The 122,864-nt window shown below is 38.1% G+C and overlaps 7 protein-coding genes and 1 long non-coding RNA gene across 8 annotated transcripts; 3 read left to right on the top strand and 5 right to left on the bottom strand.

The window, feature by feature from the left end:
• The first annotated feature begins 1,745 nt into the window (after positions 1–1,745).
• katna1 (katanin p60 (ATPase containing) subunit A 1) lies at positions 1,746–13,153 on the top strand. Its single transcript, XM_048206747.1, has 11 exons — positions 1,746–1,944; positions 2,255–2,417; positions 2,508–2,650; positions 4,747–4,933; positions 5,371–5,486; positions 5,570–5,675; positions 10,935–11,093; positions 11,213–11,339; positions 11,447–11,578; positions 11,703–11,829; positions 11,920–13,153. The coding sequence occupies exons 2-11, from the start codon at positions 2,256–2,258 to the stop codon at positions 12,116–12,118; spliced, it is 1,458 nt and encodes a 485-aa protein (XP_048062704.1). The 5' UTR covers positions 1,746–1,944; position 2,255; the 3' UTR covers positions 12,119–13,153.
• Positions 13,154–13,196: 43 nt separating this feature from the next.
• On the bottom strand, positions 13,197–16,491 carry ginm1 (glycoprotein integral membrane 1). Its single transcript, XM_048206748.1, has 8 exons — positions 16,331–16,491; positions 15,968–16,030; positions 15,779–15,878; positions 15,531–15,688; positions 15,192–15,351; positions 14,896–15,104; positions 14,377–14,540; positions 13,197–14,120 (listed from the first exon to the last, which is right to left on the bottom strand). Exons 1-8 carry the CDS (start codon positions 16,418–16,420, stop codon positions 14,009–14,011), a joined length of 1,056 nt encoding a protein of 351 aa, XP_048062705.1. The 5' UTR covers positions 16,421–16,491; the 3' UTR covers positions 13,197–14,008.
• Positions 16,492–17,016: 525 nt separating this feature from the next.
• On the bottom strand, positions 17,017–21,205 carry LOC125278032 (tripartite motif-containing protein 16-like). Its single transcript, XM_048206749.1, has 5 exons — positions 20,964–21,205; positions 19,916–20,146; positions 19,628–19,763; positions 19,422–19,469; positions 17,017–17,812 (listed from the first exon to the last, which is right to left on the bottom strand). Exons 1-5 carry the CDS (start codon positions 21,042–21,044, stop codon positions 17,259–17,261), a joined length of 1,050 nt encoding a protein of 349 aa, XP_048062706.1. The 5' UTR covers positions 21,045–21,205; the 3' UTR covers positions 17,017–17,258.
• A 2,256-nt stretch (positions 21,206–23,461) lies between these two features.
• LOC125278802 (tripartite motif-containing protein 16-like) lies at positions 23,462–38,124 on the bottom strand. Its single transcript, XM_048208138.1, has 7 exons — positions 38,116–38,124; positions 33,283–33,846; positions 33,055–33,150; positions 31,766–31,999; positions 24,603–24,759; positions 24,452–24,511; positions 23,462–24,305 (listed from the first exon to the last, which is right to left on the bottom strand). The coding sequence occupies exons 1-7, from the start codon at positions 38,122–38,124 to the stop codon at positions 23,779–23,781; spliced, it is 1,647 nt and encodes a 548-aa protein (XP_048064095.1). The 3' UTR covers positions 23,462–23,778.
• A 2,607-nt stretch (positions 38,125–40,731) lies between these two features.
• LOC125278028 (polymeric immunoglobulin receptor-like) lies at positions 40,732–43,739 on the top strand. Its single transcript, XM_048206745.1, has 6 exons — positions 40,732–40,876; positions 41,617–41,931; positions 42,169–42,486; positions 42,626–42,727; positions 42,824–42,900; positions 43,398–43,739. Exons 1-6 carry the CDS (start codon positions 40,828–40,830, stop codon positions 43,512–43,514), a joined length of 978 nt encoding a protein of 325 aa, XP_048062702.1. The 5' UTR covers positions 40,732–40,827; the 3' UTR covers positions 43,515–43,739.
• Positions 43,740–48,914: 5,175 nt separating this feature from the next.
• On the bottom strand, positions 48,915–50,933 carry LOC125278029. The gene is made up of 3 exons (XR_007187034.1): positions 50,828–50,933; positions 49,818–49,852; positions 48,915–49,527 (listed from the first exon to the last, which is right to left on the bottom strand). It is a non-coding gene; the product is annotated as an uncharacterized LOC125278029 (long non-coding RNA).
• Positions 50,923–53,738, top strand: si:dkey-15j16.3 (uncharacterized protein LOC556440 homolog). The gene is made up of 7 exons (XM_048206744.1): positions 50,923–51,135; positions 51,678–51,992; positions 52,235–52,552; positions 52,695–52,796; positions 52,945–53,034; positions 53,231–53,295; positions 53,383–53,738. Exons 1-7 carry the CDS (start codon positions 51,087–51,089, stop codon positions 53,494–53,496), a joined length of 1,053 nt encoding a protein of 350 aa, XP_048062701.1. The 5' UTR covers positions 50,923–51,086; the 3' UTR covers positions 53,497–53,738.
• Positions 53,739–55,938: 2,200 nt separating this feature from the next.
• sh3rf1 (SH3 domain containing ring finger 1) lies at positions 55,939–122,236 on the bottom strand. Its single transcript, XM_048206743.1, has 12 exons — positions 121,849–122,236; positions 118,504–119,063; positions 81,980–82,255; positions 81,402–81,497; positions 76,270–76,587; positions 65,569–65,679; positions 64,132–64,262; positions 63,282–63,452; positions 62,399–62,682; positions 61,323–61,651; positions 58,006–58,364; positions 55,939–57,924 (listed from the first exon to the last, which is right to left on the bottom strand). The coding sequence occupies exons 2-12, from the start codon at positions 118,927–118,929 to the stop codon at positions 57,756–57,758; spliced, it is 2,670 nt and encodes an 889-aa protein (XP_048062700.1). The 5' UTR covers positions 118,930–119,063; positions 121,849–122,236; the 3' UTR covers positions 55,939–57,755.
• Positions 122,237–122,864: the final 628 nt, after the last annotated feature.

Here is a 122,864-nt window from a genome sequence, read left to right as displayed (position 1 = left end):
TTGGGTCACATCACCATACAGCTGTCCCCCCCACTTTTAAAATGGCTGCTACGCCCCTGACCACATCCAATAACTCATTACAGGACGGAGAAGTGCATCTCTCGTCTCCACTCGGAGGGAGAGCACCATTCAAATCGCCTGCGAGCTCCTCAGAGTTGCTAGAGACGCTCGTCCAGCTCGTGCGGCGCCTCGGCAACTACAGCGGGGGTTGAACGACCACTTTCCTCATAAAGAAAGTGAACCTAGAGTGCAACACTATCAAATACATTTTATCACAGAGACAACAATCAGATAGTCCGCAATAAGCGCCACTCGCCTGTCATCATGAGCCCGTGATGAACCTGTCGCAATGTCGAGAGAACCTATGAAAGGGAACACAGATGAGCGTGAGTCGAGGGATTGAAGAGAAACTGTGAGCTTGAGAGAGAAATCCACGCCTTTAAATAGGATTCCTGCAGCTGAACCATCACCTATGTCTTTTTTATAGACCATTAAACTTGGCAAATAGGACAACGCACACAGCCATATTGTGCCATCAGCCCATTTTGTGTCATGGTTTCTCTGCCACCACAGATGGACATAGGCCTTGATATTAGAGGTACTACCCTAGGGAAAGCCAATTATTGAGCAAATAAGATCTCTGTTAATTCATGTGCATTTATGCTCTCATTTTATCACAAAGGAAATAGGTTATAGTATATATAAAATTAGAAATTGTAAATTACAAAAAAATTCCTGTGTGCATGTCAATAGTTTCTCGAGGGCAAAAGTTTCTCGTGTGCATACAAAAGTTTGTATATATAATTATTATTATTATTTATTTATTTTGTTAGGGGCTCTGTATGTTGTTACTTTGAGAAAATCAATGGGAAAAAAAACCCTGAAAAAAAGCTGAAAATAATGCTGTATGAACCATTTATGTTAAATATGGTCTGAAAATCCACAAAGAGGTTTGGAAATTTGAGTCTGGAAAAGTTTTAGGACAACTAAATGAACAGCTCTATTTAAAAAGTTAATTGTAGCACATAGACTTAAAGCCTACCGAGAAAACGAGAGAACACAACATTGCCTCAGCATAGCCAAACCTTTTAATAACGTTGTAATAGTGTTAGATCAAAATCTCAATAATAGGTAGAATATTTGTAATCCCAGTCATCAGTTAAGAAACAGGCGCCTCGACCCCTGTAATGTGTGGCAGCAGCAGCGCGAGGCCTCGGGAGAATGACCAAGTGACCAAATGTGTGTGTTTCTTCAACTTCTGGTTAACTTACGTGTGAGAGTGTTAGTGTGTCCAAGGACTACTACTTGTTTTGTCTAGGTGGGTACATGATGTGCACAATGGAAAAATCCCAAGACACAGAGAAAGTCAAAAAGTGAAGCCCAAGAAATAAGGAATTATTTAACAAATAGCATGGCCCAAACGTTGATGTCTCTATGTTAGCTAGTTCCACTTTTACTATGGCAATATTGATTTCTGAATGCGCACAACAACAAAGTTTTATTAATAATAATTCATTTTCCATTAATTGCATTATTTTTAATTAGATGTTTTTTCACTTCGTATATATATATATATATATATATATATATATATATATATATATATATATATATATATATATATAAAATATGTGTTTATTAATATTTAGTTGATTTAGTTTATTGAATGGTATATCGCGCCATATACGCAACTTTTATTTTGAAAAGAGATTCTAGCCCTATTGACTTTTATGTTGAAAGGGCTTTTTACATTTGATTCCGCCTTCACAATCTCAAGTGCCCTTCCCAAACAAGTTAACTTCTGAAGTTAACTTACGAGTGTGTGTGGATTCTAGGGTTTTTTCAAATATAATCGTCGTCCACAGCAGCACACACGAGTTTTGATCCCTATGCTGTGCCTTTTTCAGGATAGTTGTTTTTCTTGAGAGGCTGATCATTGTACAGGTTAGTTCATAACTAACGTTACACAAACTGTTATAGACATAATATTAAAGTGTGTTTGTTTTGACTAAGCTCATAATGTTTAATGTCTGACGTATTTTCCTGGAAATAGCTTAAACGTTGCTGCATCGTTGTATTTTCCCATGTTTATCTAGTTTTGTGATTGGTTGATGTGTTATTAACTGACATCATTGCCTTCACTGTTGTTTATATTCTGACTAACATCTGTTTTTAGCATAACATATAGTGTACCTGCCTATCTAAACATATTTCCATATGTCTTAAGTTGTTCCTCGTATTTAAACTTGTGCAGAATGAGTCTGGTTGAGATCAATGAGAATGTGAAGCTGGCTCGAGAATACGCGCTGCTGGGGAACTACAGCTCTGCAGTGGTCTGTTATCAGGGCGTCCTGGAGCAGATCAAAAAGTACCTCTACTCAGTCAGAGACTCCTCTCTACAGCAGAAATGGCAGCAGGTTACAGTTTCTCCTGCTCTTCACGCTGTCTATGATTCAGTCTATATTGTTTTTCACTTGTTGTAACAGGCCTTTGTGTGTCTCATCAAGGTTTGGCAGGAGATAAATGAAGAGACTAAGCAAGTTCGGGAGATCATGACAACACTTGAGAGCTTCCAGCTGGAGTCGACCCCATCCAAACCCAGCAGCTTTGGCCAAGAGAATGACATTATGCCTGTTCATGTGGAGCACAGGTACACGTCTGTGTCTGGTTTTATTCTAAACACTCCTGGCAGTCATCACAGAGACACACAGATCTCAAAAACTCTTTTACTTTTACAACAGGCTGAGTGTACATATTTCATATAGTTGTTAAATCGTGTCCAGTACATTTAAAGTAAGAACTATGTGTTTGAAAGTGTGGTGTTTTGGCTTGAATTTTTTTAAAGTCATCAGACTTTGCAGAGTTTCGACCAGTTAGGTTTTTCTTCAGGTACCTGATGGTACTTGGGTAAAGTTGGTTTTATATTTGCATATTCGCACATTCGCACATCCATATTCAATAGCCTTGTTAATCACACTACATTGAACATTCAGTGGACATTCACAAGTAAATATGCCATTAAAACAATACTTGCCTATTTTGATCGACTGTGAAAAATGTTGTAAGTTGACAATCGTTGGTTGTCAATATCATGTCGCTGCTTAAAATTCGCAAACATTAATTTATTGCACATTTATTGGAAAGTCTGAATTTATCAGAAGTCCGAATGTGCGAATATAAAACCAACTTTACCGAAGTCCTGATGGTTTGTTAGGTTTGACCAGTTAGGCTTTGTTTAGGCACCTGATAGATTGTGCATAATGAAGGGGTTGAAATGTTGCATTCACTTGGTTGTAATAAAATGTTCTGGAAGTTAAATTTTAGTGTTCAGACATCTACCTTTCTTGTTTGTTGCCGAACCTTAGCCCACTTTGGGTTTCAGATGTGTACAACTGTTTGACATTTTTTCTGTTTGACTTTTCACACAGGGCTCTGCCCTGCAACAAATACACAAGAAAGATCATGGAAAATCTATACTGAATATACATACACTTTTAATTATGCTCATTTATTCAGCTAGATATTGCTCAGGACATCTTATTGGAGACATCTTATTGTAAAGTAATACATTAAAAAATATATATCATTTTTACTATTTATTTAAAGGATTAGTCTACTTTCAAATAAAATTTTCCTGATAATTTATTCACCCCCATGTCATCCAAGATGTCCATGTCTTTCTTTCGTCAGTTGAAAAGAAATTAAGGTTTTTGATGAAAACATTCCAGGATTTTTCTCCTTATAGTGGTCTTCAATGTCCTCCAGACGGTTGAAGGTCAAAATTACAATTTCAGTGCAGCTTCAAAGGGCTTTAAACGATACCAGATGAGGAATAAGGATCTTATCTAGTGAAACAATCGGTCATTTTCGAAAAAATGTATAAATGTATATGCTTTATATAAACAAATGATCGCCGCACTTTCGTATTCTTCAAAAAGCTTACACTGTATGTCCTACGCCTTCCCTGTTCTACTTACGGAACGAACGCAGCGGCAGTTCCATTTTTTCCGTAAGTAGAATAGGGAAGGCGCAGCACCTCTGAAGAATACGAAAGTGCAGTTTTGGCGGAAGCACATGCAAGACGATCATTTGTTTATATAAAGCATATACATTTACATTTTTTTTCGAAAATGACCGATTGTTTCACTAGATAAGACACTTATTCCTCATCTGGTATCATTTAAAGCCCTTTGAAGCTGCACTGAAATTGTAATTTTGACCTTCAACCGTTTGGAGAATATATGGAGAAAAATCCTGTAATGTTTTCATCAAAAACCTTCATTTCTTTTCGACTGAAGAAAGACAGACATGAACATCTTGGATGACATGGGGTGAGTAAATTATCAGGAAAATTTTATTTGAAAGTGAACTAATCCTTTAAATTTACACTTGCATGGAAATTCTTTGGCCACACTGTGTGGGAATCCTGCCTTTAGTAGTTGTTGTTGAGTTTTAAAGCCTCCATCAGCACTCTTGTCATGTGAATTAGATTAAGATCTGAATAGTTTCCTGCCGTCTCGCAGCCCCTCATACTCTTTCATGCCTCGCTTGAGGCTATTAAAGGTCTGTTGAGCCTGTTATATAAAGCATAATCTGATTATGAAGTAACAACTGAATGAGAGATTACAGCCCCATTAATTAAGGGCAGTTAATTCATTCAGCAAAATTAAGATAATATTGTTAAAGGGCCCCTTCAAAGTCAGCACTGTATGTCCTGATACTATGTGTCTGTATTTTTGTGAACAGGTCATCTCCATGTGTAGTGCGCAAATCCTCTGGGCCGTACAAAGACAGCAAAGGCCATGGAAACAGGTTAAGCGCCGGCCCCCGCGGCCAGCCACGACCCTCACCGCGCTTCGCCAATGGAGACAAGGGAAGACCTCAGAAAGGCAAAGAAAAGAAAGAAAACCCATCAAAGCCAAAAGATGACAAGGTAAGGATCCATTTCCCATCTCTGTCTGCTGTTTGGACAAAGCCTATTGTGTCGTAAACTGCCCACAGTCACAATATTTACTCAAAGGATCAGATGCCTTGCGCTGTATTAACATTATAAACCTGTGATACCGGTTTCTTACATCAAAGCAAACAGTTCAGAAAGAGATTAAAAACATTAATACATGGCAAGTGATTCCTTTGTAGTCTTGACTAGAAGCACTTTGGTTTTGTCCAAAGACTAAAACAACAGAACTTACTGTATTATTTGCAGTCTTGCAACTTCATTCGTTTGAAGCCCAATGCGATGTTTGATTTGTACCATTTTTTTAAAACCGTTTGCAACAGTGCCTAATTCAGCGAAAAAGCTGGTCAGAACCTTTTGGCAAAGAAATAATAATTAAAAACATTTTTGGCAAAACTCTCTGCTCCATGTAGAACAAAGCGGAGGGTGTGGAAACGGAGGTGAAGAGGTTTGACAGAGGAGGAGAGGACAAAGACCTGATTGACATTCTGGAGAGAGACATAATCTCCCAAAACCCCAATGTCACATGGTGGGTTTATCTGCTCTCATCTCACATTCTCCAAAAATGCTTCCATTTCTCATTTATTTTCTCAAATGGCCTTTTTGTTATAGGGATGACATTGCTGACCTGGAGGAGGCAAAGAAGCTGTTGAAGGAAGCAGTGGTTCTGCCTATGTGGATGCCTGAATTCTTTAAAGGAATAAGACGCCCGTGGAAGGTAAGACTCTGTGGTCAGCAATTTTAACTAAGACACAGTCAACGGAGGCGTCATGCTTTACAGTTCTCTTTATGCGTAAAGTCTGTTTCACAGAGCATGCACTCGCAGTGTTGCCATGTCCACTTATTATAAGCATTTTTGGGCTTGTTGTTTAAAGCTGCAGTCCGTAACTTTTTTGGTGAAAAATGATCCAAAATAATTTTTTGCGCAAGTACAAAACCAGCTGGTGTTCAAAAATATCTCCTTACCTTAGCCTGATTCAAACTGGTAAGCATGTAATAATCATAGGCGTAATTTGCGGGTGGGACGGGTGGGACATGTCCCCACCACTTTTTGAAAGGGTCGATATTGTCCCCACCACTTTTTGAAACATCTCGCGGCATCTCGCGGATATCTAATACAAAAGAAACACCTCTAGTTGATTATCAGTTTGAGTTAATAATAGGCGATCTGGCGCTAGAATGTATTGTTTTTGAAATCATGTTGAGTGCTCGTTGTCGCTGTTATCAGAGGTGCAACAGTGTTCTCTTGGCGCTCGTGCACACTGCGCAGTGTTCACACGGACGAGCGCTTCAATCTATCGCTTAACTGTTGCAGAGACTCTCTATTCGTTACGTTGAATCACAAAACAAAATACACATAAACGTGTCCCTGCTCTTGATATACAATCACTGACGAACATCTTTGGTTTTAATGAGAAAAAAAAAAAATCATACATGGTTGGATTCGAACCCAGAATCTCTTGGATGCTAAACGAAAATAATGTCTCCAGTCCATCAGGACGATCTATTTTCAACAGCGGATCCACGTATTTATTAACTAATATACATACTCTCAAGACATGTTGTATTATAGCAGATGTAACGAAGAAACTATCATATTAATTTTAATATCATATTATTATTATTGTAATAATACAATTACAACACCCCACCCCCACCCCCCCCTTTTACACATTCCTGTCTCACCCACTTTTTAAAACAAAGTTACGCCACTGGTAATAATGATTTATAATAAGAGTGGTACTGGTAGGTTTCCGCTGGAAATTTAAGCATGCAGCCGTTCGTCTTTGCGTCATTACATCACGTCGGTTTACATGAAGAAGGAGTCCCAGCTAGTAGGCTATATGGCATGTGAGGATGCTGCAGGTGATACCATTTATGGCCTTTTCTCAAAGCAGCTGGAATAATTAAACTTATCATTTTGATGGCAGATTGTATGGTATGACAAATGGACAAGTGGCAGATTTGTTACTTACTTGTTGAGATGACATTCTCCTGTGGAAATTATTATTTTGGTCATACTTCCACAGTGGTTCCCACACATAGACTTTACTTGGGCGGGCCGCCCACGTATATTCGGAGACACATTTTTGCTTTTATTATTTTTATCCTCTTATACTTTTATATCCGCGATATATAAAGATAATGAAACCATCCGCGATCGATTAACTAGTCGTTTCGTACCTACTCTTTATGTGTGCTTCAGAACTGTTTACTCCCGCTAACATTCAAACAGGCGCTGCATTTTGCAAAGTCACAAGGGGGCGCTGTTGCGCGTTCTACAGGCTCGCGCAACAGAGCTTCAGACTGCTTCAAAGTGATTCTCAATCAATGAAAAGCGCAGATTTATGCCAAGCGATTGCTAATGAACTCAAGTTGATGAATTATTACTAAGTCTACTTTATGGCCTTTATATAAAATGTTTTAGATGATTGTAAGAATCTGAAGGATCAGCCTGCTATACATGGGTTTCAAAGACGTCACTTCCGCTATGCCCGCCGCCATATTTGGGACCGGTCACAGCTGCGCGCCCTGTTTAAGTCTATGGTGACAGCAGCTACAACTACCAGAGGAAGGCCAACAAAACGCTCTCAGAAGGTTCACAACAAGTTTATAATAGATCTTGGATATGTGGTGCTGTTAGCCGTTTCAACAGTCGTCAGAACTTCAAATTTATTTGATTTATTTGAAAATATTATGAATTCTAGTTGCTGTGTTTCGGCGTGTTACAGGATGAACAAATTCACGACACCAGCTGACTACATTACTTAGTTCAAGTACATGCGTGCATGATTTTGTGCAAATATAAGTTGTAATTTTATGTATAGCTTGTATAAATATATATGAATTACCATAGGATGTGTCCTGTTGAGTTAATTAACCTTCTAGCAAAGCGCTTCAGTTTACGGGTGTTCATTCAGCGCGCGCAGCTCAAATAATACTGTTATCAAAATGAATCTGTTATTGATGTTATTGTATACAAAAAAAAATCTGTTATTGTTCATGATCCTTATTATTAATCAAACTATGTGTTGATGAAAATAATACTAGAATATAAGAGCTAGTTATTAAAAATAATGCATTCGTTTTCTAAAAGAAATATTAAAGTTTTAATAATACTGTGTAGTAACGTTAAACATTTTAATGACTTAATCATTGCTGTTTGAGCTGCGCACGCTGAAGCTGAAGAGAATAAAAAAACCCATAAACTGAAAGTTAATTAACTTTCAACTTTTTAATTAATCAACGGAACACATCCTATATAAAATAATCCAGATATTAATACAAAATAAAAATAATATTACAACTAGTATTTGCACAAAATCACGCACAGATGAACTTGAAGTAACCTCATTGAAACTCCGAAACACAGCAAATAAGCCCAAATAATTCACAACGTTATTTTACAAGTATATACGATTATAATATCATGTATAAGAAGAAGACAGTCCCAATCATATTAATGTTTTGTCTTTTTGAGCGCTCGCACTGAAGCTATAGATGATCATCAGCTCTGTGGGTTATTTACCTCAACGAAACACATCCTTTATGAGAATAATCAGATATTTATACTTAATAAAATTAATAAGTTTTATCTGTACAAAATGACGCGAATGCACAAGTGAAGTTTGAACAAGTTATGTAATCAATGTTTAACTCAGTCGACGCGCTCTTACCACAACAACACGCTGAAACAACAACACAGAGAATTCACAACATTTTATTACAATAGTGTCCTCGTTATAATGTTACGTAAATGACAGTCCCAGCAGTTATTAATGTTGTGCATTGCTGTTTGGCTGCCAGTGGTGTGGTCCCTTCTGAATGAAGCCAATAATTCTGCCGATCTAACTACTTTGGGATCAAATAAATTTGTAGTTCTGACGACTGTTGAAACGGCTAACAGCACCACATATCCAAGATATATTATAAACTTGTTGTGAACCTTCTGAAAGCGTTTCGTTGGCCTTCCTCTGGTAGTTGTAGCTGCTGTCACCATAGACTTAAACAGGGCGCGCAGCTGTGACCGGTCCCAAATATGGCGGCGATAGAATACAGTGACGTCACATGAAACCCATGTATACAGACATTTCAAAATAAGAGTACCTGTGCATTTCGGGCTTGTTTATAATTAAGTCACATGCTTTTTCTTTTTCTTTTGGGCATTATTGGTATTTTGGTTACACTTTAAATTGTATTTAATTTGATTTCCATTTAATTCATAGTAAATTATTGTAGTCTCCCCCACAGAAAGAAAAAACTAAGAACATTATTTGACACATATATTATTCATTTTACAAATTTTACTAGTAAAATCTGTCCCATTCACTGAGAGAGACACTATATGACAGCAAGGAGAACATAGGAAAATGTGAACCATTTAAATGTAATTTTGCATAACTTACAATGCATAATAATGCATAATATTAGTATGTAACTAAATGTAATATGTTATTTAATTAAAATTAATTTCAATAAATAAAAATACAGTTAAAAATCACACATTGTTTGTTTGTCACATGTAGTAGACCATTTTTGTGCCGTGGGTAATAGGAGGATTTTTCGCCCGGCTACCACCGCAAGTATATTTCAAACCTGTGGGAAGCACTGTTCCAAGACTACAATCAGTGATTCCGAAGTACCTGTACAGTATCCACCGGTGCGGCGACTGACAGCCACACATTCTCCTCAAAACATTAGATTCATCCGATTCCGCTCTGAGGAGCCATGCCGACGCACAACCCACGTAAATAATTGCAATTGCAGGTTTTGAACAGAGATGGCGACAAAGAGTCAAAACTTACGGACCGCAGATCGAGTTTATGGAGTTATTAAAGTGAGCAGGTGTGGGTCTCGATATTTTGGTCTTATTTTGAGCATAAAGCTTTTCCATTTATTTTGCTTTTTATGGGCTTGTTTTTGTTTGTTTACTGATTTGTAAGACCTGGCAACAAGAGGAGGCTTGTACCGCTTTCCCTATGATTTCTTGCACCGCACATAAAGACAAGAGATACATCTCTGTGTGTTAAAATGTCTATTTTAACATGCATCAGTGATGTAGCTCTCGTCTCTCATATCTCTCGTTGTATGTCATTAACAACTAGTTTTTTGTAGAATTTTTTTTTTAAATGCGGTTGTCAGTCTGGTAAATCACTGAACTTTGTGTATACAAAACAGGATTAAGCACTGAAATGTGAATTGACAACCAAATTTAGTTGTAGTGTGTACATTGCCATTGTGTTCTGTAGTTGGTGCCCTTGAAAATGCATTTCCTTTTATTAATGTACTTTTGTACATTATTAATGTTTATACACTACTGTTCAAATGTTTTTGAAAGAACTCCTATGCTTGCCAAGGCTGCATTTGATCAAAAATAAAGTAAAAATGGTAATATTGTGAAATATTATTACAATTTATTACAAAAATGTTTTCTATTTAAATATATTTCAAATGTTATTTTATTTCTGTGATGACAAAGCTGAATTTTCAGCATCATTACTCCAGTCTTCAGTGTCACATTATCCTTCATGAATCATTGTAATAAGCAAATTTGATGCTCAAGAAGAAACATTTCTTATTATTATCAATGTTGAAAACAGTTGTGATGCTTAATATTTTTGTGGAAACCGTTTTTACAGGATTCTCTGATGAATATAAAGCTTAAAGAACAGCATTTATTTTAAATTGATATACTTAGTAACTTAAATGTCTTTGTTGTCAAAACGTATAAATTTTTTTTAGTCTTTTGAATAAATTGATCCATCCTTGCTGAATAAAAGTAATAATTTCTTCCCAAAAAATCTTCCTGATGCCAAACTTTTGAATAGTAGTGTTGTTTGGGACAGTATTATTTAACAGCAATGTAACATACTTTCATGTGTGTTATCATCCTTTGTGCACATTTTGTGGTGATCTTTACTGCATTATATACAGTATTTTTCATACACACAATAACTGAACTCGCATATGATTTTAGGGAGTGTTGATGGTGGGGCCGCCAGGTACAGGAAAGACATTGCTGGCCAAAGCTGTTGCCACTGAGTGCCGAACCACCTTTTTTAACGTGTCCTCCTCCACCCTCACCTCCAAATACAGAGGAGAGTCTGAAAAACTTGTACGGCTGTTGTTTGAGATGGTAAAATCACATACACTTCCTGTATCACCCCTCATTAATACATGTAAAATGTTAGCCAAACTTGCTTTCTGTTTTATTACTGTACATACATTTATGTTGGTGTTTGCATGTTTATACAGGCACGGTTTTACGCCCCCACCACCATCTTCGTTGACGAGATAGACTCCATATGTAGTCGCAGAGGAACCTCTGAAGAACATGAAGCCAGCAGACGCGTCAAAGCCGAGCTACTCGTCCAAATGGATGGTATTTCTTCTTACAAATTGTAACTGTACAGATTTTATTTATGGCTGTGAATGACACTCTTTTATTGGGTGAAAAACATCAATAAATACTCCTCTTTTGTTATCCAGGTGTTGGTGGGACATCTGAAAATGACCCTTCAAAAATGGTTATGGTTCTGGCAGCCACAAACTTCCCTTGGGACATTGATGAAGCTCTGAGACGGAGACTAGAGAAGAGAATTTATATCCCGCTGCCCTCAGGTGTTCAGAATTACCCAGAATTCATCAATCATCATATCATATTACATGCCATCAGCTTAATACATCTCAGCTCAAGACAAATAAACATAACTGAAGTATTTAAAATCACATTGTATTTCCATAGCTAAAGGCAGAGTGGAGTTACTCAAGATCAGTCTGAAGGAGCTTGAGCTGGCCAATGATGTAAACATGGACAAGATCGCTGAGCAGTTGGAGGGATACTCTGGTGCTGATATCACCAACGTTTGCAGGTAAATCACCTTGAGTTCAGCCTGAAATTATTTTCAATGTTTGAAGTGCCACAGTTCTAAAAGTGATTAAATGTTTTTGGATAATTGCAGAGATGCATCTCTGATGGCAATGAGAAGGCGGATTGAGGGTTTGACCCCTGAGGAGATCAGAAACTTATCAAAAGATGAGATGCACATGCCCACTACAATGGAGGACTTTGAGACAGCAATGAAGAAAGTGTCCAAGTCTGTATCTGCTGCTGATATAGAGAAATACAAGAAGTGGATAGAGGAGTTTGGCTCCTGCTGATGATGCCAAAGAACCTTGATTGTTCCTCCTCACAATCGCTGGTAGCACTTTGAAAGACTGAGGGCCAGTTTCACTAAATCTCAGTGAGCATTTCCATCCTGGACCAAACTGAATTCAAAGAGCCTAGATAAGTCTTGCCTTATTTGAAGTGTGTATGTATGGCTGTACAGATTCATAGTTTAGTATTTAATAGTAATAGGTTGGGTTTAACATAATACAGGACTTTCAGAGATGGTTAAAGGGATAGTTTCGTCTATTAAAAAAAAATGTCATTTACTCCCATATGAGTGCCTTATTATCTATTGAACACAAAAAATATTTTAAGGAATGTTGGTAACAGGTACTGATGGCAGCCATTGACTTCCATAGTATTTTTTTTCCTAGTATGGAAGTCAGTGGCTACCGTCAACTGTTTGGTTACCAACATTCTTTAAAGTATCTTCTATTGTGTTCAACAGAAGAAAGAAACTCATACATGTTTGGGTGAGTAAGTGATGACAAATTTTCATTTTTGGGTGAACTATCCCTTTAACACTTTCTCCTGAACTAAAGTTCACTCATATTAAAATGAGTTTGTAAGGACAAAGGCTGAACTAACATCTAGGAAATCTAAAGTGGTTTTAGTGCTCTTATTACAAACCCACGATGTGTTGCCCTATTATAGTGTGCAAAAATGATAGTACTGAGGTTGTGGGCATGCTTTTTTATTGGCTTGTTTTGTCTATACCTGTAAAATCACTGCCACTGACCAAAGACCAGCAAATCCTTCAATCTCCAAACACTCCCTTAGGTGAAGAACTATGCAAGCTAATGAATTTAATGCTGCTGTGACAATGTAGTTGATTTAAAGGCCAAAGTTTCCAAAGTTGGACAACTGTCTTAATAGTGATGAGGCCAGTGTCTTAAAGATATGTTCAGCACTTGACTTTTATAAACACTATGGAACCAGTTTCTGGTTTATTTCATTAGTGACATTCCATTGACATTATCAATTTGCAAAATTATATATTTGAATAAATATTTTTTAAATTTGAACTGGACTGTTGTTTTTATGAAAGAAAAAAAAAATCACTGAGAATTAATTTGTGAAGAATTTATTCAAACTGTGAAGAAAACAAGTCGTTACATGCTTCAGAATGACACAAATTACAGATTTCATTAACAGCCAATGACAAGGCTACAACGAAATGTACATGTCCAGTTGAAATGCTTAAAATGCCTGAAAAGTTGTTTCTCATAAGGAATACTTTGACCAACTGCACAAGCCAAAACTTATCTTCATATAATTCGTCCAGTGCAGGTCAAAGCTGAAATGCATTGCTGGTATTAATGCTTAATGTATCCACAATATCTCAAGCAACATGAATATTACATTAAACTACATTAAGCAACAGTTTATACAGGCCTATAAAAACAGCCAAACAGTAAGAAATAATAATAATAATAATAAAAAAGTCCATTTAAATAATATGGAGAGTTGTTCTGAAGTTATTTTGATGGTTAATTACATTAACCTTGATGGATTATTTTTTCCCCCCAATACCCTTAACCCCTTCTTGTCATTTCCAATTTTCAGGCAAAAAGTAATTCATAATATTACCATACAACATCCAGTTTAATGGGGGAAAACCTGGTACATTTTAGGTACTGTGCTTATTTAAAAGTGTGCACCTTTACCATTCCACCTCACACTTTTTCCCCCAAGCACAACGTAGTGAAGAATACAAAAAGCTGATAATGCTTTCACACAGATGCAGATGTGAAAATAGAAATCTGTTGCTTCATTAGGAAATGTTGGGAGTTTTTCTTTTCTTTTAAAGTGCTACACTGAAGTCATTGGTATTGTCGACCAAATAAAGCCACATAGCCAAACCGATGAGAACACGTCCATCACTTTTCTATCAAAATGCTTTTTTCTGGCATTTCTTCATCCATGTTATCTATTAGCCTCTGCTTTTCATCATCTGGCATCAGAGTCTCTGGATTCAGATGAAAGAACCCTCTATGAAAGAAAGGAAAAATGTTGTATATCATTTAGGCCTATACATGTTCTCTATTAGACTGCATAAAACGGCACTTCATTCATGGGATGAGATCTAATCCAACTGTGCTCACGTCTATAGTGAACAAACAACCCTGATTGAGTTCTAATAAATAATCAGTGCTTCAAATCATATCATTCAAATATCACCTATATGGCCGTGCATTTATTATAGGACCTGTTGAGAGACCCAGTTACAGGTTGGTGCAAGTTGTACCTGTGTTCACAGGAGGGGAACAGAAGATCCAGGATCTTAATGATGACAGCTGAGCCTGCAACGCCAACCACCACCACCCACATGATCAAGAAGAAGAGCGGGACTGAATCAGACCAGAAGCGCCTCAGTTTATCCCTCAGCTCTTCAACCCACTGACACGCCACCTGCCCCAATAACAAATCGCATTAATGCTATAGGTCTCTGAAAATGACACTACTGCCCTCATTATCTTCAATCAAAATAATTTCCCCTCCTTCTTGCAGCAACATCTCCTCTCTTCTCTGATGACGTGTTTACTGCATGAGGGCGGCACAACCTGTCACTTACATGACATCACAGCAATAGTAGCTTTTTTTTCTTGTTTGTGAAGCCGCTTCACTCAGACAAACATCACAATAGGATAGAAAAGAATATTGCAATTTCCATTTCATTCCGACTTTAAAGTAGTACATTATCCCGTATTTATCCCAGTATTTATTATACCCCAAGAGTTCACAGTGGTGGTACAGAAGCACTTACACTGTAAGAGGATATGGACCCCCTTAGAGGAACCCCAAGCAGCACTGAATCGGAAGTCCTTTCCTCTTCCTCTCTGGACTCGTACAGGGTTTCAGGGTCCATCCGCAAGGGAGTTTCAGGAAGTTTCCCTGGAGCTGCAATCTCCTCTTGGGTGGTCTCTGCATGTTTGAGTAGATAGTGGCTAGTGGTGTTACGCACTTGGTCTTCAACTGTGAAGGCAGAAAACAATACATAGAAATCCTTTCAATTAAAGCACTAAAGGCACTTTTCAGATCATTTTATGCCACATAATATACCTGTATTATGTATGGACGCATCAGTAACCAAGACGTCATTCTCTCGTGGAATAATGGAGAGCTTGCTGCTTGATAAAGGGTAAATATTGATGACCTGTGTGATCTTCTCAGAGCTCTGGTTCAACCTGATCTCCACCTCACACACGTCTGGCTGCTGGACCTACAAAATTACGACATCAAGTGCTTGATCACATTCGTGTGCACTGCCTCAATCAAGAGTTTGGTTTCTTTTCATAGCATAAAAGCTGTAATTTTGTTAAAGACTTTATTACTCTGTGAAAGCCATATGACAGAGAATTCAATTATGTCAATCAAGATTTATAGGGTGATGGTTAAAACCTTTTCATCCGCCAACTGGATAATCTCCTGACTCAGGAGGAGTAACAGAACCTGCTCTCCAGCATCGTTCTGAACATATGATTGATTCACCATCAGCCTCAGCTCACTGCTGACTAACCCATCCGCCGGATTATCAGAGCTCACGTTATAACCATCCACTGCAAACACAAAGAAAAGAACAAAAATCTCTTCACTAGAGTTTAAAAACAGGAATGCAAGCAATTAATAAAAAATAAAAAAAAACATACACAACAATGCAGGACATGTCATCCTCGTGACTCCTGTAGACTTGAGAGGAGCTCCATTAATAAATGTTTCATTGTCCAAGAAACCTATATTCAAATTAATCTGAAAGAATGAGAAATAATTGTAAATTACCCCTCCTTCACAAAACATATTATGTATGTAATCACTATATTCCCCAAAATACTTCTTACCTGTACACTGTACTTTGTCTGGTTCTTTTCACTAACCGCTGTCACATTTAACACGATAGTCTCCTGTGAAATAAGCAACATACATAATAACAAACGCGTTTGTTTACATGATTCTGACTTGACAGTCTTGTCCTGAAGTTTTCAAAGCTAACAGCCACTGCTTTAGGTAAATTTAACCGTGAATATTATATTTTTACTTAAATGTATCAGCAGACAAACCATGGTGTAAGCAACTTTATAAACCAAACGAATAATAACTTGTCAGTTATCTAATATCTAATAAGCCTTTTGTGCGGCTACACATGTGATGCAACAGAAAGACATTAAACTACGTTACCTCAAAATATATGAAATATCACCCACCGTGGTTATTTGTTTCGATTGGGTATTAGCCAGGATACACAAGACGATCAAATAAACCATCGTTAAATGTATTTTCCATGTAGACGCCATTTTTTTATCACGCTAGTTATCAACAATACGTGTATTAAAATACGCGTATGACGCACTGCGCGTCATGTCGTAATTCCCATTTCACGTGACGTAGAATTGTTTTTGAGAACTCTTGCGCCTCCTATCGGTCTTTAGAGGTACTACATGAAGCTTCACACAATAAAAGCCTCATTTTAAAATGACAAACAACTTTAGGATTTGCAGTCTTTTTTTTCAGATGAACCCCTGTGAACAGGTATTTACCTGAAGTACCCCGTGAAATCGTAAGCAATGTTAACCTTATAAAATATAATGAATTTTAAATTTCACTTTGGAATTTTTTTTAATATTATTACATTTTAATTATTTTTAATTTAAAATTGGTTAAAATTTAATGAAGATCACAATTTCATGAACTCCTAGTGGTTAGAAAATCCCTGGATGGGAAACTGCGATTTACCTGACTGTGATATTTTACATTGTATAAAATGTTTTATTCAGTCCTCTGACTGAAATGTTTTATTAATAAAAAATGTTTTTTTTTTTTTTTGCCCAATTCAAATCTGTGTGAACAATGTTCATGTTTAAAAGCAGAGACAGAAAAGTAGAAACAGAAATTAATTAAAAATTTTAATACAAATAGGCCTATGTCATTTTAGGTAATCTTTGCTTTAATTTAGAGGAAAATATAATACACAATTTTAAAAGTTTTATTTTACAAACACAAACATATTTTCATTCTAGCTGTATATATATATATATATATATATATATATATATATATATATATATATATATATATATATTGAGTAATGTTAATAATGCTGAAGAAGGTATCAGATTTTTCCCCAGTACTTGTTTATAGATCACACAATTTGACTGAGGAGAACGTATTGGTGTTGAACCCGGAGCACTCTGGGCTGAGCAGATCTCCAGAACCTGATGCACAGAACCAAAACCCAGGATAGAGGGGTTGAGTGAATGTAGTCTGGACATGGTGTAAGAGACTCACTGTATCAGAGACATTGTAGAAAGAAAGAGTTCCTGCTTTGTAGTCCACATACACGCCTACCCTAGAGGATAAACGGCCTGAGATCTCAGTTTTAATACTCTTATGCCAGAAAACAGGCTTGGGAAAACACTGCAGACTCCAAGATGTGTTGTTGTTTCCAAACATACCAACTCTTCCCTTTCCTTTGCCACTCATTTCTTTATATGAGACTGATATGTGCACACATCTCCCACTCCATTCCACCTCCCAATAGCAGCGTCCAAACACGCTCTCCTTACAAAACACCTTGCAGGGGAACGTATATCTCCCACAATGCTCAGGGTATGTCATCTGTCTGTTGTTCTCAGAGAGGACAAAGTGTTCACTCGCTGTGTTGGGATCAAGGGTAAAGCTGCAAAAATCTGAGAAAAATTATTGAAGAATGCTGTGATTGTTATTGTCAGTTATGACCGACTATAATCTTAGCAATGGGGGGAAAAAAAGAATTTGTTTAAAGGTAGGGTAGGCAATTTGTTTTATAAACACTCTCTTCACCTCCTAATAACAATCAATAATAGAAGTGGTTTTAATATTAAAACATATACAAACATGTACATATATCTATTTAAACATATATCTTCTGTGGAAGTCTCAGGAACAAAATATGTTCGTCCAAAATCATTGCATTCGATCCGATGTATACTTTCAGTCTACTTCTCATATACTTCTCAGAAATATACTTTATGTACTTGTGAGAAATATACTTAAAATTGCACTTAAGTATACTCGACTTTGATCGAGATATACTTTAAAGTATATTTATAAATGTATAGTATAAAAGTAGCCTACATTGTTTGAAAATATTGATATATAAAGAAAACAGATGTATTCCTAATTCTGAGTATCTGGATTTTTGTGTAGGCTAGATAGTCTTTGACAAAAAAAAATGCATTTTTCTCAGCTTTTTGTTTAAAATGTTTTCTTAAAAAAAAAAAAAATGAAACACCCACATTTAAGTGTAGATAAGAAAGAATTCATGAAGCTAGAATAAAATGTTTTAAACATGGAAAGAGTTAAAGTACACTTAAAGGTATTTCAAGTATAAAATATAATACCTAAATAGGAACACATAGTATACTTAAAAAAGTAATATATTAAAAAATAATATATAAAAAGTAAACTATAAGTGTGATGTTGTTCACTTAAAGAAGACTTACAAGTATACTTGCACTAAAGTTTACTGAATATATTTCAAAGTGTACTTTCATATACTAAAAATGTACTATAAGTATTAAAATAGTAAACTGCTAGTATACTTATAAGTTCACTTGTAGTACAGATGCAGTACAAATGAGAAACGAAGCTGTGAACTAGTTGTGTACTTAAAGTTTTCTACTGTTACACTTATGCACTTAAACGTATACTTAAATTGGGCAAATTTAGTCCCAGGCAGTATTAAAATAGTAAACTTATAAGTTTACTACTAGTACATTGATACTAGTTACTATATAAAGTATACTTAAAAATATACTTGAACATTACTTATGTATACTTAAATAAATGAACTTGAAGTAGCCTATACTTCTTTTTCATAAGAGCAAAACAATGAGCTTATGCTCCTACTAAGATTTATGCATTTCTGTCATCACTATCAACGACAAAATGAATCTACAGCAGTCAGGTGGTACAAGCAAGAGCTGTTTACGTTCATTATTATTATAATATTATGTGCTTTGAGACATGATGTAATTTAACTTCATCTCTCATCTCGTGATGCTTTGCAGACACCGCTGTGTGCGTTCATGTGTTTTGGAGGAGGCGTGTCTTTGGAGACGCTCCGAAGGGAGGGTGGGATCTCATGCTTTCAAAGCTAGCTTGCTATTGCTAGCCACTCTGAAATTGCCTACCCAACCTTTAATACTATTTTGTGAACTCAGTAAATTTTAAATACAACACTTATGAATTAATACACTAGTCATACTATATGACACATACATTGTCATATGAAGGTGTATACTATTTTATACTTACACTGTTTAAAGTGATTTCTTGACATTGGTAAAATCTGAATTCTTGCCACTAAAGGAACAGAGATCAAGTTTAATATTGTAGTTTGCATGCTGTAGTGCATGTAGTGCAAAATAAAACATCTGTTCATTTAAAAGTTATTTAGAATAAAAGTAACAAAGTAATGAAAGAGTTCCTTAAATGATTTAATGCAGGATGGATTCTCTTACCGACAGAGATGATTTTACTAAACTCTTCCCGACAAAAATGTTCAAAATGTTGTTTTAGATCAGAGAGCGATTTCCTCAGTCCATCAAATGAAATATTAACAATCATACTGGACGACTCAGAAGAAGCAGAGAGATTCTGGCAAGTTCATATTGAGAAAAACATGAAAAATAAATAATTAAAAGTTGAAATAAAAACAATTGCTTTACAATTATTTGCATAATAGATTCTTATGCATAGCATGCATGTTTGCACTGAACCAGAGATGATGCCTCAGGCAGTGGTTTTACCTTGAAATGAAAATGTTCTGGTGTGTGTGAAAGTTGATCCAGCTCTGTGTCTCTCCTCTCGAGATCAACGATCTCCTGCTCCAGCTGCTCCATGAGTCTTTCTGCTCGACTCACTTCAGTCCTCTCCTGATCTCTGATCAGCTCTATCACCTCATGCTGTCTTCTCTTGATAGAGAGGATCAGCTCAGAAAGGATCTTCTCATTGTTCTCCACTGCTGTCTGAACACAGTGCTATGTGAGGAGACACAGAGAGACAGATTTAGATTTTGGTCTGTGCCTCACAAAATGATCATATGGCTTCATATGATAGCTGATACTTTTATGGTGCTTTTGTGTCATCATTCATTGTTACTGCATGGAAAAGAGTGACCAGCACATTAGTCAAATTATCTTCCTACTGTATATGTTGCAAAGAAGCCTTTACCTTTAGTTCTAACAACAAACAGCTTCTCACTAGATAAAATACAATTCTGTTCAAAAGTTTGAGGTTGGAAGTCTGTATTGTGAAATATTATTACAAATTATTTAAAATACTATTTTTAACATTATAAATGAGTTCACTACCACTACTACACAATTTAATACATAATTAATTCTTAAAAAAAATATATATATATATATATATATATATATATATATATATATATATATATATATATATAATATTACTGACCCCAAACGTTTGAACGGTAGTGTTCTTAAAGGGATAGTTCACCCAAAAATGAACATTCTGTAATTGTTTACTCACCCTCATGTTGTTCCAAACTTGTGTGATTTTTTTTTCTACTGCCGAACACAAAAGAAGACATTTTGAAGAATATGGGTAACCAAACAGTTGAAAGGTCTCCATTGACTTCCATAGTATTTTTTTTTCTCCATACTATGGAAGTCATTACCCATACTCTTCAAAATATCTTCTTTTGGTTCACCAGAAGAAAAAATTCATACAGGCTTGGAACAACATGAATGTGATTAAATGATGACAGAATTTTCATTTTGGGTGAACTATCCCTTTAAAGGAATGCAAACGTAAATGAGCGTCTCTAACCTTCAGTGTGTTCACAGCCTGTTTCAGCTCCTCTATCGATTTCTGTTTCTCCTGGATTTTCTGCTTGGTTGTGCTCTGCATCTTCTGAATCTGGTTCTGTGGCAGAAAACACACACAAAAACAAAATTTCTTTATGACAAAGTGAACATTAATAAATACTGCGTTGTCAGTGTGATGTCGTTAAAGAAAAGAGAAACTTGACTATAGCAGGTTTTACTGTTTGAGGTTTCCTAGCAACCACCAGTTCGTTGCTGTGCTTCATAATACAGATAAGGAACAAAAGGGATTCTTGAGATAAGGGACAAACCATGTTTTAGATTCACTATTATGAACAATCCAGATTTTAAATTCCTTAGTTCTATACCTTCCTTAATTTTCTACCCTCCTTTTTAATATTAAGCAAATATAACCAATGTTCTCAGGTAAATAAGACATAGTATAATGTAGTTCAGTTGGTTTTAATATTTTAACACAATAAATTGAAAAAATAGTAAAATATTTCTTTCAAAATTAACAAAAACCTTCATCTGATGGAGTTGACAAATTCTGATGTGTTGGCAACTGTAGGTCCAACTGAAGTTACAACAGATTTCAGTACTAACAAATATTTGATCAAACAACAGATTGACAAGACAAAAAATTTGAAAAACTCACTTAACTACTATATTTAATTTAATTCAACAATCCTTCCAGTGGTTTGCTTTTCTACTTTTAGCAGTAGGCTACAGCAGCTGGAGCACCCACGGAAATGGTCGAGCACCCACGGAAAAATACGAGATATTCTCCATTGATTTTAACCAATAAAAAATCGATTGGAGCTTTCAGGCACGATTTTCACCCTGTTTTATAGTTTATTTAAGGCCGTTTCTATGACGATATTTTAATGACAAACGTCGAGAGTGCACCAAAGTGATGCGCGAGCACAAATGGCTGCTCTTGATCAGATATGCGCGCGCTCAAACTACTCTTCTTGTATCAGCGAGAGCATGACTCGCGACAACACTCGTGAAAAGAATGTGCTTTTGGGTCGAAATTGTCATCTTGCTGCACGGATACAATGCAAATAAAACATCCAGTTGACGCTGATTTGAGTTAAATGGTACAGTATGTCTCAATGGGTCTCCAGTACGTAGCTCACTGAAAAAGCACAAGAAGCTTATGTTATGGTTTCGTGAAAGGGTAAGCATTATGTAGCAGAACAAGAAATGTTCTTTAGAGCAGCAACAGAAATGTTTTCAATTCTATGTGAATCCAAAGGACATGTTTGCTCTCTATGAAGACCATTACATCAGGGTTTTATGGAAAATATAATTCAAGATTTACTTTTTACATAGTTTGATATCTTGCAATTCTGAGCCTTTCAATTTAAATTTATATTTTAGAATTCTTTGCATTTTTAAACACTTTTTTTACATTGTGAATTCATACTAAGTACAGGACAGGTAAAATTACATGTATTTTCCAAGTATAGAGCATTTAAAATAATACATTATTAAACAATATAAGCAATGGATACCCTGAGTACACAGAATTCCTTTAAATAACTTTTTTTAAGTATTTTCATTTTTTTAATAAATAAATTTATTTTTAACAGAAGGACATGTTTTGTCCCTTGTCTCAAGAATCAGTTAATGTGTGGTTATTCATGTAAAGATGTTATCATTTTTATACAATCATTTTACAGTGGGGACATTCAAAAACATGGCTCCTTCATAACATAATTTGCATACCTGTGCCCAGACAGTGTTAGGTGCAAGCGTTCAATTTTCGCAGCACAAGTGAATCGAGGAAATAGGCAGTGAGTTTGATGTTTGTACAGAAGAGGTTTCAAATGAGATGAATAAATTAAGTTAGACATGTTAGGCCGGATTTAATGAGGATGTTTATATAAAATAAAACCTGCCGACAAATGAAGACAAAAAGCAGCTTGTTGTGCTTTGCGTTCACCTTCACACCAACTGCCATGTTGATTGGTGTATAATAGGTTTAGGAGATAAATCAGATATGTTCAGAGAGGTGAGGGCGTTATTATTGTACAGAGAGAAACTTACAGTTTTAATATAGGCTACAATAAAGCGCTTACATATACACACTTTGTTGTTAAACGATTATAGTAACATGTCCATATAATGTGTGTTCTGTGTGTTGTCATTATGAGAGTGGTGGAATAAAAACTGTGAACTCTGAATATGATATCCAACGTGATTTTGAAATGATAGGTACTGTGATGGTCATTGTAAAATGGGAATGTTGCATTAAGAAAAGCATATAATTACACACTATTTTAATTAAAATATAACTAAACATTTATTCATTGATTTATTGAACTATATCATTTTGCTGACTGTGATCAGTGCAAGAGAGATGTCTCCATCTACTGGCTCAACAAGAGTAGCACAATTCTTGTTCACACAAGATTCAACTTATTTGCTGTCTATTCCACAAAAAAAAGGGGTCATAAATCATGTAACACAACTGTAACGATCATAATCTGTTTTTATTAAAATCATCAGCATAATGAAAGTGACCAAAACCTTCTGATTATCATTTTCTCATTTAAATTGCACTTACATTCTCTCATTCTTTAATATATATATATATATATATATATAGAAAATAATTGTAAAAAAAAAAAAGAACATAAATGTAAATAATAGTATGCAAAGTGTATATTTCATGTCTTCAAACATTTCAATTTTCTAGCTCCTTACAGCATAGAACATTTATATGCGACAAATCTGTATTTAGTGATATATTTTACTATCTTAAAAGTAACATTACACAAATATTTCATAAACAGCAAAGGCAGCACAGCTCAGAGGTCACACAGCATTACTGAAGAAGACATACTGAACCAAAACCCAGGATAGAGGGGCTGAGTGAATGTGGTCTGGACTCTGTGTAAGAGAGTCATTGTGTCGGAAATGTCATAAAAGGAGAGAGTTCCTGCTTTGTAGTCCACATATACACCTATTTTAGAGGATATAGGGCCTGAGATCTGAGTTTTATTGTTGTTGTGCCAGATACAGGGAGTTTGAGAACATTCCAGACTCCAGGACATACTGTTGTGTCCAAACCAATGTGCACGATCCTGTCCTTTTCTTCCCACTCCTTTATATGAAACCGCAATATAGACCCCCCATATCCCTTTCTCCCATTCAACTTCCCAGTAACAGCGTCCAGATATACTTTCTTTGCATAGTACCTGGGGCCAGAAATCAAATCTGTCTGGATGTTGAATACGTGGTCGGATTGTTTCACGGCATCTTGCTTCTCTGTTGTTTTCTGAAATGCGGAGTTCACTGTATGCAGTGGTGGTGTCCATTGTAAACTTCTGGAAATCTGATACAAAAACAAAAAAGATTAAAACAGACACAAAACCAGAAATGTGTACATTACCTTGTAATTTGGAGAGAACAGATTAGTAATATTTTTAAATAAATTAACCACTGTTTTGCATGAGTGTGTGTACAGTATGAGTCACTTACAACGTAGAAAATTCTTGCTGGTTATTGGCTCAAAAGGAAATATCAACTGAATATTTGCAACTGTAAACATACAGATACACTGGTGTATTAGGTAATCTATGTAAGAGGTTCACTTGTACAAATTTATTTTGATTTATATTTTTTTTCTCACCATTTGAAATGATGTTGTATTCCTCCTTGCCAAATTTCTGGAATTCCACTTTAAGATCAGAAAGACATTTCCTCACAAGATCAGGTTCAGTGTGTTGATTGTCAGGTAAACTGGGTGAGTTCACAGATGCAGACAGTGAAGAAAGAGACTGGAAATGCTGTGGAGAAAAATATCAAACATACTGATATATTTACATGTCAGTCTTCAGTCACTTTTGACATTTTGATTTTTTGAAAATTGTAACTACATCGGAATGACTAAACCTGGTGACTTTTGTGGCATGGTGAACACATAAAAAGCTAAATCGTTGTTAAAAAAAAAGTCACAGGAAATACTAAAAAAAAAATACAGAGAATCCACAAATCAGTCACGATGTAGAAAAAAAATACATTAATCAAGGGGTTAAACCAAAGTCCCTTTAAGACAAGCAAAGACTAGAGGCCTATCTATAGTCTTTGAGACAAGTCATTTCACTCGGCGGCCATTTTTCCTCTCAGGCATATAAGTGCAGCTCCTATCTGAAATTCTCTGAAGCTGTTTGCCAAAATTTCAATTAAATTTCATATTTGAAATCACCAAATCTGTCTCATAAATTTTGTTTCTAAATGCTTGAATCATTATGAAAAAAAAAACGTCTCGGTTACGTATGTAACCCTCGTTCCCTGAAGGAGGGAACGGAGACATACGTCAGTAGTGACCGACGAATTGGGATATCGCTAGAGAGCCCTATCAGCTTCGAGAGAACTACAAGTCAATGGAGATTGGCGTGCGATATTTGCATAATGCGCACCGCCCCTATCAGGTGGATATAAATAGGGTAGCAGATGCAATCGCACTCTGTTTTCCGCTGAGGAGACAACCGGTGTCTGCACTGCAGCGAGGGTACAGAAACCGTGGTGACGGGACGTACGTCTCCGTTCCCTCCTTCAGGGAATGAGGGTTACATACGTAACCGAGACGTTCCCTTTCAGTCGGTCACGTTCGACGTACGTCAGTAGTGACCGACGAATTGGGATCCCAAATAAAACGCCACAGTTACGAACCCCTTCCAGTGCCCAGCGTAAGCCCTGGCCGCCCGTCGTGCCAGGGGGACGGAGAAGGGGGCGAGCTCATGTCGGGAAGTTTACTGCTGTTCTGAAATACCCACTAAGTAAACTAACTACACTGGGGAAGCGAACCCAAGGGGACGCTGCGGACACCACTACCTGCCCGTAGGGAGGAATTACGTGGGAAACACATATGGACTGGCCAGTTGGGCAGTACGCATATGAAGTCCCTGGGTTGGCTCCGCCTAAGAAGGGGGAGACACATCTGACAGGTGACGGCAGAGGTGGCTCTGCTAAGGGAAGACACGGGCTCACCGGAGGGAGTTTAACCGTGGAGAATACACATATGGGACCGCTGTCACAGAGGGGTCACAGCATATGGAACCCAGCCAACATCAATGCCGGAGACGGACGTTGGCCTGGCATCAGACACTCCGCAATGTCCGAGCCGAAGGGGGAGGCGGAGGAATTCGACAGGGTTCACCAAGCGGGGAACACGACTGGAGTCAAGAATGCACGTACCCGGCCCAGGGGGCGGGAGTGGCAACGCAAGCCGACACTTAGAGCTGGTTCAGCGCGTCTACCGGCTGGTGGAAGTGAGTACACGGGAAGAAACCGGCTCTACACGTAGGCTATAAAATCTAGCGAACATGTTGGGTGTCACCCAGCCCGCAGCTCTACAGATATCCGTCAGCGAGGCGCCATGAGCCAGCTCCCAGGAAGAGGCCACTCCTCTGGTGGAGTGGGCTCTCAACCCAAGCGGGCAAGGCACGCCCTGGGCTTCAGATGCCAGGGCGATGGCATCCACTAACCAGTGGGCCATCCTCTGCTTGGAGACAGCCTTCACTTTCTGCTGGCCTCCGTAACAGACGAAGAGCTGATCTGAGGTCCTGAAGCCACGTGTTCTGTCCACATAGATACGCAGAGCGCGGACTGGACAGAGCAAGGCCAGGGCTGGGTCTGCCTCCTCTGAGGGCAGCGCTTGCAGGTTCACTACCTGATCTCTGAAAGGAGCGGTAGGAACCTTGGGCACATATCCAGGCCGGGGTCTCAAGATAACGAGTCACCAGGCCCGAACTCCAGGCACAATTCGTCAACCGAAAATGCGTGCAAGTCCCCTACCCTCTTAAGCAAGGCCAATGCAACCATGAGGATGGTCTTAAGGGACAGTTCTTTTAACTCAACTGATTGCAAAGGCTCAAAGGGATGACGCCGAAGAGATGTAAGCACTAAGGCGAGATCCCAAGAGGGTATAGAGGAAGGGCGAGGTAGATTTAGTCTCCTCGCCCCCCCTCAGGAACCTGACGACCAGATCATGCTTCCCCAAGGATTTTCCATCAACTGCATCGTGATGTGCAGCAATAGCGGCAACATACACTTTGAGAGTGGAGGGGGACAGCCTACGCTCCAGACCTCTTGCAGGAAGGAAAGCACGGATCTGACCGAGCATGATCGGGGGTCCTCTCGGTGAGAGGAGCACCATTCAACGAATAGGTTCCACTTCAACGCATAGAGGTTCCTAGTCGATGGAGCTCTAGCAGAGGTGATGGTGTCTGCAACCGCTTGCGGGAGATCACTTAGAACCTCCGCGTCCCGTCCAGGGACCATACATGGAGGTTCCACAGGTCGGGACGCGGATGCCAAAGAGTGCCCCGTCTCTGAGTCAGAAGATCCTTCCTCAGAGGAATGGGCCAGGGAGGGGCTGTCACGAGGAGCGTCAGGTCCGAGAACCAGGTCCGAGTGGGCCAATACGGAGCCACTAACAACACCTGCTCCTCGTCCTCCCTAACTTTGCACAGTAGCTATGCAAGAAGGCTCACTGGGGGAAACGCATATTTGCGAAGGCCCCGGGGCCAGCTGTGTGCCAGGGCATCCATGCCGAGCGTACCGCTGGTCAGGGAATAGAACCACTGGCAGTGGGCAGTGTCCGCGGAGGCGAACAGGTCTATCTGAGCCTCGCCGAAGTACCGCCAAATCAGCTGGACTGCCTGGGGATGGAGTCTCCACTCGCCCGCAAGTGGAGGCTGCCGTGAGAGCTCTTCGGCTGCACGGTTGAGCACACCTGGGACATGAATGGCACGAAGCGACCTCAGATGCTTCTGACTCCAGAGCAAGAGATGGCGGGCGAGTTGCGACATGCGACGGGAGCGTAGACCACCCTGATGGTTGATGTACGCAACGGTCGCAATACTGTCTGAACGAACGAGAACGTGCTTGCCTGACAGCAGCTCCTTGAAGCGGCCCAGTGCAAGATGAACCGTGAGCAACTCTAGGCAATTGATATGCCAATGCAGCTACGGTCCCGTCCACAGACCCGAGACTGCATGCCCATTGTCCCAGTTGACCTGAAGACCCAACCGGCTGAGGTGAGCTAACACCAGGTCCCTGTGTTCGCACAACTGCTCCCGCGAGCTGGCCAGAATAAGCCAGTCGTCGAGATAGTTGAGAATGCGAACGTCCTGCTCCTTGAGAGGAACAATGGCCACCTCCGCGACCTTCGTAAAGACGCGGGGCGACAGGGCCAGCCCGAAGGGTAGGACTTTGTACTGATATGCTCGACCCTCGAACGCAAACCATAGAAAGGGTCTGTGACGAGGCAATATCGAAACATGAAAGTACGCGTCCTTCAGGTCAATCGCTGCAAACCACTTGAACGGCAGCCTGTGCAGGGACCGATTCAAGACACGCAGATCCAGGATTGGCCGTAACCCACCGCTTTTCTTCAGTACAATGAAGTAGGGGCTGTAAAACCCTGACCTCATATCGGCTGGAGGGACCGGCTCGATTGCATCCTTTGCCAGGAGGACAGCAATCTCCTCCCGGAGAACAGGAGCACTGTCCAACGACACCTGAGTGAAGTGGACACCCCTGAAGAACGGGTGACGCCGGGCGAACTGAATCGCATAGCCGAGTCTGATAGTACGAATGAGCCAGCAGGATGGGCTGGGGAGCGTTAACCAGGCTTCCAGACACCGAGCCAGTGGGACCAAAGGTACCACAGACGCACCGGGGGTGGGGCAGTGAAGCAGAGTGCTGGGACCCGACTCGGACGGCACAGCGGCCCGAAGTGGAGTCAGACTCTGTGGGGTGACAGTGCAGATGGGAGACGGCACACGAGGAGCAGCCTCGACCATCACACTGCCCCCCACTGGCGAAAAAAGAGAGGGGCTACGGGCGACGAGGCAGAACCTCGGGCCCAGGCAACCGCACCCTCTTGTGACCTGGAGGTTTGGGAAACAGCTCTTTCTGTGAGAAGGTGGGTACCGCTGGGCTCCGAAGAGCCAGCGGCGGGACAGACACATAGAGATTCCCCCCGGGGTGGAAGAGGTGATGGACTCCTCTCCCGAAGAGCTGAAACCTTCCCCTCCAGGTCGCCCGTCTCAGGATCGCGACTTCCTCGATCTCTTGCCACCTGGCTTGGCCTGAGCGGGCTGGGCGCTCCGTCCGCTGCCGGCTTCCTGCTGTTTGGCGGATGGAGGCCTCAAACGAACGCTATACGGCGTCCGCCAAGACTTGGTCACCTCATCGTGCACTTCCGGGAAAAATGGCATCGGAGCGGGACGCTGGGGACCAGCGCGGCCCGCCCTGAGGTACCAAGGTGGAGGATTGAGCACATGAGCCCGACCTTCTTGGCCACCCGGGAAAGCACAGCAGTCAACTCGGGATCCGGCTCGGCAAACGCTGTGGCCCCGGAGGGCGGTAGCGCGGCCGAGTCTTCATCTCCCGAGGACTCTTGCTCACCTTCCGATACCGTGATCAACATCTGGTCTTCCGCAGGCGCACCAAAGGACAGCACCGGACGCTCCATAGAGGGAACGGTGCGGTCAATTGGTAACACCACGGGCTGCAGTGCTGAAGAGGCGGCAGGGGCCCGCGGAGCAGCGCTCGGCGGGGAAGCCCTAACCGTAACCCTCAAATCACCCTGCCTATACGCCGACGAACCGTCATTCCAACCTGGGCCGGAAAAAACGGCCGCACGGGGCATAGGGGAGGGGACCGCCGCTCCCTGAGAACCAAGGAACGAAAGTCTCGATCTCAGCACTGCGATAGTCATGTTCCCACAATGAGAACATGAACCATCTACAAAAGCCGCTTCAGCGTGCTGAACGCCCAAACACGTGATGCAGCGATTGTGCCCATCAGCAGGGACCAGGGAACGACCACATCCAGTAACATCTTGAAAAAGATGCAGGGTTCGTCTGTGAAGTCTCTTTTAGAAGGGGAAATTTCAGCTCCTTTGTGTCGAGACACGCAGGGAGTGTCACAAGTGTTTAATAAAAACATGGGAGGAACCGGCCCAAATCGCAGACCAACAAAGTGGAATTACAGTGGAATGCTGTGTAACAGCGGATGTTTCCACCCGGCTCACTCCAACTCGCGACCTCGCTGCAGCGTCGTCACACCAACACAAGCGCCAAACTCTTCTCAAGAGGCTCGAAGTTCAGTCAAGCTGCGGGACACCAACAGGTAGGCTCCGAAGTGAAAGACAGAGTGCGATTGCATCTGCTACCCTATTTATATCCACCTGATAGGGGAGGTGCGCATTATGCAAATATTGCACGCCAATCTCCATTGGCTTGTTTTAGTTCTCTCGAAGCTGATAGGGCTCTCTAGCGATATCCCAATTCGTAGACTACTGACGTACGTCAAACGTGACCGACTGAAAGGGAAAGCTGTATTTTTCAGTCTGGATTAAGCTAATGATCAGTCCTAAGTGCACATCTGATTGTTTCTATAGGAACTGGAGCTTCTTACGGCCAATGCAATGATGACTTTATCAATCTACATAATTGGCTCTTACGCCATAGGGGAGAGTGGGGTAAGATGAACCAGCGGGTAAGTTGACCCACCCCCTGTATCTTGGCAACCGTACCATTTTATTGTCATATGACCATATATTTTATAACCACCTGTCATTTCTGCCAGACTGTGAAAAGGAGAAGCATATGGGAGGAGTGGAAGTCACTTACTTACTTTAAAAACTGTTTTTGGCTTCTCAAATTAAAATTTTAACATAACAGATGTAATGGCTATTTCATCAAAGCAAATTTACCCAGGTCTAAAACTATTTATGATGCATATTGTGATTTAGCAATGTATAAAATCATGCAAGTCATTTAGTTAAATAATATTCTGAATTGCTAGCTAGCTTTTCCTAAAATGGCAGCTATGGGGCAAAGTGAGCCAAATGCTGTGGGGCAGATTGAGCCAGCGTTTTAACTTACCCCACGATAAGGCATTGAATTTAAGTTAAATCTGAAGTATAAACTGGTGTCATTTCAATGTAATATTATGCAACTGGTTTAGTTTGTCTTTATTTTTGAGTTTATTTGATACAAGTACACCAAATCCTTCTCTGATACGAACCAGAGGATCATATATATCTTTCCACCTGTAGTCTCTAATGGCGTAACATGGTCAACATTGCAGAAAAACTACCATGTCAAGAACCTTTTGACTAAAATGTTTATTAGTTTCAGTGACATTTATTCATTCTTATTTAGTTTCAACAAACACTCTGTTTAGTCTGTTAATGGGAAGGTTACAACTTTGATGTTCAACATATTGTTTCAGAAATGCAAACAATTAAAGATACTGAAATTTCAACTTCATTTGGTTGGGTTTATGTTGTTTAATTTAGCTTTTAAAAAAGAAATGTCTGTAAAATATTTTTACAAAGAATATTTTTAAAAGGAAATTTGATTATTAAATTCGTTTTTAAAATAGGTAGATTATCTTTACAATTCACATGGGTTTGATTCAGATTCAGTTAGATGGTCAGTTTACACCCACCTACTGACTCGGATCAACTTACCCCTAGCCTGGGGTAAATTGAGCCAGAGGAACACTTTTTTATAAGAAGCCATATTTTTATTTAAAATTCATATTTACTTCTGCCTCATTTTCCCTTATCTTGAGGACCACATAAGTAAAAAAATGGCTCATCTTACCCCACTCTCCCCTATTGCGCATTGCACTTTCTCCCATTCAAAACAATACGAGTGACACGTCTTGTGTTTTTCTATAGCCTTAAAGCTGGTGACCGGGAAGAGTATGAGTGTGACCAGAGAGTTAAGTCGTTAAACATTAGTATGTATAGCAAGAATTAACAATTACCTTTAGGAAATAAACAGTATTATCTGTGTTTAAAAGCTTCTGTAGCTCAGCATCTCTCCTGTGGAGCTCAGCAATCTCCTGCTCCAGCTGCTCATGAAGTCCTGCAACACGACTATATTCCAGCTTCTCTTGAGCTCTGATCAGCTCTGCTACCTCAGAGCTTGTTTTCTCAATGGTGTGGATCAGCTGAGTGAAGATCTTTTCGTTTTCTTCTAAAGCAGCCTGTGCAGAGCACTGTTAGAAGGCAGAGTGAGCTAGCATCTATTCCTATTGCCCTCATTCAGAGTCTTTAGTTACATCCATTCAAAATAGCAGTTGATTTTTGTGGTTCTCTATATTCTCTTTAAAGGGATAGTTCACCCAAAAATGAAAATTTGATGTTTATCTGCTTACCCCCAGAGCATCCAAGATGTAGGTGTCTTTGGTTCTTCAGTAGAACACAAATTATGATTTTTAACTCCAACCGCTGCCGTCTGTCAGTGGTATAATGCAAGTCAGCGGGAACTTGGACTATGAGAGTAAATAAAACACGACAGACAAATCTAAATTAAACCCTGCGGCCTGTGACCACACATTGATGTCTTAAGACACGAAATGATCGGTTTGTGCGAGAAACCGAACAGCATTTATATAATTTTTTACCTCTAATACACCACTATGTCCAACTGCATTCATCACTCGATTCATGAGGTCTGATCGCGCTCTGACAACGGAAGTGATGTCTATAGCACTCATTGAAGTATATGCGCGAGACATCACTGCCATTGTCAGAGCGCGATCAGACCTCACGAATCGAGTGATGATTTGTCTGTCGTGTTTTATTTACTCTTATAGTCCAAGTTCCCGCTGACTTGCATTATACCACTGACAGACGGCAGCGGTTGGAGTTAAAAATCATAATTTGTGTTCTACTGAAGAAACAAAGACACCTACATCTTGGATGCTCTGGGGGTAAGCAGATAAACATCAAATTTTCATTTTTGGGTGAACTATCCCTTTTTAAGCTATAATGAAAAACTGTTACATTCAAGTTTATTCAATAACATACAATTATAATTATTATTATATTATAATATGGTACAGTAAAGCGTCAATTCTATAACATGTAAAAGCTATACTATGTTGCACTTATCTCTTTTAGTTTATTGCTAATTTCTTAGTGAGATTTCTTGCTGGTAATTCATCAACAGACCAAAACGTTCATTAAACTGTACAGATTAATTTCTAATGTGTGTTTATCTCTATTGCATGTTGATACTCATGTTTGCTTATGCAGTGGTTGCTCTTACCTTTAGTGTATCAAAAGCCTTTTTCAGCTCATCCAGTTCTTCCTGTTTGTCCTTGATTCTCTGCTGCACTTCAACTTGCCTGTCTGCAATCTCAGTCTTTGTGGTTGAAAAAAATATGAAGCTTGTCAAGGAAAAGTATTAGGTTTTTACATTAGCATTTTACAACCACTGTACCTCAGAGAACTGATGTAAACATCATCAAAAGTCAAGTATATAACAAGTTCTGACCTGTTTCTCCATCTGTTCTATTTCAGCTTCAACTGTATCATGTCCTTTGTGTTCATTCAATGCACACAAAGCACAAATACTTTTCTGGTCTGTGCGACAGTAGATTATATTGATTTTTTCGTGTTGGGAGCAGATGTTTTCCTGCAGGTCTGAGGAGGCTTCGATCAGCTTGTGTTTCTTCAGATAGGGCTTTGTGGTGTGAGGTATTAGGTGACTCTCACAGAAGGACGCCATACACATTAGACAAGACTTGGCGGCTCTGTGTTTCCTTCCAGTGCATTCATCACACGGTACGTCTCCGGGTCCAGCATAACTTGGATCCAGAGGAAGGGTTGAAGAAGACAGTTCCAGTTTTTTCAACATTTCATCGACCTTGACGCATCTGCGTGGAACAGGCTTTGGAGTGAACATCTCTCCACACTGAGGGCAGCTCTTTTGACTGTCCTGCTTCCGTTTGTCGTGAACACACGCTGAACAGAAACTCTCTCCACAGTTACAAGTCACTGGATTTTTCAGTAGATCTTGACAGATTGGACAGCTGGTCTGGTCTTTTCCTGATGTATACTAGCGTCTGCCATGTCAATGAAAAAGTGGAGTGTACAAACTGGGCTCCTCTCTGAGAGTATGCATTTCTTATTGTAGCATAAAATATGACAAACATTTGTTCCTGGAAATGAAAACTTCTTCATTCCATCTGCATACTTTCACTTCTGAGAAATGTCAACACTTTCTGCAATCTATTGACTACATCTACATAGACCTTTCCAACACTGATCAGAGAAAAACCTGTCTTCAAAGGGCTTCTTCCTGGAAAGTCCCTATATGCTGAGTAGAGGGATGAAGCAGGAACCCCTGTTATATAATACTGAGTGATGTATTTAGTACCATATTAATGCATTTACATTACTTTGTTATGATGCTTCACAGAGGTGTAAAATCAAAGCAAAGACAAGAACAGTACTACGACTGATGAATGTATGTGTCTGTTGTCAGTTGCTAAGCCATTCTCTCCTTAAGGGCAGGTCTGCAGATGAACACCACATGCCTTCTTCTGAGCCTTTTCTCAGTCTGAGTAGTTATTTATACAGCTTATGCAATAGCTGTATAAATGGTATTGTAAGTTACTGGATTCATCAGTTATTCCATACACACTGAGCAATCTAGATTTTCAGCTGACTCAGCCACCCAGAATGTCACAAGAAGTCACAAGTTTCCTACATTCGTGGGTTTAAAAGGTTTGTGGTGATCATCAGTGATAAAAACAGAATAAAATAATACACATTTAAAATCAGGAACCAGGCTGTAAACACTGGTCTAATGTAAGTTTAATGTATAAAATAAACGAACAAACAAGAAAACGAAAGTAAAATGGCGGCAGTCCCTCATGGACGACTGCCGCACACACAAACATAATAAAATATAACATAAAGCTCCTCCGTGAGAGATACGAGACCGGTGCAGTGCGCAGGTGATGCTCCTTTGCAATCACGGCACTGGCCTCACACCGTTCTCTCACGGCTCTCGCCCCGCCCTGCTTGTCACAGCTGATAAGTGAAATCCAGTGGAAACTTTGATAAACATGCTGTTTCTGAAAATATCCTGGTTGTATACAAAGTTCTTTTTCTTGCTTTCATGGTCAATCCTATAAATTTCACTATACAAATGACCAGATTACCAAACTGAGGTCTTGTTGATGTGAGTGCCAAATTATTGAATGTTAAAAAAGTGTCCATAAGAATGAGAGGGGTCCTTTTGATCTAAATGATCCATTTTACTATTCTACATATATGTAGCAGTACTCCATGGATTTCTATGTAATTGTTGTTTCAAGGCATGCTGGAAAAAATATTATGCAAAAAATTTAACAGGAAGTTTCTGAAGAGTAACAGCTAACAGGAAACTCCACTGGCATATAAAATATAATTGAGTATCAGTGAGAAAGAACCAGTCATGAGGGGCCGTTTATATTCCTGCTTCCTGCTGCTTCCTTCCTGCTTCATTTCAGTACTGGTGAGTTCAGATGTTTTTTTAAGTAAAATCAAAGTGGGTGTTTAAGTGGGTTGTCTTTGTTCATACAATAGGCATGTTTTTGTAAAGCTTTAGATTATAAACAACAAGAAATGGTTGCTGGCTGAGTGAAATCATTTTAAACAAAAAAGACTTGTAAACTGCAGTACACATAGGCTATCTCTAACAAGAATTTAAATGTTTTGAATCTTAATGGCATAAATACAAAATAGTTTGCAGTTGATGGGTTGGGATAGAGCTTTTAATTTAAATGCACTTACACTTTATTTTGATAGTCCACTTTAGACATTCTGCTTACTAGAAACTTTGCAAACATGTCAACTAACTCTCATTAATTTGAAACTACATGTCATCTAACTCTCATTAGAGTATTAGTAGACTGTTAGGGTTTGGGGTAGTAAAATAAGCTGACGTACTTGCAAAGATACTTATAATCCTTAAAATGTCCATTGGGGAGCGTCAAAATAAAGTTTCTGTCATTAATTACTCACCCTCATGTCGTTCCAAACCCGTAAGACCTTCATGTGACTACGGTGGTTCTTCGAAATAGTTGAATAAAGTTTAATAAAGTTTTTTTTTTTTTTTTACGCACAAAAAGTATTCTCGTCTCTTCACAAAATTAAGGTTGAACCACTGTAGTCACATTAACTATTTTAACTATGTCTTTACCATCTTTCTGGGCCTTGAAAGTGGTAATAAAGTTGCAGTCTATATCCGAGGCCAAAAATGACAGTATTGAAACCAACCCACCTCCCACTCCTCAAACTTTTTTTTTAATTTTTTTTATTTTAATCTTTACTACATTTTGAGGATATACATGTAGTCACCTGATTAAAAGTAGCAACCATTCAAACATGAAAAATTCTTGTCTGTATCTGTAGAATATAATGAATCTAATGAGCATTTTTGAGTTATGTATTGAAACATCCTTGTATATTTTGTGCAACATGTCTGGTAAATGTTTGAAGCAAAACCACTACTAAAACTGATATAATGGCCCGCTTACTGGCAAATTAAAAAATCAATCATAATCAGTCATGTCAATTTTAATAGAGAAAACCTGCTGTTAAAAGACTTTTGTGTGTGTTTTTATCAAACTATGAAGTTGGTTTTGTTGTACATAAAAATATACTTGTTTTGACAAATAGAGACAAATGGACACTTTAAATCTTGATTTATTGTGGTTACATTATCAAATGTATGATTCTCCTCATATGCCAAAGACTTTTTGTTCAAATAGCACTTTCTATATTTACACAAAGCTTGTCTACATATAGAAACGGGATGAAAGAATAATCAATAGGCTTTTCTGGTGTAAACTATAGGAGTACAGATGAGTGTGCAATAATTCCTTATGAGTTTGTTTACAGTTTTTTACAGACGCTAGGACACATTTCTCAATACTTAGGTCACTTTTGCAAAACTCTTCACACAGTGAGCACAACAGAAGTCTATGTGGGCTAAACTGAGGATCAATTATCATTGCTTTGGCACAAAATGCATTCAATGACTACATCTCTCAAATTTCATGAATTCTTTTCTCACTCAGACACAACAACTGCCAAAACTCTTTGTACGTACAGGCCAATTTGCACATGCTTACATACTGTTTTCAAAACTGTTAAACTTATGTTCAAAACAATAACATAATACAAAACTGAATAAGACAGCAATTTGCTACATTCCGACAGTAATATTTTAATGAAATATATATTTAAATCTTAAAATTAAATGCTATAAAAACAATTGGACCAGCCACAGCTGATACTCATTGTAGATGAACATCTACACAGGTGTTACTCTTACAATTTCATTACAAAAGGTGCAAAAAGAATAAAAATAAATAAACTACATAAAATATTGACGAATTCTGCATCATGTCTGATTCATTCCAGTAACATATATTGAAGTGAATTATAAACAGAGATGTGTCCTTGTTTTTCACAAGAAAACATTGTATAATGCTACGTGTTGTTAGTGTTTTTTAGGTAATTGTTTTGTGGGTGACAAAGTGTGTTTGTCGGCTGTCAACCTTTGCTAGTGTTCTGGAAGGATGAGTTGATTTGAGACCTGAATAAAGTGTTTTGGTAGTTGTAGTGCATTTTGAATGTGAAATGAACTGCTTTGCCAAGCTGAAAGTTGGTTAGGAGAACTGTGTGAAGAGTTTTGCAAAAGTGACCTAAGTATTGAGAAATGTGTCCTAGCGTCTATAAAAAAACTGTAATAGATGTGTTTTAAGGAAGCAACTGAGTGTATGTGAAGGTGTTTGTGGTTTCATGTGCAAAATGACTGCTGCAAATGAGATACACAAGAGCTACTGATCATTTGCTCTTCTTCTGTTTTCTTGTGCACGTAGCTTCACTCAGGCTTTTACACAACAATTACACATTGCATGTTCTCATAACAAAACAGAGTATAATGAATAATACAACAGTCTGCCAAAATTAAAAAATAAATAAATACATAAATAAATATACAAAGAAATGCAAAAAAAACCCAAAAATAAATAAATAAATATATAAATAAATAGAAATAGAAAAGCAAAAAAAATAAATAAATAAATAAATAAAAATTATTTATACATTTATTTCCTTGTATATATTTTTTCCACATTTATTTATTTTTTATTTTATTTATTTATACATTTATTCATTTAGATTATTTATTTATTTCCACATTTATGTATTTATTTTTTTTCCATATTTGTTCATTTTCACATTTATTCATTTCTACATTTCTTTATTTTTACATTTATGTATTTTTACATTTCTTTGTCTGTAGGGTAATGAGGAGGGCGTGGTTTACCTCAGACATAGTAATCGAGCTCAGAGTAGGTGAGGGTGAAGTGTTGAGGCCACAGTAACACCTTGTGGTGTGGCCGAAATACAAGAAGTGTAGCTTGTTGATACTTGGATAGTGTTCTGCTCTGTGTATCCCTGCGTCTGCTAAATTATTGTTATGGTTAACGCGCCTTCAGAATTTCAATAAATAGAAACTAAAAATTATTAGTGTCATTGGTGTGTTTGTTTCACTAGCTCCGTTTCCATGGGCACATTTTGATTTATCTAATTCTGGATATTTCCAGTTGATAACTTATCCTAAGATGTGAGATTACAGTATTTCACAATTGCTAAAATACTAAACCCCATTCTCTGAACCCAATGCTCAGTGGCCTAAACCCATTTGTCGAATCAGTCACTTTGTAGGCAAAACCTTAAACAAGTTCAGGTAGTTAAGACACTGTTTGCTAATCTCATCCACTCTTTTTGCAAAACTCTAAACACATTCTTACTTACTAAAACACATTTTGCACTGTGTTGCAAAATGGTAAATACATGTGGCAAAAGTTAAACACAACTACAACACAGTTGTCATCCTTTAAACACAATGACTCAAAATTATTCACACTTATTTCTAATGATGTGATCAAATCAACTGTATAAAATATAGGTCAGTTCAGAGTGCACAGGTGACACAGGTGCTGAATGATGATACCAACAATAGATGGAAACAATCTGAAAAGTAGAGGAGGAAGAGTATGTGTAAGAGGAGGATGAGGAGAAAGAGCAAGGGGTGTGGAGACAAGGCTGGATCCGGCACAGGTTTTTCCCTTTGCCTGGCAAGAGACGACATTGCCTGTGATGTGGAAAATGTCCTCAACAATATTCAATAATATTCAACAATATTATTGATCTGACAGTACTGACATTATAGGATGAGAACTGAACTAAGCTAGCCTAGATGATGACATCACTGTTTTCTGCAGAACTGCTTTATAGAGGAAAATAATTACAGTCATTTACATAATAATTGATGATCTTTACAATGTAAGTGAATCAACACTGATCTGACTTCAGCTGAACAATGACACTATTTTCTTTTAGAGCTGTACAGCCAAAATGAACCCTCTTTGCATTACTGATCATCATGTACCTGTTATCACTGTAAAGCTACTTTGACTAGAGTAGACTAGACTAAACTAGTATCTGTGTAGTATAAATTGCAATTGAAATAAAGGTGACTTGATTTGATTTAGGCCGGACCCAACATGAAGACGTGACGCTGAAGCAGAATGAATCTCTCACTGACTCTGAACTTTGTTTCTGTGTGTGTGTGTGTGTGTACTGTATCATGCTTTTCATTTAGAGTTTTCTTTGACCTTTTAGTCATTTGCATTTAGACTGCTGTATGTTTGCAGTATGTAAGTACTGTATATACAGACATTCAATACCATATAATATTGAATATAATACTGTACTTGCAGTACATACAGTATACTTTAAATTCACATTACTTGTGATTTCTATACATTTTATGTAATGGCAAAATGTGTTTACTGTGTTACAATATACTTTTTTTTCTGTAACCTTATGTTCTGGATGTTGTGTTTTCCATTTTTTAATGTAGTGTCTAATGAATGATCTGTATGTGTTTATATTTTGCTTAATGTGTGTATGATCTGAAAGCTTTGTTTGATTTTACCATAAGAGTCAGAAGTTTTGTGAAATTAGTTTGAAGATTGGATTTATGTTTAATGTTTTGAGAAAATGAGTGATGGTTTCAAGAAATGTGTTTTAGCAATTGTGAAATACTGTAATAATAAGACCACACTAAAAAAACCCATTATAATCGGTGATGCTGTGACTGTCACTTCTTTTGTATTTCGGCCACACCACAAGGTGTCACTGTGACCTCAAACCTCACACCTACTCTGAGCTTTATTGCTATGTCTGAGGTAAACCACGCCCTCCTCATTACCCTACGGACAAAGAAATGTAAAAATACATAAATGTAAAAATAAAGAAATGAAGAAATAAATAAATGTGGAAATGAACAAATATGGAAATAAATACCTAAATAAATAATTGTGGAAATAAATAAAAATCAAAATGAATAAATGTATAAATAAATAAAAGAAAAAATAAATGTGGAAAAAAATAAATATATACATAAGGAAATAAATGTATAAATAATTATTTATTTATTGCTTCTATGAATATTTATTTATATATTTATTTATTTATCTGTGCTTTTTTACATTTCTTTATATATATATTTATGTATTTATTTTTTTTTAATTTTGGCAGACTTAATTGGCATTCCATACTTTCCAGCCTCCAAACCAAACTCACTCAATTATTTCAAGGCCAACAACGACCTGTAAATAAGCCATACAGTATAGCCTAAACATACAGCGGTCTAAATTTTTAAAACTAGATGTTTTTGATTTATGACTCATTTGATGCTTTATTTAAAGAATATTTGACCCGCACCACCAAGATAGTCCTGCTGTTTGATTATTTGAAAAGGCCATGAATAAAAAGAAATGAAAGTACACAGTCAAGTGAGTAAACTGTAAAATATTGCTTGAAAATGGGGGAAAAAATACAGAGATGTGTCATGAAACAGGAAGTTAGAGTTTCTGAAATGTAAGAGTTAACAGGAACTAAAAAAAGAAAAAAGAAAGACAAGAGTCCACACAAATAGAGACGTGCCATTAGTGAGTGAGATGCAGTCATGAAGAACCATTTATATCTTTTCCTCTTTATGATTCATTTTAGTACTGGTAAGTTAAGACTTTTCTTTTTTTAAATTTTTTTTTTATTTAGGAGGAACTGGTGTGAGATCAGTGTGAAGTGTTTGTAAAACAACTATTTAAAAAATAAAACATCTCTAAAAACAATTTTAAAAAATAAAGCATCTTTTAAGAAAATTTTAAATTACATTTCATAGTTTTTCTAAGATAGGACTGTGTCTATTCACACCTGCAGAATGTTGAATTAATTTGTCAGTTGCAGAGCTATTCAAACAAAAATGGTCTTTGAATTCCTAAAAGATGAAACAGATATTTTGGTTGTTTTATAATAAATCAGGAAGGCAGCTTCTTCTTCTTTTTCTTTTTGAAATTGTGAAGTAGTGAATACAGTACTAAAAATTGTTTATTTGTGCATACAAATGAAAAATAAATAAATAAATAAATAAAAATGAATGTGATGAGATTTGAGCGACTTTGTCTTTCTATGTTCATTAAAAGTTCCTGAAGGCCCTCACAAAATTTTCATAATCGTGTTAATTTAAATAAACATAATTTACATTGCATTAAACTACAAGTTTAATGAAGATGAAATTGTTGATATTAAAATGCCATATACGTCCAGTTCCTTCGAAGAACAGAATTAGAGATCTATAAGCACAATAAAGTACTCATTAACAGAAACCTGAAGGATCTTCTCAGCTTTTTTCCTGACTATTATATATTCCAGTAAAGCCCATTTGAAAGCGTTTAACAAGCTCTCTTGTTTTCAGGCTGTATTCTTTCAGATAAGAAGCAGTCAACAGTAATAACAGGATACACAGGTGGTTCAGTGGTGCTGCCCTGCTCCTGCGCTGATCCTCAGTCTACAGCCAAGACATTCACATGGCAGTTTCAACGCAGTGTAAAACAATGGATTGAAGTATTTGAGGATGAGAAGTACAGAGGAAGACTTGTGCTGTTTAATGAAAGTTCTCCGAAAAATCTGTCTCTTCTCATTTCTGACCTCAGAATAGAAGATCAAGGATACTATAAGTGTATGACTGAACGGCACTCTATTACTATATCCATTGAGTTAACAGTAAAGGGTAAGTGAATGCTTCTTCTAGAAAGCTAACAAGATGTCTTGTTAGACATGATTGACAGCTCAGGAATGAGATTCAATTTTTTTGTTTTTGTTTGTTTGTCAGAATTATTATTCAGAGAATGAAAAAATAATAAATTTGGAGAACCAGTGATAGAGTTTAAATTCATTGAGTTTTACTTATGTGCTTACTACAATGCGAGTCATTCATGTTTTTTTTTTTTTTTTTAAACATTTTTAGGCTGTAATTTGGTTCAGAACACAAAGTCAACGGATGAGGTGACTGGATATGCAGGAGAGTCTGTGGTTCTGCCCTGCTCCTGCGCTGAACTACTGGCTAAACCTGAACAGATACAATGGATGTATCTGATAAAGGAAACTTACTGGGAAATTTACCCAAATGAAAAGACTGAGAGCCACAAGAAAAGAGTCAAACTGTTAAATCAAACAACTTCAGGAAATCTCTCTCTACACATATCAGCACTGACTGCAGAGCACGCAGGAGTCTATTATTGTTCTGTCTCGTCTCAACAAGTCACCTACACACTTCATGTTGAAGGTAGTTTTGTTCTGTGTTGATGCTGTTAATTTGATTTTGTTTATGAAGAATCTACATATTTAAAAGAATGAGGTAAAACTTGTAGGATGAACTGTTTGCATTGTTATATTAACATTGACAGTTATTCTCCTCTGAACAGAGAAACCACACATCTATACACCCATCAGTTTATCAATACATCAACCTTCACACCAAACACAAGAATCTACACCACCTCGACCACCACACCACACACCTCAATGTAAGTCATAGGCTTGGTTTGCTTTTCATTAACAATGATGATTAGAATAATGTATTTTTTCCCATGAACATATGAACTGTGTATGTTTCTCCACAGATATTTTCATTCTAGTGGCAGTGTTTCCATTAGCGCTTATCCTGCCATTTCTGGCGTTATCTTCTGGATATTCAAAGGTACATAAACACACACTTTCTACAGTATATTGTAAATGACCTCCTAATGAGCCCTAAAATTCTGGTTTAAACACCACTGTTTTTTTTTTTTGTTCCTGATTTAGTTAAAAAAAAAAAAAAATGTTTTATTAATTGTGTAAATAAATGTTGAAGAAAATATTTATAAATACAAGCATCTTCAAAATATGATATATTGTTATGTTAATTTTTTTTTTTTATTGACATCTGGATAAGCTGGTTTTATTATTTTGAACTCTTTTTGTTTTTGAAAAAGCACCTCTAAACTTTTGAGTGCCAGAATTTACTGTTATATGAAGATATAAGAAGTTTTAAGCTGAAGTCTGATATTTAAATGTTTCATAACTTGCTGGCAGAGAATATTTATGGAAGCTTGTTTCCACCGAATGAAAAATAAAAAGGTAGTTGATACTGGTGCAAGTGTGTGCATGTAAATTTAGGTATGAACACAATCGTTTTCTCGTTTTCTCTCTCTTCAGGATGAAGAGGCGAGTTCTGCTGTAGTCTATGTTGAAACGGCTTCCACACCTGATCACACACTGAATGTCCCAGTACAGCTCACTGAGTATGTCAACACCAATGCTAAACTGACTTAAAATGACAGTATTGCCCCACACACAAAACAACCCCCACCCAAACCATTTTTTTTTTTAATCCTCACAGCATTTTGAGGATATACATGTACATAAAGTCACCTGATTAAAAGTAGAAACTACTGAAACATGACAAAAATTCTTGTCTGTAACTGTTTGTAGAATAATGAATCTAATAAGCATTTTTCAGTTATGTATTGAAACCTGCTATTAAAAGGACTTTTCAAAGAGTGTCTTTGTGTATGTTTTCATCAAACCATGAGGTTGGTTTTGTTGTACATAAAAATATACTTGTTTTGACAGAGAAAAATCATCCTCTTGGAATTATAAGGTTCTATCTGCGTTCTGAGCAGTTTGACATATTGAGCTTCAAAGTTTCATTCCATATAGCAAAAACTATATGGGGAACAAGTTTCTTTCAAACATGAAAATGACAGAGACCCTAAATGTATTCTAAATATACAATATCAAAATCCTCTCAGATTTGTAAATGGGGATTTTTGGAATGGGTCAAATGCAGACAGAACCTTATAATTCTAAAAAAACAAAACAAAAAAAACCACTTTTCGCTTGGAATGATAAGGTTCTATATGGCAAAAAAATAATTGAAGCAATAATTTTCAAGAAACACAAACAGTTTGCTTATAATTTGTTTTAAAACATAAAATTAGTTTTGTAACAATGTGTTGACATGAGAAAGTTAAATGTAATGCTTTTTATGACATTTATTTCATATTTTAAATGAATATTTTTTTCTTGTTCAAGTTAACCAAAGGCAGTGCTAAATATTTTGTCCAGTGCAGATGTTAAATTTGAATATGATGGGTAATTTAACACATTATTGCATGAACTGTTTAAGTTTAAGTTTCCTTTTGTTTAAACAGAAAGCAGCTACTACATCTGAGCAGGACTTTATTCCACAGAAAGTGAGACATGTACAATGGCTTTCTCTCTAGACATCAGTATGGCTGAACTAACATGCTAACGTTATTGTTGTAAGTAAGACCCCATCAATTAAAATGTTGACTATTTGACCTTTAAGGCTTAATATTGTAAAATTTAAGACATTTTAAGACTAAAAAACTGCAAGAAAACAGACAATGCTTCAGCAAAGGCGTTTAACGTCTCACTGAAACACTGAAAAATGTTTCACTAACTATATATAATTAAAAATATTTCACATTTAAAATATTTAAATTCAACTATGGAACAACACAGTTTTTACCAACAATGTAAAATTTAACATTTCATCTCACTTAATCTAGTATACACTTTAATCCAGTATGCCATAGTGTAGAGCTTTAGCTCTAGAGCTCAGTACAAGTACACGGGATGGATAAGGTTAAAAAATAACCTAATATATTTATAACGTTCTTTCGTATGACAATGACGTGACTGGAATAAAGCAAATAGGCTACAAAACCCAGACCTATCCTCTTAATAGCGCTGCTGGCTAGCGTGGTGTCTAACTGAAAATAACTCCTTAGCAACAGATACAGCAAAACACACAAAAAGAGATTTCAACATCCATCAAGAGAAACCTCAGGCTGCTGATTTCCACACTCTGCTTGCCTCGTTTGATCTCAAAGCGAGTGTCTACTTCAGCTACCCACAAATCAGGTCGCCAATTGGACCTCATTTACACACGCTGTTGCTCCACCAACAATACACTGGTTACTCCACTACACAGCTCAGACCATTTCCTCATCACTTTTAATCTCAACCTGACCCCTAACTCTACACACACTCCACCACGTTACTTTTTGGCGAAACCCACGCTCGCTCTCACCATCCCACCTATCCTCTTTGGTCTCATCCACACTTCCTCCCCCTAATCACTTCTCATCACTTGACATTAACAATGCTACTGACACTCTTTGCACCACTCTAACATCTTGCTTAGATGACTTCTGCCCGCTTTCATCCAGACCAGCCAGCGCCACCCCCTCTGCCCCCTGGCTCTCTGATGCTCTCCGTGAGCATCGATCTAGAATCAGGGCTGCAGAAAGGAAGTGGCGCAAATCTAAAGATACTACTGATCTAAGCTTCTATCAGTCACTCCTTTTTTCTTTCTCTACAAATGTCTCCAATGCTAAAACCACATACTATCGCAATAAAATTAACAATTCTACTGATTCCCGCACACTTTTCAAAACCTTCTCTTCTCTTCTTTGCCCTCCTCCCCTCCCTCCTCCATCAGCTCTCACAGCTCATGACTTTGCCACATTTTTCACACATAAAATGACAACCATCAGCGGCCAATTCTCCACACCACACACTGACAATAACATCTTAACGGAAAACATACAAATTATCCCCTCCTTCTCCATGCTCTCTGAGGCAAATGTTTCCAAACTCATCCTTTGCAATCACCCTACAACCTGTCCACTAGACCCTATCTCCACTCATCGTCTTCAGGCCATCTCCTCCTCAATTGTACCTGCACTCACTCATCAATTCTTCTCTTCACACTGGTACATTTCCCACAGCTTTTAAACAGGCTAGGATTACCCCATTGCTTAAAAAACCCACTCTGAATCCAGCACTCTTAGAAAACTATAGACCGGTATCCCTTCTTCCTTTCATTGTAAAGACACTTGAGAGAGTTGTGTTCAACCAACTATCTACTTATCTCACACAGAACAACCTCCTTGACAACCACCAGTCTGGCTTCAAGAGTGGCCACTCAAATGAGACTTGCTCTCAGTCACTGAAGAGCAACTTCAAAATCATCAGTACTCATCTTGCTGGATCTGTCTGCTGCTTTTGACACAGTTAACCACCAGATCCTTCTGTCAACACTCATGTCGAAGGGCATCTCAGGAACCGCACTCCAGTGGTTTAAGTCTTACCTCTCAGGTATAATCCTTCAGGGTATCTTGGAGAGGTGAGGTGTCCAAACCACATCATCTTGCTACTGGGATACCTCAGGGCTCCTTGCTTGGACCACTTCTCCTCTCCATTTACATGTCATCACTAGGTTCTGTCATTCAGGAACATGGTTTCCGACGGTTGCAGCCATTTCTGCTTGGATGAAGGACCAAAACCTTTAACTCAACCTTGCAAAAACGGAACTGCTTATGGTCGGCACCAACCCAACACTTCATCATAACCTTTCAATTCAACTGGACAAAAAGGACAGCCAGGAACCTTGGAGTGGTGATGGATGATTGTTTAAGCTTCACTGATCATATTGCTACGACGGCCCGGTCCTGCAGATTTGCCTTGTACAACATCAGGAAGATTAGATCCTTCCTATCAGAGCATTCCACACAAATTCTTGTCCAAGCTCTTGTTCTATCCAGACTGAACTATTGTAACGCTCTCTTGGCTGGCCTTCCAGCATGCACTGTCAAGCCTCTACAACTGATCCAGAATGCTGCCGCAAGACTGGTCTTTAACGAACCGAAGAGAGTGCATGTCACACCTCTCTTCATTAGTTTGCATTGGCTGCCAATAGCTGCTCGTATCCAATTGAAGGCTCTGATGTTTGCCTACAGAACAACCACTGGCTCTGCACCACTATACCTAAACTCACTACTTCAGACTTATGCGCCCTCCAGAAGCTTGCGTTCTGCAAGTGAACGCCACCTTGTGGTGCCATCCCAAAGGGGCACAAAATCACTCTCATGGATCTTCTCTGGGTCTGTTCCTGGCTGGTGGAATGACCTACCACGCTCTATCCGAGCAGCTGAGACCTTAGCCATTTTCAAAAAACTGCTAAAGACGTATCTTTTTTGTCAGCACTTGACCCAGTAATAGTAGCACTTATTTTTTATTTCTTTCTTTTCTTTGAGTTCTACTTTTTCCATCTATTTGTGTATTTAAAAAAAAAAAAATCCTTGCTACGAGCACTTTACTGATTAAACTGTGACTTGACACAGCACTTACATAATGTTGTACTCATGTTGATTTGATTGCTTCTACTACTCTCATTTGTAAGTCGCTTTGGAGAAAAGCATCTGCTATATGACTAAATGTAAATGTAATGATTTGGATTCTAAAGTGAACAGCATGATAACTCCCTATAATGACTGAAATCATTGTAAGATTTCTTAAGGTTTGGATGATACCATGATCTTCACTTTAGAATTGATTATAAATTATACATTATTCTAATTAATTATGAACTTGTATATTTATTCATGATTATAAATGATGGAACAGTATTCTAAAGTGTTACCAACTAATTGTAATAAGAGGAATTATAACGGGGTGATGCAACTTTATTGTGTGGGCATGTGTGTGACTGATATTAATAGATGTGTTTTAAGGAAGCAACTGAGTGTATTTGTGTATGTGAAGGTGTTTATGGTTTCATGTGCAAAATGACTGCTGCAGATGAGATACACAAGAGCTACTGATCATTTGCTCTTCTTCTGTTTTCTTGTGCATGTAGCTTCACTCAGGCTTTTTACATAAAAATTACACATTGCATAGATGTTCTCATAACAAAACAGAGTATAATGAATAAACAACAGGGCAAGACAGAAGTATTTTCATGAGTTCCAGGAGAAATAATTGTGGTCATCTGTGTGTCCTCGATAAGTGAGCATCTGTGTCATCTTCAGAGCTTCTACATGTTTCTTCTGAAGGTTTGGGGCTTGTTTCAGTTCTGTTCTTTCCTAGGTATTTATTTATTTTTAATTTTTGGCAGACCAAGTCTGTGGCAATTAAAATTAAATAAATACATAAATAAATATACAAAGAAATTTAAAAAAGCAAAAATAAATGAATAAATATATCAATAAATATAAATAAAAAAAGCAAAAAAAAATTATTTATTTATTTATTAAAATGTTTACTTATTTTTTCTTTTAATTATTTATACATTTATTCATTTTGATTTTTATTTATTTCCACATTTATTTATTTATTTATTTCTATATTTGTTTATTTCCACATTTGTTCATTTCTACATTTCTTTACTTTTACATTTATGTATTTTTACATTTCTTTGTCCGTAGGGTAATGAGGAGGGCGTGGTTTACCTCAGACATAGCAATCGAGCTCAGAGTAGGCGAGTGTGAAGCGTTGAGGCCACAGTGACGCCTTGTGGTGTGACTGAAATACAAGAAGTGTAGCTTAGGGCTGGGCGATATATCGCATGCGATTCTCACGCGCATTTCGTCAGTAAAGCCGGTTCCCTGATTACCGGTAAATCTCCATCACCTGCTTTCAAATGAAGCGCCATTTAACAGACAGAGCCGTAGTTCACTGATAAGCCACGCAAATATCGCGTTCATTATCGAAGGCGATTCATCTGCGATATGAACGTGATATTGCGTGGCTTATCAGTGAACTACGGCTCTGTCTATTAAATGGCGCTCCATTTGAAAGCAGGTGATGGAGATTTACCGGTAATCAGGGAACCGGCTTTACTGACGAAATGCGCGTGAGAATCGCATGCGATATATCGCCCAGCCCTATTATTGATACTGGGTGGTAGTGTTCTGGTCTGTGTATCCCTGCGACTGCTAAATTATTGTCATGGTTAATGCGCCTCAAAAAAAAAAAAAAAGAAAAAAAGAAAAGTTGATTGAATATTTACAGGTTTGCATCTCGTTATTCTTTTCAGAATATCAATAAATAGAACCTATGAATTATTAGTGTCATTGGTGTGTGTGTGTGTGTGTTTCACTAGCTCCGTTTCCATTTTATTTATCTAATTCTGGATATTTCCAGTTGATAAAATAAGACTTGATTTTCCTGCTAAGACAAGAACTGGGATCAAGCACCCTGCAATAAAGCTATAAAACTCATCTGGAGAGAAGATCTAAAAGATCTACACCGCCTTGCCCAAACTCTCCTCACTTATCTATGCAACCCCAATCCCTGCCCTAAAACCCTGCCTTAAATTAAATACATTTATTATGTAAGGTGAAAAGCCTTGTTCAGTGCTTGGACACATAGTGTAGTTGTGCTTTGGGTGATCCAAGACAGTTGCAGCTCAAGGTCCTTTCTGATGCCGTCCCCTCCACTCTCTTCACTTGTCCACTGTCATTACTGCTGTGTACTGTATGTTAAAAACAAACAAACATCAAAATATATTATCATTTAATACTTACACTTTACAGTTCATTCAATTGCATCTACCAATGAAGGTTTATATTGTTTCCCCTGGGGGCTTCATATATTACTAATTATATGGAGAAACATTACACAACAGAATCCTATCTATACTTTGTATTAAGTAAATCAATTAAAATCAACCTAAGTACATTTATATTCAATTAAGTACTCGAAAATCACAAAGTGTTAATAAATCAACTAGAAGTGACAGTGATATAAACAACAATCTCTTACCAAATTGCCAGTAATCAGCCAGATGTTTGGTGAATCTACAAAAAGGAAAGAAATGGTTCACTGAAAAGTCCTTAAAATCAGGAATTTAATTTTTACGGAAGCGGAAGTCATCATAGTTTGGTAAAAGTCTATGGCGGTGAAAGAGGAAATAAATTAAATATGTTTTTTGTGTTTACATTTTCTCAAATAGCAAAAGAAAAACTAAACAACAGTGTTTTTACAACTTTCAAAAAGATGAAAAAATAGAGAGAGATTGATAACCGATTTACCGCCACTCCCATAGCTGCTACAGGAAATCGTATTGGCTATAAGTGAAATGCACCAGAAAGTCTCAACAAAGGTGGATCTTTAATTTCTTTATAATGTAAATGTATGTTTCAGAATGGGGCATCTGTATAATTTTTACATATAAATAACCTAGTCTGTCTAACTACATCACTATACAGACATTAAAGGTAAAATCATTCTGATGTTCTTTTTATCTAAATAAAACAACATATTATATGACTCTTAAAGGGTTAGTTCACCCAAAAATGAAATTTCTGTTATTAATTACTCATCCTCATGTTGTTCCAAACCCGTAAGACCATAGTTCATCTTCAGAACACAAATTAAAATATTTTTGATGAAATCTGAGAGCTGTAAGAAATGTAGAAATGTGGAAATGAACAAATATGGAAATAAATAAATGTATAAATAAATAAAATAAAAAATAAATAAATGTGGAAAAAATAAATATATAGGCTACTATAACGATTTGCAGGGGACCAAGGAAGCAGCCAGAGAAGAGCATCCACATGCAGTATATAATTTATTCCAGTATTCCATAAAATGGACAAACACAGGAAGCAGCAAACAGGAGGGAAACACCAGGAGAACAAGAACACAGGAATACATTCAACTACTGACAAACACAAGTGAGACACAAGCATGACTACTTATACACAGGAACTAACAAGCTTAAAGGGTTAGTTCACCCAAAAATGAAAAATATGTCATTAATGACTCACCCCTTTATTTAAAGAATATTTGACCCCACACCACTAAGATAGTCCTGCTGTTTGCTTATTTGAATAAGAAAAGAAATAGAAGAACACAGTCAAGTGAATAAACTTCACAAATATTGCTTGAAAATGGGGAAAAAAATACAGATGTGTCATGAAACAGGAAGTTCTGAAATGTAAGAGTTAACAGGAACTTTAAAAAAGAAAAAAGAAAGACAGAGTCGACACAAAATAGAGTCGTGCCATTAGTGAGTGAGATGCAGTCATGAAGGACCATTTATATCTTTTCCTCTTTATGATTCATATTAGTACTGGTAAGTTAAGACTTTTCTTTTTTCTTTTTTAATGTAGGAGGAACTGGTGTGAGATCAGTGTGAAGTGGTTGTAGTTATTTAAAACATCAATTTAAAAATGAAAACAGCTGTAAAAACAATTATAAAAAAATAAAGCATCTTTTAAGAAAATTGAAAATTGTATTTCATAGTTTAGATAGGAATGTGTCATTTTGCTTGTTTTATAATAAATCAGGAAGGCAGCTCAAACTGACAATCAACATTGTCTTTCTATGTTCATTAAAAGTTCCTAAGGTTTGAATGAAGGCCCTCACAAAATTTTCAAAAGCATGAAAATTTAATTTAGATTGCATTAAACTACAAGTTTCTGATAGAAAATCCTTAAGAGATGAAGTTGTTGATATTTAAATGCCATATGTCCATAAGAACAGAATTAGAGATCTATAAGCACAATAAAGTACTCATTAACAGAAACCTGAAGGATCTTCTCAGCTTTTTTCCTGACTATTATATATTCCAGTAAAGCCCATTTGAAAGCGTTTAACAAGCTCTCTTGTTTTCAGGCTGTATTCTTTCAGATAAGAAGCAGTCAACAGTAATAACAGGATACACAGGTGGTTCAGTGGTGCTGCCCTGCTCCTGTGATGATCCTCAGTCTACAGCCAAGACATTCACATGGCAGTTTCAACGCAGTGTAAAACAATGGATTGAAGTATTTGAGGATGAGAAGTACAGAGGAAGACTTGTGCTGTTTAATGAAAGTTCTCCGAAAAATCTGTCTCTTCTCATTTCTGACCTCAGAATGGAAGATCAAGGATACTATAAGTGTATGACTGAACGGCACTCTATTACTATATCCATTGAGTTAACAGTTAAGGGTAAGTGAATGCTTCTTCTAGAAATATGAATAGCTCTTGTTAGACATGATTGATAGCTCAGGAATAGACATTCAATTTATTATTTTTTTTTTTTTACAAAATTATTATTCAGAGAATGAAAAGAAAGAAAAAAACTAATAAATGTGGAGAACCAGTGACAGAGTTTAAATTCATTGAGTTTTACTTATGTGCTTACTACAATGTGGGTCATTCATGGCTTTTTTTTTGTAAAAAATGTTTAGGCTGTAATTTGGTTCAGAACACAAAGTCAACGGATGATGTGACTGGATATGCAGGAGAGTCTGTGGTTCTGCCCTGCTCCTGCGCTGAACTACTGGCTAAACCTGAACAGATACAATGGATGTATTTGATAAAGGAAATTTACTGGGAAATTTACCCAAATGAAAAGATTGACAGCCACAAAAACAGAGTCAAACTGTTAAATCAAACAACTTCAGGAAATCTCTCTCTACACATATCAGCACTGACTGCAGAGCACACAGGAGTCTATTATTGTTCTGTCTCGTCTCAACAAGTCACCTACACACTTCATGTTGAAGGTAGTTTTGTTCTGTGTTGATGCTGTTAATTTGATTTTGTTTATGAAGAATATACATATTTAAAAGAATGAGGTAAAACTTGTAGGACGACATGTTGTTTGCATTGTTATATTATCATTGACAGTTATTCTACTCTGAGCAGAGAAACCACACATCTATACACCCGTCAGTTTATCAACACATCAACCTTCACACCAAACACAAGAATCTACACCACCTCGACCACCAAACCACACACCTCAATGTAAGTCATAGGCTTGGTTTGCTTTTCATTATATAAAAATGATTAAAAAATGTGTTTTCTAATTATCTTTCAAGAGTTTATTTTTAGCTTTTTTTATTGTGTAATATTTGTACTGCATTTAAAAAACGCATTTGTCATGTCCTTTCAGTTTTCTCCACAAATGTTTTCATTCTGTTGGGGGTGATTCTCTCTGTTCTGTTACTGATATTACTGGCATTTATCTACTGGAGATGCAGAGGTACATGAACACGCATAATCACACATTTTATACAGATATACTCATAAATGACAACCTAATGGAGCTGTACTCTCAAAACACTATAGAATAATTGGTACAAAACCAACAAATACTGAAAACCAACATATTTAGACTGATGTCTCTGATGTTTAAAATTGACATTAAAACATTCAGGCTAAGATGTTTTATGTTGTAGGAGGAGGAAATGTGAAAAAGGTGACCAGTAATGAAGAAGAACTAAAAGGAGAACAAGACAATCCGGTCAGTACAAACTCACTATTGCACAATGGTTACGTAACTTATTGAATTCTGTGTCAGCCATCATCACTTCTTTTACTCTCTCTACAGGATGATGTGACGTATTCATCTGTAGTCCATGTTAAAACAGCATCCACACCAGCTCACACAGAGAGTAACCCATCAGAGCACACTGAGTACGCACCAATCAAAATTAAACGCTGAACGTCAACAAAGAATAGAGCCATTTTAATGGTGAGCATTTTAAAGAGATTGAAACAACCATGTACATTTTATTAGTGAGGGTTTTGTGTAACCTCAGTATGAGAAAACCTGTTCATTGTTTGGAAGACCTTTAAGTTCATTCAGAATGATTGTATTTTAAAGCAGGACTAGAGAATGAAGGAGCTGCCTGATTCTAGTTTCAGACAGCTGAGCGCTAATAGAGAAATAAAGAATGAATCAGACACCATGTGCATCCACTTTCAACACAATGATCACGCCATAGTGTCAGATTTAGTAGTTGACATATTTAAGGTTTAAATTTGCCATGAAATGATTATTGAGCTCATAGTAAACAATTCATCCATATTTTTAAACTTTATTTGAGCTTATTTCTAAAAGGGATAGCTCACCCAAAAATAAAACTCTGTCATTTACTCCCCCTCAAGTTGTTCCAAACCTGTGTAAATGTCTTTGTTCTTCTGTACACAAGGAAGATATCAGGAAGAATGTTTGTAACCAAGCAGACCTCACCCCCCATTGACTACCATAGTATTTTTTTTTTTGCTCCTATGGTAGTCAATAAGGGGTGAGATCTGCTTGGATACATTCTTCCTGATATCTTCTTTTGTGTACAGCAGAACAAATAAATTTATACAGGTTTGGAACAACCTGAGGGGGAGTAAATGACAGAATTTTCATTTTTGGGTGAACTATCCCTTTAAAGGTGCCCTAGAACGTTTTTTCACAAGATGTAATATAAGTCTAAGGTGTCCCCTGAATGTGTCTGTGAAGTTTCAGCTCAAAATACCCCATAGATTTTTTTTAATTAATTTTTTTAACTGCCTATTTTGGGGCATAATTATAAATGCGCCGATTCAGGCTGCTTCCCCTTTAAATTCTCGCGCTCCCTGCCCCTGAGCTTGCGACTGCCTTAAACAGCATAAACAAAGTTCACACAGCTAATATAACCCTCAAAATGGATCTTTACAAAATGTTCGTCATGCATGCTGCATGCATACATCGGATTATGTGAGTATTGTATTTATTTGGATGTTTACATTTGATTCTGAATGAATTTGAGGCTGTGCTCCGTGGCTAACGGCTAATGCTACACTGTTAGAGATTTATAAAGAATGACGTTGTTTATGAATTATACAGACTGCAAGTGTTTAAAAATGAAAATAACGACGGCTCTTGTCTCCGTGAATACAGTAAGAAACGGTAACTTTAACCACATTTAACAGTACATTAGCAACATGCTAACGAAACATTTAGAAAGACAATTTACAAATATCACTAAAAATATCATGATATCATGAATCATGTCAGTTATTATTGCTCCATCTGCCATTTTTCACTATTGTCCTTGCTTGCTTACCTAGTCTGATGATTCAGCTGTGCACATCCAGACGTTAATACTGACTGCCGTTGTCTAATGCCTTGAACATGAGCTGGTATATGCAAATATTGGGAGCGTACATATTAATGATCCCGACTGTTGCGTCACAGTCGGTGTTATGTTGAGATTCGCCTGTTCTTCAGAGGTCTTTTTAAACAAATGAGATTTACATAAGGAGGAAACAATGGTGTTTGAGACTCACTGTATGTCATTTCCATGTACTGAACTCTTGTTATTCAACTATGCCAAAGTAAATAAAATTTTCCATTCTATGGCACCTTTAATTGAAACCAACACACTTTTCTCTGGTAAGAACTTCTTCAGTCATTTTGTCCTCATAAATCCCTCTTTCTTACAATTGACTGCAAGCTCCCATCCGATCAACAACGAGTGGATAGAACCAAGTCCCCTCCATCCATTTTTTTTTTTTTTACTGTTCCATTAATCCGTTTTACTCTGATGAATGTCACAATATACATTATAACACGGGATTAGGGAACACACTCACTATTAGCTAGTTGCTTATTAGCATGCATATTATTAGGATATTGGCTGTTTATTAGTACTTCTGAAGCATATATTAATGCTTTATTCTGCATGATCATATTCTTGATCACCCATACCTAAACATTACCACTACAGCAACTACCTTACTTACCATCAGATAAGCAGTAAGAAGTAGTTTATTGAGGCAAAACCCATAGTTAATAGTGAATATGTGTTCCCAAAAGTGTTGCCTATTTATATATCTGATGGTGCAACTTTATGTGGGCATGTGTCTGATTGATATAAATTCTAAAGAAGCATCTATCTTTGTGTGTGAGGAAGCTGTGGTTTCATGTGGAAAACGAAACTGCACAAGTGTACAAAATCTGTAAAGATGAGCAATAATGATTGTGTATTCAGATGAGCTAGTGAATTCTTCTGAAGTGTTTACACAGGATTTCTTCAGTATGTAGCTTCTATTCATTATACAACACAACACTTACACCAATCTCTCATAAAGATCTCAATAATATTTCACTCACAACAGTATTCCAAAACATGTTTCATAAAAGTTATTACTTTATTTTGTACCCCTCACATCTAACACACACTTTAATAAGTTTAAATGAAATGTTAAGTGAATTTTGTTCTGCTGTGTGACTAATACGCCATTTACTGACTTGCAATGTGTGAATAAAATCTTGACTGAAATCAACTCTCTTTTTAATGTATCAACTCTGTCTGAACATGCTTGATTCCAGCAGTGAAATGCTCCTGGTTTAATCTAATGATTCAAATAAAACCTTTTAACAGGTTTGGTAAATCTCACTAACACAACAACTGAAGGCCATCTTGTTAGTTGTAAAGGCATCAAGACAACAACAGAAGAGAGCAATCTCCAAAATGAACCGTTTTAAGGGGCATAAATCATATCTATCAATACTAAAAAAAAAAATAATAATAATAATATCAAAGATCAATTTTGTGCTTTCATAATAATAATAATAATAATAATAAAACATTTCATCTACTGTAGGAAGCATAGAAATACACAAACACCATTTTCAAGTATACAGAACATGAAATATCACATAAAATACTAAAGTACAGCAGACAACATCAGAACAGACCCGGCTTGGAGAAATAAAAACCAATGTCAATGTGTGTGAATTTGGTTAGACATTGTTTCTAGCTCACTCACGTGAAATCAAGCAGTTTGTAATGTAATGTTAAGGCTACTGCAAACGGCATAACTGTAATAATCAATGAAGATGATTTTCGGGAGCTCAAACAGGAGCAAACGGGTTGGTTGTATGGACCGGTACAGCATTCTGAAGGAAACTAAAGCAGCTGTAAAAACCAGAGAGGGAACAAACACACAAACACATGTGCACAAAAGCATAATGGCACTATCACTGTAAGATATCGGGGTGTGTGTGCCTTAATACGAGTGATTGTTTCTGTTCTGTTCAATGACTTTTCTACTATCCAAAACCATCAATTAGACCATAATGTTATTGCAAAGGATTATTAGCAATATTTGATTAAGATGTCTGAGGGTAATATTGTTCTTTTTTAAAAAACATACTATGCTATCCTTCATTCCCTCACTCAGTGTAGCTACAGCAAACCTTTACAAATGCCATTTCACCTTTTCGGTTTACACACAGAACACGAGACTACAGGCTTGTCCTATGACTCAAAGAGCCAATTACATGCAGCTGAAGTAAACATGGATGGTCAAACCAACCTTTCTGAGTTCTTTATCAGGTATTGATTTTTGTTTTATTTCAAGCAAATGACCATCAGTGACATTATTCAGGCTCTACAGGCATTTGACCAATCGGCTCACATAACAAAACTTCCCTCAAAAACTCAGTTCCTACAAAACAAAAATAAGTTAAATGTTTTTCAGATGAAAAAAATCATATTGTTCTTGTCATGACTCAGATCAGCTTCGCTTTGCTTATATACAGTAAAGTGAGACAGTACAAGGCACACATTAAACGTCTTTGAAATGTTACATATGCATAAATTAACGAATCCTATCACAACTTCATCTACTGTGCTAGAAATAGGGTACCTATTGCGACGACTAAAACTCTCTCACTTCTGTGTGTTTCAAGAAAGTATTTGATCTAATGCTGAACGACTAGGACCGGTCAAGGTGGTTTTGAGATTTTCGTAAGACTGTTGTCAAATCCATGCAAAAGACGACCCTCATAGTTTGCAGACTCCAGCAGTCGGATCACAGTCACAAGCAGCCCAGTCCTACTGATCATCAATCTGAACTATTAAGGCTGAAGTTCAGTGTTGTATTTTCAGTGATGGAGAATTTGATATCTAGTTATTACGTTCTTAGACACCATGTGCGTTAGATACTGTCAACAAAGCTGCCAGGAAACAGCCCGGTTCGACCGTTTCTCTGTAGTGTTCCTTTAAACCAGCCGTCCTCTCGTTTTCTGTGCACAAATACAATGTCTCCCTCCTTGAGTTCCAGCTCTGCTTCGCTTTGGGGAGGGTAAGACACCACCACACGGTACCTGGAGGAATAGTAAAAACGATGTTTAGAACTCAAGCAATGTTCAAGAAGCGTGAATGTTGATTTCTGGGTGTTATTGTACCTTTCACACACGATCGGTCGTCCGTCGTGCTGCATGGAGAGGAGGGAGGAGCATGGCTGTCGTGGAGGCGGGGCGATCGGGGCGGTGTTGTCCTGGGAGCTGCTCCTGTGTGACGCTGCATCTGCGTTTGATGAAGATGAGGACACAGAGAGCTCAGAATCCATGGGACAGGGCACAGCGCGACCGTTGTGTCCTACCGCCACCGATGCTGAGCTGGGCGGAGCCATTTCAGGTCCAACGGCCCCCTGGGGGATCTCCATGGAAATAGATTGCTCCGCTTCCAGTGTAGGGGAGGATGGAGGAGATGGGCGGAGCTTCTTTTTATTAGATAGCAGTTTCAGCAGGCCTTTCTTCTCTCTCTGAAATGACATTTGATTCACAAAGAGGTTTAGGGCAAACAGCCTTTTACGTCGCAAACATGTAATAATCAGCAGATTCTTTGAAGATTATCAGTGAACGGAAATCATAAGACACATTTGAAATGTTTCCATTCGAGCTGTGGAGATATCTCATTAAAAACTTTGTGAAATATCGCAATATCGCAAAAACAATTTGTGAATAAAACAGCGTTTCAATCCCATGTGGCAAATAAGAAAAGCATCACTTAGAGAGAACTTGGCACAAAACAGAATTGAAAAAGGAAGTTGTATTCACTTTGGAAGCCACTGCGCTTATTTATTAAATGTAATAAAATATTTGCATGCAGACAAAACACACTGAAAAAAACTTGTGTCAATCATATGAGTGAAATATTTAGTCAAATTAATTGCTGATGCATGATTTTTTTTTTTAAGGAAGGTCTTTTAAGTCCTTCTACAGGAAATGAAGTATTCATCTCAAGTTCTTAATATGTAATTTAAAGGTGCCGTGGAACGTGTTTTTAAAATATGTAATATAAGTCTAAGGTGTCCCCTGAATGTGTCTGTGAAGTATACCCCATAGATTTTTTTTTATTCATTTTTTTAACTGCCTATTTTGGGGCATCATTAAATATGAGCCGATTTAGGCTGCGGCCCCTTTAAATGCTCACGCTCCCTGCCCACGGAGCTCGCGCTTGCCTTTAACAGCATAAACAAAGTTCACACAGCTAATATAACCCTCAAAATTGTTTTTTACAAAGTGTTCGTCATACAGCATGTCTAATCGCATAAGTATTGTATTTATTTGGATGTTTACATTTGATTCTGAATGAGTTTGATGGTGCTCCGTGGCTAAAGCTAACATTACACACTGTTGGAGAAATTTATAAAGAATGAAGTTGTGTTTATGAATTATACAGACTGCAAGTGTTTAAAAAATGAAAATAACGACGGCTCTTGTCTCCGTGAATACAGTAGAAACGATGGTAACTTTAACCACATTTAACAGTACATTAGCAACATGCTAACGAAATATTTAGAAAGATAATTTACAAATATCACTAAAAATATCATGATATCATGGATCATGTCAGTTATTATTGCTCCATCTGCCATTTTTCGCTATTATCCTTGCTTGCTTACCTAGTCTGATGATTCAGCTGTGCACATCCAGACGTCCTGCCCTTGTCTAATGCTTGAACATGAGCTGGCAAATGCAAATATTGGGGGCGTACACCCCGACTGTTACGTAACAGTCGGTGTTATGTTGAGATTCGCCTGTTTTCCGGAGGTCTTTTAAACAAATGAGATTTATATAAGAAGGAGGAAACAATGGAGTTTGAGACTCACTGTATGTCATTTCCATGTACTGAACTCTTGTTATTTAACTATGCCAAGATAAATTAAATTTTTAATTCTAGGGCACCTTTAAGATTTTATTCATTTTGGTGTTTCCATCAAACAATTTTATGTCATAGCCTAAAAATTAGCATGAATATGAGACCAAGTGTGTCTACTGCCATCACATGATCATACTAAATTCTTTATTAGTTTTGTTCTTATTTAAGACTGTCCCTCTCCTTAATTGTTCTACTCTACATTTTTATATCACTTTTCTTCAAAAAAAAAAACAAAAAACAAAAAAAAACATTTATTGACACTGGGCATTGACACAAATTTCACAACTGGATTTGATTTTGATTGATTACCTTCAATTCAATATTGATTCATTTGGGGCCTATCTGGAACAGTACATGGCAAATTTTCTCAAAGAAAAAATATCTCTCAACTAATGCTGTAAACTATACAGGGAACCACAGCTGGTACATCATTATAATATTAAAAGTAAAAATTAATCGATTTGTAAGCTACTTATATATAACTAATACGTTTTTACAATAACGTTACAAATACATTTTTAATGACAATTATGTTTCTACTTGTTTTTTATATAGGCTGTCATATTATGCCATTTTATATGGTGGCTGTCATAAAATGGATTTATACATTCAATATTGAAGCACATGTTAAGTACAAATACAATGAATATGCAATAGCCTAGAGTGCATATATGTAGCAAAATGCTCCTCTCAAGTTTATTTTTGTAGCTGACTTGGACATTGGACATTTGGACATTGAACGGCTTTTCTGAGGTAAATGTGACAATTTTACAAGCTGTTTTATTGACGCCCTTCCGCAGTTGAAATACTGATTGATCGATTACATGAGGCGTGATGTGGATTTTGGTAAGTTGTACTGTATCTTTAAACATACCTTCGAATATATTTTTATTTTGTGTTGTAACCAGTAAAGTGGAAGAAATGTTCGGATCACGTGTGCTGTGCTTGAACTGAAGCATTACAGCGGTCTGTCACGCCACAGAGAGGCAAGAAAGATCGGGACAGCTCTAGAGACATCTATGGGAAAGTAGCCCATTTTTGATTCTTGTGAGGTTTATTGTGTTTATTGTGCTTGCAATTTCCCTCCCACTTCCCCTAAAAAAAAAAAAAAAAAATCCCTCTTTAAATTAATTATATATTTTGATCCAAAAAGGCGAATTTTGCGAAAAGACGACTAGCTGGCAGGTATGTTATATAAAAGTGAACTATGAAGATCTGAGAGTCAGCTACACTGTGCATGTAAGAGTAGTGAGAAATCTCCCAGAACACTGAGCCAAAGAACACTCAGGGTTGTGTCCTCTGGGTTCGCAACAATCTAAATCATGAAAAAAATGATGATTTCAGCTCTATATCAGCAGGCTTAACCATCCAGCTCAGCAAATGAGGTGAAACGGAGAGAATTTCTAACTGCCAAATGCCCTATTCAGCACATTAAAATAATACAGATGGGGGGCAAAACAAAAGCAAGATACCATTAAAAAAAAAAAAAAGCTGTAGAGGGATTCAGGAGGCCATGTGACCTACATTATTAGTAAAAGCTTTAGTTCAGTGGTCTTACCTTGCAGTCTTTATCCAATCTACAAGCAACACCATGGTTCGAGGCTGCACCCAGAGATTTTGCGCTGCCAGGGTTCACAGGAAGTGTTACCACAGACACAGGTCTCATGACATCACCGTCCAAAGAAGCAGCGCTAACATTAGGAGGGGTCAAGGAGGCGGCCGCACATCCCATAGCCACACCGACTCTGGCTGAGGAGGATCCCGGGCTGGAGCCGAGGACAGGTGAGGCCTGAAGAACCACAGCTGTGCTAGGAAGGTAAGCCACAGGATTGTGGGATTGGATGGGCGTCACTGCTGCCGTAGGCCGGTCCTGACTGTGACTCACAGCTGGTGGGAAAAAAGGTGGAATAAAAGAATGAATTATGGTTGTAATGACAAATTCGAGTATCCATGATGAAGATTTTTTTTCAAATGTAGTTTAAAACAGAGATTTTAGAAATATACTCTTTTTATTAATGAGTATATGATTTTGGAAAAAGTATCAATATAGTGACAATTTAGTGCATGTGAGTGTACACAGTACAGTAAATTTTGATAAAAAGAATTCATTTTTAATGAGGCTTTTCTTTTCATTATGGTATCCCCCCCAAAAAATATCGGTAACACTTTATAATGAGATTTCATTAGTTAATATTAGTTAACTACTTTAGTTAACATGAAAGATCTCACAACACTTCTACAGCATTTATTAATCTTAGTTCATGTTAATTTCAGCATTTACTAATACATTATTAAAATCAAAAGTTGTATTTGTTAACATTAGTTTATTCACTGTGAACTAACAAGAACAAACAATGAACAACTGTATTTTTGTTAACATTATCAAAGGTTAATAAATACTGTAATAAATGTATTGCTCATTGTTAGTTCATGTTAGTTGATACATTAACTAATGTTAAAGAAAGAGACCTTTTTGTAAAGTGTTGCCAAAATAACAAAAATAATTTTAATTCAGAGATTAAAAACATGTTAACTATTTAATAATATTAGGAGTGCCTGTTTTTGTACTAAAATTCTGAGTGATGTTTGTTTTTAGGGGTGTGTGTGTGTGTGTGTGTGTGCATGTATTTCTACCTGTTCTGACCGCACTGCGTGCCTGGTTAACTGTCATCTGTGACGTCACATGCATGAGCACTTTGGGGTGCTGACCAGTGGGTATATGTGCAGCTGTTACTACAGCAGCAGGTAGTGAGCAAGATGGGGTGGGATTTGGGCAGACTGGAAGGGGTTTGCTGGGGTCGACACTCCCCAGGGCGGCTCCAAGAGGAGCAGAGGAGGGGCTAACAATGGTGACGCCACGTCCAGCCTGGGAGCACAGGGTCAGGGGAACTTTTGGCTGACTGCTGCCAGAAACAGTCCTGCAGTAAAAGAGAGAAGTGTGAGGATCAAGACCCTCTACACTGATATTTCTTTATCCAATTCGTATCCTCTTTTGAACAGCAATGCATTTTACAGCAAATCAACAGAAACATCCATACATTTAACATCCAACTGAACATTTAAAGGGCTCTGTCTAGTTATATTGTTTTTTACGTCATAGGTCTGATAAGGAAAAACAAAATGTAATAGATAATGATCTAGAAAAAAAGTTGTTCATCACATTGAATGTTTTCAGGTGAGGTGTTTTCATGTAATAAGTAAATGATAATGTATGTAATTCTCATGTGTGCCACAAGGGAGTGCTGAGTTTAAAGTAATGTCCCAGGTGAAAAAGAAGCTTTTTTGATAGCATTTGTAGCAAAAAATCAGTTAGCAAAAAACAATTTTGACTTATCCCACATTTTACAAATTTTTCAATTTGTAATATACATTATAATTGATGAATTGTCAACAAAATGTACCTTTTATTGCAGTGGCGTGCACCACTGGAAAGCCAGAGGACAATCTAATCTTTCTTTAACTTACAAAGCATATGAGTGATAACATGTACAAGTGTGTGCGTTTATGTGTACCATACCTGTTGACAGGACTCATGTAGTTACCAGGGAACACTCCAATCTTGCCAGTGTGCATGGATGTTCCTTTAAACCAGCCGTCCTGACAGCGCTCCAGCACCAGAAACATCTCTCCCTTCCTCAATTCCAACTCATCTTCCTTACGGGGCGTGTAGGGAAACATCGCCACATACCTGAGAGAGAATCATGTCCAATATTTAAAAAAACACAAACAAACAAAAGACACACATTTCATCCTTTGTAAATTTGTGCTAATTAAAAAAAAAAAATCCTTATTTAATTTATTTTTAATTAATAATTTTTTTTATTTATTTTTAATTTATTAAGAAGTTGTATTTTTATTTAATTATTTATAAAATTAAAAAAATATTTTAAAGTTAATTTGCAAAGTACAGTACTGCTGATCGAACAGGGGTGGCGCTGTGTCCACATGGCTATCATAGATCATAATCTAATCTCAATGTACATACTCTCAATTTATAAGGACACCAAAAAGTCATGAAGTCTTTAAAAATTGCCTTGGAAATGGTAATGCCGTGAATAATAGGCATAAACATCACACAGGGCACTACAGGCGAATCCAACAGAAATCAGGTGTGTTAAGTTCTGCGTTTAGTTGACATGGAGACAAAAGGTGAAAGGTGAGGGATCAGGGCTCAGGTTAGGTCCCCAGAGACAAACCTACTCCCCTTAGAGATGACCTTTGACCCCTCACCTGTGTGTTCAGTCAAGCTCAGCTGGCATTAGGTAACAGCAGAGAGGTGAGTTAGAGTTGAAACTCTCTCATACTCTCTCCAACAGTCTAAATTGAATTAAAGTTGCATATTTAAAGTGTGTGCATTTTCTACTCACACTGTAGGTCTCTGACGGCCACTCTGGTCACCCGCAGCAGGTGACGGCCTTTGACCAGCATTCAAGGCAGCAGCGCCCACAGCTGAGGACTGGGACTGAGGTGGAGGAGGAGGTGGAGGAGGAAGAGCATCCTGAAATAATCAAACACATCTGTTAATATTACAACGCCTACAAAATCATGTGTACCTAAGAAACAATGCATTTGAAGTGCATACATTTTGTTTTGAGCTACATTATTTCTTATATCAGCCCATATTCATTGTTATTTTTCTGATATATGTGCTGTGCATTCATATACATAACTGAGATGTATGTGTAGCAGGAAATTATGTCAGAGAGATCCCTGACAAGTTTGGACAATGCCATAAAACCATAATCCCACTGACTGTGACTTTCCAGCTTGTGTGCTGGTTGCTAACAAGCAGGGAGTTTGGCTGTGGCAGGTGTTGTGATTGGTGGATATCCAGTCTGGGCTACATGTCTGGCTGAAGACGGATAAATCGGTTCCATATGGACCAACGCACACATCTGCAAACAGACTTTATGAGCCCAGTGGCACCACTATGAAAACAACTCTCACACGGTAATGCCTGTTTTGTTGCTTTAAGTCACTTTTTTTTTATTTTTAAGTTCTCCTACAATGCTTTCCTCTACTAATGCTCATCTAATTTGTTTTATTAATTCATTTGTCTTGCGTTATAATTGCTTAATGTGGATTTACTGCAATTAGAAAACAACTGTCTTGCTCTCTGGTGCTTTTAAATCCCATATATGAGATAAGAGAGGCAACTGATTCACTCTAAGGCCACCATTACAAAAACAAAGCATTGAAAACAAAAGGAAACAGTACCCTCATAGCACTGCACACACATCAATCTAAGAGAGCCATTAGTGTCCACCCTGAGGCCCACACAACTCCCTGAAATAGTGTGTGTGTTTGTGTTGAGGGAGATGAAGGGCTATCAGATGGCAAACTGTCCTCGTTTAGCGTTTGCACTTGAGAGTGTGTGTGTATGCAAATATATAAGAATGAGAGAGAGAGAGATTATATTTGCCTCGTTTATGTGAGTGTGTTTGCATTTTGATGAACTATAGTTCAAAAGTTTAGGGTCAGTACGATTTTTTTTTTTTCCCCCAAAGGATGCATTGATCAAAAATGACAATGTTACAAAAGATTTCATAACTTGAATTTTGATTTTAAACCTTACAAGAATGAGCTTAACGATTCTGTTAATTCACCAGTTATTGGTCAAAACAGAAAATCTCAAAATGGCAAATATCGGCCACTTATTTGGCCTGGCTTATTTATCAAAGACTAATAATAGGGTTGCGTGTGAAAAATCACTTTACATATACACACAGGTCAGAAGGATGTGATATGAATAATGGATAGGATGATGAAGATTTTGGACATACTAAGTCAATTTAAGGACTCACCACTGGAATAGAAGCATAGCTGGTTTCTGGGGGAAATGTGAAAACTGTCGCCGTGGTGACAGGACTGCTAGGTGGAGGAGTAACAATGAGTCCTGTTGTGCAAATGTGAACCTAAGAAGACAAATAAGAAGAAATGACAAGTTAATCAACCTTTCCTGAGCCATTCCCACTCCTGTATTATCAAGCAAGTGGAAGCACATTATGAGACACTGAAATTCTGCTTAAGGGACGACACAGAAAAGCATACAAGCGAGAGAAATTTGGGCAGGTAGCCACACATGTATGTACACTTGATGACTGTTGTTTAGACAAGCAAACTTTAATGCAACTGGACATCTTCTGAGCTGCATGTCGGCCTGACTCTACATTTGTTGTTCATGCCTGAAATCAATCCACCTCAAGAACAACACTGATGGCCTAAAAATGTCATGACCAATCAGAACTTGCCTTTGGTGAACTTAAGCATGTGTCAAAATGACTTTTGATTGGTCAGCTAGGAGTGCATGAGTAAGCAAACTGATTCATGATTGGTTGACAGTGTATATTAAATATTTACGCTACAAATTTTTCAATTTTTAAATAAACGTTCTTTTAATAAACTTAAGCATCTTTTGAATGATTCAATAATAGGAGTGAACAGTCAGAAAAACAAAGCAAGTCATTTTTGTACAGCAGATGTTTTAAAAACTCTGAAAGGGGACCTATCATGCAAAATTCACTTTTCTAAAATATTATAATGGTAAAAATCTATTTGCTCTTTTTTTTAATTCCCATAAATGAAAAGCAGTCTCTTCAAACAAGCTGATTCAGATTTCCCCCTACAATGATGTCACTGTAGGGAGAAGCCCCGCCCACAGCCTGTGACGATCTGCCCTATTAGCATAGACACAGCCCTGAGTGTATCCATCGGAGTCACTGAGGACATTGTGGTTAAATTTAATTTTCGAAGGAAATGTCCCGAAGAAAACTGGTAAAGTCATATCGGTTTGCGCCAATCATTTTGCGCCAGACTGTTTCACCAACGAGGGTATTTTTCAAAAAGGTTGATTCTGAAAGGTGGGTCAATACCAATACCAATGCTTTGTGCAGAAACTTCAGATCCAGACAAAGTAAGAGTCCTCACAAATTGTCTTTCTAAGAGATTGTTGGCACACTGTAGGCTAATGTTGCTAAAGCTACCATTGACTCAGCCTGTTTTCTGCCCTCACGTGCTATCAGAATTTTGTAAATATGAGTTTCCTAGTCAAATATAAGGCTGAACACCACTACTGACAGTTTCTGACATTTTCAGACAGTGTGTGAGATTGTACTGTTTTGTTGTTGCTGGAGAATGAATTCTTAAAGCTCTGCCCTCTTCTTGAAAGGGTTCTAGGAGCACCAGCTCATTTGCATTTAAAAGGACACATAAAAATGGCACATTTTTGCTCACCCCCCCAAAAGTGGCAATTTTAACATGCTATAAAAATTATTTATAGGGTATTTTGAGCTAAAACTTGTCATCAGAGACTTATTTCACATCTTGTAAAAAGGGGGATAATAGGTCCCCTTTATAAGCTGACATGAGCTTCTATTTCTCCCTGCCTGTTGTCTATGGTCAGTGATCAATCACATGGCATGTTTCCGTAACCAACAGCCCATAAAACAAAGATGGCACTCTTTAGGTTACATCCTTCCAAGGGGTCATGCGACACCTGAGCAACTGCCATTGAGGCTCTAGCTATTTTAGTTCTCCTTTATGATTAATAAGAGGTCATAAAAAAAAAAAAAAAAAAAATAAAAAAAAAATGGAGCTTTATGCCCAGACTTTCAAACATTAATAATACACGGATAGACCACCTAGGGCAGCTACGAATGAAATATCTTGTGTACATTAAATTAAGTCCTCAGATGTTGGGATCACAGGGCTTCATACAGAACCGACAGAAATAAACTTTCAGGATAAACCGAACCTCTGAGAGACACTACAAACAGGCTAGAATCAAACAGATTTGTAGGTTCAAAGGGATGTGGTGCAGAAATGTTCTGTTTTGTGACATATCTATATCAAGTCCTGAGCGAATTATGTGCTTTTTTTTTTGTGTGAAAACACCATGTGTGCTTCAGCAAATCAGACACAAGAGTCTTCAGACAGATAATATAAAATATTTACAAAAAAGAAAAAATCTGCTCCTTGTTTCCAGAGTTATTTAGAGAGGAGCTCAAAATAGTCCTCATCAAAAAATAGACATGGACATAATTATGCAGAAATTTGCAATTTATTTTCAAATTCGATTTAATTTCCTGTTCTTTCCTTCTCTCTGTGCCTGAGGGAAATGCAACTCTTCTACATATTGTATGACTGTCCAGAGGTGGAATTTGTCATTAATGACATGGCTTTTTTCCTTCTCTCTTCACCTCAGATCCAGATTTAGATCTGTACTTCACATTTCATGACCTGAATGTTCCCAAACTACAGGCTTCTCCACATTAGTCTCTTCTAAATTTATTACAGGTATTGAAATAGGCATAAGAAAAAGGCCATTTCAAATCTGCAAGAACTGACACTGCTCTCTACACTAAATAAAGAAATGATGGACTGTTGTGTGCGCATATGCGGATAAGAGTATTAAGACACTTTTTTTGATTCCGAACTCCACTCGTTTTGAATCCGAACAATTGGAAAGGTCCAGCATATGTCACCAGAGAGAAACGTGTTGTGTCACTGGAAGCAAATGAGACTTGATTAAAAATAGCAAGGTCAAAAGTTTTTCAAAAAAATGTAACCTGCACAGATGATTCATTCACAATAAGATTAATAACATTAATTAAGAAAATAGGGTGAATTTTCATTTCATGCAGACTTTAAGACGTAACTTATAAATGTATGAATGTCACGAGAACTGCTGTATTACATAACAAAATTTCAAATCAAGTGTCATACAAATAAAGCATTTCTCAGAACTAACTTTAGCAGAAAGTTTCCATTTTTTTGTCTTCGTTTTGAACATCTTTTGCACGATCGTGTTGAGCTGGGAGCTAAAGCTGAATGTTTTCTCCACAGAGATCTCAAAAAGAGTAAGTGCTAGAGGAGTGTGTTGAAATACATGAGGATCTGTGTGTGGGCATCACTGCAAACAGCATATCTCTCTGCCACAGGCCTGCTCAGCTTCAGGGTACATCAGCTCTCAAGTCACACTCTACAGGTTTGATTGTACAAGGTACTGAGTGAGTCAATGTGTGGGATATGAACATACTGGAGGGCACACAAACTTTCACAAATACTGTGTTATTCTCGTTGACAACACTTCCTGCAGGTGAGAATGACATCAGCGATTGCTGATTGGATAAAATAAGCCAACAGCTGGAGGATGATAGCACAGCTGCGTACAGGCCTGCATTTCCACAATGTGGAAATCATGCAAATTAACTTTGGACCCATTTGGACCACTTTGTAATTCATCCCCCAAATTTATACGATTATAAAGGGTTAGATCACCTGAAAAATCTAAATTCTGTCATCATTTACTCACTCCCATTAATGTTCCCTAGCTGTATGACTTTCTTCTGTGGAACATAAAAAGAAGATATTTTGAAGAATATTGAATCTGGGAGCCCAATGAATTCAATTGTATGGACAACAAAAACACAGATATTTCTCAGAATTATCTGAATTGTTTCTAATCACATTATAAATATTTCAAATGTATTGCTGAAACACATTACAAAGACTGTGAACTATGTAGTACTGAATTGTGAAGTTAGAGTGTTAAACAGTTTTTCAGGATTTTTTGGGCGGAGCTAAAATGGGGGTTTGATGACTCACTGGAGCCCCCGAGCATTGCCCCGCCCCAAACACTATATAACTAACTGTCAAAGACGCACCGAGCATTGCGCCGCCCCTAACGCTACAGCGGCTCGCACGCTCAATCTCAAGTTTCATTATCTTTAGTTATACTGCCTACATTTTGCTAGCTAGTAATGCATTCGTCACGCAAATGCATATCACCTGGTTGCGATAATGATCATTTTACACCGGATAGTTTTACAAACTTTCATCAGAGACAACGGATTCACTGATAATCTGCTGTTATTGGTGAATGGGGCTGAACAGACTATCTCCCGCCTCGGCCTTCATGTTGGACTCATTAGTCAAGTCAGTTGAGACTAGAGTAGGTGTGGTTTCAGTGCCGACAGCAGACACGCCCCCAGCATTTGAGAGCAGAGAATACTGCTTATTTTTTCACGATAAATGATGATAACTTATTTCATTTACTTGCCGATTTTTTTTAATCGTTCAAATTTGGCTGGGTGGTTAACACATTTTTCGGTCCCACTTTATATTAAGTGGCCTTAACTACTATGTACTTACATCAAAAAATAAGTACAATGTACTTATTGGGTTCATATTGAATTGCAAAACACTTTTGCAGCTATTGAGGTGGGATACTGGTAAGGTTAGGGAAAGCTTTGGTGGTATGGGTAGGTTTAAGGGTAGGGGTAAGGGTTAAGGGATGGTCAACAGTGTAATTATAAATGTAATTACAGAAATTAATTACAGATGTAATTACATGCAGGTGTTTTTAAAATATAAGTACAATGTAAAAACATGTATTTACACAATAAGTGCATTGTATCAAATGATTAATTTAAATGTAAGTACATAGTAGTTAAGGCTACTTAATATAAAGTGGGTCCCATTTTTCAAACCCAGAACACATACTTTAATATGGCTTTACAGGGTCTTTAATGTTCTGCAGAAGAAAGCAAGCCATATGTATTTGGAATAAAATGAGATGAGTAAATTATGACAGAATTTTCATTTAGGGTGAACTATCATTTAAAGGTGCACTGTGTAAATTTTAGCGGCATCTAGCGGTGAGGTTGCGAACTGCAACCAAAGGCGCTCACCCCTTTCGAAGCACATAGAGAAACTATGGTGGCTGTCTGGCCGACACAAGACAAAAATGTTGTCGTCTGAGAAAGCAGAGAGTAGCCAGTCAAGCAATGAGGTTTCTTCTTACTTCTAACAAAAAACCAGACGACTACTATTACTGCTACTTCTTTTTCATGCGTATTCAACATAATGACGATGCAAGCTGCCTCTAAAAACACTCTCATCTCGTGATGCTTTGCAGACTGCTGTGTGCATTCTTGTCTTTTGGAGGAGGTGTGGCTCTGAAGGGAGGGTGGGATCTTATACTTTCAAAGCTAGCTTGCTATTGCTAGCCTCTCCAAAATTGCTAACCCTGCCTTTAAGGGTTTGAGCAATTACTCTTTTTCTTCTTCTTCTTCTTCTTATCACAGATGACCCTTTTGTTATAGAAAGTTGAGAGACTTTCTTGTTGGTAAACTGTGGCTTTGCCCGTGAATATTAATTAGACTAATCATTAATGATTAATTATTAAATGATATTTTACCATTTTGTTAAATAAATCATCTATGTGATATATTGATTTGAACACCAGGTCTGTAGTATTTGTACTATTTTTCCATTTCCAAGTCATGAATTAAATGTAAAAAAATAACATTACAATTAGAAATGGTCAAAAAAAGAAAAAAATAATTTTTAAAAAATTTCTACTGAGTTGTCAATTTTTGAGCTCTGAAAGAACAATCATTCTTGCTGACCAATTCAAGTGTGCTTGAATGAACTAGTGACATTTAATTTGATAACCTCAATCCTACATCTGCCATTGTCAGTCATGGGATTTGGTAGATCAGTGGCTCAGCAAAGCGTGATGCATACCTGCATGTCTAGGGCAATACTCAAATCCACCCTAATATAATTTAATTCTAACTTTCAAAACTTTTAAACCAAAGTTGCAGGTTTAAGTCAGTAAATCTATATCAGTAATATTAGAAAGTAAGATAGAAAGCTGCAAAAATTAGAGCGGACATCTGAGAGCTGTGTGCTGAAGAGAACATTGTTGCTGTCATTTTTTGCCACTAATGACAACCTCTATGACCACTCAGCAAAACATTAAAACACACACTAACGAAATGAAAACTCCTGCTTAGCAATTAGAGAAGCATCCCTGCTGTGTTTTATAATGCAGTGGAGACAAAATCAGTCATGGTAAAAAGTAAATGTCCTTCTTTCTCTCTTTTTCATCACTTCAAACATCCTCATCCTACTAAATGGCCTTTTTCCCTCCGTTTTTCCTTTCTCTCTTTCCCTCAAACCAGAAATATATGAGAAAGCAATAAGTCTGTGGTTCATATATTACAAATGTGTCACAAAAATCATGTAAATCGATACATCACCTTCATAAGAGGGCATAACTGCTGCCACAAAGGAGGGGGATCACTTTACAGGCTCAAACAGGCTTTTATGAGATCTGGAGTGTCTGGATAATTATTAGCGCTAAAACGCCTAGATAGGAATGTTAAAAAGAGTGTGAGTGAAAAAATCGTGGGCATGCAAGAGAGGGACAAAAAAAAAGAGAGGGAACGAGAGAGATGTTCTCTATATTCATAGTAGAATACTAGATGACATAAAAACAACAGATCAACTGTCATTGTGTTTTGCTGTAGTATGGTTGCCTGACAACATTACTGATGAAAAAAACAAAAAGAGAGGAAGTATGATTGGGGGAAAAAAAATAAATGAAACAATATGCTGCATTATGCAAAAGGTAAAGGAAAAACTAGGACAAAAAAAGACCAATTATAGACTCATAAACAGACTGCAGATGATAAATATTCTGGTTACACATACAGGAAATGGACTGGTGTCTTGTGTAAATATAATCTCTAGGTGTGAGTACAAAACACTGTGCTGGTTTCAACACATGATGACGAATTCTGTCGCCTGAGAAACCGTCTCATGTTCTTTTAAAGCGTTAACACGTTTGCTAAGGCCACCACCACCACACACTTCCTCATTCCATCTGCACCAAGTATTCACTCTTATAAAACACTGAGTCGGGGTCAGCTTTCACAACACCCCATTCTCAACCGCTCCTTTATGAACACGAAAATGGATCCAAGAGCATACAGACAGGCCGAAACTAAAACGACAGAGGTATAGTGTGTCTTCTGTTGTGTTCAGTGTTTTGTACCACAGAAGAGGAATCCAGAGAGGTTCTCAGATAGGTGATGACATTGATGGAACAAACATCATGGAGAGAAAAAAAAAAAATCCAGTTACCAGTGTGATTTTTATACAGTCAACTTCACCTATAAGAAAGGTCTTTAATAATATGAGAAGCATGAAGATCAGTTCAACTATGAGAGAATTTCTTCCTCCTACCTCCACTTCAGGTTGCTTCTCTGACAGTTTTTGGTCACTGTAACCTGGTTTTAAGATGCGTTTTGGTCAATTGGATCACAAGTGGACAACGCTAAATACAGGTGTAAATGGGGTCTAAAACGATTTGAGCTTGTCCACTTTCGCCCACTTCCAGAGGTAGTCGAAAATGCATTTGATCAGACTGCTTTCGTAGTGTAGATGCTCATGTGGTCGAATGTGTTCGAACAGCCACAAAAGACCTACTGACATAATGCGTAAACTGTGAAGCGTGTTAGCCAGAGGCTGAAGACCCAAGTTTCGTTTGAAGACGAAAAACGTACCAAGCACAATGTTCTCTCACCATTCCTGATTTCTAACAAGCACTCACCGCTGTCAGAGCAGAAATGAAAGCTGATGCTCTCCATGATTTTCCATTGTCTCTGTGCATTCATATGTAAATTGTGCAAGCTTATTTTATCCATTAAATCAAAAGATCTGAAAAAAACTATAAATTTACCTATCCATAGACCCTCCCCTTGAAGAAATCAGGACAGAAGTGGTTGAAAGTGGACAAAAGTAATGGATTAAAATACCAGGTGCAAACGGGTACATGTCTGCCTCATCTACTTGTGATTCAATTGACAAAAACGCAGGTGTAAACAGGGCCTAGCTTCAGTGCCAGGTCTGTTAGAAATACTAGTAGCATTTTATTTTACAGTCCTGTGTAGTTACCTTACATATTACTCAGTATTTTAATAAGCAAGTACACTCCAAGTACATGTAAGTACACGTACTGTAAAATAAACTGCAACCAAAATACTTGTTTATATACTGTCACAAACCCTACCATTTATGTGCCAACATAAAAAGAAGGGAACAACAAATAGTGTCTATAAAATATTATACACTATTATCCAAAAGTTGTTACTCTTTTAATCACCAAGACTGCAAGTATTTGTTTAAAAATACGGTAAAAACTATAACATTGTTAAGTATTACTACAATTTAAAATAACTATTCTCTATTTTTTCCTGTGATGACAAAGCTGAATTTATATCATTATTTCTCCAGTCTTCAGTGTCACATGATCCTTTAGAAATCATTCTAATATGCTGATATGGTGCTCAAGAAACATTTACGTTATCACTGTTGAAACAGTTGTGCCTCTTAATAAAACCATGATACTTATCTTATATATGCATTATACTATATATGTACTTGCTCTTACATGATTTAACAGGATGATTTTGTATTTCTTTATTTTTTGAACAAAAAAAGCCTTATTTGTGTTTAAATTGTTACCTGAAATTGACAGCTTTGTCTGTAGCTATATAGTAATTTATGATTGTTTCCAGACTTTATAAATGTTCAAAGCCATTTCAGTGTATCATATGTAAGGACTTTGTTTTTTTTTTTTGTTTTTTTTTTTTTTTAAATCAAAGCTAAACATGTATGAAACATACTAACTGCTAGGCCATGGATCTGACGGTCTTTCACATTTTCAAGTGGTCTTTTTATTCTTTCTTTGTCATTTCATCCTTAGCAGAGCAACCCGAGACTCAATGAGTCCTACATTTTTAAAACGAATGAAAATAAAACAAATTAAAGTGAGAGTGTAAAGTAGAGGGGAAAAAGCCACATTCCTGAAACTTTCCTAGAACTCCCCCCACCCACCCCAGAACATCACATGAAATGACTTGTCTGTCTGCCATCTCCTTAGAGACCGCATTGCTCAGCAACCAGTGGAACAGCTGTGAGTGACTGTCATTCCAGGGTTGCTGCGGTAACCTCTGCGAGCGAGTGGTGGGGGGAGCGTTTGATGTGGTGGATTGCTGTCACGCATCAGTGATCTCAAACGCTCGGACAGCATGTTGGACTGTGTGGAATGAGAGAGAGTAACTGCTGACAGAACAGGAGAGAACAGTAAGCTGGTGTGGACAAGCTTCAGAGCTCTGGAGTTTGGGCAGGATGCCTGACACGATGCTCACCTTCCCTTCAAGCTATTATTTGTAGTTATTTGGCAAATTTTACCATTTGGCAGTTAACCACTGTTGCACATTTCCTCTATTTCACTGTCACTCGACAATTATGGCCAGCTAAAGCGATCTTAAGGCAACATAATACAAAAGTGCACAAATCTCATTTAAAGAGAACAAATTTCTCAAGAGATTCAAAAGTCTTTCAAAATCACGGATTCATCGTTCAATATACAGTTTCTCTCCGTCACTGCAAGTCCAATTCATTTGAATAAGCCAAGATCAGTCACACTACTGTAGAGTTGGGCAAGATATTGAATATTCACATTATTATGATTATGGTGGTGAAAAAGCAACATCATAAACACTTTTTTTATTTGAACTTTTTGTTTCAACTTGTGTTTATTGACATTTACTACATTGTTATTTTAACTGTCTTTAGTTTTTACATTAAATATTTCAAATATATTTAACAAAAATGACCGTTTCTCTGGGAAAATAATTATTTTTTAAAGAAATTAATACTTTTATTTAGCAAGGTCACGTTAAATTGATCAATAGTTATAATATCTAGAATTATAATATATAATATAATAATATTTCAAATAAATTGTTCATATGGATTTCACAAATATATTAAGCAGGACAACTGTTTTCAACATAATAATAATAAGAAGAAATGTATTTGAGCACCAAATGATTTCTGAAGGATCATGTGACACTGAAAACTGAAGTAATGATGCTGAAAAATTCAGCTTTGCCATCCCAGGAATAATTGACATTTTAAAATATATTAAAATTGGAAACAGTTATTTTAAATTGTAATATTATTTCACAATATTACTGTTTTTTAAATGTATTTTTTAAATAAAAAAAATTTATTATATAAATATACTAACAGTACAGTAATACTAACAGTACCATAACCAAAAATACCAACAACAGTGGTATCTAATGAAGAATGGCTAAATCTGAAAAACAGCATTCACACTGTTCTGCCTATCAGGACAAATGATAGACAATTGATATCTTCTTTCTTAGAATATGAGAAAGAATATGCCTTTTTAGGAGTCCATGTCACTTATGCCAAGTCTGAACTTCAAATTCAGACAATAATGGGAGTCAGATTTGAGCCCCACTTTATTCTTTCTTTGAGTGTATCTTTAAACACATCTGTGCAGATTCTGGTGTGTGTGTTTGTGTGTATGTGAATTTATCAGGCTATGTAACCATGGCCACAGCTGAGAAGCTCATCTTCAGTGAGAGATGATGTCCTTACCTCCACTCAGTATGAGTACTAATCTATATATAACATGGAGAGAGGATGAGGAACAGAACATTTAGAGGTCAGCCACCATCAAGCTGGAATAATAATTGTGGTCTCTCATTATCTTCCTCTCCTTTCTTTCCTGCACATCCATCCTGTTTCCCTATCACCAAATCTCTCCATCCATCACGAGGCTGTATGGTGGTCTGATATGCTGCATAAGTGTCAATGCATCCATCATCTCTCACCTGTGAAGGTGCGCTAGAGGACAGGCCTCCGCTGAGTTCTCCGATCCGGGCTGCAGCTGTGGGGTTGGAGGAGCTGATCAGAACCGGGCCGCTGATCTCCATGGAGTGTCTCTGGGGTGGAGGGGCCAGGCAAGGCTTATGGGACATAGTCAGGGAGGTGAAGGAGTGTCGCTTCTTACTGTTCTTCTTCTCCCCAGTAGCTTTCTGGGAGCCGTTGGCCTGGGGGCCTGAGGAAGAGGACGATGGCCCTTCACTGGAATCACCCCCACCTTCAGATGGCTTGTCCAGTTCTATGAGCTGTCGAGCTGCAGTGTTAAACTGAAAGAAGAAGAGCGAGTGAACAAAAATAATACTTCACTCCACTTACTATTATTATTGTATCTAATTTTGGCTTTTAGAAAACATTGCAAACCAGATTCAAACCAACAGAGTCCGTATGAGCACCAAGGCTCAATATGTCACATAAATTAACTGCTAGGCCAAAAAAATAACACATTTAAGTGATTTTAATCCATTCAAGCACAAGAAGAGGTGAAAGAGTACTCGATTCTGTGTTCACACACTGTTTTCTGTGCATACGCAGAGAGTCAGGTGATTCCTCTTTTGCATCTCCTTGTGTTTAAAGTGACACATACACAAAATTATGTCAAAATACCTATCTCAGCAGTATTCTCTGAAAAACAGTAGGTTATGTCAGTAGTGAACATAAACAGTTCAGAAAGAAATCGGACATGTATCATTATATTGGATCAGTGCATTAGGTCTTAAAGTGACAGCAGCCTATAAATATCGGCTGCTGTCTATGCCATTAAAGGCTTAGTTCACCCAAAAATGAAAATAATGTCATTTATTACTCCTCATGCTGTTCCACACCCATAAGACCTTCGTTAATCTTCGGAAAACAAATTAAGATATTTTTGTTGAAATCCAATGGTTCAGTGAGGCCTGCATAGCCAGCAATGACATTTCCTCTCTCAAGATCCATTAATGTACTAAAAACATCAGTTCATGTGAGTACAGTGGTTCAGTATTAATATTATAAAGTGATGAGAATATTTTTGGCGTGCCAAAAAACAAAATGACAACTTATATAGTGATGGCCGATTTCAAAACATGGCTTAATTAAGCTTCAGACGTTATGAATCTTTTGTGTCGAATCATGATTTGGATTGCGTGTCAAACCGCCAAACTGCTGAAATCACGTGACTTTGGCGCTCCGAACCACTGATTCGACACAAAAGATTGAAATCACTATATAAGTCGTTATTTTGTTTTTTTGGCACACCACAAATATTCTTTATAATATTAATATTGAACCACTGTACTAGCATGAACTTATTTAAATGTGTTTTTAGTACATTTATGGATCTTGAGAGGGGAAATGTCATTGCTGGCTATGCAGGCTACATTGAGCCATCAGATTCCTTTATTCTGTATATGAGCTATGAGCCACATGGCTAGTGTTGTTAAACTCATCGTGGAGCTCCGTGCTGAAACAAATCATATGCGTGCTCCGCGTGTAACGATTGTATTTTTCATGTGTTCGTATTTCAAACTCCAGTTCAGACCACATCGCTGGCAAAATGTAAACAACACTCATGTGCTGCTGTGCTGAGGGAAACATACACATGGCTCGCGTGTCCAAACGCAGAGGTGAATGAACAGCACTTTTGAGACCTTTGAATTCTCAGCTGTAATGCAATCTCATGCGAACATATTTTCCATTTGTGCTGGTAGATCACAGCAAAACAAAACACATGCACCCAAACTTCTGCTCTGGATGCGTCGCAGGAAAACATATTTTTGTGTTGTAGCACTGAGGAAACAAGCACCTAGGACCCATGTCTCTGAATGACAACAGAGACAGAGGTAAGAGAAGTGACACATCCTCATGCATAATACCGCAATTATAATCTTATGCATACTACAGCGCAGTGATTGGATTGAATGAGCTTTATGTCATGAATAAATGCAGACAAGCCTCAGAAACGGTTAACATCAGCATGTTCAACCAGCCCATACTGGAGTCAATCAGCATTCCGGATCTTGCCGGTAGTACACGATAACGTCAGATTTTGTGACGTTGCTCCGACTTTCCTTTTCAAACCGGAAGACAGAAATCACTCTGAAAAATGTTAATTTCAACTTTTAAATAAAATTAATGAGCACCTTTAGTGTTTTCAATGGTGTGCAGCCTATACATATGTGTTCACAGCTCAACAAATGTGTTCTGGGGTTAATAAAAAAAATATGTTATTTATGTTATGTTAATAAAAAAACAAAACAGCTTTAACAAAGATTAATCTATATTTAATTTATGCAGTGAACACTATAGTGTTATTTTACATTTATTACATTTCTGTACCTGAATACTACTGTTAAACCTGACTTTATATGTAACTTTGTAATAATGTATTTATCTATGCTTGTAATTAGTGTATTTGTTCTTATTTTATTAGACTGTTCACTTGCCTTTAATAATGTTTGAACTTTATTAGTTAGGCAAGAGTTTTTGCTGTGGTATCAAAGTACTTAAAGTGTGCTATATATAATAATATTTTTTTTTTGTTTTTGATCCAATCCGTGACTCAAAAACCGACAGTTTGATCAATATGATCCAAACTGAGTTGAGATCACTAGTAAAAAGTGATGGAAAAGTTCAAAGACTCATTGGTGTACAGTATGTGGTGTGGTGAGTGTGATGGGACTGCAGGCCATTTCTGATTTCATGTGAAACTGAAATCAAAGGCATATGAGCATAGAGTTTCCAGCTAATGACAGAGCAACACCCATCGCCTCAAGAAACTCACTCTCTACACTAATGAGAGCAGCCAATCAGACCACTCATATGAAGAACCCTACACTCTGAATTCATCTAAACACACACTTATCTAGGTCATAAGGTTCGATTAAATGCCACTATAGATATTGAATACAGGTGTAGAGTGCTTAGTGCATTCTTGGAATTTATTCATATATTCATATATAATCTGATTTGTGAAAGTATTAATAAATGAAACCATATGAGATGGGTACACTGGCACGAAATTAGACCTCATGCTCAAAACAGCAGGTGTGGAATCAGCATGGATACACTACCAGTCAAAAGACGGAACGCGCTTAATGTTTCTCATGATTTTAAAACCCTTTTGATCTCAAGGCTTACAGTAAAATGCTTGTAATAAGCAAAGGATGGTGACTTAGAAAAACTAAAATAATGATAATTAAAAGATAGTATAATAATAAAATCATTTGATCATGTAAATGTAATTAAACATTTTTGGTTACTTCTAAAAAATGGAAAATAATAAAAGTTAAAGGTCCCGTTTTTCGTGGTTTTTTGAAGCTTTGATTGTGTTTATAGTGTGCAATATAACATGTGTTCATGTTTCGCGTGTAAAAAAACACAGTATTTTTCACATAATTTACTTATCTGTATACCGCTGTTTCCACTGTCATAAAAACGGGCTGATGACTTCCTTGTTCTATGAAGTCCCTCCTTCAGAAATACGTAACGAGTTCTGATTGTGCCAGCGGTTCCTGTGTTGTGATTCGACAGCTCTGAGCGCACCGTGCCCGGAAAGGTCACGCCTCTTAACATAATGTGGAGATGCACGCGCTCAGTGTTATTGTAAACATGTCTTTAATTTTACCCTATCAATTTGAGCCGGAATCAGACCCGGTGATTGGACTGCGGGATGAAAATAACAGCGTTTCGACGACATGGCGACAAACACACTCTACAAACGCAACTCTTGTGTATTCCTGTGGCCGGAGGTTAGTCAAAAAACTGTTTTAGTGACGTCATTAAAGAAGGAAGTAGAGGGATGTAGTCCAAACTGGCCATTCGATGTAGGCGACTTCTGTTAAATAAAATATCTCGCTTGGCATTGAACTTAGAGCTTTAAAATTTTACAGATTTTATTTATACTCTAACAACAACATTACACAACAACATTACTAAAGTTTGAAACATAGGATCACGAAGAACGGGACCTTTAATGAACTGACTAGTAGAGCAAACAATATTAGACCCGAAGCTACAGCAAATCCTAGAATCAAAAAAAGACAGGGCTGCAGCTTATGATTCACCTAGCATGAATGGTAATATAATGTAATAACTTCAAGATCAGTTCATCATATCTTAGTGCTGCCCTTGCAAACTCAGGCAGACATTAAATACTCCGTATATGACGGTCACTAAGAGAGACACATGCCTGATTCCATTTCCAAGTCACTCTTTGAAAACATATAATTTATGGTGGCATGTGACATGGGAACAGAAAACCCTTTTCCACCTCTTTTACTCTCTTTCAAGTACCTTAGTGAATGTCACTTTTGATGTCACTGGTATCAGAGATTACTTTCTCAGAAGCATTCACTTGGAAAAAGTCTGGTTTATTGAAAATTGCCAAGGCTTTTGTGTAAGCACGAAGCCTCCACCCCTATTCTCCCTCGTCCTCTTGCTCTGAGTGAGAGAGATGCAATTCAAGCAACACCATTCTGATAGAATCTATTTTTGAATGTCTTTTGATGGTTATTTTTTCCCACAGGTTAAACACGTGGCTGGCAGAGAGCTCATGCTGGCTCTGCCAGGGTTCATAAAGGTTTTTGCCTATGTTTATGAGAGTAGGGATGTGAGGTGTTTCAAGACATGAGATGCTGCAACTTTTAGGAGCATAAATGAAGTTGGCCATGATAATTGAAATTTTCTTGTTTAAGGTTTTCATGATTAAAGCAAGCAGATTGTGTGTGTCTGATAAAGAGACACTCAAGTCTGTTGGTGTTTTGAGATTTGAGTCAGAATGATGAAAAGGCTGATTAGAGTTCAATACAGCTCAAATAATTGGCAACTATGAGAGTTCTCAGAGATCTACATGCTTAAAGAGCTGTGCATTTCAACAAGAGCAGAAACAAAGAAATGGTGGGGGTGAAAAACTGTCCAAATCAACAGGATGTGACAAAAATGGCAACAATGAACACTTGAAAGCACACTCTTTAAAGGGTGGAGAATAGTTTGAAAGGTTTCCAAGACCAAAGCTGTGCAGAAAAGTACAACATCTAAATATAAAACATTAAATGTGAAAATGTCAGGGAGCAATAACAGTTTTAAATGCACTGATATGACTCACCTCTACGTAAGATATGGGGAAGATGCCAATCTTATCTCCCAGCATGCCTTCCGCCCAGTTCTCATCCACACGACGAATCACAGTAAGAATATCATCCTGAGGGCAGACAGAATAAAACAGGTTCCTTGTTATTTAGCCACAAGCCTTCACAGCAATTTGTTAAAAAGTTTATAAAAAATGTACAACTCGAAGGCATCAATGAAAGCCAGGCATTTTTTTTTTTTTTTTTTTAATAAAAATCTATCCAAAACACAAATGCCTGGAGGGGAACTTGCACACTTATGTTGCAAGCAGAAATAAATGTTTCTTTTTGTTTCTGGAACATTAAAGCAGTGCTGTTCGTTCAGCCCAAAATTATTCACTATTTTTTTCCCCTTTGGAACATACAAAAGGATAAATTCTGAAGAATCTTCCGGCCTCTTTTTCTATTCAAAGAAACAATATCTAAGAATATCTAATGCATTAACTAATGCTAATGAAATGACTTTTTGTAAAGCATTACCATATTTGTTTGTGAAGGAGTGTGTGTGAATAGGACAGTATAGATGAATTTCGAAGTCTGTATAAATTTCCAGCACCTTTGAGAATGGCAAGCAGTCCTTGTCAGCCTCCTTGTCTTTCAGCTCAAAGTCATACAGGGCCTTGCATTGAGGGGGTGGCTGTGGGAGAGGTTTGATGACCTGGACAAAGTTAGTGGGGAAGAATCCATGGACACCACCCATCTCTCCATGGTACCAGTTTTCATCCACCTGCCGGCGCAGGATGATGATGTCACCCTTGCTGAACTTGAGATCTCCGGGTTCTTTGCCATCATAGTTGTATAAGGCCTTGGCACAGGGTAGCTGAGGAACTCCCTGTAGTAAAGAAAAAGAAAGGTGGAGGATTACTAAAAGTTTGAAGTTCACAGGTTCCAAAGTAACTTGGATTCATTTATAATGCAAGATCAGCACTCAAAAGCACATTCATTTTTCAAACTCATAGGACAGGCGAAGGGTGACCGTGATAACCACAGCCAGCTTTCATAGAGCGTGACCATGTGTGGAGTGGAGGAGTGTAAAGTGAAAGCAGGGATTCTATAATAAACCCTTTGCTGCAAGATTTTTTAAAACCTATACACTGCTATCTTTGGAGCCTTTCACACACTATCCTTAACATGACATCTGCAGTATGAAAAGAAATAAAGAACCATATATATACACACACAGTCTTTGCTCAGCTATACATAAAGTCAGAATGCTAACATAAGCTCAATGATAGCTTTTGTGCTGTATATGAGTGATCAGTCTGTCTGGCTTGTCTTTCACCCTGACCTTGTTGCCTTGTCTCTCTGTTTGACTGTGCTGGGCTGCTTTTCCTGTATGTCTTGCACCGTTTGTGTTGCTTAACTTACTGACTGCCTCCTTGTCTGACAATCCCAAAATACCCTGGGATATGCCAATGGATTCACAATGTTGTGGGGCAAGCCCATTTATCAATGTGTGTGGAGTTTTATGGTGCAGAACCAGTCGTCTGGAACCGGTCAAAGCTCCTTTCAAGCCTGACAATGATCCACAGCCAGAGAGAGGGAGGAGGAGGCAGACGCAGTCCTGCTCAACTGAATGAGCCCTTTTCAGGCAAACTGTTCAAGAGAGGGGCCCTCTGTCCAAGAGAACCCCCCCCAAACCACCCAGCATAAAGCGCAATGGGCTTCCTCCACTGTAGCATGCATCTCCTGCACACAGTGAGGAGAATGATAATCACAACACCAATAACAAAGAATCAGAAAATAACCACGAAAGACAGAGGTATTGGAAAGGAGGGAAAAAAGAAAGGCAGGTACGAAGGAAGGATGGACGGGTGGATGGTGGTATGGGCAGATAGGCCAGAAGTAAGTAATGCAGAAAGATTAGAAGAAAGGTTGTTAAAAATGTAGGTAGATAGGAGGAATGAAGTTGGCTAGGCAGGTAGACAGGAAGGGAGGTGAATAAGAAGATAGATAGGAGGAAGGGAGGGAGGGAAGGAAGGGATGGAAAGAAGAAAGTTTGTTAAGTAGGTAGGTTGGAAGGAAGTAAAGAAAGAAGGAAGGTGGGCAGGCAGATAGGTAGGTAGATAGGAAGGAGGAAGTTGATTAGGTATGTAAACGAGAAAAAAAAGTGGATAGGCAGATAGGAAGGAGGGAGGGAAGGAAGGAAGATTGTCAAGTAGGTAGGTCAGAAGTAAGTAAAGGAAGGAAGGAAGGTGGGTAGGCAGATAGGTAGGAGGGAGAAAGGAAAGGAAGGGAAGAAAGGAAGATTGTTAATTAGGTAGGAAGTAAAAGAAGGAAGGAAGGTGGGTAGGCAGATAGAAAGGAGGGAGGGAAGGGAGGAAAGGAAGATTGTTAAGTAGGTACTTTTTTTAGATTTATTTTTGGCATTTTTGCCTTTATTTGCGATAAGACAGTATTCAGACAGGAAACGAAGCGGGAGAGAGAGAGGGGGACGGGATCGGGAAAGGACCGCGAGCCGGGACTCGAACTCGTGTCGCCTGAAGCGCATTAGCTCTACATGACGCCATGCTGCCCCGGGGCCATCGGTGCCGACTGATGGAAGATTGTTAAGTAGGTAGGTTGGAAGGAAGGTGGGTAGGCAGATAGGTAGGAGGGAGGGAAGGAAGGAAGGGAGGGAAGGAAGGAAGGTTAAGTAGGTAGGTTGGAAGAAAGTTGGGTAGGCAGATAGGTAGGAGGGGAGGGAAGGAAGGAAGGAAGATTGTTAAGTAGTAGGGCTGCACAATTAATCGGACAATTAGAAAAAAAACATTGAAATCGCACTTCGGCAGCAGGGCATATTTGCAGTTTCTGCGCTAGAGCGCCCTCTGGCTTTCAGATGAAGAAGCATTTACTACTGATCACAGAACCATACAGCTCTGACAAGCTGCGCATAAAATAATCGCAGCTTTTGTCAAATCGCGTGCTATAAAATTGCGATAAATTGTGCAGCCCTATTAAGTAGGTAGGTCAGAAGGAAGTAAAGAAGGAAGGAAGGTGGGCAGGTAGATAGGAAGTTGGTTAGGAGCTAGATGGGAAGGAATAAGGATTAAGTATATAGGTTGGAAGATAGGCAGGAAGGAAGGATGACTTGTAAGGAAGGGAAGTAAGAAAGGAAGGATGGAAAGTAAAGGGGATGTATGCAAGTGGGAAGGTACTTGAGTGGGTGGGAATAAAGGGACAAAATGTAAAAAGGAAGGAAGGAAGTGGATCAGTAAAAAGGTACTTGGAAATGAAGGAAAACAGGCAAGGTAAGTAAGCAGACAGAAAGGCAGGCAGGCAAAACGAAAGGAAGGATAACAGGTAAAAAGAAAAAGAAAAAGAAAGAAATTAAGAATGAACGAACAAACAGGGGAAAACAAAGAGAGAGAGACTGATGCGGTACTGTTCAGCCCAGATCAGACAGTGACTAAGCAGCACTCACCACAGAGAAGACAGACGGCTAGCCAGACATGGAGACAACTAAACTAGAGGGCAAACTGACCTTTCAGAAACCACATCCTTTTTTCAAACTTAAACCAAACAGGAAATAAAGATGAAACTAAAAAAAGTTATTTGCTCACAATTCTATGTAATTTGGGCCGACAGCTTTATTTGATGTAATGTAACTCTGTGCCGAAATCCACTGACTCGAACAACTCAGAAATCAAAGCTCCATTCTCTGTGCACCTCTGTGCACTCTTCATCCCCCCTTCTGTTGGCCTCTCTCAAAGGCAGCTGTCAGCAGATCTGCCCACTTTGCTCAGCTTAGAGCATGAAACAGACAGAAAGAGTGAGAAAAGAGGAAAGACACGAAAGAACAAGGAATATGATGGAAGGAAAAGAGGCCAAAAGGGTAGGAGGGTAAGAAGGAAAAGGAGTACAAGAGAAAGAGTTTGATCAATTGAATGTTAGAATGGCCGGTGTGTGTTTTTCCCAGACTAAGCCTTGCGTGTGAAAACGAAGGGTGCTAGAGATTGCTGGAACTGGACCGACATGAAAGAACCACATTCAGGCTTTTATCCAGTGCAAACAGAGCACTGAAGGTGTGCGTGTGTACGCTTGCCCGTTTGTTAAAGTTACATGAACCTCAACGTTCTATTAAAAAAAGAAGAAAAAAAAAGGGCCACTTGCTGCCTTTGAGGTTTTCTGATCTCAAGACTCATCCTGGTCCAAGAACTCTTACATGGGACAGTAGGGATAAACACCAGTCCGTCTCACAGAAGATCTAAAGAACACGACTGAACCTGGATCAGAAATACAGGATATTACAATCTAATGCAAGACAGCTCTGAGAGTCCAGCGGGCATTAAATTACTCACCGCTGCACAACTGCGCTAAACTTCTCTCACTGCAGGGAAAAACAACACCACCTTTATTTGTTAAAACTCTCCACAGTGCTGAAGCAAATGAGATTATAATGTAAACAAGATACCTAAAAATACCTAGTAACAAGATAAAAACCTTTGGTAGTTCTCAGAGGGCAGGCACGCTGATTTCATCCTCTCTAATTGCCAATTACAAATAATTTTTCATTTAGCAGATGCTTTACAGTGACTTACAGTACAATTTTCACCAGGATGGGAGGAGAGGATTCCTTGCATTAAGTTGTTTCTCAAAGCATCATTTTTGGCCATGGTGAAGTGCGTTGCTAACACTTATCTATGTTGTGTAAAGGCTGACAGTCAAAAATGCATCATCTGAGAAATGCTGTTTTGGTCAATGAGTTTGGCGCTCCAAAAATATTTTTTAAATATTGTAAAAAAAAAAATTTTGAAAACAATTTCACTGCACCAATCAAATTGGTAGAAGTTACCATGCTATAGGCTAGTGGTTGGCAAAGCTAAAAAGCTAAAAGCTGCCTAAATTGTTACATGGCAAACCGACTTGACTATTGCAAAGCACTTGAACTACGTCAGAAATAGAACGGGGAATTCGTTTACTGTTGGGAATGTGTTGTGTTGCGTGACTCACGTTGCACATTGCCGCATCCAGTGTAGTCAATATCACTGATTATAATGAGTTCTATTATCTTTTGACGTGTCGCATCACGCAGCTCGTGTCCGGTTTAGACACAATGTTATATTCTTTGAAAACAGCGACAACTTCCTTGCAGATAAGACACACCGGCTTTGCATTCACAAAACTAGGTAGGAGGAATGCATAGTTGTCTTTCCATTCTTCATGACCTTCTTCATTTTCTCTCACCAGCTAGCTTAAATGTTAACATCAGTCTGCACACAATGTAATACCGTACCTCCAGCATGCAAACAATAATAATAAAAAAAAGCAGTTTAGTATGTGAGGATTGTAAAAGTAGGCTATGTCAAACAATTATTATAATAAGTTAGGCTCCATTGTGTAACAAGCTAATTAAAATGAAATAAAACAGTTCGTTAAGAGCATGACTCAAACATGCCATTAATGGGCTTATTCTCTTATTTTTGAGTTATTTTAATCCATTCATTCCCGCATCTCCCACATGTGTGTTTTAGCAAGGCGGTCTGTGTTGCAAGTTGGTGAATGAAGATACTTGCTAGGTCACTACTCCGCTTTATTAATTTATCCAGTGTAAAACCCGGACACCGCCACACAAATGTGGCTTTTTGTTAATGAATGTCCTACTACAGGATTTAACACAGAGTAACAGCTCAATACCAGTTACAAAAGACACTGTAACAGTCTGTCACAGGCAATTCTAGTTGCATTTTTCATCAATTAATTTAAATTATCCTTTGACTATATTCTGGCCCGCCATCTAAAAGGTGAAATTTTTTTTGGGCCCAATGCCAAACTTAATTGCCGACCCCTGCTGTAGGCATTCCTTTATGGTCTTTTATGGTATGGCATGTGACACCAAGTGTTCGACAACTTTTAGGTTGTACAATACTTGTCAAAGCCAAGACTTTGATACCAATCATTCCAAAATTACTGGCCAAAATTGTGCAGCGTGAACTTGGCTTTATTATGTCAAAGATTTCCAAGACTAAGTGGTTTCTAAACAATTGAGATGCATCAAGAATTGTTTGGACAACTGAACTGAATCTAAAGTGCCATAAATTTCCACCCCTTCTTACCAAGGTTAATGTCTTGCTCAAGGGCAAAATGGTAACCGTTCTTTTGTCATTTTATGTGGGGTTTGATTCTATAACCTTTACTATCACAAATATTTAACCACTCCCAAACCCCAACCCCAAATAAAAAGAGTGGATAAAGTTAAACTGGAAAACAAAGCATGTCTATATCACAACATGTCAAAATACATGTGCTAACCACTAGGCCATGGCTCCAAATCTCTTTCAGGTAATACTATTGGTAGTAATATATTTAATAAAAACTGAGAGCAAAAAATTAAATGAACAGGGGATCTGTTCTTTAGATTTCATCACACAATTTGGCTGGAGGCAATGTTTGACGTTTCTAAGCAGAGTGTAACCTGCCTATAATTTGTCAATGCGTGACAGCTAGATGTGCCTAATACACCACTAATGAGAAATGTGTAATCCAATACTAATGAGCTCTCCCAGTCACAAGCCATCAATCACTATTAAGACTCTAATATCAACAAACATCCCGACCATCTCTAAATCACTGTTAGAGGCAATCTAATGTCATACCAAACAGCCTTTCAGTTCACTAAGTGAAGATTCTTACTAGCCACCCCCTGTATTTCTCATCTTTTTAATTCACACCCATTTCATCTGTGAGCCATCACCGTCTAGATCATGTTTTGGACAGGTTGACAGGGCTTCAGAGAAAATAAATGCCTAGAGAGCCACTACAATGAAACAGTTATGGCCTGTTCAAACCAAGAATGATAACTATAATGATAACTATATTAGTGTAGTATATAGTTATCGTCCTTAGTGTGAACAGGCCTTTAGGAGACAAATAAATTCTTTTACTTGACTTCTTGTAACTTTAATTACACAATCATAAATATATGAAAATGTCTCATGATAACGAATCATTTTAGTATACAGGTTATGATGACAATTTAAGTTATATAAACTATTTATTTCATTTCATTTATTTGGTATAAATTTGCTCATAAACCATTATTAATTAAGACAAAACTGTTGTGGAAATGAATCTTCAATTATAGGTTATACGAACAACAAATCAGTGAAGAGACTGAAGTCTCACAATCTCACAAAGCATCATCATAGTAGTGGTTCCCAGTTCATTTGAACCTGACATAACTAAAAAAAAAAAAAGATTGTTTCACAATCAGTTGTGAACAGGTTCATAATAATCATTCATTCATGAATTGGACATCTTTTTATTTTTGTCACAGTTGATGATATATTAAAGGGTTAGTTCACCCAAAAATGAAAATTATGTCATTTATTACATTTAGGCCTCACTGAGCCATCGGATTTTATCAAAAATATCTTAATGTGTGTTCTGAAGATGAACAAAGGTCTTACAGGTGTGGAACAACATGAGGGTTAGTAATAAATGACATTATTTTCATTTTTGGGTGAACTAACCCTTTAAAGTAGTGCTAAGAGTTAACACTAAAGGAAAAATTACGACGAGAAAGTCATTAAAAAGGGTACACCAGCTAGGGTGCAATAGCAAACAGACACTCCACACATTAACTAAATGAATCACTGCATGTCTGGAGTTATAAAAGGGTGCATTAAAACGCACTCAGTACGTAGAAGGGCAGTGCAATTTTTCCTTGATGGTTTTTACAAGGGTTGTTACAGGAGTTTGGGGAAGGGTGGGCCAGGCAGGAGGCTGTCTGACCCCCATCTAGAGTAATTTAGCTTAAGAAATCCCTCAACACAGACAGAGATGACAGGAAAAAGAGGACAACTCCCAAGAGGCACAAGCTATCAAACCCATCACACAGTAGTGTTTACCCTGTAACCCTAGCACAATCAGATTCACCAAATGGAGATGACGCTATGTTATTGACAGGAGTTTGTGCGCGTGGCGTCCATGATGTTTTCATTACGGCTATATTGGCTGAAATGGGCTGCTAATGGCTCTGTTTATGACCACTGGGAAATGACCTGACCTGTCCCTCATCTGTGTCCTCAGCTAAAAATGGACTCCCACCTACAGCTGCTGCTGAAGCCTCATACTTTTCACCTCAAGACTAACGGGCATCCCTGCTGAAGCTTTAGTGGATAATTACTTTGTAAAGGATGATAGATCAGGTGTGGAGGATGCTGAGTGGGCGTTTACAACTGAGGGAAGGAGTGAATTGATTTAGTCAATGCAGGGCTGAGGTCTGAAAAACAAAACATCAGGTTTAGCTAGGCGAAGGAAACAAATATTCGTCTGCAGCTGTGATTTAAGTCTGTCATGAACCCTGCAAGGAGCAAAAGTCAGACTGCAGCAAGACCTTGATGAGGAACGGAAAGAACAGTGTTCATGTTAGATCAGAGAGAGAGAGAAAGAGATGGAAAACAGTTAGAGATCTAATCAGGTTAGACATGTACTTGCTGTTCTGTCCTTCTACATTCAACCCTTGACCTTTATATCCAGCAAATGAGCAGTCTGCTCCAGTGGTCAAAAGTGAAATGGGGTAGTTAAGGTTTCCATGACAACATCTGCAGAAAATCCACAGTTCTTACTGTCACTCTCATAGCAGAATACAGAAATGAGAGGTGGGGAGGTGGCAAGATGCAGAAGTTTCATGGCAGAATGCTAGAAAACAACATTTGCTTTCAAGCACTCTGAGAGGGAAAAAATGGCTCATGGAAAACTTTTTTTTGAGTGATTAACTACATATTGTAGGGTTGCATGATATTGGAAAAACTGACATTGCGATCTTAGTTTTTCTGCTATATGAAATTTCACCAGATGACTTGAATTGCTCTATTTGGAGAGAATTAATAATTCTAGAATGACTGAGGTGATTTTGTAGGAGAGTGAATCTGCATAGAAAATAAATTACAAGCATAGATAAATATAATAGAACAAAGATACAAATTAAATAAGCAGAGCTTTATGTGTTTCAGGTAAGTCTAACAGTATTCAGGTACAGAAATTGAATAATCAAATGTAACTCCATGGTTTTCACTGTATAAAATAAATATAATTAATCTTTGTATTCTCTTTGTATTTTTTGTTTAAGATTAATGACAGACAGTAAAAGGAATATTAGGCTGCAGTCACTTTAAAGGCCCGTCCACACCAACGAACGATAATGGTCTGTTCATTCTAAGCTCACACGCTGCGATTTCAAAGTGTGTACAACATGCTTTTGCTGTTCTTGTTGCATTTATATGGCTTTAACCTGCAGATGTCCTCAGCATGCTATGTTTTGAGTGAATAGCTAGTGTAATCGATCTAATCTAACAGTGAATTTAGCTGGCGAAGTCATTATAGTGGAATAAAAACGCCTTTTTCACTGCATCTTCAAAGGAAGCAAGACAATGTTGGCGAAACCAACGCTGGATACCTGAGGTAATTTTATGTGTTTGCTAGCCTGGAATAATGATCTCATCTCCATTAATTATACTTCTCTCACTGTTTATTCTGAGGGTATGACCGAATGTTTTCCATATATCCATTTTCTTTAAAGTATCCTTGTCAAACAATGGATTTTTCTGGACCGCAGCGATTAACTTCTCCGCAATGTCATCTGCCATTTTAAATGTGTGAGCCCTTAAATAAGAATGGACTCTGATTGGCTGTCAGTGTTTTATAGTTCAACAGCTGGGAAAAAAAATCATTCTGAAAGTGATCCCAACAATATCGTTTCTCTATATCGTTATAGCTGTGGTGTGAACAGTGCTATCCTTTTATACACTGCTCAAAAAAATTAAAGGAACACTTTTTAAATCAGAGTATAGCATCAAGTCAGTTAAACTCCTGGGATATTGATCTGGTCAGTTAAGAAGCAGAGGGGGTTGTTAATTAGTTTTAGCTGCTTTGGTGTTAATGAAATGAACAACAGGTGCACTAGATGGGCAACAATGAGATGACCCCCAAAACAGGAATGGTTTTACAGGTGGAGGCCATTGACATTTGTCCTTACTCATCTTTTCTGACTGTTTTTCAATAGTTGGCTAGGGTCAGTGTCACTACTGGTAGCATGAGGCAATACCTGGACCCTACAGAGGTTGCACAGGCAGTCCAACTCTTCCAGGATGGCACATCAAATACGTGCCATTGCCAGAAGGTTTGCTGTATCTCCCAGCACAGTCTCAGGAGCATGGAGGAGATTCCAGGAGACAGGCAGTTACTCTAGGAGAGCTGTATAGGGCCGTAAAAGGTCCTTAATCCATCAGCAGCACCGGTATCTGCTCCTTTGTGCAAGGAGGAACAGGATAAGCCCTACAAAATGACCTCCAGCAGGCCAATGGTGTGAATGTCTCTGACCAAACAATCAGAAACAGACTTCATGAGGGTGGCCTGAGGGCCCGACATCCTGACATCCTCTAGTGGGCCCTGTGCTCACTGCCCGGCACCGTGGAGCTCAAATGGCATTTGTCATTGAACACCAGAATCGGCAGGTCCGCCACTGGAGAACATTATGCTGCCTGTAACATCGTTCACCATGACTGGTTTTGTGCTGGGTCAGCGATGGTCTGGGGAGACATATCGATGGAGGGACGCACAGACCTCTACAGGCTAGAAAATGGCACCATGACTGCCATTAGGTATCGGGATGAAATCCTTGGACCCATTGTCAGACCCTAGGCTAGTGCAGTGGGTCCTGGGTTCCTCCTGGTGCACAGCAATGCCCGGCCTCACGTAGCGAGAATATGCAGGCAGTTCCTGGAGGATGTTGGAATTGATACCACTGAATGGCCCCACGCTCGCCTGACCTAAATCCAATAGAACACCTCTGGGACATTATGTTTCGTTCCATCCGACGCCGCCAGGTTGCACCTCAGACTGTCCAGGAGCTCAGTGATGCCCTGGTCCAGATCTAGGAGGAAATACCCCAGGACACCATCCGTCGTCCCATTAGGAGCATGCCCTGGCGTTGTCAGGCATGCATACAAGCACGTGGGGGCCATACAAACTACAAGTACCATTTTGAGTTGCTGCAATGAAATTTCAGCAAAATGAACTAGTCTGCTGCATCATTTTTTCAATTTGATTTTCGGGGTATCTGTGAATTCAGTCCTCTGTAGGTATAATTTTCATTTCCATCAAACGACGTAGCATCCTTTCATTCCTAACACACTACCCAGTCCATATCAGTATAGATATCCAGCATGATATTTTTCCCCATTCAGATCTGATGTGTTTTCAGTGTTAAATTTTTCTGAGCAGTGTATTTAGAACCATTTTTAGAACTATATCTTTATCGCTATCTTTATTGTTATCGTTCTTGGTGTGAACGGGCCTTAAGACCGAATGCACGAATCCAATATGATACGCATCCATTTTCTTTCTCAATTGTTTATGTTCACGTAAGACAAACGATTGTCTTTCATGTTTCGAATGGTTTAAAATCAAACTGACAGGACCTGAAACACGTGCAAATGATAAACTTTCGCTCTTTGATGGTTAAAATTTGAAATTAATCTGAGAATCACATGTATTTCGAACCATGGTGCGTGGTCCATACGCATCAACTATGTTCCCCTATACTTGATATCGCACATCCTGCAACGCGACTATCTTGGATGTGCACATTACAATATTGATGCTAAAACAATATATAACGTGCAGGCCTAATGTATTGTATACATGTGAAAATGTCAGGTTCCTGACATGTTTTTGTCCCAACCAGAGACAAGCAACCCTAAAGTAAAGGGGGGAATTTTGCACATTTTGCACACTCATACTCTCAAAGCTGAAATGATCTGGAACCCTGAACAATCTTGATAATTACATTTGGCCTTAAATTTGAAGTCCAATCAACAAGAATGTATAAAATGTTTCTATGTGATCATGTACCTTGAAATGTACACTGGGGTTAAAACTTATAAACTAAATTTCTAAACTAATAAATTGGCACATCTTAAAATTCAGTCAAAAATTCATTGGCTGCTCCCACAGGTACATTAAAGGTGCTACAGAGGATGTTTTGTTTTATACATTTTTGCAATATTACTTGAAACTGTCTTTACTAACTGATAAAAGACTTATTTTTTGTCAGGAGACAGGAGTAACAACTGCAGATCATGAGTTACCTGCGGTGAGTCCGACATAATGAATCCACTAACACGACACAGCGAATGCCGGTGGTAAACACTCGTGTTCCAATACTTGTGCACGAGTTTTGGGAGGCGTTCCCTCGAAATGAGCTGTGAAGGAGGGGGGTTGTTCTTACGCATGCGCTCATTTCAAAAACTCAGTAACAGTCTTTGGTTTCTCAGTCGACGAAAAGATCATCTGTAGCACCTTTAAAAATGACATTAATGTATTATTTTATTGTTTAACTGAACTAAAGGTAAAATAAAAATAAAATTTTTTATTATTGAATGAATAAATAAGTAATTGATTCCTTTTTTATTTTAAGTCCTACTCCTCCATAGTTTTGCACTGCCTTTCAATCCTTCAGACAGAAACACAAAACACACAAATGCAATCTTGTCAACAGCCTTGTTATTTTTATTTTATAGGATGCTGGAAAAAGGGTTGATCGTTTAAATTACTTCTAGTCTTATTTTATTAGCTTGCAATGTACCGTATACACAAACACACAGACATCACACTTTATCGTGACACAGCATGAATGCCTGTGAGATATTATTCCAACACCAATAAACCACAGAACAGAGGAAGAGAGAATCACAAAAACAGGAGGCAAAGTAAAGCTCAGAAAACACATGCGGCTAGCTGTCTGGACCCCAGATGTGCATCTGGACCACGATCACAGATGAACCTGAGCAGAATGGCTTTCTCCTGATCCCCCTTTCCCAGCACTCTCATTTACCTTATACCTTGGTTACGGCCATCCAGTCATACACTTGTGTCTATTTAAGCCATGTGACCATCCCACCAGACATCCACCTCATAACAACCCACACCTGTTCCACACTCACCAACCTTCATAAAACCTCCGCATTTCACCTTGCCGTGGGGAACCGAACTACACTTTAAGGGCTCATGGAAACCATGGCCATTACTGCTTGATTGAGTCAATCTGCCACAGAACGGTATGCAAAGTCTCATGGGAGTTGGAGTCCTTTCATGAGATCAAAGCTGCCCAGCTTAAATGTGTGGACAAATGAACCATGAAGCAGGCATGTGTAAAGCTAAATGTCAAACTAGAAGTAGAGGCCTAGTTAAGAGGAAAAGAAAAGACTTTTTCATTGAGTAAAACACTAAACATATGGCAGTTCAGCGGAGACGTTGCTGTAAGCTACAGATTAGTCAACAAAAAGAAACTGTTTTAACTTGGAGGGGGTCTGAGCTTTATAGTGGAATTATAGGAAAGCAGCATGTGGTTTTCATGAAGCTTGTGCGTAATTGTGTGTATTTGTAACTCAATGGAAAAATAAAGCAAATTTGTGCTGCTATTTTGTATGTGGACAATTTTTCTCTCACTGTCTGTGTCTACACTTGCCTGACCTCATTTACTACAGTAAATACAGGTGGTTTGGGGAGTGCTGAGGTTCACAGATTGTATATCTTAACACTGCATGGGCAGAATAACACAACCCTGAATCTCCAGCACTGGGGAAAACTTTTATTTAACATTCAGTTTTTAACCTTACCACATCTCCGTCTTTATTCATCGACTCGTATACCTGATTACATAAGCAGGTACTTACGAACAAAATAGCGCTGTCAGAGCACTCAAAGTATGTAGAGGAAAAACAATGGTTTGGAAAAGTAAGGCTTCATCATGCAGAAAAGATGGGACAATTTAACCTTCACTGCAGTGCACTCAAGAATCCATTGACCAATCGTATTCTCAGACAGTGGGTTCAGGGCTTTCAGACCCCAGTGTTTCAAACTGCCATTTTCCCCATAAAATTTTGAATTTACAGATTTAAAAGGATTTTATACCTGTCCATCAAACACACCATTAGAGCCTTTTCTAGTGTGTAAATATCCTTATTTGAGGCAATGTCAGTTTTTTTTACATTGAAAGAAATTAATACTTTTATTCAGCAAAGATACATTAAATTGATCAAAATTGTCAGACATAAAAACTACTGTTTTTATTGTATTTTTGGTCAAATGCAGCCTTGGTGAGCATCAGAGACTTCTAAAAAGAATAAAAAAATCTTAACCCCAAACTTTTGAACGACAGTATTCCGACAGTATTATTATAAATTCACTGTAAACCATGGCTTCACGAGGCTTAAAGGGTTAGTTCACCCAAAAATGAAAATTCTGACATTTATTACTCACCCTCATGTCGTTCCACACCCGTAAGACCTTCATTGATCTTCGGAACACAAAATAAGATATTCTAGTTGAAATCCGATGGCTCTGTGAGGTCTGCTTATGGAGCAATGACATTTCCTCTCTCAAGATCCATAAAGGTACTAAAAAAACATCGAAATCAGTTCATGCGAGTACAGTGGATCAATATTAATATTATAAAGCGGTGAGAATATTTTTGGTGTGACAAAAAAACAAAATAACGACTTGTTTAGTGATGGCCGATTTCAAAACACTGCTTCAGGAAGCTTTGGAGCGTTATGAATCAGCGTATCGAATCATGATTCGGGATCGCGTGTCAAACAGCCAAACTGGGGAAATCACGTGACTTTGGTGCTCCGAACAGCTGATTCATAACGCTCCGAAGCTTCCTTAAGCATCGTTTTGAAATCGGCCATCACTATATAAGTCGTTATTTAGTTTTTTGTGGTGCACCAAAAATATTCTTGTCGCTTTATATGAACTGATTTAGATGTGTTTTTAGTACCTTTATGGATCTTGAGAGATGAAATGTCATTACTCCCTATGCAGGCCTCACAGAGCCATCGGATTTCAACTAAAATATCTTAATTTGTGTTTCAAAGATTAAAGAAGGTCTTACGGGTGTGGAACGACATGAGGGTAAGTAATAAATGACCGAATTTTCATTTTTGGGTGAACTAACCCTTTAATGCTTTTATAAAACCATTACTACACAATACAATTATTAAAGCCAAAAACTATGTATCAATGCAACTTTCATGAAGTAAAATCATTAAAAGGCTTCCTTCCGCTGGAAAAAATAGTCCCTGATCGTGAACAGCAACAGAAGTTACATTTATTACGCCATTAGATGGCGGCAAAGATTGTTTGTCAAAGATTGAGTCACTCAGTCAAGACTTTTATATTGAAACTTGTGAACATGGAACAAGATGCAAATGCTTTGACTAGCGCTGTCAGTGTCAGCTGGGCACGGGAAAACCCATTAAATGTTAAAAGGACAAGATCGCAGCGGACATTCAAACAGATTTTTATTATGAACATAAGACTGACCTGAAGGAAAATGCTAAATTTTAATGCAGGTAATACACCCAAGTTAGGGCTGCACGATTAATCGCATGCTTTTGTCATGCGTGTCTCGTCAGTAAAGCCGGTTCTGTGATTAGCGGTAAATGTCCATCACCTGCTTTCAAATGGAGCGGCACTTAATATACAGAGCCGTAGTTCGCGGACAAGCTACGCAATATCGCGTTCGTAATCGAAAGCGATTTATCTGCGATTATGAACACGATATTGCGTAGCTTGTCCGCGAACTACGGCTCTGTATATTAAGTGCCGCTCCATTTGAAAGCAGGTGATGGACATTTACCGCTAATCACAGAACCGGCTTTACTGATGAGACACGCATGACAATCTCGTGCAATTAATCGTGCAGCCCTACTCAAAGTCACTCAATATATCTCTCTCACAAATACTCTTCTACAATGCATTAAGCTTCAATTAACAAAATCAATAGAGAACAAACATGTGTTTACGTTGCTAAAGAGTGGTTGCCAAGACAGACGCAACAACATACACATTCAGTGGCGCAGTGATACTTAATGCGGTCAGCTGTATGTTTTCGGGAATTTTACAACGGCTTCAAACGCGGCTCAACCAATCAGAATCAAGGGCCAGAACTATCCGTTTTATTAATTTTACGGTTATATCCTTATCTGTAAGTGTAACAAATTCACGCGAGTATTTCCATTTTGCATGAAGGCTTGTCCTGACAGTCTGCGTACACTTCAATTTTTACTGAATGAGCGCCGGCGCACACATGCGTGTCAAACAGATGGGACTCATTGGAGAGGGAGACAATTAATATTCAGTGCAAAATTATTCATTTTGCTGAAATATCTGTTGATGGACATTAAATTTAGGTTTAAAAGTCAACATGTAATTCCAGTATTTTATGAGAGTGGTAACTGTAAAGGGATAACAGCGTGTCATTTAATATAAATGTAAGACGTTTCTTACATTCAGACAGCCAACTAATCGATCAGAAATAATTGTCAGTTGCAGCCCTATTCCTAACATTACAGGTAACACTTTTGGACTGTATAATATAACGTAAAGACACATATTACTGGATGTTTGTCGCCTATTTTGAACCAACAACCTTTCGCTCATGAACCCCGACAAGAATAACCTACAATAAACAATATGCCACATCACCTCATTACCTATAACAGCATAAACATTGTCTTCTGCAGTCTCTGAGTATTCAGCATCTCTCAACCGCTCTTTTCTCTATTTTTGCTCCATCTCCGCACACTCTTGTTCCATTTCCTTCTCTGTATCTCCCTTTACTTAGCTGACAACACTTCTGGTCTTTATGCACACACTCTCTCTACCACAGCATGAGGCTGTTACAAAAGGCAGAAATAATGATGAAGTGGTGTGCTTGAAAGTCTGTGAAAAACATAATATGAAGATATGTGTGTGTGTGTGTGTATGTGTGTGTACATTAGTGACAAAACAGACTGAGTGAAAGAGAAGTAATTAGCACTAGGGAGTGCACTCTTTTCTCTCTTTCCCCTCCCAATCTTTCTCAAAACTAATGCTTTTGGTGCAGACCAGAATCTCTGAGTTGGTGTGAAACTGCCCGAAAAGGGTGGTCTAAGGTACAGTTCTTTGGTACATTTTACAGTTGGAATGAATGTAATCGTTTGTAAAACGCTACTGATGATGTATAATTTGAATCTTTCATGCTCCTGGTCACGCTTATACTATAAACACATTTCTCAAAGCTGTTTATCTCTGAATAAATTGTCTTCGGAGAGCAGCTTGCATATTTCGCATCTCTTGCATCCGCGGCAGACAAATGAAAGTATGTTCTGTGCATGTAAAATTTCGCTGGTAAATCCATTGCAACAAAAACATGAATAAAACAACTTCTCCATTCTTAGTCTTTCAGACAAAGCAACCAAATGAAATGTGAAGAAACTCTGGGAGGTTTTTCTGCCTGTGCTCCCTTTTTCCATCTATTCTTGCCAATTCTCCCATTCCATACAATTCATCTCTCCTACTTATACAGTTTTCCCTCAGAGACACAAACCCCCTCTCTATCTCTCACATGTCAAATCTCTCACCTAACTGTCAAGGCTTCATTGGCTGGTTTATGGCCCAGAATGCAATGCTCTGCAAACTAGGTGACGATACAGATACAGCTCGGCGCAGCGTTAACACGAAACAAGCCAATCACCTGCTCTAATCTCTTCAAATGAACCGGGATAAATCTGGATAACAGAATATCCTGTTAAAGGTGTGCTACAGAGATCAGTAACTTGGCCTGCAATATCTTCTAAATCTTTTTCATAACCAGGTACAGAGCAGAATTACTTGGTTACAATTACACATCCATATTCACCTCGAACATTCAGCTATCAGAGGAAGTAAAAGGAAGAAATACAGTTGAAAACAGTGGGCTGGTTGCCATGTTGACAGGAAAAGGTCTAATGTAATTTGGTGTGATCAGAGGGGGAGGAGCCTGAAAGAATGAGACTAATGAGGTTAGTGTAGCAAACTTCATTAAAGTGCTAAACACACACTTGCACTTTAGTGCCAACAGCCAACGCTGAAGCTGTTCCAACCAGAGTTCCCCGGGCCTGATTAGCACGACATACAGAGCCGATTCCTGCAGTTTCACGCCCACCCACAGAGCTGCCTCTCTAATCCACTTCATAGTGTTACAGTCACACAACCACCAGCACTTAATTACACTACATCAGCTGAGATAGAGAGAGGAAGAAGAAAGAAGAGCAAAGAAAGATAGAAAGTAAGAGTCAAAAGGCAAAAAGAGCAAAAGAACTGGTGAAATATTTGGTGAAAAAAAGTGAAAGGATTGCAAAGAGAAAGAAAAAAAGGCAAAAGAGAGCAAAAATGAAAAGAAAAAAAAACAGCACAAGTAAGATTAAGTACAGAAAAATGAGCCAAAAAGAAAAACTGAAAGAAGAGCAATAGGAGCAAAAAAGAAAAATGAGCAAAAGAAAAGAAATGGCACAAGAAAGAACAAAAGAGAGTGAAAGAAAAGCAAAAGAGAGCAAATATTAAATTAAACAACACAGTAAAGAGTGAGTGCAAGAAAGAAAGATGGCAAAAAGTTAGAAAAGTAAGAAAAAAATGAGCAAAAGAAAGAAGGAAAGAGTGAAAGGGGAAGGAGCAAAAGAAAGACACTCAAAAAGAACAAAAAAGAAAAATGAGCAAAAGAAAGAAGAGTACAAGAATGAGCACATGAAAAGAAAAAAGAAAAAGAAAGAAAAAATTAGAAAATAGAAGGAAAAAGCACAAAGGATGATAAAAAAAAAAAAGTTTATATAAAAGGAATACGAGCAAGAAAGAACAAAAGAGTGTGAAAAGGGGAAAGCGGGGTATGAGTATGGGAAGAAAACGAAACAGGACAAATGAAGCATAAGGGAAGTTAAAGAAATGTCACTCGAGGGACAAACGCAGATGAACTGAGATGTAGAGCCCTCTGAGGACCCCAGCTAAACTTTCACAACAGACAGAGCCGCAGAAGAGCGTGTGACACAAAACAGAGCCACAGAAAAACTCCATAAGACACAAAAGATGATCTCACTGGAGCTGCCACATCACAACCACAAGACCAGAGAGAGGTGAAGCATGAATCTCACACACCACAAGATCCTATCAGGAGATCTATGAGCCATTTTCACCATCAATATCTGTTGTTTAAAGGGTTAGTTCACTCAAAAATGAAAATTCTGTCATTAAGTACTCACCCTCATGTCGTTCCAAACACTTAAGACCTTCGTTCATCTTCGGAACACAAATTAAGATATTTTTGATGAAATCCGAGAGCTCTCTGACTCCGTAGACAGCAATTTAATTACCACATTCAAGTTCCAGTAAAGTAGTAAAAACATTGTTAAAATAGTCCATGCGACTACAGTGATTCAACCTTAACTCCTTAGCATTCCTAAGGTCTCTTTTGCCAGGTATTTGTAGCATGAGCAGTACAGTGGAACGCTAACAGGTGCACAAAAACAAAACAAAAATAACTACTTTATTACATAAATTTGTCTTTTCTCTGTCATTCTCTTATGCTGTTTACGCTCTGCGCTTCTACGTGGTTCACATGAGCAGCACGACATGCGTGTGATGCTGACGCAGGAGCCGGCCAATGAGTCGGCATGCTGATGTAGAACCTGGAAGCACTGAATGTAAACAGCGTAAGGGAATGACAGGAAAGAGACAAATTTGTTCAATAAAGTCATTATTTTTGTTTCGTTTTTGCGCACAAAATGTATTCTCGTTGCTTCATAAATTTAAGGTTGAATCACTGTAGTCACGTTGATTATTTTAATGACAATTTTCTACCTTTCTGGACCTTGAAAGTGGTATTTAAGTTCTAAATCTAAAATCTTTGGAAGAGTCAGATACCTTTTGGATTTCATCAGAAATATCTTAATTTGTGTTCTGAAGATGAACAAAGGTCTTATGGGTTTGGAACGACATGAGGGTGAGTACTTAATGACAGAAATTTCATTTTGAGGTGAACTAAACCCAAAATATTCGAAACTATTCTGTATGATTATGGTAGAATGACATTATTATTTATAACACACACAAAAGCTTATTCAGAATATAGATATGGAATATTATTCAAAATAAGTTTATATGGGATTCCCAAACTATTTTTGTCAGACGAACCCCTTTGACCTAAAATATTTACTTTTAAGAGATTTTAAGGGTTTTTAAGTTTTTATTAAAAAGTATTTATAAATATATTTATTTTTGGGGAAGCCTTTATATACACACAGGACAGTATAGAGAGCAGGCAAAAAGCAAAGTGGCAGAAAGAGCCAGGATTCAATCTCGGATCGCCCGAAGCTCAAATATGTTATACGAGTTATAGGTCAGAGCACTGACCAAAAGGCTGTAAAAAATAAAAAAAATAAAAAAAATAAAAAAATTTTATGATATAATTAATTATTAGCTTGTTCTTTCCTTCCTGCAGTTCCTTCACAAACCTCCAAGGTTTTAGGAAACCCTGCAGCAAAGGCACGTCCATCCTAAAAGGATACAGATTTGAGGAGGAGGAGGAGGAAGGGAATGTTTGGACACACACAACCACTGGAACTTCTCATCTATGTGCGGCTTAATCTTTTGGGTACGGGGTCAAAGGTCAGACCCAAAATAAGCCCATCAATCAACATGAAGCAGAAGACCTGTCAATCACTCACCTTTACCCATCAGCATCAAGACTGAAGGAAGGTCTCAAATACTAAACATCTAAACACCAAACAGAACTATTATTTATAGACCATTTTAAATGCTGATCAAGATCAGAACAGACACATAAAGGGTATAATAAAGTGAATCAGATTCTTCTGATAACAGCCATGAGACCACACACAGTGACGGGTAGATTTGCGAGTGTGGTTCAGTCCAGGTGGGCCATCACAGGTGTCACAGATTTACTACTATACAGCACCAAAAGAAAACATTACAAAAACACAAACACAGCTGTCAGGAGAGCTCAGGTGTCTTACAAATATGCCACCCATCACACACACAGTTGCATGATGATATATGGATTGGTTAGCGCTTATTGATTGGTGAATAATGACCAGATGTGACTCAGCTGGGAAAGATGCAGATGGCAACAATGAATGCATGCACGTATGCGCGCGCGTGTGTGTGTGTGTGTGTGGAGCAGCTGTTAATATCATCAAATGAAATATTCAAGCTTATATTGGTCTAATCTCAGCCTTAGACAACACACCTACAATCAGTTACAATCTGATTGGCTGGTTAATCCAACTTTTAAGAGTAAGGCCATGCAGGTTATCAGACCACTTGTTAATAATCTGTATGTGAATGATTCTGATAACAAAAATAATCACAAAAAATCTTTACTAAGGAAGATAACAATGACTATAAAGTTTTAATAATCATTTTAACTCTACAACATCAGAGCTATAACGATAATGACACAGCTAATGAACGATAAAATCATTGACAGCCAATCACAATCCACCTGAGCATTTAAAGAGCCAGACAACAAAACTGCAGCACAAGCTTACAATAAATAGAACGTTATCGTTTGTTGGTGTGGACACTAATATAGTTTGACATTCTGATTGTGAACTGGCCTTTACCCTGTGAATGGTGTGGTTTAAATAGCCAAAAAAGACAAGTCATTGATTTGATTCAGCCTAAAATTCTGCACTGTGGAATATACAGCATTACCAGAGAGAAACTGAGCATTAAGTGATACATACTAATCAGAATAGAATCAAATCAAAAATTTGTGAATCAGAATGAAATAGAATCTAAAAATCCGTACATAAATATTTATGTTTAGCTGTGTTTTAGTTTTAGTAATTTTAGTACCTCAACTTAAAATTATTTTATTTCAGTTACTTGCCAAGGCAACATTTCTAATTTCAAGCGTTAGTTCACCCCAAAAAATGAAATTTCTGTCATCAATTACTCCCCCCTCATGTCATTCTAAATCCGTAAGACTTTCGTTCATCTTCGGAACACAAATTAAGATATTTTTAATGAAAGCCAAGAGCTTTCTGACCTCCCTATAGACAGCAATGTCATAACCAATTTCAAGGCTCAGAAAAGTAGTAAAGACATTGTTAAAATAGACCATGTGACTACAGTGGTTCAACCTTAATGTTATAAAACAACAAGAATACTTTTTGTGTGCAAAAACAAAACAAAAATAACGACTTTATTCAACAATTTCTTCTCTTCCCTGACAGTCTCCTACGCTGTTCATGTTGCAAATACTGAGCCGGAGGTCAGAAAGCTTTTGGATTTCATCAAAAATATCTTACGTTTGTGTTCCGAAGATGATCTTACAGGTGTGGAACGACATGAGGGTGAGTAATTAACGACAAATTTCATTTTTGGGTGAACCAACCCTCATCTAATATTTATTTTATTTTTTAGCTCAATTCAATGCACAATAAGGATGTTACCAATAACATCACTGTGACGAGCAGGGAGCGGCGCGAGGCCGGTGACGCAAGTGATAACGAGCATCACCTGCGAGGGCACCGGCCTTGAGTCTCTCACGGAGGAGCTCTGGGAGCATAAAAGGAGGAGCGACGACAGTGAAGGACGAGAGAGGACCAGGCCTGGACTTTATTTTATGTTTTATTATGTTTGTGTGGCCCAAGCGGCAACCTCCCCCAGTCTCTCGTGAAGCCAATACGGAAGTGACTTAAACTGCGATTCATTGACTGGCCGCTAGGGACAGGCTCCAAAAGAGAGCAGAATCTCATTGAGTCCCATGTTAAATTGGCCAAGTTTATAGCAGAAAAAAACATGTTTACAAGTTGGTTCAAATTGTGGTTTTGGTCTATACTGCTAATTTTGCCTTTCATGACAACTGTGGGGGGGGGGGGATTTTTTTCTAACTCATTCTTTTAAATTATATTAAGCCTTAAAGTTCTGCATAATTAAGGGCGTGGTCACTTGAGTGACAGATAGATGCCGCTGTTGTCTGTGAGCCGTCACTTTACCTCAGCTAATTCCAGCCGCTGAATTTGGCATCTCAGCCGTATTTGTGCTCGATTATTTTATACAATTATAAAATATGGCTTGCTGCATAATATTCGAGACTGATGTGTGTCTGTGTAGATGTGCATGCATGCGGAAGAAACAGAACACACGTTGTTGGATCGTGGCATTGGCTAAACGTTTTGTTTGTGAGATTTACTACAATGACAATGGCGGGAGGATATCAAAATCTGACAGCACTGCTTGGATATTAAAAATATACTTTGGACACGGGCTCATTTGTTTGTTAGATACGATCGTATACAGTTTTACAACATAAACGCTGCTCAGATTGCATTATTTCTTGAAGAACGGTGACAGAGAGCAGATCATTCAGAAGAAATGTTATGCAAACAATGGATAATATATCAATATTTCATGGACAAAAGTACTGTTTTTTGTTTTGCAATGGACATTTATATTATACCCAAGTGCCACAGATTGGATTCATCTCGCGATCTCTATTATAAAGGTATGAAGTCCCATTTTGATTTTCCATGTTGTTATTTGCACACCCAACACAAATTACTGGTGTTGGAGCATCTATATCTTAAAAAAAACACCGTAGATTGACAGTAAACCTTTAGAACTTTCTGATGATAAAACTTATCTTCATTAATAATTTAGATAGTATCTAGATAGATAGCTCCTTTGCTTGCTAACATGGTCACGTCGAGCTAGGCGGGCGTGGTTTCAGCAACCAGTCACATCAGCTCAAACCACCTCCCCGCCTCTTTGCCCATTTTCAGTTATCCGTGAGTGACGTGCGGTGACGCGCAGCTAAGATGGCCGCGGCCTCATTTACGCGTCAAAACTGCTGTTCAGAAATCTATGGGTGACGTCACGGACACTACGCCCATATTTTTTTACAGTCTATGGTGTGGCCGGCAGACGTCTGCGAGGGTCTGCCGGCATTACTTTTGTTTTGTTCTTTGTTTATTTTATTAAAGATTATTGTTTTAATGTTCGCCAGTTCCCGCCTCCTCTTCCCATATTTACGAACTGTGTTACAATCACTTAACTAGACTTGTTCCTTAATTTACACTGTCATTATATAACTCAAACTGCTACTGTACAAGACAGTCAGATTTAAAATAAGGTTGTCAATCTTAAACACCTACTGTGTGAACATAGCCAAAGTCAATTACGCACATTTTACACTATTTTTACTGAGTACAACCATTAAGAAAGCTGAACCACTATTTGAATTCATTTTTCTCAAAAAACTTTACCCCTAAACATGAGGTAAAAACAAAAAATTATAGCTTTAAGTCAATCAGATGTTGTCTTCCTGTCTAAGTCAGAATAATCAGAATGAGAACCAGACCGTAAACAAAAAGTCAGCGCAAGAATAATATCAGTCACTCGCACCTTAATAGATCAAAAACAAACACTATTTTCAAGCAAACCATGTCGGAACTGAAACTGCAATTAGTCTGGTTTCAGATGAAATGACACGAGTAACCTGACATAGAAGATACTTAAACACACAGAGACAGAGAAACTCACACACACCCTTCCCCAAGGGCCCACCGGCGTTCTCCACTAAACAGCAAGTCAGTCTCCATGGTTACGCATTTAACACCTGATTAGGTCTTTTGATCCCTACCCTGAAATTATGTAACCTCAGGGCAGAGAAATGGACAGTCACGCCCAACAGAACCACAGCATACACAAACACATCCAAAACATAACAAATCCAAAACACCTGCCTCCACCGCAGCATGCTAACACACACACGCACTCAAACACATTCAAAAACAACAGAAACGCACAAGACTTTTCAAACTGTGAAATATAACTCACATCAGCCTCATTTATTGTTAATACACACATACACACTCAAACACAAACCATCTGGAGGCCTGTGGGAAACATTACGCTGTTGAGAATGACTTCCTGCTATCGGCTACGAGAGAAATGAGGGAGGGAATTAAAAAAGGCGAAAAAGATGAAAAGGCAGAGAACAAGAAAATGGAAGCAAGGGAGTAATGGGTAATAAAAGGAGGGGAGAGAGGGGGAAATGAGCTGATACGCTTGCAGAGAGCACAGCGGGAAGGAAAAGAGGAAACAAGACTGAGAAAAAGAGAGAGAGGGGAGCTGTGTGCACTGAGATCTGTAAGTACAGCCTTGCCTACAGGGCCTTAATGAAGGGGTTATGCGACACCGGCACGGGTCAGCCAGAGGATGCCGCGGCAACCATGACATCATCAAAAAGGGCCAGTGTGAGTCAACGCTGCCCGCTCGGTCACAAGGAAGCAAAGGGGCGGGTCAAAGGAATGTCACTTGTAAATGTGCCAGGACGCAATAAACAGCATTCCTTGTTCCTTGCGTAAAACACCAAGTACCGCCAAAGAGACACAGAGAGGCAAACGCAAGCAAACAGACTGCTGAGAGGAGGCAGGGAGAGAGGAAAAGTTTCACACATCAAAAGGGCGGCCCGCAGAGTTTAGATTTTAGGGCTTTCGGGGTTTGAGGAGGTTTCCGCCAAGGAGGTCGCTCTCACAAAACTGTTACTAATGGACAAACACTTGGGCTTTGAGTTGAACATGTGGGTGTGCGACCGGGTGAAATGTTAAGGATTTCTTCTTGTAATCTGTAGGGTATGTGGAGCAAGAGAAAATGAACTTTGTTCATAGTAATTGAAGTCCAGCACTCAGAGTCAGACAGACGTTTTTTTTCTTTTTAGCATCCCACACCTGATCAACATATAACCAACTACAATACATATAACCGAATAATCAATCAAAGCACTCTTTTAAATATTCAGTGCCATGAAAATCACAAACTTTGGCAAATTCCGGCTATTATTGTTACTCTTCTGAAGTGGTTATTATAGCAGCCTAGGAACTTTTGTTTACCGGTGGAGTAATTCATAGTTTTCACTAGGGGTGGGAGAGAAAAAAAGATGATGCATCACGATTCTCTCTCCAATGATTCTGGATCGATTCTGAAAATTTCAGAATCAATTCTGAGCTTAGTTTTTAACCGCAGATGATGATGACGAAACACCCGTATTCTGCTCGCTTCCAATTCCTCACACATTACTCAAACCTTCCATAAAATAATCTTTCATAAAGTTCGTAAAGGTTGAAGCAAATTACAAGGACATTCACGGGCTACATTGCACAGGATATGCGCTATGAGAATCACACCCTTTGCTTGATGTAATGCTTGCAATGTGCGGTCTCGCCCGCTGATATTTTCCTTACAAATGTTCTACGAAGGCATAATTTATGTCGTTTGTAATGCAGTTTGCGTATATATTAAAAATATGAAAGTCACTGACAGAGAGCTCTCAATTTCAAATTTCAAATGCTCAGATGCTTTTTGTGCATGAGCAAGAGCGCTCGTGCATGCGGCTGTGTGCGACTCCGTGTAACACTAACACATCTAACACTGTTCTAATCACGTTTTCATGCTTTCTAGACAGGTTTTCATCTCATAATTTTATTTTTAACATTCGTTTTTAGTAGTTGAAATACTGCAGCAGGTGCTGTATATGGATCACAAGTGCCCAAAACTTGCATTTTGTTCACGTTTTTGATTTTCTTCTTTTGAGATGGAAAATTGACAGGACTGTAATTTAGTTCTATGCATGTTTTGCCCTCCAGGTCTCTGTGGCAGTCACATGACTAAAAACTATGAATAAAAACATGCTCTCCGACTCCCAGAAATTGGTGTTTGAGTCATTATTGGCTGTGGTAATTATTTTGCTTTCTATGGGGGATAAAAAAAAACCCACTCGGATTTCATCAAAAATATTTGAACGAAATATTCGAAGATGAACAAAGGTCTTCCGGGTTTGGAACAACATGAAGGTGAGTAATTAATGACAGAAATTTCTTTTTTGTGTGAACTAACACTAAGTATTTTTGATTCCCAACCCTATGTGATGTGCACTTGAGGATTATCAAAAAAGAATAAAAATTGAATTTAGAGTGAATTTTGATTTCATGATGACTTTAGTTTTCCCAAAGTTTTTAGTTCACCCAAAAATGAAAATTCTGTCATTTATTACTCACCCTCATGCCGTTCCACACCCGTAAGACCTTTGTTCATCTTCGGAATGCAAATTAAGATATTTTTGTTGAAATCTGATGGCTCAGTGAGGCCTGCATCGCCAGCAATGGTACTTCCTCTCTCAAGATCCATAAAGGTACCAAAAACATATTTAAATCAGTTCATGTGAGTACAGTGGTTCAATATTATTATAAAGCAACAAGAGTATTTTTTGTGCGCCAAAATAAAACAAAATAACTACTTTTTAACAATATCTAGTGATGGCCGATTTTAAAACACTGCTTCGGAGTATTATGTATCTTTTGTGTCGAATCAGACATTCGGATCGCATGTCAAACCTCCAAACTGCTGAAATCACGTGATTTTGGCACTCCGAACCACTGATTTGACTCGTAAAGCTCTGAAGCTTTATGAAGCAGTGTTTTGAAATTATAGATCTTGAGAGAGGAAATACCTTTGCTGGCAATGCAGGGCTCACAGAGCCATTGGATTTCATCAAAAATATCTTAATTTGTGTTCCGAAGATGAACGAAGGTCTTACAGGTGTAGAAGGGGGTGAGGGTGAGTAAGGGTGAGGGTGAGGGTTGCGCCAACTTGCAGGGTAAATAAGAGTGACAGTATCCATGATTATAATGGGATGGGATAATCAAAATACCATAATTAAAGGTGCTAAAGAGGATGTTTTGTTTTATACATTTTTGCAATATTACTTGAAACTGTATTTACTAACTGATAAAAGACTATTTATTAGGTGCACTGAAAGGAATAATATTAATATACATCATCTGTGCACGAGGTAGGGCCTTAAAAACATCAGCCAATCGTTTACGCGATCATCGCATAAACGATTGGCCCGCTGGCTTGTCAATCACTGCCATGACGTTCCTTGTGCGAGACGTGCGCGGCTGCGCGCTCCAGTAACTTCCACACTCCACAGGCGCCGCATGCAATGTTTTTGTCAGGAGACAGGAGTAACAACTGCAGATTATGAGTTACCTGCGGTGAGTCCGACATAATGAATCCAATAACACGACACAGCGAGTGCCGGTGGTAAACACTCGTGTTCCAATACTCATGCACGAGTTTTTGGGAGGCGTTCCCTCGAGATGAGCTGTGAAGGAGGGGGGTTGTTCTTATGCATGCGCTCATTTCAAAAACTCACTAACAGTCTTTGGTTTCTCAGTCGACGAAAAGATCCTCTTCAGCACCTTTAAGTATTGCAATGTAAAATCTATTAATTGAAATATTAATCTAGATCACAATGTTGAGGGAAATAACTGATAAATGTGAAATTCTATATGAGCATGCCATCTGAAGAAGAAACTAAGCCACGACCCACAAGGCCATTAAACCAAGCACTCACTCATCAATTAAACGTAAGGCCTTCACCATTCTGCCACTCGTAACGAGATATTAGATTTAAAATGTGCGCTCCGGGCTAACAACACAGCTGCTAACGCTCTCTTACTGCCAGATATGGAGATTCATTACATCATTCCTCCATCCAAAGCCGCTTTAGAATCTGATTAAATATTAATACATTTCTGAATGTGTGTGTGAGGAAGATCAAAGTGTAGCTCTGAATTGCATTACCGCTCTCTGTCTCCTGCTTCAATGCTGACCCTAGTCACATGACCTCTCACATCTGACCTATGACCTATGAGCTGTTCCTCTTTGTTTCATCTCTGACAACCCAGCTGACCTACTGGCCACAGAAAGCAGAGTCACATCGTCTCAGAACGGGAGGAGAAAGTGACGAGGTTAAACCATCATTATGTTGGTGCACAGTTTCCCGAGTCTCACAGAAGATCAAGGAATAATGACTGGAATAATGATGCTGAAAATCCAGCTTTGCCATCACAGCAATAAATTACTAAATTACTAATAATTTTGAAATATATTCAAATAGAAAACAGTTATTTAAAATTTTAACAATATTTCACAATATTGTTTTATTGTATCGTGAATACGATTTAAACGGTACTTTATGATATTTTTAAACATTTTCAGCAATAAATAATATTGATTTCTGTTGTTAATCAAATTAAAATATAATTTACTATCAAAAAACATCTTTCAAACCACAGACATGACATGATCAATAATAGAATCAGATATTAACTGATTAACCATTCTGACTGATTTAGTGACATTGAATGATTCAAATGGTAAGTTTGTGAGTCAGAATTCATTAAAATAATAAAGTCATTTATTTGTGAATCCGACTACACTAGTTGTGCTTCGTGTTTGCATTTTAAATACCGTTTTAAATTTAATAAAGACTGTAAACTCACAATTCCGAAAAAATGCAATTTCTTTTGCTACGGTGCTTTAGATTCAGCAGCAGCAGAGCAGTTCAGGAAACACTGCGAGACAGATCCCATTCATTCAAACTAATAACCAGTTCAATGAACATTCTGCCTCCTACACAAACTGAACACAAGCCTCTTCTCAACGTCTGTTCACAAAAAGGTGAACCCCAGGCGGCATCCAGGCAAGTCATTCACAAACACACAAATACATATGCATCACACGCACAATAAAACTGCTTGTGATTAGTCAGCAGGCGTCCCTCTGAGTTGTTTCAGTAAAGTGACTTTTTGAGCTCTGCGGTAGGGAGAATCACCATAAACAGCTGACATTCAGCCCTTCACCGTATGTGTCCATTGGCGTGGAGTGAGCTGAGATGAGCAGGTCTTCTCAATTTATTATCTATGGGAGCTGAGAGACAGGCATGTGCAGGGGATTGACAACAGAATGGAGCGTGTTGAGAGTGTCAAGAAGTTGAGAAATGTTCGACTTCATGCAAATGTGAAGCAAGAAAAGCAGAGAGCTTATCGCTGTGAGGTGAAGGCACTGACATCTATGAAAATCTGCCGATAGTGCTCGAGTTTCAATATATAAATCCAATTGTTACATATTCAGATTTCAAACAGTTTATATACACTACCATTTAAAAGTTTGAGGTCAGCAAGTATGCATTAAAATGATCAAAAGTGACATTTATATTACAAAACATTTCTATTTCAAATAAATGATGTTCTTTTGATTAACTTTATGTTCATCAAAGAATACAGAAAAAAAAATTATCATAGTTTCCAAAAAGATACTAAGCAGCACAATTGTTTTCAACATTGGTTTCTCGAGCACCAGATCAGCATAACAGAATGATTTCTGAAGTATCATGTGACTGAAGATTGGCATAATGGCTGCTGAAAATTCAGCTTTGCCATCACAGGAATAAATTACATTTTAAAATATATTCAAATAGAAAACAGTTCTTTTAAATGGTAATAGTATTTCACAATATTGCTGTTTGTACTGTATTTTGATCAAATAAATGCAGCCTTGGTGAGCATAATAGACTTCTTTCAAAAACATTAAAAATCTACTGATCCTTAGTCCAACTCTAGTGTCCTTCATTCTCTTTCCCACCCATTCAGTCTCTTATTTAAATCTAAAAGACAGCTGCAGGGGTTTGTACGCCTCGCGCAGACACACAGCGTATGGTGTTCACCTCTTCACTGCCCTGAGTCTGTCAGATCAGAGGTGGCCGCTAACAATAAGCTGTTATGCATCTGTCTGCTCGACCGCACCTCCTGCTATTCTTCAGCTCTAATAGAAATCGGACGGAGTCAGAAAGAGAGAGAGGTGAGAGGGGAGCGGCACCCTTTGCCCACTGGGACTCATGGGTATCAGTGCGTTCTTTGATCTTTCAGCTTTTCAGCGGCTCATGGAGTCCACCTGCATGTCCCCGCGCCCCACCTCTTTCCCCCTCAGAAACACTTGAACCCACTGGATGAGGTCCAGGGATGGCATGGTTTCAGCTCCAGGCAGCAGGCCCATGAACCAATCAATGAGTATATCTCATGCAAAAGCATTCACTTTGGGGTATTTGGTTACTTCATGAGTTTTTACTGATCAAATAGGTATCGAATGACTTCCTGTTTCAATTCTGATTCACAAGCTCTCATGATTTATTTTGATTATGTGATTTCAATTAATTTGAGGAATTTTCAGCTACAATGTCCATTTTGCTTATGATTTTCTCTGCTAATTCTATATATTATACAGGGAAGTCTTTTGTATTGATTCGATCCAGTGTTTTTAAACCATTCATTATAGTCAGCAACTATTTATTTTGAACTATTGTTTGTGAATCAGAATAAATTGGTCAGGTTGTATGTTTGTGATTCATGACAAAGACATGGCTCAAAAAGAGTCATTTGTTTGTGAATTATAATAAACTGTATGTCTCATGAATCTGACCACACTTGTCGCACAGTATGTTTCTGATTCATAAGAGTAATTTGTTTGTGAACCAGACTACATTGTTCACTTTGCAAGTTTCTGATTCACTAAAAAGAACAGGAGAAAGTCATATGTTCATGAATTTACGACTCACGGTCTAAAAAGTAATGAAGACGAACTGTTACCACAACTTTAACAAATGCATGGTTGCAAGTTAAAATTGCAATATATATAGGATGTAGTAACCTAATGAAACCGTCTTGATAACTTTGGAAACTAGGCAGTAGTTGTCTAGTTCCCAGCATGCTTTGCATATGACTGGGTAAGAAGAATGTTCATTAAATTTACATGCTGTGCTAGCTGTGGATTTTAACTTAAAGGATTAGTTCACTTTCAAATGAAAATTACCCCAAGCTTTACTCAACCTCAAGCCATACTAGGTGTGTATGACTTTGAACGATGCGTTTGTGTAAGAAATATCCATATTTAACAAGTTATGAAGTAAAATATCTAGCTTTCGCCAGATCACCTTCCATATTCAAATTACGAAAAAAACATAACTGGCTTTGGGTCAGTTAAGCTTTTTCCATAAGTTGAATAGGGTAGACGTAGGACGTAGCATAAGCGTTTAGAACTGCAAGAGTTTTACGCTTTCTTCGTAAGTAGAATACGGAAGGCAGTCTGGCGGAAGCTGGATATTTTACTTCATAACTTGTTAAATAATATGGATATTTTCTTACACAAATGCATCACATTTGCCCCCGGAGCTGTGTGGAGTATGTTTATGATGGATGGATGTGGATGGAGGAACTTCTTCAGCTCATACTTGTTGATCCCGCTCACTGCCATTATAAAGCTCGAATGCGTCAGGATATTTATTAATATTTTTCCGATTGTGTTCATCAGAAAGAAGAAAGTCATATACACCTAGTATGGCTTGAGGGTGAGTAAAGCTTGGGGTAATTTTCATTTGAAAGTGAACTAATACTTTAAACAGATAAGAGTAATTAGTTCCAGGGCTACAACTCAAGTAGTTGGAGCGACTTAATTTTTTTTTTGAGTTATTAACTTAAAAAAAAGTGTTTATTTTACAAATTATTAAGTTCCTCTAACTCAGTGTAGTTTGTTAGTTCAAAGTTGTCATAACTCAAAAAGATTGATGCAAACTTGTTTTTTTTGTTTGTTTTTTTAGAGTGCGGGTAAAATATGCCACCTACTTCCTGTACTTAGTAGTACGCAGGTGCTGAAACAGCCACATAATGCAACATCTGACAACCAAGATCTCAGGGGTGTGGATGTCTGCATGCGTGTATCCCTGTATCAGGGAGGAATTCTCCTCCTTAACGCTTGTTTGCTTCCATGCGTGAGTGCTTGTTTTGTGCATCCCCAAAGCAGAGCATATCATGTGTGAGATTTAACAAAACCCCTCTGAAGACCTAAATAACAGACCTGCCACTCACACAATGCTCTGTTATCATATAGTCTCAGATGCATTCCTGGTCATACACCCCCTCCAAATCACAGGACCTGTTTGAAGCTACAACCACTGCAAAAAGCCCATTCCACTGGCAGTAAGGCTGTTTACAGCACCTCAGATACACCCTTAAATAGGCTGGCGTGTGAAAACACAGTGGGCACAAAGAGAGGCAAAATAAGAAGCAATCACTGCCAAGTTTGCTCATGCATAATTTTTTTTTTTTTTTTGAATCAACGGGTTTTAGAGCTCACACTACCGATCAGCCTTACATTACCTCACTTTACTGAATTCAGCCGGCTCTGGCAAACAGCCTAATGCTAATGACTGTGTTCTTAAAGCATGATATGTACACTGACAAGCTAATTAGAAAAGAGTGTGTGTGGGGAGAGTTCATCAGATTTGATTATTTTCAGAGATGTAGTCTTGCTCTAAGGGTACTTTAGAATAGGGAGGTGTTATTGTAGTGTTGCCAACTAAAGGAAGAACCAGTGTAATTAACAAACAAAGGCAAATTTAAAAATAGTGGGTTTTGTATTCTTGTCTAGAGCTCACAGAAATAGAAAACAGACTGAAAATATGAGAAGTGATTTTATCATCCAATAACTAAATCTTCAAAATCAAGTTATTAATGTTGTTTATATGTCTATGTGGTGTTTTTAATATGCTTTAAGATAATAGATAAACCATGTGCAAATTCTTCAAGTCAGCACCATTGTTGAGTATTTTCTCTTTAAAACTGCCGTGATCTAAAGACTTAGTCTCAAAAATGCAGTTTGAAATCGCTGGTGTTTGTGACATCACAAACTACCTTGTAACCAATCACGTCAACGTGCCGGTGGGCTTTAGTATATCATTAAAGGGTTAGTTCACCCAAAAATGAAAATTCTCTCATTTATTACTCACCCTCATGCCGTCCCACATCCGTAAGACGGAACACAAATTAAGATATTTTTGTTGAAATCCGATGGCTCTGTGAGGCCTCCATAGCCAGCAATGACATTTCCTCTCTCAAGATCCATAAAGGTACTAAAAACATATTTAAATCAGTTCATGTGAGTACAGTGGTTCAATATTAATATTATAAAGCGACGAGAATATTTTTGGTGCACCAAAAAACAACTTCAGGAAGCTTCAGAGCATTATGAATCAGCGGTTCAGAGCACCAAAGTCACGTGATTTCAGCAGTGTGGCGGTTTGACACGCTATCCGAATCATGATTCGACACAGAAGAATCATAATGCTCCGAAGCTTCCTGAAGCAGTATTTTGAAATCGGCCATCACTATATAAGTCGTTATTTTGGGTTTTTTTTGGCGCACCAAAAATATTCTCGTCGCTTTATAATATTAATATTGCACCACTGTACTCACATGAACTGATTTAAATATGTTTTTAGTACATTAATGGATCTTGAGAGAGGAAATGTCATTGCTGGCTATGGAGGCCTCACTGAGCCATTGGATTTCAACAAAAATATCTTAATTTGAGTTCCGAAGATTAACGAAGAACTTACGGGTGTGGAACGGCATGAGGGTGAGTAATAAATGACATTATTTTCATTTTTGGGTGAACTAACCCTTTAACTGACCGCTCTGAAGCAAGGGAGTCTCGAGAAGCCAGGTTATCCCGGTATATTTTTCTATTGATATGAAAAATCAGGTAGATTTAGCAATATAGCAGGTGTATGATGGCTAATCACAATTATCATTATGTGTCCGACATTGTAAAGAGCGATACCATTTTGCAGCGTTTACCTCCGTGAATAAACAAGTGAATAAATTAATATACAGCAAACCAAAACACTTATTAAGAGAAATATCAGTGCAAACATAATTATACTGAGGGACAAGTAGCCTAACATTGAAAGTTCAGAGGTCAGAACACAAACAAAATAAATATACATTATAGTGGTTGAAGGACTTCATCATTTTAAGGTCAACATTTGTGTGATGAAAGTCGACGTCGACTAGGCACTAGCAAAACAAAAAAATATCACGAAAAACGGCATTACTATAGATTGTGGGGAAGACAAAAAGAGTCAAACTTAGTGAGTCATCTTAGAGTAGAAAGCCCTGAGGAGCTTCTTTTGAAGACGGGAAAATAAGATGATATTTTAAACTTAAGTTAGTTGAATAGGAGAGAGATGAATAGCTTATTAGGCCAGTCCAGCTGTCATTTCACAGCACTGATGTTTATGAACAACAAAAGAAGGATATTAAAAGATTATAGACCGGAGATGTCTGACTTAGAACGCCGCCTCCCATCATGCTTTGGGTGGAGGCCTCTTTCTGTCCCACAAGTCTGTGTGGGGGAGATGACAGAGGGCTTGATTGTAGGGACACCTGTGTTTTGTTACCGTGCAAAACCAGAAGATGGAACACAACAAAACACACAATCACAAAACTGCTGCTATGACAACTATCTTGATCCACTGGGACACTTTGTTTGAAAGTTATACTGGCAGAAACGTGGGCGCTCTCACTCAGACACAAACACAATGGTGTCCACTTGCAACGTTTTTGCTTTTTTCTCTCTCTCACACAGGAAAAAAAAAAAAAAAAAAAAAAAAAAAGACATCCAAATACACAAACACACCCAACAACAAAAAAGTGCTGGATAAGAGGCTGTTAATGCGGCTTTCTCTCAGCAGGGAAGAAGGCTTACCTCAGCTGCTTGAGTTGCTTTAGAAGAGGCATAATGCCCTGAGCTAACAAGATTCTCTCTAATTCTCTCTAGTCTGTTAGGGCTGCACAATTTAACGAAATAAAAAAACCAAATTGCAATATCGGCTTAGTGCGATTATCAAATAAATATCTATGCTGTCGTTGCATATTTCAGAGTGAAGCGCTGGTACGGTGTTCAATTTCATGTGAGCATCTCATGATCTGATTTTGGGTCTGATATTGTGCATTTGGGAATGCAACATGGACAAACTATTTTACCAAACTTGTAACGAAAAGCGCTTATTAACTGGCTATTGTCAAAAAAGGAAAGTTTTAAGGGTTGATGGTTTTACTTTTGAAAATTAAGAAATGAAAGGGTTAGTTCACCCAAAAATGAAAATTCTGTCATTAAGTACTCACCCTCATGTCGTTCCAAACCTGTAAGACCTTTGTTCATCTCAACACAAATTAAGATATTTTTGATGAAATCTGAGTTTTTTTTTTAGTTTTTTTATCCCCCATAGAAAGAAATGAAATTATCACATTCAAGGTCCAGAAAGGTAGTAAAGACATCATTAAAGTCAACGTGACTACAGTGGTTCAACCTTAATGTTATAAAGTGACGAGAATACTTTTTGTGTGCAAAAAAACAAACAAAAATAACGACTTTATTCAACAATTTCTTCATTCTCCTACGCTATTTACATTGCTGCGCATCCAGGATCTACGTCAAAATGCCAACTCAGTATTGGCAGTATCGTGCTGCTCACATGAACAGTGTCGGCCAATACTGAGCCGGCATTCTGACACAGAACCTGGAAGCTCTGCGCTGTGTTTACAATGTCAACAGCGTAGGAGACTGACATGGAAGAGAAGAAATTGTTGAAAAAAGTTATTTTTGTTTTGTTTTTTTATGCACAAATAATATTCTTGTTGCTTCATAACATCAAGGTTGAACCACTGCAGTCACATTAACTATTTTAACGATGTCTTTACTACCTTTCTGGGCCTTGAAAGGTGCAATGACTTTGCTGCCAATGTGTGAAAATAAAGATGAACGACTGCCTTACACCGTGTCTACACTGGACGCAACCATTGATGCGCCACGCCACAACAGCTAGAAGCTCTCTTCACTGGAGGCGACAAAGTGCCCGCTGCGAATCCATTTGTCCTTCCTATGAGTAGTATGGCGAGTGCTTGGAGTATCTCATAAATAGAACGAGGCATCAGTTTACGGTCGGAGATTTGTTGCGTCGCCTCGTGCCGCATCCAGCGTAGACAACATCACTGATTATAATGGGTTCTATTGTCATTTGTCATGGTGCATCACACCGCCCATATCTGTTATAGACACGGTGTTAGTCTGACTTTTAAAGTGCACGTAAACAAAATATCAGAGAAAGTGGCTTCTTCTAAACTCCTAGAAACAGTTGACCCTGTATTTATTTTCCTGAATGTAAATTAGACTCATCCTAAACAAACTCTTTATTTAGAGTTCATTAACCAAAATAATGATATAGATGACAAGAGAGAACAAGAGAGAAAGATTTCAAATTCCCTAAACACCTAATTATTTCAGAGATTCTTCTTCCTTTCATATCATGCTGAGACTTTGCAGGAAGTCTCCAAGGTCTGATTTACACCAATAGTGCGGTACCACCCATGACCAGACGAGATGGGGTCAGATAAACAGTTCTCTACCAATATAACCATCAAGCTAACCGAAATCCATTCAAGTTTTTCTGTATGTAAAAAGAAGCTGTATCGGATCAGATCTGTCTGATGATGTATGGGATTGTGCGAGTCCAACAAAACCATCTAAACTCACCCTAACTGGAGTGCTCTTGGCCTGGACCCTCTGAGACTGTGCCCCCGTGGGACCTGGATCCCTCTGGCCTCCTCCGGCACCCTGTGCTCTGACCACCGCCGCTGCTGATCCATTAGTGCATGTGCCATGCATGCTTCCCGTCCTCCTTGGCCTCTGCTTGATGCCATCAAGTAGCCGTACCAGGAGGATGTTGCTAGGCAACTCATCCACGCCACTCTCCACTAGCGTGCGGCACTCCGGGCAGCGCAGTTCTCCGCGTGACCCCACAATTCCAAGCAGGCAGCGGCGACAAAACGTGTGCTGGCACGGCAACACCTTTGCCGTGGCGTCCAGCCGCTCCAGGCAGACCGGACACTCCAACAGGTCCAGGAGCGCAGACTCATCCATTTTCACACTCGCACAATCTTTCTCAGTGTAGTCGTTCATTCAGACAGTTTTGTCTCTCCGAAGAGAGAAGCGCATGGTGTGGGAGTGTGGATATAAGGTTGTTTGGAGGGAAAGTCCAATCCTGCTGTCACGTCACTCCCATGCCGCAGTCATGATCATATCTCGAGCATTCACTGCAGAGAATCAAAGAAAAAGATATCATATAACACTTCTGTCTTAAAGAGCATTACATATATGTGATATACAGAATGTGGTGGTTTCAAAAGGGAAGTGATGTAATAAAGATGCTTAAGGAGAGTGTCATAAGTCCAGTATGTTCAAAAACTTCTAAATTGTTTTTTAAATACACAGGAAACCTGACAAACTACAAAAGAACACTATGAACTGGAGCATAAAATAAGCTCCAAACATGTCATCAGGGATGGGAATCATAAGGAATTTAATGATTTCAGTTCAAATTCTGGTTCCTCTCAACGATTTTGTTTCCTGATGGTTCTTTTTATTCTTCTGAAGAAGAAATATTTTGGAAAACTGCAGCCAAATGATGAGATCATTTCAGATTTTAAGAGAATTACATATATAATTACAAACTAATACATCTAAAACAACTCTTGCAAAGTAGACTTTTTACAAGTGGCATATGTGCAATACAATAACTGCCAATAACTAAATAATAAAAAACAATAACAACAACAAAAACAGGTTACATATTTAAATAAATACCCCTGATTAGTACAAAACTCAAAACGTGTATCTTTAACTCAGCATATAAATCAGTCAGTAACTACAATAGTTAAAGGGTTAGTTCACCCAAAAATGAAATTCTCTCATTTACTCACCCTCGTGTCGTTCCAAACTCATAAGACCTTAGTTCATCTTCAGAACACAAATTAAGATATTTTTGATCCGAGAGGTATCCTCCATAGACAGCAATTTAACCACCACTTTCAAGGTGCAGAAAGAGACTACAGACATTGTAAAATAGTCGACGTGACTGCAGTGGTTCAACCTTAATATTATGAAGTGAAGAGAATACTTTTTGTGCACAAAACCAAAACAAAAATAACTTTATTCAACAGTATCTTCTCTTCTGTGCCAATCTCCTACAGTGTTTATTTTCAGTGCTTCCAGGTTCTACGTCAGAACGGCGACTCATTATTGGCCGGCTCCTGCGTCAGCATCACACGCATGCGTCGTGCTGCTCATGAGAACAGCGTCGACCAATTCTGAGCCGGCGTTCTGACGTAGAACCTGGAAGCGCTGAACGTAAACATCGTAGGAAAATGACAGGGGAAATAAGAAATTGCTGAATAAAGTTCTTAAAGTTAAAAGTTCGTTTTTGTCAAAAAAAGTATTCTCGTCGCTTCATAACATTAAGGTTGAGCCACTATAGTCACGTTCACTATTTTAACGATGTCTTTACTACCTTTCTGGACCTTGAATGTGATACTGTTACTTGCTATGGGGGATAATAAAAAAAACCTCTTGGATTTCATCAAAAATATCTTCATTTGTGTTCCAAAGATGTATGAAGGTCTTACGGGTTTGGAACGACATGAGGGTTAGTAATTAATGAGAGAAATTTAATTTTTGGGTGAACTTGCCCTTTAACCGTCACAGCTTTCCTTATGTTTTAATAACCTTATAAATTCTATTCTCAAATTACCCAATCCACTTATACTATGGACTATTCCATCTTAATTTTATAAGGATATAAAAACATGAAGAAAGCTCTGACGTTTAAGTGCATGAAGTGTACACAGATTGAAGAGTAGGCTACATAGTGCATAGTGTACACAACTATTTAGTACCGTATTAGAAATACTAACCCCAGAAAATGCACGTTCGAGAACCGTTAATAGAACGATATGAAAATAATTCAATTCCAGTCATTTTCTTTCTTTCTTTATTTTTTTATGGAACGTCGGGTTCTGGTTCTCGGGTCTCAGTCCTGCATACCACAGACCCCAAATGAACTTGGCAACAGGAATTCCGCTGAAACAACTAAATAGTAGTTTACCGTCACGTCTGGTCGGTTGGCGAAATGAGCCTTCGTGTCTAAACTGCAAATATGCCCGCCACCGTCCCGTCTCTCATCGAGCCTCATCCACTATCCTCCTACCGGTTAACCAGATTCATATTTTACCACAATCCCAATTACAAGACGATATCCATCAAAGGCAAGCAGAACACCGAATAGAGACTAACTAAGTAAAAAGTTAAACATATTTATTCTTCTAGCTCATGAACCAATTCTGAACCAAACCAAAGTGTTGTATACAGAATAAACGCAACGCATAATGTTACAAAGCGGGGCAAAGCTAAAGGGAAAATTCCCCCAAAATACAAAAGGAGATGTTAGGTAAATAAATAAATTGAAAGCCTCCCTTTTCACTTACATTGTATGGGAAAAAGATGCAGTAATAGTGAATGGTGACGGAGGGTGTCAGTCAGTCACTAACATCTTTTGTGAAAGTCATACAGGTTTAATAGCATGAATGTGGGTAAATTAATTTTCCATTTTGGATTAACTGCCCCTTTAGGCATTCACTGCAAACATTAAACCTCGCTCTCTTTGTCTTTAACGTCTTGAATCAAAAATATTGTATTTATTAACTACAAAACATTAGCCACATTGTATCCGAGTAGCGGTTCAAATATCGGCCTTACACTGCTGTCTGAGTCTGTTTGAATTACTCCTGAAACTAACTAACCCATCCCCAAACGTGATTTGAAAACTAACCACGACAGAATGAAAAAACAAAAACGTAGAGTGTTGTGCGTGATGTGTCACAGTAAACAGAGCACTGCAGACGCTTTTCTTCGACACGTTTGTCCGTAACCCGTGTGTTCCCGTTGGCTGTAAGTAACCATGTAGCTTAACAAACTTTGATCCGATGTTCAAATTTAATTTAATGTCTTATTACGGGGAGATCTGTGAGAGCACAAAAACGCTACCTTAAATAAGGGCCCCTTCTCACTCCTCCTCTTCTTCCAGAACAGTTTCTTTCCCGAGTTCCTCAAAGTAGGGAATTCGCCCTGGAAAAGGGATCCTGAAATCTTGATCGCCCAGTTGGACACAAGTTTACATATTCAGATCTGTATATCACAGCAAAGAACTGGTCATCGTTCTTGGGTCGTTCTGTTCAAACAACAAAAAAATCCGAGTCCGAGAGATTCAGGTAGATTAAATTTAGAAGAAAGCAAAGAAAAACAGGAGAAGCGAGTTCCTGCGTCCGAGCGCCATGACGAGCTCTGTTGATACTATGGGACACAGCGGCGGACGTGTAGTCGGGAGGGAGGGTTTTCAAAACGCACAGCTGAGGGAATGCAGCAACCGCTTTGCGTTTAGGCTGTGTCCTAGATAAACAGCAGCCGAAATTCTGCACTTTTGATCGTCAAAAATAAGCAAAATGTATTTCTAAACCTTGCTGGTTTAGTCTATCCGTAGTGGGGAGCGGTAACGTTTTTCATTGATGAATAGTTTGTTTAGAATCTCCGCCTGCGTCATACAGTGTCACAAATCACTAGAGTAACTGCAGGGAGATTTTTTTTTTTAAATCCTCTAGTTGCAATCTCTCGGACTAGGCAAGAGAGAAAAAAATTCACTAGATAAACCTAAGCTGTGTTCTGAATAGTATACTTCTATACTGCACTGCTATTTCTACAGTAGGCTATACAGTATGCTAATTTTATGCATGCATTGAAAAGAGTGCAGTAAAAGAGAACGCAAAGAATACTGTATTCAAAAACTCAACCTGCTCAACTTTTCCTGAACTGCAAGAAATATTACATTAAACATCTTAATTAACTCATTATTTGACTGAATTGCCAGGAGCTTATACAGACAAAACTGGATAAATATTTATTAAAAAAAAGATAACTTGCTTAAATATGCACATAATTTCAAAATGTGACAACAATATGACATACTAATTTTTAAAACATTTAACCTCATAATCCATACCATTTGT

The sequence above is a fragment of the Megalobrama amblycephala genome, linkage group LG11 (genome assembly GCF_018812025.1).
Source record: "Megalobrama amblycephala isolate DHTTF-2021 linkage group LG11, ASM1881202v1, whole genome shotgun sequence".
Lineage (NCBI taxonomy): Eukaryota > Metazoa > Chordata > Actinopteri > Cypriniformes > Xenocyprididae > Megalobrama > Megalobrama amblycephala.
The sequence above is the reverse complement of the archived record's forward strand: the minus strand, read 5'-3'. Positions and strand labels throughout refer to the sequence as shown.

What these genes read in the sequence shown, in the direction of transcription:
- katna1 (XM_048206747.1), top strand. Translation starts at nt 2,256, where the DNA reads ATGAGTCTGGTTGAGATCAATGAGAATGTGAAGCTGGCTCGAGAATAC. An exon ending in TACAGCAGAAATGGCAGCAG is followed by an intron (nt 2,418 to 2,507) that starts GTTACAGTTTCT and finishes TGTCTCATCAAG; the next exon opens with GTTTGGCAGGAGATAAATGA. An exon ending in GATATCACCAACGTTTGCAG is followed by an intron (nt 11,830 to 11,919) that starts GTAAATCACCTT and finishes GGATAATTGCAG; the next exon opens with AGATGCATCTCTGATGGCAA.
- ginm1 (XM_048206748.1), bottom strand. Translation starts at nt 16,420, where the DNA reads ATGGCGTCTACATGGAAAATACATTTAACGATGGTTTATTTGATCGTC. An exon ending in GACATGTCCTGCATTGTTGT is followed by an intron (nt 15,689 to 15,778) that starts GTATGTTTTTTT and finishes TTGTGTTTGCAG; the next exon opens with TGGATGGTTATAACGTGAGC. An exon ending in TTCCCCTCCTGTGAACACAG is followed by an intron (nt 14,121 to 14,376) that starts GTACAACTTGCA and finishes TTTCTTTCATAG; the next exon opens with AGGGTTCTTTCATCTGAATC.
- LOC125278032 (XM_048206749.1), bottom strand. Translation starts at nt 21,044, where the DNA reads ATGCAGAGCACAACCAAGCAGAAAATCCAGGAGAAACAGAAATCGATA. An exon ending in CAGAACATTTTCATTTCAAG is followed by an intron (nt 19,764 to 19,915) that starts GTAAAACCACTG and finishes TGAACTTGCCAG; the next exon opens with AATCTCTCTGCTTCTTCTGA. An exon ending in AAGAAATCACTTTAAACAGT is followed by an intron (nt 17,813 to 19,421) that starts GTAAGTATAAAA and finishes AATTTTTCTCAG; the next exon opens with ATTTTTGCAGCTTTACCCTT.
- LOC125278802 (XM_048208138.1), bottom strand. An exon ending in ATACTGTTTATTTCCTAAAG is followed by an intron (nt 24,760 to 31,765) that starts GTAATTGTTAAT and finishes TTTTCTCCACAG; the next exon opens with CATTTCCAGTCTCTTTCTTC. An exon ending in ATACAACATCATTTCAAATG is followed by an intron (nt 24,512 to 24,602) that starts GTGAGAAAAAAA and finishes GTATGTTTACAG; the next exon opens with TTGCAAATATTCAGTTGATA.
- LOC125278028 (XM_048206745.1), top strand. Translation starts at nt 40,828, where the DNA reads ATGAAGAACCATTTATATCTTTTCCTCTTTATGATTCATTTTAGTACT. An exon ending in CTACACACTTCATGTTGAAG is followed by an intron (nt 42,487 to 42,625) that starts GTAGTTTTGTTC and finishes TCCTCTGAACAG; the next exon opens with AGAAACCACACATCTATACA. An exon ending in TATCTTCTGGATATTCAAAG is followed by an intron (nt 42,901 to 43,397) that starts GTACATAAACAC and finishes CTCTCTCTTCAG; the next exon opens with GATGAAGAGGCGAGTTCTGC.
- si:dkey-15j16.3 (XM_048206744.1), top strand. Translation starts at nt 51,087, where the DNA reads ATGAAGGACCATTTATATCTTTTCCTCTTTATGATTCATATTAGTACT. An exon ending in CTACACACTTCATGTTGAAG is followed by an intron (nt 52,553 to 52,694) that starts GTAGTTTTGTTC and finishes TACTCTGAGCAG; the next exon opens with AGAAACCACACATCTATACA. An exon ending in AAGGAGAACAAGACAATCCG is followed by an intron (nt 53,296 to 53,382) that starts GTCAGTACAAAC and finishes CTCTCTCTACAG; the next exon opens with GATGATGTGACGTATTCATC.
- sh3rf1 (XM_048206743.1), bottom strand. Translation starts at nt 118,929, where the DNA reads ATGAACGACTACACTGAGAAAGATTGTGCGAGTGTGAAAATGGATGAG. An exon ending in CCTCTAGCGCACCTTCACAG is followed by an intron (nt 65,680 to 76,269) that starts GTGAGAGATGAT and finishes TTGTCTTCTTAG; the next exon opens with GTTCACATTTGCACAACAGG. An exon ending in TACATGAGTCCTGTCAACAG is followed by an intron (nt 62,683 to 63,281) that starts GTATGGTACACA and finishes CTTTTACTGCAG; the next exon opens with GACTGTTTCTGGCAGCAGTC.